The 144179-nt window shown below is 47.1% G+C and overlaps 1 protein-coding gene and 2 long non-coding RNA genes across 3 annotated transcripts; 1 reads left to right on the top strand and 2 right to left on the bottom strand.

Annotated features, from left to right (window-relative positions):
- Positions 1-494: 494 nt before the first annotated feature.
- Positions 495-16654, bottom strand: vps25 (vacuolar protein sorting 25 homolog). Its single transcript, XM_072487301.1, has 6 exons — positions 16550-16654; positions 8207-8352; positions 7328-7381; positions 6122-6210; positions 4008-4083; positions 495-2602 (listed from the first exon to the last, which is right to left on the bottom strand). The coding sequence occupies exons 1-6, from the start codon at positions 16594-16596 to the stop codon at positions 2490-2492; spliced, it is 525 nt and encodes a 174-aa protein (XP_072343402.1). The 5' UTR covers positions 16597-16654; the 3' UTR covers positions 495-2489.
- A 28665-nt stretch (positions 16655-45319) lies between these two features.
- Positions 45320-51419, bottom strand: LOC140398527 (uncharacterized). Its single transcript, XR_011937502.1, has 3 exons — positions 51015-51419; positions 47719-47844; positions 45320-45866 (listed from the first exon to the last, which is right to left on the bottom strand). It is a non-coding gene; the product is annotated as an uncharacterized lncRNA (long non-coding RNA).
- A 194-nt stretch (positions 51420-51613) lies between these two features.
- On the top strand, positions 51614-116286 carry LOC140398528 (uncharacterized). Its single transcript, XR_011937503.1, has 3 exons — positions 51614-51728; positions 91438-91602; positions 113825-116286. It is a non-coding gene; the product is annotated as an uncharacterized lncRNA (long non-coding RNA).
- Positions 116287-144179: the final 27893 nt, after the last annotated feature.

A 144179-nucleotide genomic window follows, 5' to 3' on the forward strand; every position in this document is an offset into this window, starting at 1 on the left:
AAGGAAAGAGAGATTTTGATTTCCACTACCCTGTGTGAAAAGGTTAATTAAGAATTAACTTCGAAATGGCCTAGCTTTAAATCTAAAACGATGACCTCTTGTTCTGTTCTCTGTTAGCAAAGGAGAGTTACTTTGCCACTAAGCTACTGATGGTGAACATGGTAAATTAGAGATACACAAGACTGTTGCCCGCAATTGACGTGCAACCTGCGAACCTGGCTTTTCGTCTGTAAAACTTTGATCACTTAACACCTGCAGTTAGCCCCTGAAATGGGAGAATATTTAAACGATTAATTTGTACATTTTTCATTGTGGGGTGGGAGGGTAGTCTTTCTTTGAATCCAGTATTTTGCTTCTATTATTTTTCATATATGACCCAGGTATGCAACTAAATGATTGATGATCAATCCCTGCAGTCAGTGACAATCAAATTGTCTATGCTAACCGCAACACAAGTCATTTGGAAATAAAAAAATACAATATGCACTTTGAGATAACTTTTAAATATGTTTTAATTATCTCAGTACTGACTTTAACAAGAAGCAAAGTTTGAAGTTTCGACGTTCAAAACAATACTGCAGCAACTGTACTGCACAAATCACCATTTTGTGCAATTGGTCATAAAGTAACTGGAGCATTCAACCTGACTTCTCAAAGAAACTTGAAAAATCTTGTTTAACCAAGCATGTTTCACCAATCAGCGTTTGTATTTGAATTGCTGTCAGAACATCGGCAAAAAAAGGGGACATAAGTGACTGCATGGACCAAGTTGCGCAGATTTCAATTAAGAGCCAATTACAGCCAGATCTGAGTAGTTCCCTTACGTTATGCTTTTACGTGTATAAAACTAGCCCTTTGATAAAAGAAAATAAAGATATGTGATTATGTCGTGCATTGACCTCGGGACGTCCCAAAGCTTCTGAAGGCCAATGAAGTACTTTTGAAGTGTCGTCACTGTGGTAATGTAGAAAACACAGCAGCCGACTGCTCCACAGCCAGCTCCCAAAACAGCAATGAGATAAGCTACCCAGATGATTTTTTAAAATTACTTAAGTTGAGGCATAAACATTGGTCAGGACACCGGGGAGAAAAAGGCAGCTCTTCTTGGAGTAGTGCTGTGAGATCTGCTACAGCCGTCTGAGATGGCAGGTGGGGCCTCAGTTTCACGTCTCATGCGAAAGGTTGTACCTTCGTCAAAGTAGCTTTTCCTCTGCCCTGCACTGAGGTATCACATTATGAGTTCAAGTGTCTGGGGAGGACACTACTGTAATTCTGTCGCTAATGACGAAGTAGTTAAAAAAATTTTTTTTTAGAAGGTTCCTGTCAAAGTGTGATATTTTCATGTCACGTTGACTTAAATCACAAAGTATAACAGTCAAATCAAAATCTCAGTACTGCAAACAGGGTTGATTTTTTGGGGATGTGGAGGTGGAATGCAACAGAGGTTAAATCATTAAACACCCACAAAGAGAAATCTTGGAAAGTCAAAAATAATTCCAAGGTCGATAGTTATATATTATTCTGTTTTGGGTGCCTGATATATTCCACATACTGTGGAAAATTCTAGCTGTCTAAATTATGTAGGGACTGGATCCATTTCTTCCATCCCAGTTATTTTCCTAAGCCGTGACCTTCCAGCACAGTCACATTTGCAATATGTGGTCATTATGAATGCCTAGCACTTTCATGAGGTCGGTGTTCCATTGCCAGCAATGTTTCATTTCGCATTCATTATTTTTACCTTTTGTATTGGCTAGGTGCAAGTATTATACACCAAGGAAACCCTGCAACTTTTCAAAGCAACGCAAGCACGCATAGATTTCAGTGTCGGCAAAGGATTCCCTGCTACCTAATGCTCCATAAGACACTTATAGAAAATGAACTAAATAGAAAAGATATCCAGATTGGAAAATACTCATAATGAATGAGAAGTGCACAAACTAATCTTTGTCACTGTCCCTGAGCAAGATCAGGCTGACAGGCATTTTGAAGTTACACTAAGAGGGATGGAGGGCCCCATTTGCAAATCATTTAAATTAATTTAGCTTTAGTTGTGACGTGGCATTATTGCAACTGGGGAAAATATTATTGTGGGTTTTTCAATACCTTGAAATCCCTCTTGAAATGCTTTTAAATCTGTACCCGCACTGGTTGCCTATGTGTAAATATCCTGCTTGTGGATGTTTTTCTCAGCTGGCACACACAGGGATCAGTACATTGCATTCAGAAATGCTGCATTTCCCACTTAATACATGGAACCATAATTGTTTTAAGATTAGGTGAAGAATAAAAAGGAAACTGCAATTGAAAGCAGCCAGACTGTGCATATCAATCAAGTCAATGTCATGACAAACATGTTGTCGTGTGTCTGGAAATCTGTAATCCAATACGCTCTTCCTTGGGGGCTAGTCTTCATTGCCACTAAAGTCTTCATTCTGTGCACAATCTGTGTAAGTCTCTAGCAGTTGCTCAGACCAGCAAGGATGCCATCAGAAGAACTTGACCCCTTTGCTGTCACTGAGGGTGATGATCTCTGCCTTTCGCTCAGATTGTAAAAACTGAAGTGCCCGTAGCAGAAGCCACTCCTCCAAACCATGGAACTCTAGCAAGGACAGAATATAGTGCATGTAACAAAAGTATGACTATTTTCATTCTCGTTAACAATATAATTCTCTGGAAATTTACTAGGCGAGTTGAATACAAGTCAGTAAGCTCTTTATAATGATGGAAGTTGCCTGAAAGGTATCATTCTTCATCTGATCTTTCATCATTTTGACACTTTTGACAAAAATGTTACTGATCTTTTCTCATTCACTAACAGCGGTGTATTTTTTAATGTCAGATTCCAGCATTAGATTATTCGCATACCTACAGAATCAAGCTAGCTCTCAAGACCAATGGACTTTTTTTGCTTGAGAAATATATTCCTTAGCTGATTTTGCAATGATATTCTTAAACATAAATAAGACATTTTGTAGAACAGCATGCTGAGGATGACCCATCCGAATGTGAGGCTGATGTGTTGCCATCATAGAGATAGCGTAAACAGAGAAAGGCTGTTTCCACTGGTTGATGAAATAGCATCATAAGAGCACAGACCCAATTATCATTAAAGAATGAGGCAGAAATTGGAAAATACTTCTTCCTTGGGAGGATTATTAGAATATGCAATGCTGGAGCAGCACGGTGGCGCAGTGGTTACTACTGGGACGACAGTGCTGAGGACCCGGGTTCGAATCCCGGCCCTGGGTCACTGTCCGTGTAGAATTTGCACATTCTCCCCGTGTTTGCGTGGGTTTCACCCCCACAACCCAAAGATGTGCTGGTTAGGTGGATTGGCCACGCTAAATTGCCCCTTAATTGGAAAAAATAATAATTGGGTACTCTAAATTTATATTAAAAAAAAGAATATGCAATGCTTTACCACACTGATGCACAGTGTACAGCATCATTTAAAAAGTAGACCGGATAAGTGTGGGAAGAGAACAGATACAAAAGGGCAGAGAAATGGGAAAGCAGACAACTTCAGGTCATGACTGCCACAGATGTAATAGGGCAAATAGTTTTCTTTATAGTTGGCTCTAAATTATGTAATAAATTGATGAACACACTTTTTATTTTTTACATTATCTTATGAGGGTAACTTAACTTAAGGGCTATACATTTTAGGACATGCATTTGTAACCAAATGCCTTAATTCAGTGAGCTCCTCACTTTGATCCATTGCTTTTGAATTGTCTGAACAGTACATTGATAAAGGCTATTTTTATACAGCGAGGTGGTTACAAGTTTGTTTTCATCAAATGTAGGCAAACCAGTTTGTCAACCGTACACAGCACCTCCTTAGTTATCAATGATGGCAATTGAAGTGTAGAAGGGAACTTAGTTGAATTCTACATGCTCGATTTCAGGATGTACAGGCAGTAAGAAAACAAGAACAAATGATTTAAAGGGTAGACAACTTGCCAATGCTCAATTAATGATAGGTAATTATCAATGCTCCTTACCTTCACCCTCAGTGTCATCTCCATTGGAGAGTTCATAAAATGTAAAAACAGAGTTTGTCATGGCATTCTTTGAAACCTACAAAATATATTAATTGTAGACATTCATTCATAAGTTAAACATCTTTTTTAAAGAAATGAATGGCTCTCAGCACCAGACTTTTAGGCACAGCTATAACCAAGGTGAATTACACCTGAACGTTTAAGGTAATCTAACTCCAGTCACGTAGTTGAAATTGGTATTAAATTGCATTGTAATGAAAGACTGGTGAAAGCACCACTTAAAAATCAATTTATGTACATGTACCATTTTGATGATCAAACTATTGATCAAAGACTACTTTTGCTTTGGACAGAACAGCTGTAACATTTCTGCCATATGTCGCTGACACTTGGCAGCTTCATGTGATTCTGGTGGATGTTAAACTGGGGGCCGGTTTAGCTCACTTGGTTAGACAGCCGGTTTCTCCTTCAAGCTATACACATTTACTGGTTGTTTATCTCATTACTGGAATTCTGTTGTGCCCATCTTGCACTGATGAGTGTAGTTCCAACAACTCAGGAAGCTCACTGATGCGATTGAGGACAAAACAACCTATTTGATTGCACCCCATTCAACCAGCCTAAACATTCACATCCTCAACCACTGACGCACAGTTGCAGCAGTGGAAACCCCACACTTGCTAAGGTCCCTGTAATAACATGTTCCAAACCTGCAAGCTCTATCCCTCGGACACGTCAGCCAACACATGGGAAAGCCACCAACTACAAGTTCCCCTCCAAGTCACACACCATCCTCACATGGAATTATAGCTTCATTTCTTCACTGTGACTGGGGCAAAATCCTAACAGCACTATAGGAGGTACCTACACCAGATGAACTGCAGCAGTTCAAGAAGGCTGCTCACCACAACATTCTCAAGGGCTATTAGGGATGCACAACAAATGCTGGCCTTGCCAGCAACACTCACCCCATGAAAGAATGAAAAAATGCTAATTTGCTGAAAACAATAACTACATAATCAAAGGAATTAATTGTATATGGAGTGACGTTAGATCTTTTGAGTAATAATAAAGTGATATATATATATATGCAAGTCTTGTTTTTACTGGGTTTTACTGGGTAGATTAGATTTTATTTACTAATTTCCACCTTTGCACCAGTGCTCCCTGCAGTTCTGTCAGCTGGATTACTACATTAGGTAAATTGTGAAATCCAATAGCTTTCGACAAGGATAAAGCAAGCTTGCAATAGAATTTACTTTCTTAAAGCAATATAATCCTAAAATAGTTTTACAGCAACAACATTTGCTGCAGTTTTCTGACATTAGGATGGGTTTGGAGAATCCTTTTCTATTTTTATTCATCAGAGGCATATTAGCATTCTGTAAATGGAAGGATTTTCCGTTTTTTTCTTCCGCATCATCATTTTTTGATACGATCAGCATCAAGAACGCACAGGTCATAGAACTCGAGTAGAATAAATCTCACCGAACTCTGCCCTAATTGCACCAGCAAGGTATTTCCATTTCAAGCTAAATGTGGAAGCAAGCAGAAACAAAAGGATAGGAATATAAAGCTTGGAAATTAGTAAGCAATCTTGTTGTACATGTTAAAAAAGTAAGTAGTTTGCGGGTATTTTAAAAGACTTGGAAGAAGTTGGCAAATGGTCTTTCACCTTGGGACTGATGGACGAAAGGCCCTTCTAATTGTTGGAACTAAGAACCAAAGTGCAATTTGTTTGAATAATCTCTCATGCCCGGTGAATGCAAGCCCAAAACAAAACTGATCATGCTGACCTGGACAATTTGGCATTAAATGGTGATTCTCGCTGAGAGGTTTCAAGGGCATGAAATGGAAATACCACGTTGGCGCAGTCGAGATTGAAAACTATTAAATATCATAACGCTACAATCGAATATATTGCTGTTCATTTCGTTAAGGAAAGCTCTACCTATCATCTGTTACTCTACCTGATTGACAAAGCAAATGGAGGTAAAAAGATAAGATTTGCGGTGAATTAAGTTAAAACCCGTATTTATCAGGCTCTTTGGTGTACTATGTGGAATGTGCTGCAAGAACACGTGAAGAAAACACGTAGCAAAGCAGGTTCTTACCCACTGATACACAAGCTTCCCCCACTCTTCTGGTCGCCTCCACATTATGAGACAACGAGTTTTACTTTTATCAATCCACTCTAAGTTGCCTAAGACGAAAACAAATGACAGATTACATTCCTTAAACCATATTTGTGGAGCTACATATTTCTTAATACCAACTTCAATTCACAGTGAAATTAAAAGGGTAGTACTGGAAGTGCTGGTGTCCTTTACCCAAGTAGTCATTCACCGTACATGAGTTTATACATCCAGTGTCAGACTATTTGATCATGCACAGCACCATAATCAAAGCAAATCCGTAGTCAATCCTGTCCTTACTTGATTTCCACACCAGGAGCCCAATCCTTGGCTGATCTTTTCCTTCCCGCCTCAGTGAGATCAATTGTAATACACACATCAACAAGCTCGTTTTAACATGCTGCCTTTACTGAAATCAGCAAACTCAACATATGTATTGGAGCATTTTAGTCTGCAAGACCCTGTACCACTCCAAGAGATGTGTGTATTCTCTGAGCCAGCCGGGACCCCAATGAGCAGTTTACATAGTAATAAGTATTCATAATTCACTGAGCCAGCCGGGACCCCAATGAGCAGTTTACATAGTAATAAGTATTCATATAGATGATGATATGTAAACTGAGAATAAACAATTGTTATTTATAGCTCTGTTAATATTAAAAAGGGAACAGATCAATGTGTCCGCAAGTACACGCTGGGATAATTGCATTGTTAAGCTAATTGCCTTATTAAAGACAGGTAATGGTTACTGGCTTAACCTCCAAGAGTATAAATGGACACAGCTGAAAGTTTGCTGCTGTATTATTCTTCCATCATACACTAACAGTTAATACAGCTGCACGGTAGCACAGTGGTTAGCAATGTTGCTTCACAGCGCCAGGATCCCAGGTTCGACTGTCTGTGCGGAGTCTACACGTTCTCCCGGTGCTCCGGTTTCCTCCCACATGTCCCGAAAGACGTGTTGTTAGGTTATTTGGACATTCTGAATTCTCCCTGTGTGTACCTGAACAGGCGTCGGAATGTGGCGACTAGGGGCTTTTCACAGTAACTTCATTGCAGTGTTAATGTAAGCCTACTTGTGACAATAAAGATTGTTATTATTAAGAATCTAGTCTGAACTTAGAAGAAATCTGAAGAAATGTACAAACAGATGCTTAAAACTCAGTTTTACTCTTATGCACAAACCTTTTTTCCGGAGTTCTTCTAATACAACTTGGATAGCTTCTATGGGAAACTTGCCTTTATATCAAAGTTAAGGGAAATATTTTACTTTCTTGACAATGTTCTGGACAGCATTGTCCCCTCCCATCTTTTGTCAGCCTACTGTTTTCTTTACCAAATGATTCCATTTTGCAACATACAATAAGAATACAGTACTTTTTACTAGACCACAATTAACCTGCTTTGTTGGCGAGGTGGTGTCACTGTATTGGAACATTAAACTCCTGCTTCGACAGCTCTATTCACCAGGGTAAAGCTATACAGTACAGATATGATATCGGAGACAGACTTTTACCTAACCATAGCAGATATAAGGGTGGGGGTTCGAATCCGGCCCCGGGTCACTGTCCATGTGGAGTTTGCACATTCTCCCGGTGTCTGCATGGGTCTCACCCTCACAACCCAAAGATGTGCAGGGTAGGGGGATTGGCCACACTAAATTGCCCCTTAATTGGAAAAAAAGAATTGGATACTCTAAATTGAAAAAAAAAACATAGCGGATATTATCAATAATGAGATGATGCTGCTGCATCTCTGATTACTATAACCAACGGGCAAATCTTCAGTTTTGCTCACAACTCAGGACCCCATCCAATCGAGGGAATGCCTAAGCCTTGAAGGAAGTACAAGAAGGGCCATTATATTGATAAATGACTCTGTGTACCTGTGTACAAGAGTACAAAGGAATGGTTATAATGGAAAAACATTTGAAATGGACAAATTGCACCAATGAATAAACTGTAGTACAGGAGCTCAAGGATTCAAACTTGGATGAGTAAACAAAAACAAAACAAACTTAATGAAGTTTAGTATTCCTCTATCTCGGAGGCTGACAAAGGATACGCTGGATCTTCTTATTGTGGAAGAGTGGGCTTTCTTGAGCTTCCAACACATCAATAGTATAAAGCTTATGATGACGCAGGTAGGAGAGCACCAGTGAGCACCATGCTGCCAGCTGCTTGTGCTGAGTGTTAGCATTTGGCTGCAGACTAGAGGTGGACAAAAAGAAAGAACTGTAGGAATAACAAAACTTTTTCTTGCACCCAAATAATTCATGACAATCAATACATCCCAAAAGTAATTCATTAAATGAAGTACTTAAGAGACATTCCAACCTGATGAAGCACATTTTGTAAATTGCAAACATTCCTTTATTTCAGTGGACCAGCTGATCAATGATAATAAAATGCGATGTGAAACATGTTTATAGGATAATCCATATCCGTCACTTTTAACACTGGCTCGGGGACTCAAGCGATAAAGAGATACCTTATTAATAACTTATCAATGCAGTTATGCAAACCCAGCAGACGCAATGCTTATGAGATTAACCTCAATTATATTCAGAAACCCAGAACCCATGGGTTTTTTGTGAATCTTAACCTCTGACTGCTCACAGTTGTGTCAGCAAAGCAACTTGAAAGTTCCTAAAGCGTGCTGTACCCGTATATGGTCAAATGTGAAAGGTAAGCATGCACATTCCTAGTACATGTAGTTAGTGCATCAACATGCAAGGTTATTATGCATCAGTTGTGAAACCACACCCTCCATCATGCAGATGTGACATGGCGTGTTCGTTGTTCTTCAGTCACTTCACACACATGATCAACTACTGTTGGCGTTCAGCATCTTTGCTTCCCCATCTCACTTGCCATTTTTACAATGAGACCTATGGCTCATTCACACTTTCTGCAAACCTTTTGAGAATGGTCGTCTAACCAACAATTAACATTCCATTTCCAACTCATCCAACATTTAGCTTCTTGGTCTTTTGTCCTTGTGTGCCGAGGGCATTCTTTAATCCAATTTAATCCCTTTCAGGTTCCCAGTCTCACTCCAGGTTTGTGACTATTTTATCTAGCACCGTATACCTTACAAGGAGCATCAAGCAGAAATGACTGATCTCGGTCTAGAACATTAACATTAATAGCATTTGGATGGAAATGTAACGGTAACACTATTGAAGAATTAATGCTGTTTCCTTAAAAGTTGCTATATCCAACTAAAGTTTGGAAATGTTGTTCTGGAGAGAAGGGGTGGAGGGGAAAACTCTGTAATTGCCCTGCTGCTGCCCTGCAAATCAGCAAATCACGGACCAAGACTTAAATTAATTTTATCACCTCACCCTGCCCTGACGGACACTGTACAAGCATGTTCACACAAGGCAAGATGAAACTGGAGATTAAACAACAAAATAATTAGCATCAGATGGCTTCTCAGCCCTAATGCCTGAACTCAGCTAAATTTTTGTTTATAAAAGCTTAATTTAATGAATTAGCACATCCATTGAAGACTGTCTACTTTCATTGCCAACATTGGGGGAAAACGATGAATACCAATTTTTTGCATTGAGCTATATTTAGTGTCCATGCCCTAAGCAGCAATCACTATTGGTGACTTAATGATGGGTAAACTGAACATCCATTGACGTATGTGGTTAACTTTTGGACTTTTGTTTCTTTTGGTATTCTTTTTGCTTAAACTTTAAAATTACATTTCCCAATAAAGCGAGACAAATAGCAAGAGATATTTAATTATTTACATTCCCACCCCAACATAATCGCTTATGCATGCGACTGACCCAGGGACCCTGCCACCCCTTAAAGTGTCCTTCCTGAGATTTAAGGGGAGATAGTCTAATTTCTGGCTCCCAAATTGAAGTGTCACTGTTGTGTGTGTGTGTGTGCGTACACGTAGTTCTCTTTCAACTTGGCTCATTGAGAAAACTGAGCAAAATAAAAAGGGGATAACAGAGAACAGTGATATTTCTGCTCTTTTAAGAATGCTTAGAAACGTTCCCCTCTTTGCAGCTAAAAGTATTCACTCTTTGCTGGAATACAGTTCCGTGGACACACAAACATATGAATTAGGACCAAGAGTAGGCCACTCGGCCCTTTGAGCCGGTTCTGCCATTCAATAAGATCATGGCTGATCTAATTGTACCCTTCCGTCAATCCCCGATATTCATTCACCCATTGCTTCTCGAGAATCTATTTACCACTGCCATAAAAATATTAGAAGACTCTGCTTCCACTGTCTTTCGAGGAAGAGAGCTCCAAAGACTCACGACCCTCAAGAGAAAACAATTCTCCTCATCTCTGTTAATTTATATCACTTCTTTAAAGCACTCCCTTAAATCTTTGGCTGCTGTTACATGATGGGTGCACTTAACCTGAAGCCTGCTCAACCCACCCATGTTGCAAACAGTGCATCATGTTAGTGAATCTTCCAACGCGATGAATTAAAAATATACTGCTAGAACAACTGGGACAAGAAACGGGAATACAAAACTTCTGTAGTTTATACATAGTTGCCTTGAGCCTCAGGAGAGTGAGGAGCATCACAGAAGCAGTCCCGTGGAGTTAAAGTGAAGCAGATTGAACAACAGCAAGGAGAAGAGAACAGTGCAGGAGAAAAATACAATCACAAAGTGAAGTCACAGTCGGGCGGGCAGGGTACGTTTACAGATAAGCATGCAATTTAGTCCATCCATCAATTAAACTAGATCAAGGAATTACTTTAGAAACAAAAAAGTCAACATTTAATCATCGCAAATGAACAAAACAAGGTTATATAGGATGGCAGTGCAGGTGGTGTGCCTCTACTGCAGAAAGTAATAATGTGTGGAGAGCATCGTGATCCTGGACAACCACATCCGTAGTAACGGTTTGCACCTTGAGAAAATTTCAGTTCACAGTCATTGAGCTGGAGTTTGAGGTGTACAGAATACACAAGGGGCCACACACCTCAGATTCGGAAGTGGTACCGGCCTGGTTAGGTCAGGGAAGGGAGGATATGATATAAGGGAGCCCAGTTGCAGTGTTGGAGGAACCATGGCTTTTGTCCTTATTCAACAAGGTCGAGGATCTTGCTGCCTGTGTGGCGGAGGACCAAAGTCTGCAGTGTGGATGAGCAAACTGTCCAAAGACATCTGTTGCAGGAGGATATTCAAGAGGGTGAGGCCCGGCATGATGGTAGTCATTAGCACTGCTGCCTCACAGTGCCAGGGACCCAGGAACGATTCTGACCTTGTGTGACCGTCTGTGTGGAGTCTGCACATTCTCCCGCGTCTGCATAGATTTCCTCCAGGTGCTCCGGTTTCCTCCCACAATCCAAAGATGTGCAGGTTAGGTGGATTGGCCATGCTAAATTGTCCCATGGTGTCCAAAGGTTAAGTGGGGTTATGGGGATAGGGTGGGGGAGTGGGCCTGTGCAGGGTGCTCTTTCAGAGGGTCGGTGCAGATATGATGGGCTGAATGGCCTCCTTCTGCACTGTAGGTATTCTAAGATTCTATGAAAGGGAATGTTGCAGTAATCGGGGACATTAGAGTCAAGGAATAGACACTATTCTTCGCAGCTGGGGCTGGAGGGTTTGAAGGTTGTGTTGACTGCTTGGCACCAGAATTGAAGAAGAATTTGGAATGGGAAGGGGAAGATCAGTTGTCATGGTTCATGTTGGAACTAATGACACACACACAGAATAAGGAATGGGTTTCTGCTGAGAGCATTTGAGGGGTCGGTTCAAAATTAAAAAGCAGAACCTCACAGCCATTCGTGTCTGGATTGTTACAAGAGCCACTTACAAATTGACATAGGGTCAAACAAATCTGAGGTTTTTGATCTTGAGAGCATCATGAAGTAGGGGTTTTGATTTATGAGGCACTGGAGAAAGAGAAAACTACCACTGGGAATGGACTCAACTTCAACTGAGCTGTGACTCAGTGAATTGAATATCTCGGGCAGGAGTTAGAACTCTACACTAATGGTGGGCCGGTTGTGCTCGGAGGAGTCAGGAAAGGATAAATTAAAAATTAAAAAGAGAAATGATGAGGCTGTTGAGCAGAGTAGTGATTTGGGTAAAAAAAGAAATCAGAAAATGGGTCAGGAAGAGAAAAAGGGCTGAACACAGGTAACGAGGCATTCAAAGTATGTCAATATATAATATATAATTGCTTATTGTCACAAGTAGGCTTCAATGAAGTTACTGTGAAAAGCCCCTAGTCGCCACATTCCGGCGCCTGTTTGGGGAGGCTGGTACAGGAATTGAACCGTGCTGCTGCCTTGTTCTGCATTACAAGCCAGCTGTTTGGCCCACTCTAGGATGATATAAAGGATAGAAAAGTCCAAAAGCTGAAAGCACCATATTTCAATATGTAAAACATTCAATACAAAATAGATGAATTAACTTATGTACAGACAGATATTAATGCGTTTGATTTAAGAGTCAGTACAGAGAGCTAGTTCCAGAGTGACCCACAGTTGGAAGTTAAATATTCCTAGATTCTGAACCTTTAGAAAAGATCAGCAAAATGGAAAAAAGAGAGGTAGTCCTGATAGTAAAGTATGAAATAAAGACAGTACAAAGAAGATCGCCAGTTGGAAAATCAATAAATAGTATTGAGTATTGGTGTGGGTGGAGCTAAGAAATAAGGGGCGGAAAACAATAGTGAAGTAAGTTTACAGACCCCCTAACAGATGCTGTAATATCAGGCAGGGAGATGCATGTAGCAAGAGCTATACAGCAATTATGGGAAACTTTAATCTTCATACAGACCGGAAAAGCAAATTTGCAAGATCGTTTTCTAGATCAGTATTTTGAGGAACCAACCAGGAGACAGACTACTTTAAATCTAGTTTTCTTCAATGATAGCAGGTGAACTAATACCCCTACAGTGGAAAACGAAAAGTCTTGGGGATGATTGATCATAGTATGATGGCAGTTTATAGAGTTTGAGAGTGATCTAGTCAAGGTTAAACTAGAATCTTTAAATCTGAACAAAGCAAACAATGTAGATGCGAGAGATGAGTTGTCTAAATTAGTTTGGAAACTAGATTAAAACATATGATAAACAATGGCAACATTTAAAGAATTCAAAATTTAGAACAATGATACATTCCATTTAGAAATAAAAGAACACAGGATAATTCGTCCAAGTATGGCTAACAAGAGAAATTAAAGATAGTATTAGATGAAAGGAAGAGATGTTGCCAAAAAAATAGTTGCAAGCCTGGTGGTCACGAGGAATTTTTAAAAATTGGCAAAGAAACTGATCAGAAGAAAATAGGATACGAACAGAAACTAGCTAGAGACATAAAAACAGATCGTAAAAGCTTATATCACTATGTAAAAAGGAAGAGATTAGCGAGAGTAACGAGAATCCTGGAGAGGCAGAGACAGAAGAATATGTAATACAGTGAAAGGAAATGGCAGCGACAGTAGACAAATAACTTATCAGTCTTGATGGCAGAAGATAACTGTGGAAATAACAGGGAATTAATGAAAATAAGGGGCTTAAGGATATTTGTATTAGTAAAGAAATAGAACTGGAGAAATTAATGGGACAGAAGTCGACAAATCCCTTGAACCCATTGGCCTAGACCCGATGGTTTTAAAATGAGTGTCTATTGAGATAGTCGATGCAGTAATAATTTTCAGATTTGCAGCAGACAAATCTTTCAGAATTGTCTACATTCTAGAAAGTCAGATTGGAAGGTAACAAATGTAACTATGCTGTTAAAGAAAGGAGTCGAGAAACTGGGGACTACAGGCCAGTTAGCCTGACATCAGTAGTAGGGAAGTGCTGGAATCTATAATTAGGGATGTCACACCAGGGCACTTAGAAAATCATAATATGATTGGGCAAGAGTTCACATGGTTTTATGAAAGGAAATAGTGTTTGACAAATCTGTTAAAAGCTTCTTGAGGATTTAACTAAGAGTGGATAAGAAGGAATGTAGTACATGTGGATTTTCAAAAAGCATTGGCTACGGTGCCTCACAACAGGTCATTATACAAAATGAGGTCTCAGGGTACTGGGGATAATATATCAGCGGGACAGAGGACTGATTACTGGATACAAAACAGGGCTAGAATAAATAGGTCATTTTCAGGCTGACTAGTTGTAGCTAATGGGCGACCACAAGGATCTACGCTTGAACCTCAGATATTTATAATCTATATTGGTGACTTAGATAAGGAGATCGAGAGGAACTATCCAAGTTTGTTGATGATACAAAGTTGGGTGGGAAAGTCAGCTATGAGGCTGCAAAAAGAGTGAGATGGGTTGAATGAATGGACAAGAGTGTGGCAGATGGAATATAACGTGAAAATATGTGAAGTTATCCATTTTGGTAGGAAAAGCAGAATTTGTTTTGCGTAGTGAGAAGACTGGGAAATAGGAATTTTCGGAGTTAAACATGATTGGCAGGAAGTTAACATGCAGGTTCAGCAATCAATTAGAAAAGAAACTGGTATGCTTTTATTACAGCGGGAATGAATGAAATCAAACGTGGGGGTAGTGTGGATCTTAGCTAAAGAAAGATACATTTCTCTTAAGTACAATGAAGGTTCCGCTAAACTGAATACTGGGATAGCAGGTTGCCCTATGAAGAGAGATGAGAGGACAAGGCTCAGTGTCGAGAACAGAGAGAGGTGAACTCACAGAAACATATCAAATGCTGGACATTTTGCTAGCTGGGGAATCTAGAACTAGGCATTGCAGTGCCTGAATTAAGGGCCTGCTTTTCTGGACTGAGATGAGGAGGAACATCTTCACTCAGGATTGTGAACCTTTAAACCTCGAATCCAGAGATCAACAGATTTTTGGATACTAAGGGAATGACATGACAAGGAAAAGGTATGATGCAATGGCAGAGCATGCTCGTGATGATGGCCTCTCCCTAGTCCGGTTTCATGTGTACTCATCTTATCACAGACTTGGCTCACCCCTAACCTTGACCATGCAGTGAATCATTTCTGCTAATCATAACTGTTGGAGCACCTTTGGATATTTTTGTCACATTGAAGTTTCTGTGATAATGCAGGTTGTTAATTGACACAGCTCCCTTAAAGCTCTGCCTGCCATCCTTGCTCGCTGTTACACAATGTTTATGTAGCAGCAATGAAAAATCTGGAGGGAGATAGAGCTGGGTCTGGGGGGAGGGGGGACAGGGTTATGAGGGGCAGAAAAGGGAGTGTTGTTTTGGGGGAGGGGGAAGAGAGAGGGCTGTTTTGGAGGGGGAGAAAAGAGGGGGTTGTTTTGGGGAAGGAGAAGAGAGGGATTGTTTTGAGGGAAGAGGAGGGGGTTGTTTTGTGTGGGGGAAGGGGGGGTTGTTTTGTGTGGGGGAAGGGGGGGGTTGTTTTAGGGGGTGAAGAGAGGTGACTTTTGGGGGGGGAAGAGGGTGTTGTTTTTTTTTTGGGGGGGGGGGAAGAGGTTGTTTTGGGGGGGGGATCGTCACAGGGTGTCCTCGCTGGGGGAAGGGGTCGGCGTCGTGCGGGGCCGTTGCGGGTCATCGGGGGAAGTCGCGGGGGGGGGAGGGAGGGCTGGTCGCGGGGGGGAGAGGGAGGGCTGGTCGCGGGGGGGGGAGGGAGGGCTGGTCGCGGGGGGAGGGAGGGGGAGTCTTCACATGGGGGGAGTCATCACGGAGTGGGTAGTCATCGCAAAGGGGGGAGGTCATCACGGGGGGCTGGTGGTCGTCATGGGAGGGGGGGTACAGGGTCGTTTTGGGACGGGATGTTTTGGGAGGTGGTAGGGGGTTATTTTGGAAGGGGGGTAGTTTTGGGAGGGGGGTAGTTTTGGGAGGGGGTTGTTTTGGGAGGCGGTAGGGGTTGTTTTGGGAGGGGGTAGGGGTTGTTTTGGGAGGGGGTAGGGGTTGTTGTTTTTGGGAGGGGGTAGGGGTTGTTTTTGGGAGGGGGGGTTGTTTTTGGGAGGGGGGAGGTTGTTTTTGGGAGGGGGGGGAGGTTGTTGTTTTTGGGAGGGGGGGGGTTGTTGTTTTTGGGAGGGGGGGTTGTTGTTTTTGGGAGGGGGGGGTTGTTGTTTTTGGGAGGGGGGTTGTTGTTTTTGGGAGGGGGGGTTGTTGTTTTTGGAGGGGGGTGGGGTTGTTGTTTTTGGGATGGGGGGGTTGTTTTGGGAGGGGGGAGGTAATTGTTTTTGAGAGGGGGGAGGTTGTTGTTTTTGGGAGGGGGGGGGGAGGTAGTTGTTTTTGAGAGGGGGTGTTGTTTTTGAGGGGGGGGGCTCTGAACCATTGCTCTTTCCCATTTCCTGGTTGCAGATTCTCCGCCCCGCGCAGGGAAGCGATTCTCTCTCCTCCCCCCCGCCCCAACCCGCCTCTGCCGCTCCGACGTCAACAATTTTATTCCTAAAATCCACGTCTCCGGTGAAGATGAAATATTTAAGCGCGACTTACCTGTAGAAAGGAGGGAAGTTATATTGCCAGGGCCACTCAAAGCTCATGGCGGAGGCCGGCCGGGACAGGAAGGTCCTACTTCCTTCCAGCTTCCCTCCTACATCAGTGCACCAGCTCAAAGTGTCCCACTTCAAACAGTCCTACCCCCTCCCCCTGGGCAGCCCTCTCTGCCTTTCACTGTCACCTGCCTTCTGCAGGGCGACAAGCACCAGCCAATGTTGGGAGTGGGATTTGTAACTAACAAGTTTCAAACACTAAAGCCAGCTTTTCTTCTTTACATGTGTCGACCTGCTGTGCATTTGCAACAATTTCTGTCTAAAATTTGCTGCATTGACGGTCTTAACTTATTATTTAAGGGAAATAGTTGGTATTTTCTTAAGCAAGGGAATGAATGAAAGGCTGAAGGAAAGGTTGTGGAGTTGTTGGCAGGGAGGAATTACCATGGGATGAAGCAGAGTCCCAAACAACTGAATGGAGAGGTAGACAGGTTGGGCAACAAGGTGGCAGAATCGTTCCAGTTCAGCAACAGGCCATTCCGCCCAATGTGTTTGCAACGGCTCTCCAAATGAGCGTTCTGACTTTGTGCCATTTTCCTGCCTTTACCCGTACCTCTGCACATTGTTTCTTTCAAATAATCATCTAATGCCTTCTTGAATACCTCGATTGAACCTGCCTCCACCACACTTTCAGGCAGTGCATTCCAGACCCGAATCGTTCACTGTGTGAAAAAGCTTTTCCCAACATCACACTTGCTTCTTTTGTAAATCACTTTAAATCTGTGCCCTCTCGTTTTTTGATCCTTTTGCGAGCGGGAACAGTCTCTCCCTATCTACGCTGTCCAGCCCTTTCATGATTTTGAGCACTTCTAGCAAACCTCCTCTTCGCCTTCCTTCCAAGATGAACAGTTCCAACCTCTACGATCAATCCTCGTAATTTAACTTTCTCATCCCTGGAACTATTCATGTAAACCTCTTCTGCACTCTCTCCAATGCGTTCACATAGTGTGACCCCAGAACTGCACATGATACTCCAGCTATGGTCAAAATAGTGTGTAAACTCAGTGTGACCTTACTCTTGTATTCTATGCCCTTAATAATAATGCCCAGGATACTGGGTGCTTTGTTAATTGCACTCTCCACCTGTCCTGCTAACTTGAATGATCTATGCACCGATAACACCCAGGTCCCTCTGCTCCTGCACACCCTGAGGGATTGCACCCCTTATTTTATATTTTCTGTCCATTTTCTTCCAACTAAATTGAATCACCTCACACTTCCCCACATTGAACTTCATCTGCCACTTATCTTACTCTACCAATTTGTCTATGTCTTTTTGAAGTTCTACACCGTCCTCCTCTTAGTTTCATGGATTATAATGCAGGGGAAGTGTGGAGTTATTAATTTCAGTCAAAGAATCGAAGAGCTGATTTTTTTTTTTGAAACGAGAAACTTATAAATGTGAATGTTTAAAGAGATTTGGGCGTGCTCACACAAGGAACACAAAACATTAACCTCATCAGCAAGCAATTAGGAAGGCAAATAGCATGTTGGCCTTTATTTCAAGCGGATGTGAGTACAGGAATAAAACTGCCTTGCGTAAGTTGCAGAGTTTTGGTGAGATCACATCTGGGGTACTGTGTGCATTTTTGGTCTTCTTATTTAAGAAAAGATACTTAATAATAATAATAATAATAATCTTTATTGTCACAAGTAGGCTTACATTAACACTGCAATGAATTTATTGTGAAAAGCCTCTAGTCGCCACATTCCGGCACCTGTTCGGTACACAGAGGGAGAATTCAGAATGTCCAAATTACCGAACAGCACGTCTTTCGGGACTTGTGGGAGGGAACCGGAGCACCCGGAGGAAACCCAGGCAGACACGGGGAGAACGTGCAGACTCCACACAGACAGTGACTCAAGCCGGGAATCCAACCTGGGACCCTGGAGCTGCGAAGCAACAGTGCTACCCACTGTGCCACCGTGCTGCCCATTGGAGTTGGTACAGCAAAGATTCACTAAATTGTTCCCTGGGTGACAGGGTTGTCCTATGCTGAGAGGCTGAGCAAATTTCTCTGGCGTTTAGAAGAATGAGGGGCAACCTCATTGAAACGTACAAGATTCTGAAGGGGTTGATAGGATAGATGCGGAGAGATTGTTTCTGCTGATCAGGGAATGTAAAAAACAAGAGCACAAATCTCAGGACTGGGGCTGATCATTTGGGACAGAGATGAGGGGAAATTGCTTCACTCAAAGGGTTGTGAATCTTTGGAATTCTCTGCCCCAGAGGGTTGTGGATGCTCCATCACCGAACATATTTAAGGGTGGGATAGACAGATTCCTCTCAGGGAATTAAGGGATATGGGAAATGGACAGGAAAGTGAAATGCAAATCAGCCGTGATCATATGACATCCCGCTCCTATTTCTTGTGTTCTGGTGTTTCTCAGTCACTGAAAGATTGGCCATTCATATCGAAAAACAAAATGAGTAAAAACCCATAGATCGAAGCTTAAACAAGAATAAATTATCCATTATAAAAACAGAAAATGTTAGAAATACTCAGTCAGGTATTTGGAGAAAGAAACCGTTAAACATTTCAGGTTGATGACCTTTCATCCTTTTTGCTTTTGAGTATATGAGTCATCATTGGTCTGTATATTTTTACTTCCGTTACTCTTAAAAACAGCTCCATGTGTTAAAGGGAGTCCAAATTTGCCTCGGGATTAATGATCATGAGTTTTATTCCTGCCATTTCCCTAATGATAGCTATCTTTTCATTAAAACTGTTAAGATTTGATTTTTCAAAACATTGCTTTTGTAACGGAAGTTATGTATTGACATCACTTGGTGTATCAAAACGAATTTACAAATAACTTGATAGTCTAGACTATTTGCATAAGCGCATTTTCTAAATAGTTAGAGGAGTGCGCAGAAAAGGTTTGCATTGAACAAACATGATTTTTGCATATTCCAGCCTTCGATTGGGATATTTGACTTTGTGAAAAACATTACCTGAAATGCAAATAGTTCTGTTACCAATGGGTGGAGTCCACACTGACTCTTACCAACTATTACAGATGCAACATAGAAAGCATCCTATCTGGCTGCATCACAGCCTGGTGTGGCAACTGCTCGGCCCAAGACTGCAAGAGTCGTGAACACAGCTCAGTCCATTACACAAACGTGCCTCCCATCCATTGACTCTATCTACACCACCCGCTGCCTGAGGAAAGCGGGCAGCATAATCAAAGACCCCTCCCACCCAGCTTGCTCACACTTCCAACTTCTTCCATTGGGCAGAAGATACAAAAGTCTGAGAACACGCACGAACAGATTCAAAAATAGCATCTTCCCCGCTATTACCAGACTCCTAAAGGACCCTCTTATGGACTGACTTGATTAATACTACACCTCTGTATGCTTCACCCAATGCCAGCGTCTATGTGTTTACATTGTGTAACTTGTGTTGCTCTTTTATGTATTTTCTTTTTCTTTTCTTTTCTTTTTTTAGATGCTAAATGATGTGTTTGAGCTGCTCGCAGAAAAATACTTTTCACAGTACCTCGGTACACGTGACAATAAGCAAATCCAAGTACCATATAACCATTACAATTCAACAAATTCAAAATTCTTGCACTTGCGGGAGCTGTGGTGAGTGGTAGGATAGCTTCCTGGTGTGCGACTAATTTAATCTTGATTTAAATGGAAACACGGACAAGGAAGTTGTAACTATCCAATTCCACTGCAGAGGTCGGGTTCCTCTGCACCCCCAAAGCCAGCTCTGAAGCAAAGAACAAAACCTCATTGTTCATGAGTCATTGACATTGTGCCTCTAACATAAGCCAATCACACAGGAGGTGGCTCTTCTGTCCCCACTGAAGCCTACCTGCCTGGCTACACATTTCATCATCTTCCCTGCCCAAACTATGGCATTGGTGACATAGCTTACATGTTATATTATTGTGTGCCCCTTTGGTCTCTCTGCCTACACCTTTGACAACATTTCCTCCTTCAAGCCGCTCACTGCTTTTCACGCCTTTCACTTTAAATCCTGTTTTGATGCCTCTTCAAACCCTTCCTCAGCAATAGTTCTTCCCTTCTTCCCTCTTTTAGCATCTCCAACAAGTGACAGTATCCTTTGGATTTCTGATTGATAGGAGACCCCTATAAAGACACCCGCTGAAATGCACTGACTTCAGTAAGATGCTTTTCTACATGCCACATGCATGCACAGTGCTAGGGTTCCCAGTTGTGGTCACAAATTAGAATAAAGCTCACGTGACCCAAGGGGACACATCGATCGATCTCCCTGTGGGACCTGTAGAGTACGATCCCACTGCTAGTGGGGTCGTAGGCCCACCCAGCTGGGGCTTGTAGGTTCGCCCTTTGAAAGCCATCCCGGACTGGAATTGGCACCTCCGGGAGTCCCAATTGGGACCTTTGAGCTGTAAGTCACGTTGCGACCTTTGCTTTCTGTTTACAAATTAAATGTTAAATTGACGTTCTCGGGCCTCCTGCGCTTTTATACATTTATCCTGGAGATTGTCCCCATGCCCCAGCCATTAGTTGGCCAACACATCCACCCTTATGAAGCACTGCCTTCCTACGCAAATTGGAAAGCCAATTTCATTACTCTGATTTTGACTGTCAGCCAAATAACTCCACCCCCCTTCCCCCCTCAACCTTACCCCACACCCCTCTATTTCCAATATTTTTATATCTGGTAAAGAGAAATGTTCAAAGGAAATGACAAAAAAAGCAATATTTTTTTAATGTGCCGTTGCTTTTTCCCCATGGTGGTACAACCAATATCCTGGAGACTTGGCTTGAATCCCTGGAGCCTCGAAATCAATCCTGATGGGTTGGCAACCCTATCAGGGCTCACATTGTCTGTGCCCTGAAATTTTGTAACCACGGTAATATTTCATTTCTAATATATATTTTAGATTACAAAAATCTCCTTCTTCATCCTCCCAAAAATGATACCATCTTTTAAATATTTGAAAATCTTGAAAATATAACAAGAATTCTGAATTTAGGAAATTTGGACAATGACTTGTGCTGGCCACTAGATGGCACATGGCGAGAGCGAGAGCGGGTCAGCAAGAGAGATGGTGATTTGATACAGGAAACAAACAATTTGGTAATTCCTGTTATAAATTAAAGGATTTGGATAACTGACATTTTCAAAATGACAGTTTTCAACAGTTCTTCCAACAGACTTGGCTTCAAATTGTGTGATATTAGTAACAATTCCATTCTTGTAAATGTAGGAAGTTCCTTTAGTGTTATTTTTTTAAAAAAGGGGGCTGGCTTAAAGCTTTAGTTAAATTGGTAAGCAAGGACATTTCATTTGACTGCATTTAAGTGTTGCTAATATTGTGAAAGACCACAGATTTGTGGTTTTCATAGAAACCGGTGGCCCTCATAGAAAGCAGAATGCACCATCGAAAATATCCTATCTGGCTCCATCCCAGTATGGCAACTGCTCGACCCAAGACCGTAAGAAACTACAGAGAGTCGTGAACAAAGTCCAGTCCATCACGCAAATCCGCCTCCCATTAATTGACTCTGTCTGCACCTCCCGCAGCCTTGGGAAAGCGGGCAGCATAATCAAAGACCCCTCCCACCCGGGATATTCTCTCTTCCAACTTCTTCCATCGGGCAGAAGATAAAAAAGTCTGAGAACAGCACTAGCAGATTAAAAAAGTTTCTTCCCCCACTGTTACCAGACTCCTGAATGACCCTCTTATGGACTGAACTGATCTCTCCATGCATCTCCTCTACTGTTGTTAGCACTACACCCCGTATGCTTCACCCGACGTTTATGTCCATTGTATTTACATTGTGTATTTATCGTACGTCCTATATTGTTTCATGCATGGAATGATCTGCCTGGACTGTATGCAGAACAATACTTTTCACTGTACCTCAGTACACCTGACAATAAATCTAAATCAATATCGGGCAACACATTTTCAATCACTTTGTTTTACACCAAGAATTGCAGCGGCAATTGTGAAATCGCATAGATTCAACCCCTTTGTGTTTTGAAGTATGGGTTCAGCTGTGAACTCTGAATGCAAAGGGCCCTGTGTTTGAACAGTTTAAATGTCATTCCAAATCACCAAATTTTGCTTTATTTTAAGTTTGCATCCCTTAATAAAGATTAGACCAAGTGGCATTTTTGTACTGCATGCTGTTACTTTTCTGGCCGCCATATAGAAGGGTGGGCAAGTAGTTGTCCCTTTCATTTTTCTTAAGTTTTTGTGTAATTGCTTTATAATTGGAATGGGATTCGGGAGCAGGCCAAAAGCAACAACTGGACATTTTGTAAATGGCATTATCCTTGGTGTTGGAAGGAACCCAGTATTCCAGACTCGAAATGTTAGCTCCGTTCTCTCTGCTGCACTGGAATATATGTTGTAAGTGGTAATTAAGCACAGCTCTCTCCAACTGGGGAAAGATTAGGGAATCTGTGGTGGCTCGAGACAATACACTGGAAACTTCCAGTAACAACAAAGAGGGTTTATCATCAGTAAGTAAAGGCAATTTAAAAACAGGCGCAGAGCAATGCTGAATACGTCTAGATTCTCCAGCTCCAGGGTCCACTGCTCCCAGGGCCTTGCACTTTCTCTCTATTGGCCAGAATTGTCACACTCGTGTGCTATTGGTCCTGAGCTAGTCACGCTTAAAGGGGCCACGCTACCACATCCCTCCCTCAAGTCCCTCAACACATTTTACAAAGAAATGCCATATACAAGGTCAAAAGACATAAGGGAAAATTGTTCATCTCAGAGTCAGTCTGTCCGAGGACCTCAGAGCCCCTCAGCCCGCTCCATCATATCCAAGGTAGAAGACAACGGTTCAGCTGGTTCCATCACATCCGTACGGCTGCTCGCCTTGCCAGCTCTCACCTGTACTGCTGGAGCGCCTGTCTCTGAAATTACCGGCTCCCCCCCCACTCTGGAATTGTCACAGGAGCACTGGCGGCACTAATTAGACCCACCTGATCTAAAATGGGAGTTACCGTCCCACGGCTCCTCATATGGTCAACCTGCTCCCGCACAGTCCTGCCATTGACATTTACCAGATACGATACAGGCCCAGGTTAGGATACGATCCGACTGACTAGCCAGAGTGGGCCCCGAGGCAAAGTTTCAAACTGGAACTACGTCACACACCTCGAACGATCTGTCCCCCTTTTTGTGAAGGATGTTGATTTTTCAGGGAAGCCTGACGTGCCTCCACCCTCCCTGCCAAATTAGGAAATATCAAGTCCAAACGAGTTCTGAGGCGATGGACCATAAGCAATCCAGCTGGCTGTGGTGGCATGGGGAGGGGGGGGGGGGGGGGGGGGGGTCGTGTTGTTGGATAATAGGAGGTTGGTCAGCCAATGGCGCAACAGCTGGTCTCTTTGCTTCCTCATAGCATTTTTAAAAGTCTGTACAGACATAGAAACATACGTAGAAAATAGAAGCCCTTCCAGCCTGCTACGCCATTCATTATGATCATGGCTGATCATCAAGTTCAATAACTTGATCCTGCCTTCCCCCCACCCTCACGATTCCTTTAACCACAAGAGCTAGATCTAATCCCTTCTTGAAATTACACAACATTTTTGCCTTAACTACATTTGGTAGTAGTGAATGCCACAGATTCACCACTCTCTGGATGAAGACATTTCTCCTCACCTCAGTCCTAAAAGATTTACCCCCTCATTGTCAAACTATGACCGCTCTTCTGGACTCCCCCACCATCAGGGACATTCTTTCTGAATCTACCCTGTCTAATCCTGTTAGAATTTTATACGTTTCTATGAGATCCCCTCTCACTCTTCTAAACGCCAACGAATATAATCCTAACTAGTCTCTCCTCATATGACAGTCCCACCATCCAAGAATCAGCCTGGTAAACCTTTGCTGCACTCCCTCCATAGAAAGAACATCCTTCCTCAGATAAGGACCCCAAAAGTGCAGGTGTGTCCTCACCAATGCCTTATACAATTGCAGTAAAACATCCCTATTCCTTTCCTCAAATCCTCTCGTTATGAAAGCCAACATACTTTTTACCTTCTTTACTGCCTGCCTGCATGTTTACTTTCAGGGACTGATGCACAAGGTCACCAAGGTCTTGCTGAGTATCCACCTCTCTCAATCTACACCCATTCAAATAATAATCTGCCTTCCTATTTTTACTACTGAAGTGGATAGTGGATATGCCATGCATATGCCCACTCACTCAGCCCGTCCAGATCCCACTGAAGCATCTCTGCATCCTCCTCACAGCTCATCCTCCCACACAGCTTTGTATCATCTGCCCTTTCCACCAATCTCTTTGGATGCAGGGTGATATGGGGCGATCCTGCGATGCCGAATTCCGTTTGTCTGAACCAAGTTTTGGAAATCATTCCCAGTAATAGAGGTTCCATTACCGGACACAATGCCTCCCGGTAGGCCATGTATGGTGAATACTTGGCATAATGCATCCACTGTAGCTGCTGAGGTTGTAGCTTCCGTCTCTTGTATGGATAGCCATTTGGAACGAGTGTCTACCAAGACAAGAAACATCCTGCCCAAGAAAGGGCCTGCATAGTTGATGAGCAGTCTAATCCGTGGGCAACTTGGCCACTCCCAGGGGTGGAAATTGGCCAAATGAGGTAACGATTGTCACACCGCTTCCTCAATGGCTTTATTGATTCCTGGTCACAAGATATAACTGTGAGACAGCAGCTTCATCTTTGTTTGGCTGTGTAATTCCTGTAAGAGGGGTTCCCTCACTGGGGGTGGAATGACGGCTCGAGAGCCCCAAAGTATTACTCCATCTTCGCAGGTTAGTCCACTCCTGCTGGTTAAGTAGGGCCTCAACTGTTCAGACCTCTCGTGGTGCCTACCTGCCTGTATCATCCGTTTCACCTTGGATAATATTGGATCCCGCTGGGTCTAATTTCATATATGTCTGAACAACACCGACAAGGTGTCCAAGAAGTTCAGCACCGAGGTGACTTCTTGGGTACTGGCGATGGTGGCAAATTCTTTGGTAACGGGAGTTGTTGCCAATTTAATGGAATACCATCCCACGAGCGTCACCAATAATGTTGCTCTTTAGAGTCGCCAATATGATACAGAGGCTCTTTTTATGATATGATGTTATGTCCCAACAGCGTCGCCAATACTGTGGGTGTTTCTGTTTCTCTTACTGAACCACAAGCTTTCCCGTATATCGGTCAAATGACCACACAACCAGTTAGTCAGTTCAAGTTCAAAGATGGTTTATTTACACACAAGGGTTACTTCGACATGCAAGCACAATATACTACAAGTTAAACTACAACTATCAACTACAATAACCTATACTTAACTTCAGGCGACCGGCACTGTGCAAGTGGATAAGGCCTTTATCTTGATCTCACGTGGCTGGTTTGAAGAAGTGGCTCTGTCTCTGTTGGGCTCATCTGTCAGGTAGCAATCGTTGGTCTTGAACTTGGCTGTCTGGTTGTTATGCTGCAGTTGGGCTGGCACAGGCCGGATCCAAAAGAGGCTGGCACAGGCCGGATCCAAAAGAGGCTGGCACAGGCCGGGTCTAAAAGAGGCAGAACACATGGCTGTGTCCCCTTTTATCCCTCTGGGATTTTGCACTCTTTGGGGTGGTCCTTAACCTTGGACCCAATAGTTCGACACGGCTCTGATCACTGCCTTCGATTTCGGCCAATAAAGGGGTGGGTGCCTTGGTGGCTGGGCGGGTCCTTAGCGGTCATTGACCTTGGCGGTTGGGCTCTCTGAGTAAAGGGAGTGGCACCAATCAGTCTGTGGCTGTACCGGTTTCTTGATTGGAGTTCTATTGTTCTGGGAAAATGGGCCATTAGAATGCAAACGAGTGGGGGTTTCGATCAGGTCTGGCTACCTGTCTTTCAGATACACATAAGCTCTGTATCTGTCTGAGTCCTGGGTTGGCCATAATTCCCATGGTCCTTTGTAGGTGGCCATCTTAGATGGCTACAGAGTCGACTCAATGCGTCTGTGTTAGAGATTTGGGTGCCAGGCCTGTGCTGGAAGGTATACTTGTAGGCCACTGCCAGCAAGGCCCGACGTTGCACTCTGGTGGAGGCTGTAGCGCAATACCGTACTACCCCTAATACATACCACCACAGAGGCAATTGGGAGTATTGGCCTGTCTTCTCTCAAAAGACCCAAGAGCGGCTTATGGTTGTTTATTATCATGAATCTCTGTCCGTAAACATATTGGAGGAACTGTTTAACACCATAGGTGGCAGGCAGTCCCTCTTTTCTATTTGGCCGTAATTTCACTCAGCTTCTGGGAGAGTCCTTAAGGCAAAGGCAATTGATTGCACTGATCGATCCTCCATTTTACAGGACAGAACTGCCCCTATCCCGTATGGTGATGGGTCACATGTCAGAACAATTGGCTTCCCCGGGTCGAAATGAATCAACAGGTTTGAAGGGTGCAGAGCTCATTTAACCGCGCCGAAAGCTTCATCTTTCTGCCACTTTCATTGCCAGCCTTGCCGTTTCTTTAGCAACTGGTGTAGTGATGCCAATGTCGTGGCCAAGTTTGGTATGAACCTGCCATAATAGTTCACTATACCCAGGAAGGATTTCAGCTCGGCTACATTCTTGGGTGCTGGGCCCTCTCGGAAGGCTTTGACATTTTCTTCCGAGTGGGTGTAGACCTGTGGCACCCACTCAGAACCCCAGGTACGTGAGTTCTGTGGCCTGGCAGGTCGGTTTCTCACATTTAAGATGGACCCCCGCACCTCTGAACTTCTTTAATACCTCTTCCAAACATGCGCTCTTTGTGTGTGACTCCAGTGACTAAAACATCATGTAGGTAGACCATCACTTTTAGGATACCCTGAAGGAGGCTTTCCATTGCGAGTTGAAGAATAGCGCGGGTCGAGGAACTGCTGAAAGATAGCCAGGTGAACTGAAATATGCCCTTATGTGCTGTTATGGGCCAGGGTTTAGAGAACCCCAAAGTGTGTCATGGAGTTCACCTGACCCACAACTTTTAATAGATTGTGGTATGGGGAGCACACGGCCCACTCTACAGGTATGGTAGAGCAGAAATGGAAAAGTATTTTTTAAAGTAAAACAATGTTTATTCTAAGAACTCAAGTCAACCTTTTTAAAACATACAGTCAACATCTTAGCAACCATTAATTCAAATACAACCCCCAAAGAATACAACATTAAGTAATCCTTAATAAATTCTCAAACATTCAGAATACAAAAGACCCTTTCAACACAAAGATCAGGAGCGGGATTCTCCGACCCCCCGCCGGGTCAGAGAATCACCGGGGGCTGGCGTAAATCCCGCCCCCGCCGTGTCCCGAATTCTCCACCACCAGAGATTTGGCGGGGGCGGGAATCGCGCCGCGCCAGTCGGCGGGCCCACCCCGGTGATTCTCCAGCCCGCGATGGGCCGAGGTCCCGCCGCTGTCAACCCTCTCCCGCCAGCGTGGATTAAACCACCTACCTTAGCGGCGGGAGCAGGCGGCGCGGGCGGGCTCCGGGGTCCTGGGGGGGGGCGCGGGGCGATCTTTTTCTTCCACCTTCGCTATGGTCTTCACCATGGCGGAGGCGGAAGAGACCCCCTCCCCTGCGCTTGCGCGGGGATGACGTCAGCAGCCGCTGACGCTCCCGCGCATGCGTGGACTTACGCAGGCCGGCGAAGTCCTTTCGGCCCTGTCTGGCCTGGCGCCAAAGGCCTTGCACGCCAGCCGGTGGAGCGGAAACCACTCTGGCGCGGGCCTAGCCCCTCACGGTGAGGGCTTGGCCCCAAAGGTGCGGAGACTTCTCCACCTTTGGGGCGGCCCGACGCCGGAGTGGTTCCCGCCACTCCATCACGCCGGGACCCCCCGCCCCACTGGGTAGGGGAGAATCCCGCCCCAGGTTTAAATTCACTATTGAGAGCAGTTACCACTTTGAAATTCCCAAATGGACACTCATAAGCTTGCAGAGATTCACACACATCCTGCTGTGATTTCAGCTTCTCCAAAACTAAAATGAAACCAAACCCACCCTGCAGCAAAAAGCCTAAAGTCAAAGTAAAAAGCTGACAGACAGCCTAGCTCCACCCACTCTCTGACATCACTGCAGTAATAAACACCCATTTCTTAAAGATACTCTCACATGACAGTGTATTGATTGTGGCAAACACTTGGGACTCTTTGTCTAATTCCAACTGCAGGTGGCTGAGGCCCAGATTGGAATAGGTGAGGCCTCCCGCCTGCTTGGTCCTTGATTCGGGGGATTGGGTACTTATCCACCTAGGTAGCCTGGTCGATTGTGTACTTATAGTCATCACATATTCCCATTGATTGGTCTGGTTTCAGCACGGGACTATGGCGGCTCCCCCTCGGAAAATTGCATTGGTTTAATTATTCACCATTCCATTCATTATTTTAGCTTCAGTTCGACCTTTAAAAAAAAATTTAGAGTACCCAATTCATTTTCCCAATGAAGGGGCAATTTAGCGTGTCCAATCCACCTACCCTGCACATCTTTGGGTTGTGGGGGCGAAACCCACGCAAACACGGGGAGAATGTGCAAACTCCACACGGACAGTGACCCAGAGCCGGGATCGAACCTGGGACAGCAGGGCTAACCACTGCACCACCTTGCTGCCCCAGTTCGACCTTTTGATGCAGGGCGTAAGGGACTGGGCTGGCCCTGAAAAACTTAGGCATCGAGTCTGGCTCGACATAACCTTTGGCCTTCATGCCCTCGATCCGGCCTAACTCATTGCGCGACAGGCCCTCGTATCTTCGCAGGACGTCGTGAAAAACTATATTTGAGATTTTGAAGATTTCCAGCCAATTTAGTTTAATTCATTGTAACTAGTCCCTTTCCAACAGGTTTGATCTGTGCCCCTCTATGGCAAAGGCAGCTCGTTCTTTGTAAGTTACTGCCGTACTGGCGGTCCCAAGAATTTTTCGGGATTCCCTCGTATAGATTTATAGCTTGATCATCGTGCTACCCAAAGTCAGGGTCTGAACCCCTTCTCGAACGTAATCAAATGTCTGCTCCCCCACATCTGTAACCGATGCCCCGATATCATCTTCCATTTACAAAGGCTTTCCAATCACTTGTAGAATTATTGTATTTATAGAAAATTTAGAGTACCCAATTATTTTTTTTTCTAATTAAGGGGGCAATTTAGTGTCGCCAATCCACCTGACCAGCACATCTTTGGATTGTGGGGGTGAAACCCACGCAGACACGGGGAGAATGTGCAAACTCCACTCGGACAGTGATCCAGGGACGGGATTCGAACCTGGGTCCTCAGCGCCGCAGTTCCAATGCTAACCACTGCGCCACATGCCGCCTCCGCTGGTAGAATTATTTTGATTGGGGCTTATTTACTTTGACAACATTCAGACTCTACGGATGCGATTTATTGGGCACACTGCACCCAAAAACAGCTGGCCGCAGCGCAGTGTGGCTGATAACAGCTGGGAGACCCTGCTCCCGGGATCTTCCCAGCTCGCAACACCTCATGTGATCTAATGCGATCTTGCGAGACATTGCGATGTGAATCCTGCCCATTGTGGGCGAGATCATTTTTTTAGCGCATCTGCGTATTAAATCGAGATAGCAAATCTCACTTTAATGTGCAGATTCCTGAGTTACCTGAGACGAGGGATCAATCTCTCTTGCCTTGGAGACCTCGCGCTAACGCCGTTCAGTACTGGTCAACAGAAACAGGACCAGATGGAACAGCACTCGTGGGGGTCTCCCAGGAGATCGGAGGCCCCCAGGTGCAAGTCCTTTGGGTGGGGTGGCACTCTGGCACTGCTGGTGCCACCCATTTACCCTGGAACCATGGCACTGCCAGGCTGGCACTCTGGCAGTGCCACCTAAGTGCCAGCCTAGCACTGCCAAGGTGCCCAGATGGAACTGCTAGCTGGCAGGGCACTGCCTTGGTGCCAGATTGGCACTGCCAAAGTGCCAAGCATTCTTTGCACGGGAACATTTCGGCCAGGGTGCCCTGTTGTGGGTGTTTGGGGGGGGGGGGAATGGAGGGCTGGAAATCGTCCTATTGTGCGTTGGAGCTTGGAAAGGGACGGGGGTCGTTTCGGGGGCCTTGGAGATTGGGGCGCCATTTTAAAATGGCACCCTGGTCTCTCGCTACACTGAGGAGTTACAGCGAGCAGAGCGCCTCAGTATACAAAATGAGGCTATGTGCAGCCTCGGCCGCGCATTCCCCGTTGAGGCGCCTTATCAAACGCAAGTTGCATTTTATAGCCTTGTGTTTCTCTGCGCTGAAAAGCCAGGGATGACACAGCTAAACATGCTCGCTATGGGACTTTTTTCCCATTTAGTTAAATTGTGCCCTACATATCGTGCTCCTCCTCAGAGCTTGATGCATGATCAATTACAATTAAAGACGAGTTAATAACATAACTGAAGGCTTTAATAGACTAGAACTGTTCCCCAACAGCTTCGGTACAAAATGAGGGCTGCTGGGACGGCACCGGTTCTTATACCCCGCCTGTCAGGGCGGAGCTACATACCAAACAGCCAATGGTAAACCCCTAGGTTTAACCAATGGTCTTCAGCCTCTCGGGTACTGCAATACCTGATAATACCACATTCACCCCCTGTTAAAAAAAGAGTCCAGTGGGGGTGGTGGCCAGTGGTTACAATTGCATCTAACATGGTATGATCAGAAATGGAGGTACCGTGATATCTCCTTACAGGGTTGTCGAGAATATTTACAAGCGTGGAAGATATATACATTGTTCATATAAAGCGACAGTTACATTGAAGCAATCAGTCGGTCGGGTGGCCTGGTCGTCCTCCTGGATCGTCTGGGCTTCGGTGGTGATTCTGGTGGGGGTCCGGGCATCTGCGACTCCGTGGCTTCGGCCTCCATGGCAGCTTCGTCACCCCTAGACGGCGCTGGTGGAGCAAACGGTTGACATGAGAGGGGGGCGCCTGTAGGGGGTGTCAGTGGGTGGGAGGGCCTAGGCAGGAACGGCGGGAGGACTGACCCTCCTGTGAGGTGCTGTGGAGGGGGGGGGGGGGAATAATGGTTCGGGTGCGCGTGGGGTTCCGGCGGGCGCCAGGTCCCGAAGGGAGACTGTATCTTGCCGGCCATCGGGGAACGCCACGTAGGCATACTGGGGGTTAGCGTGCAGCAGGTGCACCCTCTCGACCAATGGGTCCGACTTGTGCGCCTGCACGTGCTTCCGAAGCAGGATGGGTCCAGGTGTTGCTAGCCAGGTCAGGAGCGAGGTCCCAGAGGAGGACTTCCTGGGGAAGACAAGGAGACGTTCATGAGGTGTCTGGTTGGTAGTTGTACAGAGCTGAGACCGGATGGCGTGGAGGGCCTCTGGGAGGACTTCTTGCCATCGGGAGACTGAAAGATTCCTGGATCGTAGGGCCAGTAGAATGGTCTTCCAGACCGTTCCGTTCTCCCTCTCTACCTGCCCATTTCCCCCGGGGTTGTAACTGGTCGTCCTGCTTGAGGCAATGCCCTTGTTAAGCAGGAATTGACGCAGTTCGTCGCTCATAAAGGAGGACCCCCTATCACTGTGTATGTACGCGGGGAAACTGAACAGTGTAAAGATACCCTGGAGGGCCTTGATGACGGTGGTTGTGGTCATATCTGGGCAGGGGATGGCGAATGGGAACCGGAAGTACTCGCCAAGCACGTTCAGGAAGTACTGGGCGTAATAACTGAAAAACCCGAGGCAGCGCTTCAGGGCCTTGGGGCAGTAAGGGAGGGGGAACTCCATAAGGGGGCGCATGTGTTCAGGGTCAGGGCCTATAACTCCATTTCGCACTGCGTAGCCGAGGATGGCTAGGCGGTCGGTGCTAAATACGCATTTAACCTTATTATACGTTAAGTTAAAGATTTTCGCGGTCTGGACAAATTTTCGGAGGTTGGTGTCGTGGTCCTGCTGGTCATGGCTGCAGATGGTGACGATATCAAGATACGGGAACGTTGTGCGTAAGCCGTACCAGTCAACCATTCAGTCCATCTCGCGTTGGAAGACCGAGACCCCATTAGTGACACCAAAGGGAACACATAAAAATTGATAGAGCCGCCCATCTGCTTCGAAGGCAGTGTATTTGCGGTCACTAGTACAGAGGGGTAGCTGATGGTAGGCGGACTTGAGATCCACCGTGGAGAATACTTTGTATTGCGCGATCCCGTTTACCAGGTCGGATATGCGGGGGAGAGGGTACGCATCCAGCTGCGTAAACCTGTTGATGGTCTGACTGTAGTCAATGACCATCCTATGTTTCTCCCTGGTCTTTACCACCACTACTTGAGCTCTCCAGGGACTGTTGCTAGCTTCAATGACCGCTTCCCTCAGTAGCCTTTGGACCTCTGACCTGATGAAGGTCTGGTCCTGGGCACTGTACCGTCTGCTCCTGGTGGCGACGGGTTTGCAATCCGGGGTGAGGTTCGCAAACAGGGAAGGCGGGTCGACCTTAAGGGTCGCTAGGCCGCAGACAGTGAGGGGGGGTATAGGGCTGCCAAATTTGAAGGTCAGGCTTTGCAAGTTACATTGGAAGTCCAACCCTAGGAGTGTAGCCGCGCAGAGGTGCAGCAGGGCATAAAGGCGGAACTTGTTGAATTTCCTGCCTTGGACCGTGAGGTTTGCTAGGCAGAACCCCTTTATCTCCACCGAGTGTGACCCGGAGGCCAGGGAGATTCTTTGGTTTACAGGGTGGGTAACAAGTGAACAGCGCCATACCGTGTCGGGGTGTATAAAGCTTTCCGTGCTCCCAGAGTCGATCAGGCAGGACATCTCGTGACTGGTGATGAAGACCTTCGTTGTTGCTGTTGCGAGCGTCCGAGGTCGATTTTGGTCCAGAGTCACCGAGGCCAGATGAAGTAGTTGCAGGTTTTGATCGGGCAGCGTGTAGTCGGCCAAGCTGGGGGCCTGGGGCCCCATCCAAGATGGCGTCTCCCATGGGTCGCACATGGTGGTCGGGGATGGACAAAATGGCGGCGGGGATGGACAAAATGGCGGCGCCCATCCGTCCAGCGTGGTGTCCGAGGGGCAAGATGGCCACGCCCATGGGTCGCACGTGGCCCTCGGATAGGGGGTGGCGGTGAGTGCTGGCCGCCTGGGGCCCAAAGGGAAGGTTGCCGCGGCGGTCCGGAGTCGCTGGAGACCATGGCCACGGCTCGTGCCTGGCAGACCCCCATAAAATGGCCCTTCTTGCCGCACCCTTTGCAGGTGGAGGTGCGGGCCGGGCAGCGCTGGCGGGGGTGATTTGCCTGCCCGCAGAAGAAACAGCGGGGCCCGACGGAGTTAGCGGGCCGTCTTACAGCACAGGCCTGCGGAGACCCGGGGAAGGTCTGTGGGGCTGCCGCTGCGGGATGCCACGCAGCCCAGGGGGCTGCCACATGGTCGGGCGCATAGGACTGCGCGTTTCTGGAGGCAACGTCCATGGACCCTGCCAGGGCCCGTGCCTCTCTAAGTCCCAGGGTGTCTGTCTCTTAGAGTCTTTGGCGGATCTCTGAGGAGCTCATACCTGCTACGAAGGCATCCCGGATTAGGAGTTCCGTGTGCTCGCTTCCCGAAACTTGCGGGCAGCCACAGTTTCTGCCCAGCACCAGTAGCGCACGGTAGAACTCCTCCAACGATTCCCCGGGGCTTTGCCGTCTAGTTGCAAGCAGGTGACGTGCGTAGACCTGATTTACAGGGCGGATATAATGTCCTTTTAACAGTTCGATCGCAGCATCGAAGTCCTACGCCTCCTCGATGAGGGTGTAGATCCCAGGGCTTACCCTTGAGTGCAGGAGGTGCAGTTTCTGTTCTCCTGAGGGGGTGCCTCCGGCCGTCTCGAGGTAGCCTTTAAAGCACGCCAGCCAGTGCATAAATATCGCCGCCGAGTTCTCCGCGTGGGGGCTGAGCTGTAGACACTCAGGCTTGATTCAGAGATCCATCCTTTCAGCTTAAGTGTAGTCTATTAAATTGATGCACGATCAATTACAATTAAAGACGAGGTAGGACCATAACTGAAGGCTTTAATAGACTAGAACTGTTCCCCAGCAGCTTCGGTACAGAATGAGGGCTGCTGGGATGGCACCGGTTCTTATACCCCGCCTGTCAGGGCGGAGCTACATACCAAACAGCCAATGGTAAACTCCTTGGTTTAACCAATGGTCTTCAGCCTCTCGGGTACTGCAATACCTGATAACACCACAGAGCTCTTCTCCACTTAGTTCAGTGGTGTCATGGATTGCTCCTGTTGATGTTTTCTTTCACATCAGCACGCTCTGCCTTGCCTGGCAACAGATCTGGATATAGCCTCTTCCTTCGATTGCGACGTGACTAAGTGGTTGAAGGCTTTTGAGTCGGGGTTGTAGGTTTGAGGCCCACAAACCATCAAGAGTATCGCCTTCGTCTTCCGGTTGCGGCTATGCTGAGCTAAGTGGCACGTTTGGCAGCTCCTGCCAGAAACTGACTTTTGGGCTCTTTTTAGGGGCCCCAGTGGCATTTGTTCGACAGTTCCCAGTGTGGGAAGGTGACAGTACGATTTCCCCGGCACTGTATGGATTGGACCAGGAGTGGAGCGGTGAAAAAGGTAACTTTGGTGCAGCGAAAAGTGCTAGGGAGGAAAACCAAGATGGCGGTGGGTGGAGACCAGGCAGCGTGGGCACAGTGGTCGCAAGAGCAGCAGGGGTTTCTCAAGCGCTGCTTCACGGAATTGAAAGCAGAGCTGCTGGAGCCGATGAAGGCTTCGATCGACAAGCTAGTCGAGACCCAGAAAGCCCAAGGGGCGGCGATCCGGGAGGTGCGGCAGAAGGCCTCGGAGAATGAGGACGAGATATTGGGCCTGGCGGTGAAGGTGGAAGCGCACGAGGCGCTGCATAAGAAATGGCAGAAGTTGGAGGACATGGAGAATCGGTCGAGGAGGAAGAACTTGCGGATTGTGGTTCTCCCGGAGGGAGTGGAGGGGTTGGATGCTGGGGCATATGTGGCCACGATGCTGAACAGGTTGATGGGCGCGAGTGCCTTCCCGAGGCCCCTGGAGCTGGATGGGCCCACCGAGTCCTGGCGAGGAGGCCCAAGTCTAACGAGCCGCCGCGGGCGGTATTGGTGCGGTTCCACAGCTTGGTGGACAGGGAGTGTGTCCTAAGATGGGAAAAAAGGATTGGAGCAGCAGGTGGGAGAATGCAGAGGTCCGTATATACCAGGACTGGAGTGCGGAGGTGGCCAAGAAGAGGGCCGGGTACAATCGGGCTAAGACGGTGCTACATCGGAAGGGGGTGAAATTTGGGATGCTGCAGCCAGCGCGACTGTGGGTCACGTTTAAGGACTGGCACCATTACTTTGAGACACCGGAGGAGGCGTGGACCTTTATCCAGGCCGGAAAGTTGGACACGGACTGAGGGTCGGTTGTGAGGGGATGTCACAGGGGGGGCTACTCTGGTTACTGTGTTTTGGGGGATGTTCTGTTCTGTACTGTTTCCTTGGGTGCTGGGTGGGGTAGGTTGAAATGGTTCGAAGTGGGGGTTTTGTGAGAGTGTGGGCGTCGGTGGTTGGAAGGACGGGGCCCCATTGGGGGGGGAGGGGAGATGGGAGGCCCGAGGTGGGGGAGCTGGGATTAGGCCGCAAAAGGGAGTTGCGCCAGCGAGGGCGGGGCCGGTCTGATGGAAAGCGCGGGCTTTTTCCCGCGCTCGGGAAGGAAGGGGGCGGGGGAAGGGCAGTGTTGGAGAGGAGCGCCCGCTGATGGACGGGGGGGCGGGGGGGGGGGGAGAGACTAGCACACTGGAGGGTCGATGGAGTGGCGGGAGTGGCCGGGGTCAGCAGGAGTCAGCTGACCTATGGGAGTGCTATGGGGGGAGCAACGCAGCTAGGGGGGACCTATCTGAGGGGGTGGTGGGGGCGGGGACTGGGTTGCTGCTGCATTGGCCAAAGGGGAGCTGGAGCTCGGAGAGAGAGTCGGGGTGGGGGTCTGTCACTGGGGGGAATGGAGAGTGCGGGAGGCGTGGGCACGTGGCTGGCCTAGAAAAGGAGATGGCTAATCGGCAGGGGGGGGGGGGGGGGGTTGGGGGGGAGGGCGGGAAACCCCCGATCCGGCTGATAACTTGGAATGTGAGAGGCCTGAACAGGCCGGTCAAGAGGACCCGTGTGTTCGCGCACCTGAAGGGACTGAAGGCAGATGTGGTTATGCTCCAGGAGACGCATTTGAGGGTGGCAGATCAGGTTAGGCTGAGAAAGGGGTGGGTAGGGCAGGTTTTCCACTTGGGGTTGGATGCAAAGAATCGAGGGGTGGCAAATTTGGTGGGGAAGCGGGTGTCGTTTGAGGCGCTGAACATCGTGGCAGACAATGGAGGTAGGTATGTGATGGTGAGCGGTAAGCTGCAGGGGGTGCGGGTGGTATTAGTGAATGTATATGCCCCGAATTGGGACGATGCCGGATTTATGCGGCGCATGTTGGGCCGGATTCCGGACCTGGAGGCAGGAAGCTTGATAATGGCGGGGGGGGGCGGGGGGGACTTCAACGCGGTACTGGTTCCAGCATGAAGACCATAAGACATAGGAGCGGAAGTAAGGCCATTCGGCCCATCGAGTCCACTCCACCATTCAATCATGGCTGATTTCAACTCCATTTACCCGCTCTCTCTCCATAGCCCTTAATTCCTCAAGAAATCAAGAATTTATCAACTTCTGTCTTAAAGACACTCAACGTCCCGGCCTCCACCGCCCTCTGTGGCAATGAATTCCACAGACCCACCATTCTCTGGCTGAAGAAATTTCTCATCTCCGTTCTAAAGTGACTCCCTTTTATTCTAAGGCTGTGCCCCCGGGTCCTAGTCTCCCCTGCTAATGGAAACAACTTCCCTACATCCACCCTATCTAAGCCATTCATTATCTTGTAAGTTTCTATTAGATCTCCCCTCAACCTCCTAAACTCCAATGAATATAATCCCAGGATCCTCAGACGATCATCGTATGTTAGGCCTACCATTCCTGGGATCATCCGTGTGAATCTCCGCTGGACCCGCTCCAGTGCCAGTCTGTCCTTCCTGAGGTGTGGGGCCCAAAATTGCTCACAGTATTCTAAATGGGGCCTAACTAATGCTTTATAAAGCTTCAGAAGTACATCCCTGCTTTTATATTCCAAGCCTCTTGAGATGAATGACAATATTGCATTTGCTTTCTTAATTACGGACTCAACCTGCAAGTTTACCTTTAGAGAATCCTGAACTAGGACTCCCAAGTCCTTTTGCACTTCAGCATTATGAATTTTGTCACCGTTTAGAAAATAGTCCATGCCTCTATTCTTTTTTCCAAAGTGCAAGACCTCGCACTTGCCCACGTTGAATTTCATCAGCCATTTCTTGGACCACTCTCCTAAACTGTCTAAATCTTTCTGCAGCCTCCCCACCTCCTCCATACTACCTGCCCCTCCACCTATCTTTGTATCATCGGCAAACTTAGCCAGAATGCCCCCAGTCCCATGATCTAGATCGTTAATATACAAAGAGAACAGCTGTGGCCCCAACACTGAACCCTGCGGGACACCACTCGTCACCGGTTGCCATTCCGAAAAAGAACCTTTTATCCCAACTCTCTGCCTTCTGCCTGACAGCCAATCGTCAATCCATGTTAGTACCTTGCCTCGAATACCATGGGCCCTTATTTTACTCAGCAGTCTCCCGTGAGGCACCTTATCAAAGGCCTTTTGGAAGTCAAGATAGATAACATCCATTGGCTCTCCTTGGTCTAACCTATTTGTTATCTCTTCAAAGAACTCTAACAGGTTTGTCAGGCACGACCTTCCCTTACTAAATCCATGCTGACTTGTCCTAATCTGACCCTGTACTTCCAAGAATTTAGAAATCTCATCCTTAACAATGGATTCTAGAATCTTGCCAACAACCGAGGTTTGGCTAATTGGCCTATAATTTTCCATCTTTTTCCTTGTTCCCTTCTTGAACAGGGGAGTTACAACAGCGATTTTCCAATCCTCTGGGACTTTCCCTGACTCCAGTGACTTTTGAAAGATCATAACTAACGCCTCCACTATTTCTTCAGCTATCTCCTTTAGAACTCTAGGATGTAGTCCATCTGGGCCCGGAGATTTATCAATTTTTAGACCTCTTAGTTTCTCTAGCACTTTCTCCTTTGTGATGGCTGCCATATTCAACTCTGCCCCCTGACTCTCCGGAATTGTTGGGATATTACTCATGTCTTCTACTGTGAAGACTGACGCAAAGTACTTATTTAGTTCCTCAGCTATTTCCTTGTCTCCCATCACAAAATTACCAGCGTCATTTTGTAGCGGCCCAATGTCTACTTTTGCCTCCCGTTTGTTTTTAATGTATTTAAAGAAACTTTTACTATCATTCCCAATGTTATTGGCTAGCCTACCTTCAAATTTGATCCTCTCTTTCCTTATCTCTCTCTTTGTTATCCTCTTTTTGTTTTTGTAGCCTTCCCAATCTTCTGACTTCCCACTACTCTTTGCCACATTATAGGCTTTCTCTTTTGCTTTGATGCATTCCCTAACTTCCTTTGTCAGCCATGGCTGCCTAATCCCCCCTCTGATAACCTTTCTTTTCTTTGGGACGAACCTCTGTACTGTGTCCTCAATTACTCCCAGAAACTCCTGCCATTGCTGTTCTACTGTCTTTCCCACTAGGCTCTGCTCCCAGTCGATTTTCGTCAGTTCCTCCCTCATGCCCCTGTAATTACCTTTATTTAACTGTAACACCTTTACATCTGATTCTACCTTCTTTCTTTCAAATTGGAGATTGAATTCTACCATATTATGATCACTGCCTCCTAAGTGTCCCCTTACTTTAAGATCTTTGATCAAGTCTGGCTCATTACATAACACTAAGTCCAGAATGGCCTGTTCCCTCATGGGCTCCATCACAAGCTGTTCCAAAAAGCCCTCCTGTAAACATTCAATTAATTCCCTTTCCTTGGGTCCACTGGCAGCATTATTTACCCAGTCCACCTGCATACTGAAGTCCCCCATGATCACTGTGACCTTGCCTTTCTGACATGCACTTTCTATTTCGTGGTGCATTTTGTGCCCCCGGTCCTGGCCACTGTTAGGAGGCCTGTACATAACTGCCATTATGGTTTTTTTGCCTTTGTGGTTCCTCAACTCTACCCACACAGACTCCACATCATCTGACCCTATGTCGTTTAGTGCTATTGATTTAATTTCATTCCTAATTAACAAGGCAACCCCGCCCCCTCTGCCCACCTCCCTGTCTTTTCGATAGGTTGTGAATCCCTGGATATTTAAATGCCAGTCCTGAACCCCCTGCAACCATGTCTCTGTGATGCCTACCACATCATACCTGCCAGTCACAAGCTCATCTACCTTGTTCCGTACACTGCGCGCATTTAAATATAGCACCTTTGATTCTCTATTGACCGTCCCTTTTGGTTTTCTTAGTGTGGTGGACCTTGGTTTACTGAGCCTTTCCTTACACTGTGTCATATTTTGTGGGATGGGGACTATCATAACCTCTCCTGAGTTTTGTCTTTTCGTGCTTTTTTGTATTCCTAAGCAGCTACGCTTCCCACTGATTACTTCACCTCTTGGTTCCCTGACTTTCCCTTCCCCCCCAATCTTTAGTTTAAAGTCCTATTGACCACCCTATTTATTCTTTTCGCCAGAACACTGGTCCCAGCTCGGTTCAGGTGGAGACCATCCCAACGGTATAGGTCCCCCCTGTCCCAAAACTGATGCCAGTGTCCCATGAAAAGGAACCCCTCTTTCCCACACCACTCTTTCAGCCACGTGTTAACTTCCCTGATTCTTGCCTCCCTATGCCAATTTGCACGTGGCTCGGGCAGTAATCCGGAGATTATGACCCTTGAGGACCTGTTTTTTAATTTGAATCCTAGCTCTTTATAATCTCTAAACAGGTCCTCTTTCCTAGGCTTGCCTATGTTGTTGGTACTGGCATGGACCACAACAACTGGATCCTCCCCCTCCCTCTCCAGTATCCTTTCAAGCCGGTCAGAGATGTCCTGCACCCTAGCACCGGGCAGGCAACATACCATGCGGGACTCTTTATCCTGCTCACAAAGGATACTATCTATCCCCCTGATAATAGAATCCCCTACAACTACAACTTGCCTATTTACTCCCTCCCCTTGAATGGCCTGCTGAACCATGGTGCCTTGGTCAGCTGACTCATCCTTCCTGCAGCCCTGTTCGCCATCCACACAGGGAGCAAGTGCCTCATACCTGTTGGACAGGGTCAAGGGCTGAGACTCCTGAGTTCCTGACTGCTGGTTCCCTTTACCTGCCTGACCGCTCCAGGTCCAGGACGGGTAAGAGGCTGGCGGCGGCCAAGGTGCTGAGGGGGTTTATGGACCAGATGGGAGGAGTGGACCCATGGAGGTTTGTCAGGCCGGGGGCCAGGGAATTTTCTTTTTTTTCCCACGTCCATAAAGCCTACTCCCGGATAGACTTCTTCGTTAAAAGCAGGGCACTAATCCCGAGGGTGGAGGACACGGAGTATTCGGCCATAACCATCTCAGACCATGCCCCGCATTGGGTGGAGCTGGAGCTAGGGGAGGAGAGGGACCAGTGCCCACTGTGGTGCCTGGATGTGGGCTTGCTGGCGGATGAGGAGGTGAGCGGGCGGATCCGGGGATGCATTGAAAGCTATCTAGAGGCTAACGAAAATGGGGAGGTGCAGGTGGGGGTGGTCTGGGAGGCGCTGAAGGCGGTGATTAGGGGAGAGCTAATCTCCACTAGGGCCCACAAGGAGAGGAAGGAGAGGAGAGAGAGGGAGAGATTGGTGGGGGAGATTTTAAGGGTGGATAGGAGGTATGCAGAGGTCCCCGAGGAGGGACTACTCAAGGAGCGACAAAGCCTCCAGGCCGAGTTCGACCTGTTGACAACCAAGAAGGCAGAGGTGCAGTGGAGGAAGGTGCAAGGGGTGGTGTATGAATATGGGGAGAAGGCTAGCCGGATGTTGGCACACCAGCTTCGGAAGTGGGAGGCAGCGAGGGAGATTGGGGGAGTTAGGGATAAAGGGGGGAACACGGTGCGGAGTGCGGTGGGAATAAATGGGGTATTTAGAGACTTTTATGAGGAGCTGTATAGGTCTGAGCCCCTGAAGGAGGAGGGGGAGGATGCGTCGATTTTTGGATCGGCTGAGGTTCCTGAGGGTGGAGGAGGAGCAGTTGGCTGGGCTTGGGGCACCGGGAGGAGCTGACTAAGGGGCTGGGGAGTATGCAGGCGGGTAGGCACCGGGGCCAGATGAGTTCCCGGTGGAATTTAACCGGAAGTACATGGACCTGCTGGGCCCTCTCCTAGTGAGGACTTTCAATGAGGCGAGGGAGAGGGGGAGGCCCTACCCCCGACCATGTCCAGGGTGCTGATCTTGCTGATCTTGGAGCGGGACAAGGACCCATTACAGTGTGGGTCGTATAGGCCAATCTCTCTCCTCAATGTGGACGCGAAGCTGTTAGCGAAGGTGTTGGCTACCAGAATTGAGGACTGTGTCCCGGGGGTGATTCATGAGGACCAGACGGGTTTTGTGAAGGGAAGGCAGCTGAATACCAATGTGCGGAGGCTCCTTAACGTAATCATGATGTCTGCAGTGGAGGGGGAGGCGGAGATAGTGGCGGCGATGGATGCGGTGAAGGCTTTCGATAGGGTGGAGAGGAACACCGGGTATCGTTGTATGCCGATGACCTGTTACTGTATGTGGGGGACCCAGTGGGGGGGATGCCGGAGGTGATGTGGATCCTCAGGGAGTTTGGGGACGGTTCCGGGTATAAGCTCAACGTGGGGAAGAGTGAGCTCTTCGTGGTACACCCAGGGGACCAGGGAAGGGGGATAGACGAGGTTCCATTGAAAAGGGCGGAAAGGAGTTTTCGGTGCCTGGGGATCCAGGTGGCCTGGAGCTGGGAGGCCCTCCACAAGCTCAACTTGATGTGACTGGTGGAGCAGGAGTTTAAAAGGTGGGATATGCTGCCACTCTCCCTGACGGGTAGGGTGCAGTCGGTGAAAATGACGGTGCTCCCAAGGTTCCTTTTTGTATTCCAGTGCCTCCCCATCCTGATCCCTAAGGCCTTTTTTAAGCGGGTCAGCAGGAGCATCGTGGGATTCGTGTGGGCGAAAAAGACCCCGAGTGTGAGAAGGGTGTTTCTGGAACGGAGTAGGGACAGAGGAGGGTTAGCGTTGCCCAATCTGTGTGGGTACTACTGGGCTGCCAATGTGGCGATGATACGCAAGTGGGCAATGGAGGGGGAGGTGGCAGCGTGGAAGAGGCTAGAGATGGCGTCCTGTGTGGGCCTGAGTCTGGGAGCGCTGGTGACAGCACCGTTGCCGCTCCCGCCGACAAGGTACACCACGAGTCCGGTGGTGGCGGCGACTTTGAAAATTTGGGGGCAGTGGAGGCGCCACAGGGGTGAGGTAGAGGCTTCGGTTTGGTCCCCGATCCGAGAGAACCATTGGTTCGTCCCGGGGAGAATGGATGGAGGGTTCCTGAGCTGGCACAGGGCAGGAATTAGAAGGATGGGGGACCTGTTTTTAGATGGGACGTTTGCGAGCCTTGGGGCGCTGGAGGAAAAATTTGGGCTTCCCCCGGAAATGCCTTCAGGTACATGCAGGTAAGGGCGTTTGTAAGACGGCAGGTGAGGGAGTTCTTGCTGCTTCCAGCACTCAGGATCCAGGATAGGGTGCTCTCGGGGGTGTGGGTTGGAGAAGGCAAGGTCTCGGCGATCTACCAGGAGATGCAGGAGGAGGAGGAGACCTCAGTGGAGGAGCTAAAGGGTAAATGGGAGGAGGAGCTTGGGGAGGAGATAGATGAGGGTACGTGGGCGGACGCCCTGGGTAGGGTTAATTCCTCCTCCTCTTGCGCCAGGCTTAGCCTGATACAATTTAAGGTTCTTCACAGAGCACATATGACAGGGGCGAGGCTGAACAGGTTCTTTGGGGTGGAAGACTTGTGTGGGAGGTGCTCGGGGAGCCCAGCAAATCACACCCATATGTTCTGGGCGTGCCCGGCGCTGGATGGGCTCTGGAGGGGTAGTGCGAGGACGGTGTCTAAGGTGGTGAACACCCGGGTTAAGCCGAGCTGGGGGTTAGCACGATTTGGGGTATACTTTGTGTTTACTACTGTGTTTATGTAGTTGTAAGATGTTTATTTATGCATTCTTTGTTTTTCTTTCTTCTGTAAGGGCTTTTGTTGAAAATATGTAAAAGTTTGAATTAAAATATTTTTTTTTGAAAAGAGTATCACCTTCTGCTTGTTTTCCCGCTGCTATTTCATTCGCTGTGTAGAAATAGTGGAGCCGTTCAATGTAGTGGCTCCAATCTTCGACCCACTGATCGAACGGTTCTAACTTTCTGATCACTGGCGTTTTCACTCACCTTTCGGGTGCTACCGTTGATGGTTCCCCATTCTTGCATGTCTTTGGAGGGTTCTTACTTCCCCCTCAAATCCCGAACTGCTGAAGACTAACAATCAAACCGTTTACCTCGTCGCCGATCTGGTGGCCCGAGACATTACACTGGAGCCTTCCAGTAACAACAAAGGGGGTTTATTTACAGCTGGAAAAGGCCACTGTCAACGGGTGCAGAGCAATCCTGGATAGGCCTTGACACTCCAGCTTCTGGGTCCACACTGCCTGGGTCCCTGTTCCTTGGGTCCCGCACTTTCTCTCTTTTGGCTGGGGTTCACGTGCTCCTGTATGATTGGTCCCAAGCCACTCTCATGGACCACAAAACCCGCCCCCGCATTACCACAGTATCATCGCAAGAGTATAAAAAAACAGTTCGCTGTGTGTGTGTCTGGGAGGAACTAGTAGAGTCTGTGACTTCAGTTTGCTGTTTTGGAAATAAACCTGTTTTACGGTACAGGCCAACTTCAGACTCATTCTTCCGCAACATACAATTATTGGAATTAAGAGTTTCAACTTAATCTTCCTTCTGGTTGGGAGGGGGCTGTGGTGAATGTATTACTGGACCATTTACCATTGTATTGCATTACATTGTATTGTATTGTGTTGATGCCCTTGTGGGCTCCGCCCCCTCGGGGGAGGTATATAGATCTGCAGCCTGTAGGCGGCACTCAGTACAGAGCAGTCGCAGGCAGGCACAGATCTAGCTGATTAAAACCACTGTTCACTTCTACTCATCGTCTCGTGTGAATTGATGGTCACATCAGGGGCAAAACAATGTCAATAGGAAAATCTGACAGTTGGAATATACCAACGCTTTTGGTGAAGGGATACCCAAAATGGCAGCTAATTCCCTCTCTGATGTTGATTAACCCTCTGTGCATTTTCAGTCTTTTCTGTTTTGAATCCCCCATTTGTCGTTGTACATTCCTGACTCTCCCCTTTTGGCATGCCAGAAATTATATTGCGAAGTAAATTATATTGCGAATTATATTCGTTTGAGTGCATACCGCATTGGAAGCGAAAGCCTCTCGCTGACAATACGGTAAGCACTCAGGTGAATTCTTATTTAATATTGCAAGTTAATCAACTATATTACAAATAAACGTACGCTCACTGATTAAAAGCTGAGGCATACCCTCGGAAAGTTCACCCATGAAAAGGCAATACGGGGGGAAAGAAACTACCAATGGTTAGAACTCTTGCATGTGACTCTAGTAAAGCCAGCTTGTTAAACATTATCTGAAGTAGGATTGATTAAAAAAAAAATTTGTTCCAATTCGGTAGAAGAGCAGCGTTATTGTAACATTAGTTCACACGAGATTAATTATTGAAAGACTCTCAGTTACTTTTGAAGAACCAAGTCCAAACTCAGTTAATACTTGTTTGTGCGTTCGGTGAAATGGTTTACGTTTCATCGTTCTACAATTACATATTATCCTCATTGGCTGTTAACACTTTAATACAAACCTACAGAAAGTGCCATCATTGCCCCTTAAAATGGCAATGCTTTCATTAAAAAGGAAGTGTTCCGTCATCTATGTTGGTCTGTTTGAGGAGGGTGAAGAAGGAGATAGGAAGGTATTACTGTTCATTCCATTTTCTCTCCTTTGTTTTCTTCCATTCGATTCCGAGATGCGTCTGTCTGCCTTGGACAGGCTTGGGACTTGGTTCCCAGAAAGACTGTAGAAATATTCTGGTGTCTGCTTCACACTTGCTTATTGATACTACTTCCAAAACCTGATGGGCGCCATGGTAGCACAGTAGGTTTCCTCCGGGTGCTCCGGTTTCCGCCCACAAGTCCCGAAAGACGTGCTGTTAGGTCATTTGGACATTCTGAATTCTCCCTCTGTGTATCCGAACAGGCGGCGGAATGTGGCGACGAGGGGATTTTCACAGTAACTTCATTGCAGTGTTAATGTAAGCCTACTTGTGACAATAATAAAGATTATTATTATTATTAAACCTCTCATGAGTCTAACACACAACTGACTGATGTCAGTAGTACATCATCATCTATGTCATAAATTGACACATCCCATCTATTAGCTAGTTATGCTACCCCCTCCGCAGGTATACTATCCTACTTTTTAACAACAGCATGAACCTCTGTCTTTAACTATTTACATTCCTTTAACTCCCTTTTTGACAACTGCTATTTTGACAATAGCACTATAGTCAGTATGTTAGTACTGTACTCTGTATGCCAGCACTACACTCCGTATGCTTCACCCGATGTCTGTGTCTATGTATTTACATTGTGTACTTGTCGTATGCCCTGGGCGGGATTCTCCACTGCCGCGCCGAAGTGCCCACGCCGTCGTAAACGCCGTCGACGTTCACGACGGTGCGAAACGGCCCCTATCCCGACTGATTCAGGGCCCGATAATGGGCTAGGAGTGGGGCTGCGTCATCTACATGCGCCAGGCCTTGTCGCCGCGTAAAGGCGGCGCCGCATAACTGGCGTCACCCGCGCATGCGCGGTTGCCGTCCTCTCCGAGTCCACCCCGCAAGAAGATGGCGGACGGATCTTGCGGGGATGCGGAAGAAAGGAGGTCCTCCTTCAGAGAGGACGGCCCGATGATCGGTGGGCACCGATCGCGGGCCACCCCACATTTGAGGTACCCCCCGGTGCAGGATCCCCCCTGACCCCCCCCCCCCCCCCCCGCAGGCCGCCCCCCCCCCCCCCCCAGCGTTCCCGCGCTGTTCCCGACGGCAGCGACCAGGTGTGGACGGCAGTGGGGGGAACCCGCCCTTTTGGCCTGGCCGCTCAGCCCATCCGGGCCTGAGAATAGCAGGGGTGCCGGAAAATCGCCATTTTAGGTGTCTCGGGCGATTCTCCGGCCTGCGGAACTCGACGGGGCCATTCCCGCCGCTTGGGAGAATAGCGGGAGGGTGTCGGACCGGCGTCGCGGGAAATTTTGGCAGCCCAGGCGATTCTCCCAACCGGCGCGGGAGTGGAGAATCGCGCCCACTATGTTTTTCATATATGGAACAATCTGCCTGGACTGTATGCAGAAAAATACTTTTCACTGTACCACGGTACACGTGACAATAAATCTATAAATCTAAATAAATCTAAATTTATAAATCTAAATCTAATTACAGATTATTTTTTTATATAAATTTAGAGTACCCAATTGATGCAAGTCTGGGAGGGATGAGGCATTCCAGACATTTGAGAATCGAGTTTATATAGTCAAGCACACAACACAACATAGAATATTTATGGGGGGATGGTAGCAAAGTGGCAATGACACTGGACTAGTATTCCAGAGACTGAGGGCCAATGCTCTGGGCCAACGGGTTGAAATCCCACCATGGCAGCTGGTAGTATTCAGATTCCAATAGTAAATCATACAATCCCTACAGTACAGAAGGAGGTCACTCGGCCCATCGAGTCTGCATCGAGCCTCTGAAAGAGCACCCGACCTAGGCATAATCTCTAGGCATTCCCGTAACCCCACCTAGGGGCAATTTAGCATAGTCAATACACGTAACCTGCACATCTTTAGACAGTGAGAGGATACCGGAGCACCCGGAGGAAACCCACACAGACACTGGAAGAATGTGCAAAGTCCGCACAAGACAATCACCTGAGGTAGGAATTGAACCCGGGTCCCTGGCGCAGTGCGGCAGCAGTGCTAACCACTGTGCCACCCCTAAATCTCGAATTAAAAGCCAATCTGTGTGAAGGCAACCATGAAGTTGTCATTAATTGTCAAGAAAACCCATCTAGTTCACTAATGGTCTTTTAGGGGATTAAATCTGTTGTCCGTACCTGGTGTTGCCCACAGTAATGTGGTCGACTCTTAACTGCCCTCTGGAATGGCCTGGCAAGGCATTCAATTCAAGGGAAATTAGGGATGGGCAAAGAAATGCTGGCTTTGCCAGCGATGCCCAAATCCTGTGAAAGAATGAAAAAGAATTAACACAGAGGGGATGTGAGAAAAGAGAATCCTAATTGCAGGGAATAACGAAAATTGTGCCCACTGTGTTACCGGGAACTTAGAAACATGAGAGAAAAGGGCAGAAAAGGACAGTGACCCCAATGTTATATTAAAAAATGGAGAAAGATTTCCGAGAGAGAGATGTTTGTTTTGCCTCTTCACACTTTTTTCCCCCTAATTTGGGGTAAGAGTGGAAGGACTAACAACATATTAAACCACATCATGAACTCTCCTGCCATATATGGTCAACAAGTCCTGGAGTGACACTTGAACCCTGAGTTGAGATAGGGGACCACCTATTGAGACACAACACCTCCTGTGAGAGATAGTCACTAAATGCAAGTGGATTTGCCTCTCAGGAGGACTGAATTCTTCTATCCTGCTGGAGAATTACTAGTGAATGGAGTTTCTCTAAACATAGAACATAGAACAGTACAGCACAGAACAGGCCCTTCGGCCCTCGATGTTGTGCCGAGCATTGTCCGAATCCAAGATCAAGCTATCCCACCCCGTCATTCTGGTGTGCTCCATGTGCCTATCCAATAACCGCTTGAAAGTTCCTAAAGTGTCTGACTCCACTATCACAGCAGGCAGTCCATTCCACACCCTAACCACTCTCTGAGTAAAGAACATACCTCGAACATCCCTCCTATATCTCCCACCCTGAACCTTATAGTTATGCCCCCTTGTAACAGCTACATCCACTTGAGGAAATAGTCTCTGAACGTCCACTCTATCTATCCCACTCACCATCTTATAAACCTCTATTAAGTCGCCTCTCATCCTCCTCCGCTCCAAAGAGAAAAGCCCGAGCTCCCTCAACCTTTCCTCATAAGACCTATCCTGCAAACCAGGCAGCATCCTGGTAAATCTCCTTTGCACCCGTTTCAATGCTTCCACATCCTTCCTATAGTGAGGTGACCAGAACTGCACACAATACTCCAAATGTGGTCTCACCAGGGTCATGTACAGTTGCAGCATAACCCTGCGGCTCTTAAACTCAAGCCCCCTGTTAATAAACGCTAACACACTATAGGCCTTCTTCACGGCTCTATCCACTTGAGTGGCAACCTTCAGAGATCTGTGGACATGAACCCCAAGATCTCTCTGTTCCTCCACATTCCTCAGAACTCTGCCGTTGACCCTGTAATCCGCATTCAAATTTTTTCTACCAAAATGAATCACCTCGCACTTATCAGGGTTAAAATCCATCTGCCATTTTTCGGCCCAGCTCTGCATCCTCTATCAATGTCTCTTTGCAGCCTACAACAGCCCTCCACACCTCATCCACTACTCCATCAATCTTGGTAAGAGCAGAGGACCCAGCACTGATATAAACCATTTCGAGCTATTTTCACTGAATTTGTGTGGCTTCACCTTTCTGTTTAGTGAAAACTTTATACTCATGGCACATCTTCAAAATAGAGATTTCAGTTCAGATGCTGCAGTGCAATAAATTAATTTTTACACCAGAATTGTTTTAATATAGGAATGCATACGAACCAACTTCATACCCTCCAGTCACATCGATGAACACTCCTCGCAAATCCAAAACTAAATTCAATGTTTGTCCCTCATATTTGTGGCCAATGTTGTATTTGTTTAGTGATGTACTGAGTGACTGTTTTTAGAAATTCTTTCATGGGTGTTGGGGGGGGGGGGGGGGGGGGGTCACTGGCTAGGCCAGCATTTATTGCCCATCCCTAAGTGCCCTTGAGGAGGTGATGGTGCATGGCCTACTTGAACTGCTGCGGTCCATGTGGAGTTGGTAGACCTACAGTATTGTTAGAGAGGGAATTCCAGAATTTTGTTCCAGTGTCAGTGAAGGAATGGCGAAACAGTCCCAAGTCAAGTTGGTGAGTGAGGGGAACTTGCAGGTGGTGGTGGCCCCATGTATTTGCTGCCCTTGTCCTTCGAGGTGGCAGAGTTCGCCAGTTTGGAAGGTGCTGTGGAAGGAGCCATGGCAAGTAGCTGTAGTGTGTTCAGTAGAGGGTACACACTGTTGCCACTGTGCACTGGTGGTGGAAGGAATGACTGTTTAAGGCGCTGGATGGGATGCCAGAGAAGTGGGATGGTTTGTCCTGAATGGTGTAGAGCTTCTTGAGTGATGTTGGAGATGCACCCATTCAGGCAAGTGGGGATTATTCCATCACATTCCTCACTTGTGCCTTGTGGCTGATTGACAGGCTTTAGGGAATCGGGATGAAAGCTAATTGCTGCCGAGTTCCAAAACTCTGACTTGTTCGTCACTGGTCCGGCTACTTGGGGTGATTCCAGCAGTTTCAATTTTAATCCATCTAATTGCTTGTTTTGGGATGTCGCAGGCTCAGAATGGTCCAGGTTTGCTTTCTTTTTTAATGTAAATTTAGAGTACCCAATTCGTTTTTTACAATTAAGGGGCAATTTTAGTGTGGCCAATCCACCTAACCTGCACACCTTTGGGTTGTGGGGGTGAGCCCCACGCAGACACGGGGAGAATGTGCAAACACCACATGGACAGTGACCCGGGCCAGGATCGACCTGGGTCCTCGGTGCTGTGAGGCAGCAGTGCTAACCACTGTGCCACCATGCTACCTCAGCTCAAGTTTGCTTCAATATAACAGTTACTGCAGTTCAAAAGTTGGGTGAAGCACTTTTTAGTGTTTTGACATAACGTTCAGAATTTAATGCTCCCCCCACCCTCCCGCCAAGGTGGGTTCTGAAGCGGGTGGGGGTGCATAAAATAGCATTGGTGGAATTCCCTCTAGCATCCCACCTGCCCACCCTGACTGTGATTGGGGTAGACAGGGTTTCAAACAGGAAGCCCGCCCATGTGCCAATTAAGGCCCTAAAGTAGCCACATAATGCTCACTTAAGTGCCTTTCCCCACCCTGCCTCAATGTTGGCAGGCTCCCAATGATTGAGTGTGGAAACAGAAAAGGTTCTCATTCTCAATCGTAGGTGAGGAGTGGCCTTTCATCTGAAGGCCCCTTCAGACTGGGACACCCTCCCCTTACAGACCAGAGACCTCTGACCCTTCTTTATGTCACTGTCTACCCTCGACAACGAGATTGCCCTCCTGGCGACCCCTCCCTCTCTCCACCGGGGCATCCCCTACCCTCTCTTACCCAGGACCCCCATTGCTTACCATCACTGTGGTTCCCGGGATATAGTCTCAGGCACAGCGCTGCTGTGCCTCTTGTGCCTGGTGTTGTAAGACTTCGTACTGTGCCTCTTGTGACCACTACTGCACGGTGCCCAGATGGGCTGAAGAACTGTCGGCTTATCTGGTTGGCTGATAGCTCTCCAAGACAGGGCTTCCTTCTAAGTGTGGAAAGAGGTCCCACCAATCGACGCTTATTAGAGAATAAAATGGCAGCAGACCTGACAGAGTCAGCGGGGACCTCTGAATGATGGATGCTGAGCGCTAACCGCCCTGAAAATTCAGGCAATACATTATTGTATAAATGCAAGTGTACACGTTTTTGAACATTTAACATCCTTCAGTACTTGTAGCTTAATCATCTATTACTGGAGCCTGAAGAGTAGAGTCGGCATTTGTACTGAGCTTACCTATAGTTGGCTGCTAGGTGGAGATTCCTGATATATTCATGACATTTTTTGGCAAATGTCCTTTGCCTTCATTATACTCCTGCAGTTCTTCACTTGTACTTAAGAGGGAGCTCCTGCTCTACTAAATAATTAATTTTATAGCAAATTTGATTTTGATATTATAGTGCATTTAAATGAGGCACCAAACAATTTGCCCTCTGTTTAGGATAGGATTGTACTGTATGTGTTTTGTCTTTTCATCTGGAATAGGTTGAAGCAAAACCCCACGTACCATACAGTTCTTAATAAGGTGGGTATTTATCTTCTAATCGTTTTCAAATATTCATTTGCCACGTACTTTTCAGTGATTTTTTGCTCATTTGATTTTGTGCAGTTTCTAAATACCATTTTTACGGAGGTACGTTGATGTCAAATATTATATTTCATCAGCTGGGCTCACATTTGGAACATTTTCAGAGGTAATTTCAACTGTTAAAGGCTATCGGGCGCGATTCAACTAATTGGGAACAAATTCCCATAGTGAGTGCGTTTAGCCGCATGTTTCCCAGCACTCGCTACACTCGGCTACAATACGCCACTTGCGTTAAGTAAGGGTCTCCAGTGGGGACTGCGCAGCCGAGGCGGCACATAGCCTCGTTTTCTACACGGAGCAGCTCTGCTCGCCAGAACTCCGCAGTAAAGCGAGAGATTCCGACACGGCTCCCGATCCGCCCCCCCCCCCCCCCAGCCCCAACGCACTATGGGAGGGTCAAACCTGCGGCCCACCAACACCAATGACATGATCGCCAGCACACAAACAATGCCGGCTTGGCACCTTGGCAGTGCCAACCCGGCAGTACCCATGTCAGCTCGCAGTGCCACCTGGGTACCTTGGCAGAGTCAGGCTGGCATGCAGGTGACAGTGCCAGGGTGGCAGTGCCAGGGTTCCTGGGTGGCACCAGCAGTACCAAGGTGCGGCGCTGCCCAAAGAGCATGCACTTGGGGGCCTCCGGTCCCGAGGGAGAGGCCCACAAGTGCTATTTCATCTGGTCCCTGATTCTGGAGATCAGTGCTGAACAGCGCTCGCCCGAGGTCTCCAAGACAAAGGAGATGGACCCCACGTGTCGGGTAACTCGGGAGTCTGCACATTAAAGTGAGATGTTGCGAGCCAGGTAGATCCTGGGAGCAGGATCTCTTAGCTTCTACCGGCCACGCTGCGTTGCAGCGAGCTGCTTTTCGGGTGCAGCGTGGCGGTTCGATTGCCCCCAAAGACTGACTTAAGATGGCTGCCGCAGGCCACCTGATGTTTGGGATTGCCAGTTGGCCAAGCTTCTGGAAGCTTCTAAAAGGTGGATTACAATGAACCTGCCTAGACCAGGTCCTTGTGGAATATCAGAATATCAAACCTGCCCTTTGGCAGGATTTACCCCAAAACAGCAAGGACAATAAGACTTCAGCCTTTTTGTCTCCAGGACTATCAGGTAACAAAAGAGAACTAATGAACCTGATTGGGTACGAGGAAAGTGCTAAGGATCCCTATCTGCCTCGATTGCATGTCACTGGTTTGACCATGGGAGGTGGAAACTCAATCACTAACGTTAATAAACTATCAACTGTTTTCCATCATGTAACAATGGCCAGTCATCAAATGACCACAACCTTTTAAATTTTGAAAGTCTTTTATTACAAAACCCGGGTGCCTTTTGAGTAGTCTGGAGAAGGAACATCTGATGGTAGCAAGGGGGGGGGGGGGGGGGGCGCGGGGCGATCTGGCCCCGGGGGGTGCCCCCACGGTGGCCTGGCCCGCGATCGGGGCCCACCGATCCGATGCTTGCCTCTCCTTCTCAACCAAAGCGAACCTGCCTATTCATACCACACTGAGGAGCAGCAGAGAGAGGAATTCTAAAGAAAACTTCAAATTCCAAAGCAGCATTTCCAGGAGAGACAAAACAAGGACCACAACTTAATGAACTGCCGCAGCCATGAACAACAGTGACAGACTCATAATAAATAAACTCTTTATAGATTTGCCTTTTATCAATTAATCTTAATTTGGCCAAAGGTTAATCTCTTCTACTTTGCAACTTGTCGTTTTGCACGTTTATGTACGTGCATGTGTGTACGTGTGTGTGTGCACGTGTCTGTGTGTGTGTGTGTATTGCACCCGTCAGGGCGGGTGTTCACCTTTTTAATATCTTTACCTGATCGGGACTTTGGCACAATGTAAAGTAACCTCCTACTTGTGGATATCACAGAAAGCCTGTCGGACTGAGTTCTTTGCGATCAGCACATAAATAGTTAAGTACATACACTGAATTAGCACATTAACCCATATAAAAGTCAAAGGCCTGCTATGATCAACTGAGCAATGGGGAGAAGGGGGAGTCCTTGCAGTGATCCTCACCTGGCTGTACATTATTTTATTCCTTCTTGCGTTAAAAAAAAATGAATGCCTCTTGGAACAGTGGGTTTGGAAATATTTCTTTTGTTTTTTTAAATATATATTTTATTCAAGATTTTTTGGCCAAACATAACAGTACGTAGTGTTTCTTTTAAACAACAATAAAGCAATATAAATAACAGTGGCCAGTTTTAAACAAATAAATAAATAATATATGAACAGAAACAAAAACCAAACTAAATGGCAACTGCCTGGTCAAAAATAAATACTCTCCAAAGATACAATCCAACAGTCCAATACACATTACCTAAAACAAGTGCCTATACATATACAATAACATCCCTGAGAGTCCGTCCGATTCCTCCCCCCCCCCTCCCCCCCCCCCCTCCCCCCTGGGTTGCTGCTGTTGTCTTCTTCTTTTCCATTCCCTCTATCTTTCTGTGAGGTAGTCGACGAACGGTTGCCACCGCCTGGTGAACCCTTGAGCCGAACCCCTTAGTACGAACTTAATCCGTTCTAACTTTATAAACCCTGCCATGTCGTTTACCCAGGTCTCCACGCCCGGGGGTTTGGCTTCCTTCCACATTAACAATATCCTGCGCCGGGATACTGGGGACGCAAAGGCCAAAACATCAGCCTCTCTCGCCTCCTGCACTCCCGGCTCTTCTGCAACCCCAAATATAGCCAACCCCCAGCTTGGTTCGACCTGGACCCCCACCACCTTCGAAAGCACCTTTGCCACCCCCACCCAAAACCCCTGTAGTGCCGGGCATGACCAGAACATGTGGGTGTGATTCGCTGGGCTTCTCGAGCATCTCGCACACCTACCCTCTACCCCAAAAAATTTACTGAGGCGTGCTCCAGTCATATGCGCCCTGTGTAACACCTTAAATTGTATCAGGCTTAGCCTGGCACACGAGGACGATGAGTTTACCCTACGTAGGGCATCAGCCCACAGCCCCTCCTCAATCTCCTCCCCCAGCTCTTCTTCCCATTTCCCTTTCAGCTCATCTACCATGATCTCCCCCTTGTCCGTCATTTCCCTATCTATGTCCGACACCTTACCATCCCCCACCCATGTCTCTGAGATCACTCTATCCTGCACCTCCTGCGTCGGGAGCTGCGGGAATTCCCTCACCTGTTGCCTCGCAAAAGCCCTCAGTTGCATATACCGAAATGCATTTCCTTGGGGCAACCCATATTTTTCCGTCAGCGCTCCCAGACTCGCAAACGTCCCATCTACGAACAGATCTCTCAATTGTGCTATCCCTGCTCTTTGCCATGGTCCAAATCCCCCATCCATTCTCCCTGGAACAAACCTATGGTTATTTCTTATTGGGGACCGCACCTAGGCTCCAGTCTTTCCCCTATGCCGTCTCCACTGCCCCCAAATTTTCAATGTAGCCACCACCACCGAGCTTGTGGTGTATTTCTTCGGTGAGAACGGCAACGGCGCCGTCACCATAGCTTGTAGGCTAGTCCCACTGCAGGATGCCCTCTCCAATCTCTTCCACGCCGCTCCCTCCTCTTCTCCCATCCACTTACTCACCATTGAAAAATTGGCGGCCCAGTAGTACTCACTTAGGCTCGGTAGTGTCAGCACCCCCCTGTCCCTACTACGCTGCAAAAATCCCCTCCTCACTCTCGGGGTCTTCCCGGCCCACACAAAACTCATAATACTCTTCTCGATTCTTTTGAAAAAAGCCTTTGTGACCACCACCGGGAGGCACTGAAACACAAAAAGGAATCTCGGGAGGACCACCATTTTAACCGCCTGCACCCTCCCTGCCAGTGACAGGGACACCATGTCCCATCTCTTAAAGTCCTCCTCCATCTGTTCCACCAACCGCGTTAAATTAAGCCTATGTAATGTACCCCAATTCTTGGCTATCTGGATCCCCAAGTACCGAAAGTCCCTTGTTACCTTCCTCAATGGTAAATCCTCTATTTCTCTGCTCTGCTCCCCTGGATGCACCACAAACAACTCACTTTTCCCCATGTTCAATTTATACCCTGAAAAATCCCCAAACTCCCCAAGTATCCACATTATCTCTGGCATCCCCTCCGCCGGGTCCGCCACATATAGCAACAAATCATCCGCATACAGAGATACCCGGTGATCTTCTCCTCCCCTGAGTACTCAAACCCCTCAATGCTATGGCCAGGGGCTCAATCGCCAGTGCAAACAATAACGGGGACAGAGGACATTCCTGCCTCGTCCCTCTATGGAGCCGAAAATAATCAGACCCCCGTCCATTCGTGACCACGCTCGCCATCGGGGCCCTATACAGCAACTGTACCCATCTGATATACCCATCTCCAAAGCCAAATCTCCTCAGCACCTCCCACAAATAATCCCACTCCACTCTATCAAATGCTTTCTCGGCATCCATCGCCACCACTATCTCCGCTTCCCCCTCTGGTGAGGGCATCATCATTACCCCTAGCAGCCTCCGTATATTTGTATTCAGCTGTCTCCCCTTCACAAACCCAGTTTGGTCCTCATGAACCACCCCCGGGACACAATCCTCTATCCTCTTTGCCATTACCTTGGCCAGAATCTTAGTGTCCACATTCAGGAGGGAAATAGGCCTATAGGACCCGCATTGCAGCGGGTCTTTTTCCTTCTTTAGGAGGAGCGATATCGTTGCCTCTGACATAGTCGGGGGCAGCTGCCCCCTTTCCCTCGCCTCATTAAAGGTTCTCATCAGTAGCGGGGCCAGCAAGTCCATATATTTCCTATAGAATTCAACTGGGAATCCGTCTGGTCCCGGGGCCTTCCCCGCCTGCATGCTCCCAATCCCTTTCACTACTTCCTCCGTCTCAATCTGTGCTCCCAGTCCCGCCCTCTCCTGCTCCTCCACCTTAGGAAATTCCAGCTGATCCAGAAAGCACATCATTCTCTCCTTCCCATCCGGGGGCTGAGCTTCATATAATCTTTCATAAAATGCCTTGAACACTCCATTCACTCTCTCCGCTCCCCGCTCCATCTCTCCCTCCTCATCTCTCACTCCCCCTATCTCCCTCGCTGCTCCCCTTTTCCTCAGTTGGTGGGCCAGCAACCTGCTCGCCTTCTCCCCATATTCGTACTGTATACCCTGTGCCTTCCTCCATTGTGCCTCTGCATTACCCGTAGTCAACAAGTCAAATTCTACATGTAGCCTTTGCCTTTCCCTGTACAGTCCCTCCTCCGGTGCCTCCGCATATTGTCTGTCCACCCTCAGAAGTTCTTTCAACAACCGCTCCCTTTCCCTACCCTCCTGCTTTCCTTTATGTGCCCTAATAGATATCAGCTCCCCTCTAACCACTGCCTTCAGCGCCTCCCAGACCACTCCCACCTGAACCTCCCCATTATCATTGAGTTCCAAGTACCTTTCAATACACCCTCTCGCCCTTAAACACACCCCCTCATCTGCCAATAATCCCATGTCCATTCTCCAGGGTGGACGCTGTTCTTTTTCCTCCCCTATCTCCAGGTCCACCCAATGTGGAGCATGATCCGAAATGGCTATAGCCGTGTACTCCGTCCCCGTCACCTTCGGGATCAGTGCCCTTCCCAAAACAAAAAAGTCTATCCGTGAATAAACTTTGTGGACATAGGAGAAGAACGAAAACTCCTTACTCCTAGGTCTACTAAATCTCCAGGGATCTACTCCTCCCATCTGCTCCATAAAGTCCTTAAGCACCCTAGCTGCAGCCGGCCTCCTTCCGGTCCTGGACCTCGATCTGTCCAGCCCTGGGTCCAGCACCGTATTAAAATCTCCACCCCCAACTTCCCCACTTCTAGGTCTGGGATTCGTCCTAGCATACGCCTCATAAAGTTGGCATCATCCCAGTTCGGGGCATATACGTTCACTAAGACCACCGCCTCCTCTTGCAATTTGCCACTCACCATCACGTATCTGCCCCCACTATCCGCCACTATGGTCTTTGCCTCAAACATAACCCGCTTCCCCACTAGTATGGCCACCCCCCTGTTTTTTGCGTCTAGCCCCGAATGAAACACCTGCCCCACCCATCCTTTGCGTAGTCTGACCTGATCTATCAGTTTCAGATGCGTCTCCTGCAGCATAACCACATCTGCCTTAAGTTTCTTTAGGTGTGCGAGTACCCGTGCACTCTTTATCGGCCCGTTCAGCCCTCTCACATTCCACGTGATCAGCCGGGTTGGGGGGCTCTTTACCCTCCCCTCTTGTCGACTAGCCATCTCCTTTTTCAATCCAGCTCCTCACCCGGTTCCCACGTAGCCGTATCTCCCCCCAACGGCGCCCTCCCGCCCCGACCACCCCACCCCATACCAGCTCCCCCTTCTCCCCAGCAGCAGCAACCCAGTTAACCCCCCCCCCCGCTAGATCCCTCACTAGCGTAATTGCACCCCCCATGTTGCTCCCAGAAGTCAGCAAACTCTGGCCGACCTCGGCTTCCCCCCGTGACCTCGGCTCCCACTGTGCGAGGCCCCCTCCTTCCTGCTTCCCTGTTCCCGCCATGATTACCATAGCGAGGGAACAAAGCCCGCGCTTCCCATTTGGCCCCGCCCCCAATGGCCGGCGACCCCAGCTCCTCATCCTCCCTCCCCCCCTCCCCCACGATATGGGGAAGAGAGAAAAGTTACAGGGTCGCAGGATTAACAACTTGGGAAATCATCTCTTCCCCTTTTCCCCCTCTTCACCCCACATATTCGTCCCACCACTTTGTCCCAAACGTTCTGTTTCTAGCCCGTTTATTCCAGTTTCTCCTCGACAATAAATGTCCACGCCTCTTCTGCCGTTTCAAAGTAGTGGTGTTTCCCTTGATGTGTGACCCACAGTCTTGCTGGTTGCAGCATTCCAAATGTAATCTTCCTTTTGTGCAGCACCGCCTTGGCCCGATTAAAGCTTGCCCTCCTTCTCGCCATCTCCGCATTCCAATCTTGATATACGCGGCTCACCGCGTTCTCCCACCTACTGCTCCGAGTTTTCTTTGCCCATCTGAGGACCATCTCTCTGTCCTTATATCGGAGAAATCTCACCACTATGGCTCGAGGAATTTCTCCAGCCCTCGGTCTTCGCGCCATAACTCGATAGGCTCCCTCCACCTCCAACGGGCCCGTCGGGGCCTCCGATCCCATTAACGAGTGCAGCATCGTGCTCACATATGCCCCGACGTCCGCCCCTTCTGCACCTTCGGGAAGACCAAGAATCCTTAAATTCTTCCTCCTCGCATTATTCTCCAGCACCTCCAGCCTTTCCACTCACCTTTTGTGTTGTGCCTCGTGCATCTCTGTCTTCACCACCAGGCCCTGTATGTCGTCCTCATTCTCAGCAGCCTTTGCCTTCACGACCCGAAGCCCCTGCTCCTGGGTCTTTTGCTCCTCCTTTAGCCCTTCAATCGCATGTAATATCAGGGCCAACAGCTCCTTCTTCATCTCCTTTTTAAGTTCTTCCACGCAACGCCGCAGGAACTCTTGTTGGTCAGGGCCCCATATTAAACTGCCTCCTTCCGACGCCATCTTGCTTTGTGCTTGCCTTCCTGGCCGCTGCTCTAGAGGATCCACCGCAATCCGGCCACTTTCCCCTCCTTTTTCCATCCGTGTCCAGGGGGGATTCCCTTCTGGTTTGCCGCACAGTGTTTTTAGCCGTTAAAATTGCCGTTGGGTCTCCTATTAAGAGCACAAAAGTCCTTTCCACCGGGAGTTGCCGAAACATGCGACTTAGGTGGTCATCGCCGCACCCGGAAGTCGAAATATTTCTTTTGAACCAAAAGTATTGTCTGCAAATTCACCGGAAAGCTGACTGTGACATGAACCGTTTAAAGGGTTTAAGAATTAACACAGAGGGGATGTGAGAAAAGAGATTGTGAAAAACAAATGGTCATGGAGTAGCAATTAATTTCAGAGCAAGGCACGGGGTCTGGAGGCAAATCAGTTTCAAATTAATGATGCAGTTTATTTCAATGCACCCTGTGGTAGTCACCACTGTTGTATTATATTGTATATACTGCACTGCATATGAGGGTATTACGGTAAGGCCCCTGTACTACAAGGGGTAGATCCCTGCCTGCTGGCTCCACCCAGTAGGCGGAGTATAAATGTGTGTGCTGTCCGAACTGCAGCCATTTCGGCAACAGCTGTAGGGGGCCACACATCTCTGTGTAATAAAGCCTCGATTACGCTCTACTCTCATCTCGTCGGAATTGATAGTGCATCACACCCCAAATCCAGTTGGATAGATTTTGTGAATTACCACTCTTAGTGCAGAGATCTTGGACAATGGCTTTAAAATGATTGAATAGACGTCCATTGCGGGGGGGAGGGGGGTGCTGACCTTTACCTGTATTTCTCTGCATTTCTATTGTTTAGAATCCTGTGCTGGGAGCAATAATTTGTGAAATCGGCCCTACTATTTCAAGATCACATTGATACAAGAGCGAAGAGAGAAAAGAAATGAAGCAAGATGCGCAATTATAAAGCTCCTTTCACAACCTCAGGCTATCCCACAATGATTCACAATCCACGGAGTAATATATTTAAAGTACAGCCACTGTTGTAATGTAGGGAACACGGCAGTCAATTTGTGCACAGCAAGCTCTCGCAAATAGTGAGATTGACCAGATAGTCAGACTTTGTGATGTTAATTGAGGGACAAATATGGGGATGACTCCCTCGCTTTTTATGTCCACTTGAGAGGGAAGGTGGGGGTTCGGAATGGCAAGAGGACATCAGGGCTGGGGTGCCTGCATTCACTTTATAACATCAACTACCCAATGATATGCTCTCGGCTGTAGCGTGGCCTGAACCCTCTCCCATTTTAGTTCTCTTCCTTTGCATTATGTGTCATCTTTCGATGGAAACCAGAAACTCATTCTGGGTGTCAGTGCACGCTCATGCAGCTAAAGGTTACAATGATTTTACATGTGGAGACCTTTGAAGGTGTCAGTATGAAGGTTTTCGTTTGGAAAGCCATTGTAAAGCAGCCTGAATGTGCAGCTGTTAGAGGGCGGAAATAAGCAATGAAGAGTTGTACGGTAATGTGGGTGCTAAGTATGGACCTGCAGTAAATGTGCAACAGGTTGACACTCAATTGGCCGTTTTTTCCAGGCCCCCTGCGGCGGGTTTTCCGACAGCAGAGGTCGCCCGCCATTGGCCACCAGTGAGATGTTCCGGTTCTGCATGGTACCCCCCGTCCCGCTGCCAATGAACCAGCCGGGGGGGTTTGCCTTTGGCGGAAGATACCACTGGCAGGTAGGGCTGGAAAATCCTGCCCAATGCCTTCTAGAATCAGCACAGGAGGTCATTCAGCCCACTGTTTCTGTGTCAGCTCCTAGTTCAGCTATCGATTACTCTTATTCCCCAAGAACACGCAAAAGCACAAGAAATAGGACCAGGTGTAAATCGCACAGCCCTTTGAGCCTGCTCCGCCACTCAATACGGTCACTGGTCTTGGGTTTCAACTCCATTTTCCCGTTCACTCCCCATTTCCCTTAATTCCCTGAGATATCCCAGCCTTACAGGAGCATGGCCTAAATTACTGAGACCAGCTTTGTGTTCTAGATTTATTCACTGAATTTAAATTTCACCAGCTACCATGGTGGGACTTGAACCTGTGTTCCCAAAGCATTAAACCTGGACATCGGGGTTACTAATACCAATAACATTACCATTACTCCAGCATCTCCCCATGTGCTCTTTCTCAGTCTGTTGTTTTTCCTTTATCTTCAACTGGTTTGTATTGGTTCAGCTATTATTTTAAATGCGCGACACGGCAGCCATTCCCTATCTGCTCTGACTAACCCATGAATGCACACGTGGGCCATCTGTGCTGTTGGGTACACATGGCAGCTAACTCAAGATGTGACATCTTCTTCAGTATCGATTCGCAGGCCACAGAGGTAGTAGTGAAGGCTGACTCCTTCAAGGCACTTTACTGGGGAGTGTGCCCTCGAGTGACAAACAGGGATAATTCTCTTTGCTCTCACTTCGTCCCATTGCTCCTCAATGTCACTAGTCATCAAACAAGTTCTGTTTTATCACTCGCCCGCAGACTCTATTTCCTACAATTGTCTTGCCTTCCTTTGTTTTCTGTCAGCTATTTCTTTCCCCCCAATACAGTGCAAAGGCTGATAAATAAGTCTGGAGTCTTTGCTCCTTTGGTAAGGCTGGAACTATTTTTGGCCTCCCATTTTTAAAATAGACGTCCATCTTTCTCACTGACAATGTGGAATTGTGCTGTGTGTGGTCCTGGCTCCATCTTGATATTAGGTCATCGCCTGGCAGCTTCCTCTTCATTTCCTGATATTCCAGAGTGGAGGAGCCTGCAATTTCCCTGCTGCAGTTTTGAAATTTCATGGGCTTCGCAGCATTTAGTGCCAGCTCTGGTGACTTCTTTGAAGATTGCAATTCAAAGCGAAGCTACTGAAAGCTGGTAGCCCTACTTGGGGGTGTCGTCCACATAGGAGCATTTAGCAGGCTGAGCGGGGGAGTTAGGGGAAGGAGTAAGAGCATCAAATTGCATCAGCAAGTCGCTGCCGGTGCCACAAAAGCACATTAGTTGACCACAAGCAGCTGACTAAGTGTTTTGGAATGACAACCCGAGAAGGATTTTTTGATAGACAGTCTGAACTCTCCGTTTCCAGGCATCGATCTATGTTTACACCCTGGAAAGTTGAGATTTCCGGGACGGAATGTGTCAGTCTGCCATAGAATTTGTTTCTCCGACAGGGTCGTAGGTTTCCCACATAAGGATGAGATGCAGCCACACCCAACCCCCCAATGCACCCCTCGCCCCCCAACCCCCAACATTAATAACTTGGGGTTTCAGCAGCCGTTTCAGGTTATTTCGGGAGGAATAAACAATTTCCATCCTTTGTCACACAAAGGAATTGAATCCCAAAATCATTTGCGGACCCCCTTCCCCGAATGGGACTTGGATACTTTTCCCAACTTTTCCTTTTTTCAGAGGCCACAAAGCCAGAATCATTGATGGACAGGGATTAAACTCACATCACACCGATCAGCAAGCATGTTCCAGGCAACAGAAACATCCTACAAGATGCCCCCTGCGTTTCCTTGTTTGATTTATCTCAGCCCTCCTCCTCCCACCAATCAATCTGCAAGATTAGCAACATCTGACGGGGTGGCAGGGGGAGCGTGGGCATAGGTCAACAGACAAGGGTGAATTTGACAAATTCCTGCTCCTGCTCACCTCCATGTCTGAATTTCCACACAATGCACCTAATCTGCCCCATATTTTTCAATTCAGGCAACACAGATGGACCACTGTCACACCACGAGGTATCAGGGAAACTGTGACGATAATAAATATCCCAAGCCTGCTGTTACACATACATTCCTGGTGCTGTTATACAATTAAATGAGCACCGGTATGATGGAATTGCATTATCTTTGTCTATCAGACGGGTGCCAAACTTAAAACAGTGGTCTTAAAACTGTGGTTTGTTGAGAAATGGCGGGAACAACCAGCTGATGTCACTGAGCTCGAAACCACTGACTCGCAAGTTGTAAAGTCAAGGCTCCTGGGCATGTTTTTGTCTGGGTGTTAATTTTAATGGAAATGTGATTTGAATAAACATGTGAGCACGACCTGGCAAAAAGCCCCAGCAGAATTTTTGTATTTTTCCATTGCTGCTCTGAGTTTGGTCCCATTTTAAAATCTGGGTAAGGAAAATAATTCTATTAAATGCCTTGTTCAAGGCCACTAAACAAAATGCGTGTAAATTGCTTTGGGGTGAGGAGTAATATTAAAAAGGCAAGGCAGTTCTGCACTCTACCTCAGATATAGCTCTACAAACGAAGGGCGAAATTTCAAAGCGTCATTAGAACATTATTTGAGTAACCGCAATTTGCAGCAAGTCACATTTACAAATAATTTCTGTGCTCGCTGACTTACATTGGTTCCTGCTCCAGCAACACTTCAATTAAAAAAAAAAAATCTCCTCCTTGTTTTCCACTCCCTCCATGGTCTCATCTCATCCTCTCTCTGGAACCAACTCCAATCCTACAGCCCTCCAAGGAGTCTTCACTCCTCCAACTCTGGCTACTTGTGCTTCTTTAATTTGAATCATTCCACCACTGGCTGCCTCGCCTTCAACGACCTAAGCCCTGAATTGTCGAATTCCCCAGGGGCAGCACGGTGGCCTAGTGGTTAGCACAGCTGCCTCATGGCACTGAGGTCCCAGGTTCGATCCTGGCCCGGGTCACTGTCCGTGTGGGGTTTGTACATTCTCCCCGTGTCTGCGTGGGTCTCACCCCCACAACCCAACGATGTGCAGGCTAGGTGGATTGGCCACGCTAAATTGCCCCTTAATTGGAAAAAATAATTGGGCGATCTAAATTTTTTTTTTAATTAAAAAATTGTAGAATTCCCTCCCTAAAACTCTCTGCCTCTAAATCGCTCTCTTTCCTTTTTTAAGCCACTGTTTAAAACATCTTTTTGACCAGATTTTTGTTAATCTGTTCCAATATTTCCTTTGTGTTTCGGTGTCAGGTTTGGTTTGATTACACAGCTATGAATTAACTTGGGGTGCTACACTACATTAGAAGTGCTTTAAAAACACAAATTGTTATTGTAACTTAATTATACCGCACATTTCTGTAAAAGAAGAAAGGACTTGTGAAACAAGCATTTAACCTTGTTTACGAAGAAAGGAAGAAAGCACAAGCATTTATATTGTATCCCGATGTAACAGCCAATCAACTGCCTTTGAAGCGGAGGCATGTACAAGTCAGAATTAAATCCCAGTCTAAATCTGGCCATACAGGGTGCGATCTAACCGAATTGTAACAGAGTCCCGTGTTGAGCGTGTTCAGCCGGGTTTTTCTATCGAACGGGAGTTTGGTGCAATTCGGGGTCCCAGTGGGGATTGCCTCACCGAGGCCACACTTAGTCCCGTTTCCTACACTGAGGAGCTCTGCTCGCCAGAACTCCCCAGTACAGGAAGAGATCGAGATGCCATTTTTAAATGATGCCCTGAACTCTCGGTGCCCCACCCCGCCGTGCCACCCGTGGACCCTCCAACTCACCTATAAGGGGGTCCTTAGGCCCCCCCCACAACTCACCTTACATGGACAGGGCACCCCAGGCCCTGACGTGGAAAATTGCCAGCCTTGCACCACCCCTGCCGGCTGGCAGTGCCAGGTTGCTCAGTTGACAGTGGCAATGTGTCCGTGTGCCACAACCACCTGGGGGCCTCCGTTCCCCCGTTTGTAGGTGCCAATTTTGAACAGCGCCCCTGTCTAAGGTCTCTGAAGCGAAGGGGTTAGATCCCAAACCCTCAGTCGATCAGGCGTGCTGCACATTACAGCGAGACTAGCTGCCTCACTCTAATGTGCAGATTTGGCAAATACCAATCCTGCCCACAATGGGCGGGATTGAGATTGCAAGGTCGCACGAGATCCCGTTAGATCTCGCAAGGCATGGCTAGCCGAGTAAATCCAGGAAATGGCCTCTCCAGCCACATCACGCCCACAATGTGAGATCTTTCAAGAAGGCTAGATCACAACACTTGGGCTTGACGTTCAATGGCAGCCCAATTCAGTGTGGTGTCAAGCTGAGTTTACAATTGTTCAGGCAAGTCCCCATAACCTCCTGGTCTTTATAAACTTAAGCAGAATGACCTTAGGCTGGAATGTTGGGATTCTCTGTTCCTGCCGGCAGCGAACCCCAGGAGTAGAGAATGCCGCTGCCAATGAACGGCGCGCCTTCGAGAAACATGCGGCTGTGGGAGGGGAGAATCATGCCCTTACTGGTTGGAGAAAACCATCTTGCAAAAAATGAAAAATCCACCGGCATTGACTAGAGCTCAGTACATGAGCTCATGCCCTGGCAGTGGCAATTCTGCATCACGCCGCGAAAGTGTTGACTTGTGCAATGTGAAGTCAGCCAATTGATTAGCTAATAAATATTCTAATATCTTACAAAAGAAATATTAACTTAAGTATGATCTAATAATTATGGTGAGGCTGATGATGCCACATTCAGTGGATTCAGTAGATTATTTACACTTAAAGTAATACAACAATGATTAAAATGCTCAATTTTTTCCACGCTGACTCTAGCTACAAAGAAACGCCAAATCCTAACTCTATTATTATTTTTACTTTTATCTTTATGTTTATTCAGGCCCTTGCTTTAGATATGCTACTGTTTGCCCTTAAGTCTCTTACAGTATTAGGAAATGTGTTTGATAAAATACATTCAATACTTGTAATTGTGTGCACTGGAAGTATGGAACCTTGCTCGACGGGCACTTGGGCTCAGATGCAGCCCTATTATGTTAGAACTCTTTCTTGTCTTCGTGTGCCTGTCTAGTCGGGTCTTGTGCTGGGAAGGCAGCCTCCAAAAATGATTCATTTGAGTCCAACTGTTGCCACCGGATGGCATCTTATGTTTTACCAGGAGAACATTTCCATTTCCCACTTCAATCAAAGTTGTGGGTCAAGAAATTCAGAGTCAGTGAATTGATATGGTGAAGGAGGCCATTCGGCCCATCGTGAAAACACCAGCTCTCCAGGTGAGCATCATGACTTAGTGCCACTCCCTACCTTTTCCCCGTACACCTGCACATTATTTCTATTCAAATAATCATCTAATTCCCTCTTGGAATGCCTCGATTGAACGTGCCCCCACCACACCTCCAGGCAGTAGATTCCCGACCCAAACGTTTTTTCTCCTATCACACTTGCTTCTTTTGCAAATCACTTAAAATCTGCCATCTCGATCGTTATTCTTTTACGGGCAGGAACAGTGGGCGCGATTCTCCACTCCCACTCTGGTTGGGAGAATCGCCTGGGCCGCCAAAATTTCCGGGGACGCCGGTCCGACGCCCTCCCGCGATTCTCCCAAGAGGCGGGAACGGCCCGGTCGAGTTTTGCGGGCCGCAGGCCGGAGAATCGCCGGAGACACCCAAAATGGCGATTCACCGGCACCCCCGCTATTCTGAGGCGGGCCCGGATGGGCCGAGCGGCCAGGCCAAAATGGCGGGTTCCACCCGGCGCCGTCCACACCTGGTCGCTGCAGTCGTGGGCGGTGCTTGAATGCTGGGGGGCGGCCTGCGGGGGGGTGAGGGGGCATCCTGCACCGGGGCGTACGTCAGATGTGGGGCGGCCCGCAATCGGTGCCCACCGATCGTCGGGCCGTCCTCTCTGAAGGAGGACCTCCTTCCTTCCGCGGCCCCGCAAGATCCGTCCGCCATCTTCTTGCGGGGCGGACTTAGAGAGGACGGCAACCACGCATGCGCGGGTTGGCGCCGGCCAACCCGCGCATGCGCGGATGACGTCCGTTATGCGGCGCTGGCCGCGTCATCTATGCGGCGCCGCTTTTACGCGGGCAACAAGGCCTGGCGCGTGTAGATGACGCGGCCCCGATACTGGCCCATTGTCAGGGCCTGAATCGGTCGGGACCGGGCCATTCACGACGGCGTTCACAACGGCGCGGCCACTTCGGCGTGGGAGTGGAGAATCCCGCCCAGTTTCTCCCCACCTACTCTGCCTAGCCCCCTCAAGACTTTGAACACCTCGATGACATCTCCTCTTAACCTTCTTCTCTCCGAGGAACAGTCTTAACCTCTCCAATCTATCCTCATAACAGAAGTTCCTCATCCCTGGAAACATTTCTTGTCAATCTTTTCCACACTCTCACCAATGTATTTGCATCCTTCCTATAGACTTCCTATGGTACGGCACGTTAATTGTGCACAATTCTCCAGCGGATGTTTAACTAGTATCTTGTTTAAGTTTTACATAATCTCCTCATCTTGTACTTTGTGTCACTATTAATAAAACCCAGAGTACTCTCTGCTTTATCAACTGCTCTCTCCACCGGTTCTGCCACCTTCAACGACCTATGCACATATAAACCCAGGTCACTCTGCTCCTGCACCCCCTTAGGATTTTTACCCTTTATTTTATATTGTCTCTCTATGATCTTCCTATCACTTCATGCTTCTCCGCATTTAAAACAACTATTTTATTAAGGCATTAATGCAAATAAGAGAAGAAGCAAAATTGTACAACATAATAAATAACTACCACCCACACCCCCCCACCCTTCCCCTCTTTCCATCCTGCCTTCCCCATTTTAACGCCCTTATTCCCCCCTCACCTCCCCCCCACCCCTCCCCTGCCAACACCTCAATCCTCCTTAAAGAAGTCAATAAACAGCCACAACCTCCGGGCGAACCCAACAACCGACCCGCTCAAGACAAACTTGATCTTTTCCAACCTCAGGAATTCTACCAGGTCACTCACCCACATTGCCGCTTTCGGTAGCTCCGAGTCCCTCCACCCAAGCAAAATCCATCTCCAGGATGTCAGAGAGGCAAAGGCCAAAACATCGGCCTCTCTCGCCCCCCTGGACTCCCGTGTCTTCCGACACTCCAAATACCGCTACCTCTGGGCTCGTGGCCAGCTTTGCCCCCAACACCTCGGACATTACGTCCGCAACCCCTACCAGAACCCCTTCAGCTTCGGACACGTCTAAAACATGTGGCCTCCCGTGCACCATCCACACCTGTCCTCTACTCCCTCAAAGAACATACTCATCCTTGGCACTGTCATATGCGCCATGTGAACTACTTTAAACTGAGTAAGGCTGAGCCTTGCACATGACGAGGCGCATTAACCCTCCTCAGGGCCTCTTCCCACGCCCCAAGCTTCTCCGCATTTAACTTCATCTGCTACTGATCTGTCCATTCCACCAACTTGCCCATGTCCTTTTGAAGTTCTCCACTGTCCTCCTCACAGTTTACCATACTTCCAAGTTTTGTATCATCTGCAAAATTGGAAATTGTCCCCTGTACACTGTCACATCACCCTGGGCTGGTGCGCGATCAATTCCAGTCCCACTTGACTCAGAGTTGCAACACAGGTAACATTAGAGTTTATTTAAAATACCTGAAGTCCTTGGCTCAGCCCAGTAAACTACAGTCACCAGGTTTGTAACTTTAACATAAGTAACCTTTTATTATGCACAGTATTATAATTAAATGGACAGAAAATGTAACTGATGATCTAATACCCCTTTCCTTCCTAACTACCCCCACACACATACACAGACAAACACAAAGATGGGAAAGCTTGGTGGATAGGGGAATAAAATATTAATAACAACAAAAGAATAAGGATCTTTGATACACTGGAATGACTTCTAGTTAGTGTTTTTTCTGAAGTTCAGCTTTCATTTTGATACTTCTTCCTTCGAAGCTTGAGATGGTTTTGTCTGACACGGTTGTCTGTCTTCTGTGCAGACTCAGCATCATTCCAAGTTCAGAGCAAAGGATGTGCCGGGCATTCACTACTTTCAGAACAATAAAGCAATTCTTTCACTTCAGCAAGCAGGAGAGAGAGAGAAAGACAGCATTTCTTTCATTTCCAAGGTCTAAACGCTTCTGCCCAGTTCTCTCCGAAAGCACCTCGCAGGAATCAATCACCGACCATTGTCAGGCAGAATATTGTCCCTGGCCAGCCCACCTGGTTGCCAGTTAATCAATTGATCCAACTCCCTCCAAACCTGGTTCCTAAGATCCACTTGATGCCGAGGAGTCTGGCTTCTCCTCATAAAAAACAAAACCTGGAACATAGCGTTCCGACAATCAGGCTGTTTCAACATTGAGTCTTCTGCTTAAAGGGGCATTCCGATTATGGGTCCACGGACCAAAATAATAAAATAAAACATAAAAGAAATGGGAACAAAGGAAATAAGCAGGAAGGAATCTTACAACACCAAGATCCAGATCATTAATATATATCAAGAAAAACAAGGGCCTCCATACCAGTTCCTGGGGAACACCACTAGAAACCTTCCTCCAGCCTGAAAAAATACCCTTGAGCATTACTCTCTGCTTCCAATTATTTACTCAATTTTCATTATCTTTGTAGAGAGGCCTCTAGCACCAAGCCTAAACGACAGCATCCTCCAACACTACAGGCAGGTTGCAAAACATGACTGTTACACCCCAAAATCAGGGCAAGCCAATTTTTGGCCCTCAGCCTGTAAGAGTGAGATTAGAAGTTTAGGGACACTGATGTGTTCTGTACTCAGAGCCACTACGAAATGGGTTAAGATTATCCAACCCTGTCCAACATGTAGCCTTAGGGGAAACAGGAAGAGAGGATTTCAGCCCAGAAATCTGGGTTATGTTCGAATACAGGTACCAGAGCAGAATATATAGCATAGTAACCCAATAGGCCACCGAGTATCACAATGGTTGGGTGTCCTTAATTCCTTTTCACCGTAAAATGATGCCGTGAGATACTAGTCTCTGAATATTTAACATAGTTGTATGAAATTTGTACCACTCTTATTTACAAGGGCTGTTTAACTCTTTTGCAATATGTGAGTAACTTAACAGTGGAGGAAGGAATTTAATACAGAAAATTAAATGTTGCCACATTGGTATCCACAGTGTAATTTCCAGCCGTGTGAATATTTCTCTAAGACTTGATGTATTTTGTCATAACTGCTGCTGGGAGGGTTTTCGACTCCTAACATATGGTTGATATTTCATGACAACAATTTATATTCATATAATACCTTTAATAAAATAATGCTTCTTAAAGAGCTAGACAGGAGCATTATAAAACAAAGTATGATACAGAATCACACATCAGATCAGATGACCAAAAACCTGGCCAAAGAGGGAGATTTTAAAGACTGTCTTCAAGGAGAGTGTTTTAATATTAATTTTTAATAACCACAGCTCCACATCAGAACAGCTCATTTCAATTGCAGAATACAAATTAAATTAAAATGGATAGAATTCTCTGGATTCTTTCCTTTCTCTGAGCTGGTCAAAATGAAAAATAACTTTAGTAAACGGTAATTGGAGCTGTAACTTTCTTTTCCTGTGTTCCATTAATAACAACACTTGCAAAAAATCCTTTTTAAAAAATAAATTTAGAGTATCCAATTCTTTTTTTTCAATTAAGGGGCAATTTATCGTGGCCAATCCACCTACCCTGCACATCTTTTTGGGTTGTGGGGGGTGAGACCCACGCAGACACGGGAAGAATGTACAAACTTCACATGGACAGTGACCCGGAGCCGGGATCAAACCTGGGTCCTCAGTGCCATGTGACAGCTGTGCTAACCACTGCGTACTTACAAAAAACCTTGAAATACCTTCACAAATCATTGGAGAACCTCCTTTAATTCATTTGCTTCGCCGGATTCCATTGGATAGTCAACTTACTGGTTAGTAAGTTTAAACTATCTCGTTACACTAGGCTCATTCTACAGTACCACAACACACACGTAGGTATATACCACAACGCACGTAGGGATTCCCGTGGATGTCCTGCCTCATTGGCCCCTGTGGGAATTGCCAGGTTTCAGCTTCTCATTGGTCACTAATCAAACACCCACACAGAATTGGTTGGACTGACATGGGTGGATACGGATATGCGTGTGGCGGGTGAAGGTGTTCAAGCGCTGGATACAGACACTGGGTCGGCAAAACGCAAATACGAGTCTACAAATCTGGCTAGTTCCTTTAGACTTCAAATTAACTGCTTAAATTAACTCTCTCATTTAATTCCTTATTCAGGGTTAGGCAGCACATGACCCAGTTTCCAGTGCAGTCCGTGTTACTTTTGCCTGCCCTGAGAGTACTCAAACTCTGATTAATCGTATTTTTTCTACAATATCCTGCACCCGAGGTAGGCCTTAAAATAACAAGCAATAGATTTTGTACTGATATGTTTAACCTCTCATGCTGGTGTCCCTCAGGGATCAGTGTTGGGCCCACAATTGTTCACAATTTACATATATGATTTGGAGTTGGGGACCAATTGCAATGTGTCCAAGTTTGCAGACGACACTAAGATGAGTGGTAAAGCAAAAAATGCAGAGGATACCGGAAGTCTGCAGAGGGATTTGGATAGGTTAAGTGAATGGGCTAGGGTCTGGCAGATGGAATACGATGTTGACAAATGTGAGGTTATCCATTTTGGTAGGAATAACAGCAAAAGGGATTATTATTGAAATGATAAAATATTAAAACATGCTGCTGTGCAGAGAGACCTGGGTGTGCTAGTGCATGAGTCGCAAAAAGTTGGTTTACAGGTGCAACAGGTGATTAAGAAGGCAAATGGAATTTTGTCCTTCATTGCTAGAGGGATGGAGTTTAAGACTAGGGAGGTTATGCTGCAATTGTATAAAGTGTTAGTGAGGCCACACCTGGAGTATTGTGTTCAGTTTTGGTCTCCTTACCTGAGAAAGGACGTACTGGCGCTGGAGGGTGTGCAAAGGAGATTCACTAGGTTAATCCCAGAGCTGAAGGAGCTGGATTACGAGGAGAGGTTGAGTAGACTAGGACTGTACTCGTTGGAATTTAAAAGGATGAGGGGGGATCTTATAGAAACATATAAAATTATGAAGGGAATAGATAGGATAGATGCGGGCAGGTTGTTTCCACTGGCGGGTGAAAGCAGAACTAGGGGGCATAGCCTCAAAATAAGGGGAAGTAGATTTAGGACTGAATTTAGGAGGAACTTCTACACCCAAAGGGTTGTGAATCTATGGAATTCCTTGCCCAGTGAAGCAGTTGAGGCTCCTTCATTAAATGTTTTTAAGATAAAGATAGATAGTTTTGTGGAGCTGAGTCCACAAAAGATCAGCCATGATCTCATTGAGCAGGCTCGAGGGGCCAGATGGCCTACTCCTGCTCCTAGTTCTTATGTTCTAACCTTGCAAAGTGGTCAAATCAACAAGAGTAGTGACATCAGAGAATGTACAGAGTGAATGCACTGGACATCCAAATTGGAGTGAATGAATAGGAGATAGGGAAGGGACATTGGATACAACAAAGCATTAAACTCTAGCATCTGGTCGCAAATATTAAGGAAAGTTTGGTCTACTATGTACCGTGTGGTGTTCAGACCACAGCAGATGTTATTCCTGAGCAAACCGGAACCCAGAGGAAAAGCTGTTTTACTGATCATAAACCTTTTTTTGTGTGTTTTTAAATGTGGAGGAAGAACTATAGACCCACAAACCAAAGAGCACCTTTATAATTTAAAAAATAAAATAATTATTGAGAAAAGACAAAAGCTAAAGCACGTAAGATTAAAGTAACACAGTTAAAACTGTCCTATAAAACAAGGCCAAAAACCCACTTGGTCAAACAAACACGAGTAAACTATCTACTTGGCAACAACTCCCTTATAGATTTTTAACTATAAAAAATCAGTAATATTACCCAAGACAAAGAACTGGGAGGATTCTCCCCTACACGCGGGGCGGGGGGTCCCGGCGGGATGGAGTGGCGTGAACCACTCCGGCGTCGGGCCGCCCCAAAAGTGCGGATTTCTCCGCACCTTTAGGGGCTAGGCCCGCGCCGGAGTGGTTGCCATCCCGCCGGCTGGCGTGGAAGGCCTTTGACTCCATGCCAGCCGGGGCCGAACGGACTTCGCCGGCCGGCAGAGGTTCGCGCCTCAGCGGCTGCTGACGTCATCCCCGCGCATGCGTGGGGGGGGGTCACTTCCGCGTCGGCCATCGCGGAGGCTGTGGCCGAGGCGGAAGGAAAGGAGTGACCCCACGGCACAGGCCCGCCCGCGGATCGGTGGGCCCCGATCGCGGGGCAGGCCACTGTGGTGGCACCCCCCGGGACCAGGTGGCCCCGCGCCCACCCCCCAGGACCCCGGAGCCCGCCCGCGGCACCTGGTCCCGCCGGTAAGGGAGGTGGTTTGATGCACGCCGGTGGGACCGGCATTACAGCAGCGGGACTTCGGCCCATCGCGGGCCGGTGGGGGGTCGGAGAATCCCTCCACATTAAAAAATGTATGCCACAGGACTCTTCAAACACCTCCACTCAGATGCAGAACTACAAAAAGAAGGTTCAGAACCAAACTGCTTTCTGGAAACAAAGAATTTTGTGACTTGAAACTGTGGTTGCCTTGAATTCAAAACTTTCATACCTCTCAGCACACAGACTGGTCTTCAGGACATTTGCCTACACAGCCACCCCAACTGAAACATCTTTCCTTAAGTATCTTTTCCCCAAATCATCTCAAATTCCATTGTCCCTCAACACCTCTTTGAACTCAACGTACCCAAATGCAAAAAAGCCTGTTATGTTTTCCGATTGCCTCTACTTCTGGGTCAATAAAATACCTTCCCCTGTTTACCGAAAAAGCCTTTGTACGAAATGAAACTTCCTTGTCACTTCTGAACTTCCCTTTGGAATTCAACAGCTGAAAAGCAAATCTTCCACTTATTCTACAATAAAAATGTAAGATCTAAGGGTTGGCACAGTGGTTAGCATAGCTGCCTCACAGCGCCAGGGGCCTAGGTTCAATTCCGGCCTTGGGTGACTGACTATGTGGGTGTTGCATTTTCTCCCTTTGTCTACGTGGGTTTCGTACGGGTGCTCCTGTTTCCTTCCACAGTCAGGTTAGGTGGATTGGCCACGTTAAATTGCCCCTTAGTGTTCAGGAATGTGCGGGTTAAGAGGGGTTACGGGTTTAGGATTGGAGCCTGGTTAGGGTGCTCTTTCGTGGGTCGGTGCAAACCCGATGGGCTGAATGCCCTCCTTCCGCACTGCAGGGAATCTATGATAACCCATTTACTTGCAACTGAACCTCACCATAACCATTCATTATAAATGCATTAGCTCAGCACCTTTCACCTCTCAGCTTAGTATCTTCCCCCAATTTAATTAATCATGGACACACACATACACAATTTTCTTCAGAGAATACCACCATAATTACAAAAATATTTAAAAATACATCATTCACCATATCTCAGTCAAAACAAACAATAAAGATCTTTAATTTCCTTAATCCACTTCTTAATACCTACTAATCTTATCTACGCAAAATACTATTACACTTTGGTTATACATGCATCAAACATGAAAATATATGCAAGCAATTAGTAAGGATAAAGTTCATGCAGTCCATTCTCAATTCGCCAGGTCTTTTTCCTAGGTCTTTTTGAATTTAAGCCCTTGGCAACGTATCTATGATTAAATTCTCTCTTCTCACCACACGGATGATTTTTTAATTGAACGGTTGTGGTTATAAACTCCCACGGAACACCCTGGCCCTTTTGACCAGATCATTTCAAAGGATTGTAGTCAGCATATACAACTGTCCCTCCAGTGGTATTTGCAAAATACGGCAAAGCCAAACCAAATCTAAAGGCCGAGATCTTCCAGCTGGTCACGTCGGTGGGATTCTCCGGTCCTACCTATGGTAATTTTTCCCGCCACCAAGAAACATGCCACGGGGACACCAGAGAATCGCGCCCAAAGTCTTTTTTTCTACAGTTGAATATTTCTTCCAATTTACATTCAGAACCGTGAGAATCTCAAGTCCCAGTTCATCGCCTTGTAGCTACATGGTACCAACACCCACATCACTGGCACCAACAGCCATTTTAAACTGTTTTATTTAGCTACTGGAAGAACCGGTACTGTCGTCAATGTAACATTTTAGCTGTCAAAAGCAGTCTGACGCCTCTGTATCGCGTTCTTCTTTAACAGTCCAGTCAATGGGGCAACTACATTGCTGCAATTTGACATGAATTTCCAATAAAATCCACTCATGCCAAGAAATCACAAAACTTCCGATTTTGTTACAGGTAATAGCTAATAGCTTTTAAAAATGAATAAACAGTTGTGGGGCTCCCCAGAGGTAAGTATAGACCCCAGGGGAGAGGCACATGCCCGGGCAGTGCCCTGGCACTTCACTCTGGCACTTCCCCCGAAGTGCAGGTTGACACTGCCAGGCACTATCAAGTTGGCAGTACCAAGGGATCAACCTTGGCTAGAGGTAGCAATAAGGAATTAAAGGGCAGAGAACGGAAGGAAGGGACAGAGAGAAAAAAATAAGAATACACCAACAGTCAAGACTCGATGTTACAAAGATAACAAGAAGTCAAAACTAAAGGGGACAAGGATGTCAGGCAGGCTTTCAGGGAGCTAGGATGGAAGCTCAGAACGAGAACAAACAGAGTTGTTATCTCTGGGTTGTTGCCCGTGCCACGTGATAATGAGATGAGGAATAGGGAGAGAGAGCAATTAAACACGTGGCTACAGGGATGGTGCAGGCGGGAGGGATTCAGATTTCTGGATAACTGGGGCTCTTTCTGGGGAAGGTGGGACCTCTACACACAGGATGGTCTATATCTGAACCTGAGGGGCACAAATATCCTGGGGGGGAGATTTGTTAGTGCTCTTTGGGGGGGTTTAAACTAATGCAGCAGGGGCATGGGAACCTGGATTGTAGTTTTAGGGTACGAGAGATTGAGAGTATAGAGGTCAGGAGCACAGATTTGACTTCGCAGGAGGGGGCCAGTGTTCAGGTAGGTGGTTTGAAGTGTGTCTACTTCAATGCCAAGAGTATACGAAATAAGGTAGGGGAACTGGCAGCATGGGTTGGTACCTGGGACTTCGATGTTGTGGCCATTTCGGAGACATGGATAGAGCAGGGACAGGAATGGTTGTTGCAGGTTCCGGGGTTTAGGTGTTTTAGTAAGCTCAGAGAAGGAGCAAAAGAGGGGGAGGTGTGGCGCTGCTAGTCAAAAACAGTATTACGGTGGCGGAGAGGATGCTAGATGGGGACTCTTCTTCCGAGGTAGTATGAGCTGAGGTTAGAAACAGGAAAGGAGAGGTCACCCTGTTGGGAGTTTTCTATAGGCCTCCAAATAGTTCTAGGGATGTAGAGGAAAGGATGGCGAAGATGATTCTGGATAAGAGTGAAAGTAACAGGGTAGTTATTATGGGAGACTTTAACTTTCCAAATATTGACTGGAAAAGATATAGTTCGAGTACATTAGATGGGTCGTTTTTTGTACAATGTGTGCAGGAGGGTTTCCTGACACAATATGTTGACAGGCCAACAAGAGGAGAGGCCACATTGGATTTGGTTTTGGGTAATGAACCAGGCCAGGTGTTAGATTTGGAGGTAGGTGAGCACTTTGGGGACAGTGACTACAATTCGGTGACGTTTACTTTAGTGATGGAAAGGGATAAGTATACCCCGCAGGGCAAGAGTTATAGCTGGGGGAAGGTCAATTATGATGCCATTAGACATGACTTGGGGGGGATAGGTTGGAGAAGTAGGCTGCAAGTGTTGGGCACACTGGATATGTGGAGCTTGTTCAAGGAACAGCTACTGCGTGTTCTTGATAAGTACGTACCGGTCAGGCAGGGAGGAAGGCGTCGAGCGAGGGAACCGTGGTTTACCAAAGAAGTGGAATCTCTTGTTAAGTGGAAGAAGGAGGCCTATGTGAAGATGAGGTGTGAAGTTTCAGTTGGGGCGCTTGATAGTTACAAGGTAGCGAGGAAGGATCTAAAGAGAGAGCTAAGACGAGCAAGGAGGGGACATGAGAAGTATTTGGCAGGTAGGATCAAGGAAAACCCAAAAGCTTTCTATAGGTATGTCAGGAATAAAAGAATGACTAGGGTAAGAGTAGGGCCAGTCAAGGACAGGGATGGGAAGTTGTGTGTGGAGTCTGAAGAGATAGGCGAGATACTAAATGAATATTTTTCATCAGTATTCACTCAGGAAAAAGAGAATGTTGTGGAGGAGAATGCTGAGACCCAGGCTATTAGAATAGATGGCATTAAGGTACGAAGGGAAGAGGTGTTGGCAATTCTGGACAGGCTGAAAATAGATAAGTCCCCGGGGCCTGATGGGATTTATCCTAGGATTCTCTGGGAAACCAGGGAAGAGATTGCTGAGCCTTTTGCCTTGATTTTTATGTCATCATTTGCTACAGGAATAGTGCCAGAGGTCTTGAGGATAGCAAATGTGGTTCCTTTGTTCAAGAAGGGGAGTAGAGATAACCCCGGCAACTATAGACCGGAGAGCCTCACGTCTGTTGTGGGTAAAGTCTTGGAGGGGATTATAAGAGACAAGATTTATAATCATCTAGATAGGAATAATATGATTAGGGATAGTCAGCATGGCTTTGTGAAGGATAGGTCATGCCTCACAAACCTTATCGAGTTCTTTGAGAAGGTGACTGAACAGGTAGACGAGGGTAGAGCAGTTGATGTGGTGTATATGGATTTCAGTAAAGCGTTTGATAAGGTTCCCCACGGTAGGCTATTGCAGAAAATACGGAGGCTGGGGATTGAGGGTGATTTAGAGATGTGGATCAGAAATTGGCTAGCTGAAAGAAGACAGAGGGTAGTGGTTGATGGGAAATGTTCAGAATGGAGTTCAGTTACAAGTGGCGTACCACAAGGATCTGTTCTGGGGCCGTTGCTGTTTGTCATTTTTATAAATGACCTAGAGGAGGGCGCAGAAGGGTGGGTGAGTAAATTTGCAGACGACACTAAAGTCGGTGGTGTTGTCGACAGTGCGGAAGGATGTTGCAGGTTACAGAGGGACATAGATAAGCTGCAGAGCTGGGCTGAGAGGTGGCAAATGGAGTTTAATGTAGAGAGGTGTGAGGTGATTCACTTTGGAAGGAATAACAGGAATGCGGAATATTTGGCTAATGGTAAAGTTCTTGGAAGTGTGGATGAGCAGAGGGATCTCGGTGTCCATGTACATAGATCCCTGAAAGTTGCCACCCAGGTTGATAGGGTTGTGAAGAAGGCCTATGGAGTGTTGGCCTTTATTGGTAGAGGGAATGAGTTCTGGAGTTAGGAGGTCATGTTGCAGCTGTACAAAACTCTGGTACGGCCGCATTTGGAGTATTGCGTACAGTTCTGGTCACCGCATTATAGGAAGGACGTGGAAGCTTTGGAGCGGGTGCAGAGGAGATTTACCAGGATGTTGCCTGGTATGGAGGGAAAATCTTATGAGGAAAGGCTGATGGACTTGAGGTTGTTTTCGTTAGAGAGAAGAAAGTTAAGAGGAGACTTAATAGAGGCATACAAAATGATCAGGGGGTTAGATAGGGTGGACAGTGAGAGCCTTCTCCCGCGGATGGAAATGGCTAGCACGAGGGGACATAGCCTTAAACTGAGGGGTAATAGATATAGGACAGAGGTCAGAGGTAGGTTCTTAACGCAAAGAGCGGTGAGGCCGTGGAATGCCCTACCTGCAACAGTAGTGAACTCGCCAACATTGAGGGCATTTAAAAGTTTATTGGATAAGCATATGGATGCTAATGGCATAGTGTAGGTTAGATGGCTTTTGTTTTTTGACTTCCCATGTCGGTGCAACATCGTGGGCCGAAGGGCCTGTACTGCGCTGTATCGTTCTATGTTCTATGTAAAGGCTCTGTCTCTGAATGTGCCTAGCATTCATAACAAAGTGAATGAACTTATAGCACACATTTACGTAAATAAATATGATATGATAGCCATTAGGGAGACGTAGGTGGAAGGTGACATTACAATCATTCGGTAAATGGTACTGAGCAAGCTGATGGGGCGGTGGACTGACAAGTTTCTAGGTCCTGGTGGACCTCCTCCCCAGTTCTTGCAGGAGGTGGCTAATGAGATGCATGGCTCTCTTCATGTGGAAGGATGGTTCTTGGCTCGAAATAATGAATGTTAAATCTTACAGACGCCATTCACCATCCTTTGAGTCAGAGGATATGAAGTGAAAGATTTCAGAGAAACGCCAGGTCTCATGATATCCATAATATGTAAAGAAAATAATGTGTATATACAACTGCCGGATTCCACTGCTTTCACAGATTGCAATATTTTCATATGCACTATTGTTCCGTCATATAAACAACGGTAGTCTCATAGGAAAATAAAATAACTAAGCTACAAAGAAACTGTTGCAGAGAAGAATGCTTCCAGAGGTCAGGCAATGATTACTAATCCACATTAATCCTACCATTTTGTTGTGCAGCTGGAGATTGTGTTGTAGTTTCTATCCTTTTATTCTTGATTCCCAGACTGTATTAAAATGACATCAAACGTTTAATTTATGTCTGAAGTCTGCTGCCCCACTTGAAATCTAGTTACCGCAATTGTCTCTTACTCGAAACACTGTTTTCTCTTCCTTGAATTCTTCTGAATAATACCTTGGTGTCTGCTCTCTTAACATCAATTGTCTTAAAAGTTCTTTCTGTCCCAAATCCCTGGTTATCTGGATATTATCTTGTACTTTCCGAAGCCTGCCTCTTTGCAGCTCCCATTCTGTCCAGTCTTTCTTCTGGCAGAGTTGATTGATGTTCACTTCCCAAGGTCCTGTCTCCAACTACCGACAAATTAGCTGATCTAAAACTTAAAAGCTTCTGCACCTCACAAGGCTCAGTTGCTAAGCAACGCCCACATGCTTATGCCTTTTGTTATTTTCTTCATGCTGTAGCCTTCTCTAAGCGCAGTTGGAACTTAACCAACACCCACACATACAAACACCATTGTCCAGCATGAATCTGACTATAGCTTTACCCTTCCAGGCACAGAAACATTAAATTAAACCCACTTAAAATGTTACCATTTCCTCATATTTACCAATACAAATGTAAATCACTTAAAACTGCCTTTGTTTTTCTAACATTCTCAACATGAAACTTCTACTGCACATCTAACATTCCCATGTACCACAACAGCTATTATGCCCCCTCTCAGACTGACACAAATCAACACCAATTAGTGTTGAATTAATGGAGAGTTTTGTGCCATGGATTTGTACGCATTATTAAAGGAATTCAGATACATTTAAACTTTGTTCTATTGGAAATTTTACAGTCAGAAAAGGCAAGAGACTTTCATCCCCTAAATCTGAGTTGTAGTCAGACTCAAATTTCAGTTTTCGAATCCACTGAGCGGTAATTGTTCACAAAATTGTACATTGTGCCATGAATACATAATACATAAGAACTTGGAGCAGGAATAGGCCATCTGGCCCCCTGAGCTTGCTCTGCCATTCAATAAGATCATGGCTGACCTTTTTGTGGACTCAGCTCCACTTACCTGCCCGCTCACATAACCCTTAATTCCTTTACTGTTCAAAACTCTACGTTTGCCTTAAAAACATCCAACGAGGTGGCCTGAACTGCTTCACTGGGCAGGGAATTCCACAGATTTACAACCTGGGTGAAGAAGTTCCTCCTCAACGCAGTCCTAAATCTGCTCCCCTTTATTTTGAGGTTCTGCCCCCGAGTTCTAATTTCACCCGCCAGTGGAAACAACCACCCTGCTTCTATCTTAACTATTCCCTTCGTAATTTTATATGTTTCTATAAGATCCCCTCTATTCTTCTAAAGTCCAATGAGAAGTGAGATACTCAGTTGTCTATATAAATAAGGAATAGCTTATAATTTATGAGTGGTGAAGGTGAAATCTTAGTTAATAGCTAGATACACAAAGATAAAAGTGACTTTTGAAGGAAAGTTATATAAATTTCGCAGTTTTGTTTTTTAAATTTCTCACGGTCAGGCTAACATTCTTCATTTAACTACCACCACCTGTTTTTTTGTATTAACGACAGCAACTAATCACTAGATGGTACGGCACTAAAGAAGTCCTGAGGTTGTAAAGAGCATTCCACAAATGCAAGTTTATTCTTTGTTCCTTTCACTCAATATTTTAGCTTTGCCTGAATTTGTAGCTCCAAAACTCTTCAGTGGGAAGAAAATAGTACCATGCCTCAAGACAGATGATCACTTTAATTGAATTGCAGTTGGTTTTGGTGTAGAACACAATCAAAATGTCATTGGAGTTAAGAAACGCAGAACATCTCATGAAGAGGAATTAATCGCAAATTAACCCAGCAATATGTTTGAGAAATTTGCACAGTTTGGTTTTCAAGCAATCCTAACACTCGGCTCGAAAACCAACCTAGAATATCCTCAAAATACACTTGTTCTTCATGAAATTATTGATGTTGAAGTGGATCTCCTGGTAATAAGAAGTGTTATTTGTATGTTCACACATTAGGGCTTATGTTCTGAGTCTGTGTTGCTTGTGACAAGCCTTACAAACTGGCAGCCATACGGGAAATTCAGGTGAATGCAGCCAATGATTTTCCAACCGTTAGGCTCTAATAGTTAGAGACTGGTGGGAGGGACATATCTGAATCTTCAGCATGAGGTCCTGGTGAGGAAGGCTCCCACCAGCAATGTGAATGTATTGGCTCCAATTTTGCAATCAGCAGTGAAGGGTTGACACTTGTCGCTAACCTTGAAAAAAGCCACCCATAAAGATCTAGCGAGATCTGTGATGACTTTTCTCCTATTACAATGTCAATTTTATTCTGATGCCACCAATTGGGAAACTCTGATGTCCAGGACAACTGAAGTCATCAAACAGGCTGAGCAGCCAATCAGATTGAAGAATTATCACAGACAGCAAATAAGGAAATAAAGGCCACTGATCACCATTCACATTTTAATTATTTTATAGAGGGCAAAATAAAGATATGGGATTAAGGTAGAAACTGAAATATCCACTTTAAAAGACGTTGGGCTGTAATTTCTGAGGAGTACAATCACAGTCGGATTTCTACTCCACTCCACAGTTACCCCTGAAACAAAGCCTCACATTTTTTGCCTGACCTTCTGGTTGAGAAAGGTGCAGTGCAGCGGGATCCTGAGGCCTTCAGTTAAGTGCAGGAGATGTAGATGAAAGGAAGACATAACTCCTTTTTTACTGCACTAGCTGCTGTAAAGCAGGTAGCTGTCAAGATCCATCCACCTTGAGAAGCCATGGTGGAGGTATGTGTGTAACGCATAGGTAGGATTAAGGGCATGGGGGAATGGGAGTAGGGTTGTTCTGGGGTGGGGGGGCAGAGGTGGGGGGTAGGATAGGTAGGTGGGGGAATGGACGGTAGGGTGGGCCAGTGGGTGGGGGATCAGGTAGTCAGGAAGGCAGTCTGGGGCGATTGGTTCTCAGTGGGGAGGATGGTCAGTGGAGGGGTGGTCATTGGGGGATTATGGAGGTTAGGGGGGAAGTGGTCAGTGGGGGTATTGGGTGATCAGTGAGGATTGTGATCTATGTAGGGGTGGTCAGTGTGGGGGCTCGTGGGGGATCAGGTGGACAGGGGGTTGGTCAGTGAGGGGCTTGGTCAGTGGGGGGTGTTGAGGGGATTCAGGAGTTGGGATAGTTGGGGGTGAGAGTGTAGTTGAGGGGTGGGGAGGGTTGTCAGTGGTGTGGGTGTGTCGTCGGCTTGGGAAGGATAGATGAGGGGTGGGGAAGGTAGATGGGGGTGTAGGCATGGGTGGACAGGCTAGCCAGAGTGATGGGGATGAAGTTCATTGATCCTGTGGGGACTCAGGGGATGGAGGGTGTCCTGTGGAGGGAGGAGTCCTGTGTGGAGTCAACGGGGGTTAATTGGGGGTCCTGCAGCACAGTTGTGTTCCATGGGTTTGGGTTTGGGGAGCTCTGTGTGGAGTGTTGGGTAAGTCAGGGGGTTCTGTGGGGGGTTGGGGGAGATCCGTCGGGTGTAGTTGAATGCTGGTGTGGTCAGGGGGTGGTGTGGGTGGTCTGGAGATTGGGGGGGGGACAGTTGGTGTGGTGGTAGTCAGAAGTTCTGTGTGGAGTTGGGGGAGTCCCGTGGGATGGTGGGGTAGTTGGGGTGTTGGGGTTGGTGGGTAGTCTTGGGGTCCTATGTGGGGGGGGGGGGGGCAGGGGCCATTGGGTGCCAGGATAGGTAGAAATCCAGAAGTTAAAAGTGATTTCAATTCTTCTAACATTGTCTTGGTATCTATTATTGCGAAACAGTTGAAACCATTCAAAGTTTGTGATTCAAAGTGGAGTTTTGGATGGTTTCCATTGCAGGGCAATTGCCCAACAGAAGTTTGAACTTCCCTTACATGGGAATTTCTGGGGACAGGGCTCCCCCAGCATTCCACCTGTGATGTTCTGAAGGGAAACCATTTTGGATAGTCTCCATCCAGTTCCTATTTGGGGATGGACCACAGCATTGACAAGATTGATGCTTGACACACAAAGGTCAGATACTGTTGAGGGAAACGGAAAGATCCCCAATGGTGCAATGCTGCCGGAGCTGTGGATGCTCACTGAGATTGTGATTAAGACATATTGTTGAGGTAGAATTAAGGGTGTTAACCTTGATGTGGATCATGCAGTCTCTGACCTGAGTTTGTTTAATGCCGAAGATACAGGATCACCCCACTCCCCAGTAGCAAAACATTTGCATTTTGATGTATGTCAAAAACAACTGGAAGTAAAAATGAAAAGGAAATTTTATGAGATATTTGCATGGATGTGGGCTTTTTGAAATGTGAACATATTGGGTTGTGGCTAGTGTGGAGTATTGAAGTATTTCACAGCCGTTGTTTGAAAGCTGATCTGAATTTGAAAACTATCTTAGTTTTAAAAAAAGCACCTTTTTAGCACAGTAAAGCATTGCAGTGGGCTTCATAGGAGTGTATTCAGGCAAAAATTGACACTGAACCAGACAAGGAGATATTAGGGCAGGTGGCTGGTGAAGGAAGGAGATTTTAAGCAGTTTTTAAATGAGAAGAGATGAACTGGAAAAGTTTAAGGAGAAATTTATAGGCACTAGGGGTAGGGAAGCAGATGAGCATCGTGAGTCAACGGAAGTGGGGGAAGTTCTAAGAAAATTATACTCAATGGACAATATTTTAACTCATTCAAAAGTCATCCACTAAAGAGTTAAAATCAGGCCCAATAGGCACTCTTAGGCCAAATGCTAGATGGTCTGATGGAATGATGTCAGCCCTGCCATACCTTTTAACTTCTGCAACCCACGTGGTACAGGTGGCGCAGTGGTTAGCACTGCTGCCTCACAGCGGCAGGGACCCAGGTTTGATTCCGGCCTCGGGTGACTGTGTGTGTGATGTTTGCACATTCTCCCCACGTGTCTGCGTAGGTTTCCTCCCACAGTACAAAGATGTGCAGGTTAGGTGGATTGGCCATGTTAAATTGTCCCTTAGTGTCCAGGAATGTGCAGGTTAGGATTCAGGGATAGGGCGTGGAAGTGAGCCTAGGTCACGTGCTCTTTTGGTGGGTCGGTGCAGACTCGATGGGCCAAATGGCCTCCTTCTGGATTGCAGAACTCTGTGATTCTATGTACTATATTCGGCCAACCAGATGCAACTGTGGTCAGATGAGAAGTTTTAAGATATAACAAAACAGGAAGTGCATTCATTGTTCCAACTGATTTTATCAGGCACTGCTGGATTTTAAATATTGTTATGGGAAAAAAAATGTGAAGCAGAACAAATTGTTTGGGGAGCCTCTAAATTGAATCCCTCCAGGATATTTGATGTATTTTATCAGCAACAATGCCAAAAAATATTTTAAATTGTTTTCCACCAATAAACATTTCACCTCCTGGGGTTTGTTTTGAAACTTTAATGAAAACGTTGGAGCAGTGCTCAAAACCATTATCCACACAGCAGAGAATTGTTAAGAGGTTTGATAGCTCGTTGTGCTCACAGCCTCTGACATTATTAATCAGCTAAACATAATGTGGTAATAACTAGCAAAACAGCAAAAAAGCAAATCTGAACTTAACAGTTGGTGCTTTGTGCAGGCAATCCCCGGCAAGGATTACTGTCTAAATACATCCAGACACAATTTCTTCTGAATTATTTTTGTGGTAAGAGGGAAAATTGTTTCATTAAGAGCATGTTTAATGGCGAGTTTGCATCCTATTGGGCTGCATCACAGCCTGGTATGGCAACTGCTCGGCCCAGGACCGCAAGAAACTTCAGAGAGTCGTGAACACCGCCCAGTCCATCACACGAACCTGCCTCCCATCCATTGACTCCACATCTACACCTCCCACTGCCCAGGGAAAGTGGGCAACATAATCAAAGATCCCTCCCTCCCGGTTTACTCACTCTTCCAACTTCTTCCATCGGGCAGGAGATACAGAAGTCTGAGAACATGCACGAACAGACTCAAAAACAGCTTCTTCCCCACTGTCACCAGACTCCTAAATGACCCTCTTATGGACTGACCTCATTATAACACTACACCCTGTATGCTTCATCCAATGCCAGTGCTTATGTAGTTACATTGTATATGTTGTGTTGCCCTATTATGTATTTTCTTTTATTCCCATTTCATGTATTTAATGATCTGTTGAGCTGCTCGCAGAAAAATACTTTTCACTGTACCTCGGTACACGTGACAATAAACAAATCCAATCCAACTTGTTCCATTTGCCAATAGTGAATCCTCACAGCTACAAAATGGGGTATATCCGAGTGAGGGAAAATGTAATTATCTGTTTAGAATGGAAATGTTATACGCTAAAAGAACTCCTTAATGTCCCAGAATCAGGACGCTGGTCCCAGGGTTTTCCGCTGTGGCATTCAAATTCAGGTTTATAATGGCATGGTGGGACAGTGGTTAGCACTGTGGATTCACAGCGCCAGGGACCCGGGTTCGATTCCTGCCTTTGGGTCACTGTCTGTGCAACGTCTGTACGTTCTCCCCGTGAATTGGACATTCTAAATTCTCCCTCAGTGTACCTGAACAGGCGCTGGAGTGTGGCGACTAGTGGCTTTTCACAGTAACTTCATTGCAGTGTCAATGTAAGCCTACTTGTGACTAATAAACATTATTATATCTAGATAATTAATTTGATTTCAGTTTCCTATGTACTTTGCAATTTCATTATGTCATCTGTGTAATGCATCACATTGCATATCTGATGGCCATGCCAATGAGACTATCAGTTATTTTTTTCTCTGAAGTTTTCAGCTTGTAAGACTAATTGTTCAAATTTGCCTCCATGTTTTCTTCCAAACAAATTCTAATTCTTACCACCTTGTTGCATGATTATCATGACCTGGAGAAAATATAGAGCTTGAGGACAAAAATTCTAAACTTCGTTGCAACATGACATGAAATGAAATGAAATGAAAAGCCCCTAGTCGCCACATTCCAGCACCTGTTCGGGGAGGCTGGTACGGGAATTGAACCGTGCTGCTGGCCTGCCTTGGTCTGCTTTAAAAGCCAGCTATTTAGCCCTGTGCTAAAGCACATGAGATTGCACGAAAGGTACAGATAGGCTAAGAACTCCTGAAAAGATGGAAATAAAGAAATTTCATTGCTATAGCATGTTTCACAGCTTTGGGACGCGGAAGGTGCTTTACAGTCAATGAAGTACTCTCGAAGTGCTGTCACTCTTAAGTCTCACAGCCACAGATGGATTGACATACTGCAGAATAACATGCGTCCATTCCCATGAATCCCTCTAAAGTGGATTTTCAGCACCAATTCCTCATGAGACAAGACAAGGTGAGGGGTTAGTTTACGCAAGGCACAATTTTACGAATGCACGTTCCTGGGTGCGCACATTGGAAAATCGCATCCTCGATGCTCGTGATCACAGACACACAGACCATCGGGGATGAAGCTCAACCCAGGGTGACATTGGCAAAATCAGCTCAGAGAGTGTCGGTAGTTTGAGCACTCCTTGCTGAATATTGCAATGCAAAATTATTAATAGGTGAACTAAAATACCAAATTCTGGGGCAGTTCTCAGCCCAGAAAACTAGCCATAGGCATAAACTTAAGTACACAGTTAATATTCAAGACGGTGAGTGCAGGTTTTATTAATTGTGGTCAACTAAACTTAAAGTCCTCCTAAATGACCCTCTTATGGACTGACCTCATCCGATACCAGTGCTTATGTAGTTACATTGTATATGTTGTGTTGCCCTATTATGTATTTTCTTTTATTCCCTTTTCTTCTCATGTACTTAATGATCTGTTGAGCTGCTCGCAGAAAAATACTTTTCACTGTACCTCGGTACACTTGACAATAAACAAATCCAATCCAATCCAAGAAGGAGGGAGCAATTCTGAAAGAATTAGCATTGACCTGCATCAAACTTTTCACAGAAACATTCACCAAACATGTTCGATCCTGATTGTGTTTCTTGCTTTGGTCAGTGTTTCTCATTCTGAACTTTTCTTAACACCAGACACCTAGAAGAATGAAGTCTTGCATTAAACACAATAAAATTAACTAATCACAACACATGAAGAAATAACATGTGAAGAACACTGCTTAATTATCCTGAAAAGCTACATCTCCATTACTCCTTTGAGATAAAAGGAAACCCATTTGGCACTGATTAATGTGTGTTTTAAAACTGATCTACCGGTGCTTACGTTCAATCTTCTTTAGCTGATAAAGGAAAATATCAAAGAATTTCTTGGAAAATTAATATGTAATTAGTATTTTCCTTCACGAGATTAGGTGCATTCTTGAGTCATTGACAGTGAAAATCAGGAGTGGGCTAAAAGTGCTAAGCGGCATTTTTGTCATTGCATATTTTCACAAATCCTCGAAGATATTTTTGTTTTGATCATACCCACTTCATCTGTTCGATTAAAATTACTGGCAAGCAGATTTGAGGCAAAATAAGGTGTTACCTGAACAATTACCTCTGAAATATCAAGGTGTTTAGCACAGGGCTAAATCGTTGGCTTTGAAAGCAGACCAAGGCAAGCCAGTAGCACGGTTCAATTCCCGTACCAGCCTCCCCGAACAGGCACCGGAATGTGGCGACTAGGGGCTTTTCACAGTAACTTCATTTGAAGCCTACTTGTGACAATAAGCGATTTTCATTTCATTTCAAATATATATGATGTGTTGCTAAGTTAGTTGAACTCAGGCAGGGTAGTGGCGCGGGTGCTATATGGTTGCTTCATGGTCCCTCAGGCACAGGATTTAAGAATTATCTAGTGTTGCTGCTCTTAGTCACTATTCAGTGACCCATGTTGGAAAATGATGTTGTCCAGAGCCAAGTACTTTGCCAAAATTCCTTTGGTGAAGTATAGGAATGATGTTGGCAGATAGGAATCATATCCCAGCATGAATTATTAAGAGAGCAGCAGATAAGAAAAAAATGCTAGGGAAATTGAATTGTGATAATATTGTACAAAAAAGCTTAAACATTCATAAATCTCCCTGACTCCGTTAATGTATTCATAGAATAATTAGCATTGCCAGCTGAAAGCAGATATCGGATTCTGGAGTCCATATCAAACAGGCCTGCAGAATTGCTGGGTCGACAGAGCTTGGCTCTAATTCCTGGTATTCAGCAAAGTTCACAAGGTAATATGGTTGTCGTTCTTTCCTAAATAGTCAGGTTGTGAAGGATTACTGTTGGATAAACAGAGATAGATGATAGGCAGATAGACAGGCAGACAGTTGGGCAGGCAGATATATACGTACAGGAAGAAGTAACAAAAAAGAATCGGGACAGTCAAAGCACTTTACAGCCAATGAAATACTTTGGAGGTGTAGTCACTGTTCTAATTGTCAAGAAGCTTGAATAAAAGAATTGGATAAAATAAAGTTTAAAGGATTGGATGAAAAAGAATTGATAAGAGTGCAACTGCCTTGAGGACTTTTGATAAACAAATGAGCTTAGCAGCAGGGTAAACAGATGAAGTGGAGAACAATAGAGTATAGAACTGTACAGAAGATAGGAGCTGAAAGTGAAGACATAAGAATGCATGTCACATTTACATGCTGAAGGCATGACTTCTAAGACGAGTTGTTCAGATAGGATGGGATCAAAAGCGATAAACAATATATCACTAGCAGGGTTAGCAATATATCACTGCAGGAGAAGAACAGCTGATGAGCAGCTAAAGTTCTCCAGAAAGCACGATTCTATGTTAGAAACCTCAAAAGTCTATTCTGAATCAGAAGAAGGGTTCCCCAAAATTAAGGATTCAACTCGTGTGTCGTATTTATTTGCTGGTTTTGGCTCAGAGAGTGAAACCCTATGTGATGTTGTTTTTGGACAAGGGATATTCTCAGTTTAGGAAAATATATAGACATGGAACCGAATTAATTCAAGTTTTGGAGGGGATTATAAGAGACAAGATTTATAATCATCTAGATAGGAATACTATGATCAGGGATAGTCAGCATGGCTTTGTGAAGGATAGGTCATGCCTCACAAACCTTATCGAGTTCTTTGAGAAGGTGACTGAACAGGTAGACGAGGGTAGAGCAGTTGATGTGGTGTATATGGATTTCAGTAAAGCGTTTGATAAGGTTCCCCACGGTAGGCTATTGCAGAAAATACGGAGGTTGGGGATTGAGGGTGATTTAGAGATGTGGATCAGAAATTGGCTAGCTGAAAGAAGACAGAGGGTGGTGGTTGATGGGAAATGTTCAAAATGGAGTTCAGTTACAAGCGGCGTACCACAAGGATCTGTTCTGGGGCCGTTGCTGATTGTCATTTTTATAAATGACATAGAGGAGGGCGCAGAAGGGTGGGTGAGTAAATTTGCAGATGACACTAAAGTCGGTGGTGTTGTCGACAGTGCGGAAGGATGTAGCAGGTTACAGAGGGACATAGATAAGCTGCAGAGCTGGGCTGAGAGGTGGCAAATGGAGTTTAATGTAGAGAAGTGTGAGGTGATTCACTTTGGAAGGAATAACAGGAATGCAAAATATTTGGCTAATGGTAAAGTTCTTGGAAGTGTGGATGAGCAGAGGGATCTAGGTGTCCATGTACATAGATCCTTGAAAGTTGCCACCCAGGATGATAGGGTTGTGAAGAAGGCCTATGGAGTGTTGGCCTTTATTGGTAGAGGGATATCATGAGGTCATGTTACAGCTGTACAAAACTCTGGTATGGCCGCATTTGGAGTATTGCGTACAGTTCTGGTCACCGCATTATAGGAAGGACGTGGAAGCTTTGGAGCGGGTGCAGAGGAGATTTACCAGGATGTTGCCTGGTATGGAGGGAAAATCTTATGAGGAAAGGCTGATGGACTTGAGGTTGGTTTCATTAGAGAGAAGAAGGTTAAGAGGAGACTTAATAGAGGCATACAAAATGATCAGGGGGTTAGATAGGGTGGACAGTGAGAGCCTTCACCCGTGGATGGAAATGGCTAGCACGAGGGGACATAGCTTTCAACTGAGGGGTAATAGATATAGGACAGAGGTCAGAGGTAGGTTCTTTACGCAAAGAGTGGTGAGGCCGTGGAATGCCCTACCTGCAACAGTAGTGAACTCGCCAACATTGAGGGCATTTAAAAGTTTATTGGATAAGCATATGGATGATAATGGCATAGTGTAGGTTAGATGGCTTTTGTTTCGGTGCAACATCGTGGGCCGAAGGGCCTGTACTGCGCTGTATCATTTTATGTTCTAGATTCTATACTCTGTGTATATAATTATTACTGTAGTTGGTTGTAGTCTTGATTTGTATTGCAGTCTTTCTTGTTGTGTGTTTAACAGTTTAATTAATATTATTATATTTGAATGATTACAAGACTGGACCTACCCTCACTGGTTTGTATATCTTTCCTCACATTAGACCAAATTGCAAAATAAACAATTAAGAACCGGCGTTCTAGGTTACCCATCTCGGTTTTGGGATACCCTCGAATCGAACATCAGCTGGGTTTTTAACATAATGTGAGAAATGCTGCAACCGGTGTGAACATAGCAAGTTCCCACAGCACGAATGGGGTAGCAGCCACATAGTCTGTTTTGGTGGTGTTGGTCGAGAATTAAATATAAAAAATGAATTAAGTGAAGAAAATAATCAGCAATTTTAACAGGGCGAGGTGTGATATCGTTCTACAAACAATAACAACGGGTTGTTAACTTTCAGATGGCGAACCAAGCTTCACATATTAGCAGGGGAAAGGAAAAGGCTTGACCTTCATAAAACAAAATAACCATTTAATAAAGAGCCACTAAAAGGAATGTACTCAATAATATATCATCTAACAGAACAATGCAACCATCCAAAAGTAAACAATCTTGTCCGTTCAGCTTTTTTTGGCAAACAATGTGCATGTTTGAGCAGCACATGAAGACCCAGTTATCCTGGACTGCAGCAGCTCAAGTCCAGCGATGAAGGTGATGGGAAAAGTAAATTAAATCAGGAAATCCTTCTGCATCAGGAAATTGAATGACTTAGAAGAGAAAACCTTTCAGGTAAGTGAGACTTGTCACTGACATGAGAATTAATCACAAGTTTCCAACTGGGGTCTTATAAAGTCAGGGTGAGAAGTCTGCATGACAGAGCTGATTTGCATGTTGGAAAAACAGATGGGCTAGCAGAGAACATAGATATAAAGTTTTACAATCAGGTGAGGAATGGTCGAACTTCCCTCTTTGGTGTCTCCTCGTTTAATCACAACAGATTTTATTTTGTTGTGGACACACACAAACACATACAGAGTGGGGAGGATAGAGTAATGATTTAGAGTTAAGGTGACAAAGTGTAATGTCACTGAGCTAGTAATCCAGAAGCCCAGCCAGGGAAATGTGGGTTCAAATCCCATGGTAGCTGAGGAATTTCATTTCAGTTTAAATAAAAATCTGGAATTCAACACTAGTGCCAGTAATGGTGATCATGCGACTATCATTGATTGTAGATACAACCATTCTAATATCCTTTAGGGAGGAATAGCAGAATTCTTACGGTGCAGAAGGAAGCCATTTGGCCCATTGTTTCTGCACCACCTCTCCAAATGAGCAACTTGGCTTAGTGCCATTCCCTGCCTTTTCCACGTAACCCTGCACATTACTTATATACCAATAATCATCTAATGCCCTCTTGATGGTCAATTGAACTTGCCTCCACTACACTTCCAGGCTGTGCATTCCAGACCCGAACCACTCGTTGTGTGAAAAAAAATGTTCAAACATCATTTGCTTCTTTTGAAAATCACATTAAATTCTGTGTCCCCTCATTCTTGAACTTTTCACGAGTGGTAATAGTTTCTCCCTATCTACTCCATCCAGCTCCCTCATGATATTTTATTTTTTATAAATTTAGAGTAGCCAATTATTTTTCTTTTCCAGTTAAGGGGCAATTTAGCGTGGCCAATCCACCTAACCAGCACATCTTTGGGTTGTGGGGGTGAAACCCATGCAGACATGGGGAGAATGTGCAAGCTCCACATGGACAGTGACCCAGGGCCGAGATTCGAACCCGGGTCCAGCGCCGCAGTCCCAGTGCTAACCACTGCGCCAGATGCCGCCCCATGATTTTGAACATCTCTACCAAATCTCCTCTTAACCTTCTTCTCTCTAAGGACAACATCCCAACCTCTCCAATCTATCATCATAACTGAAATTCCTGGAACCATTCTTATAAACCTCTCCTGCACTCTCTCCAATGTGTTCACATCCTTCCTATAGGGTGGCGCCCAGAACTGTGCACAATATTCGAGCTGAGGTCTAACTAGTGTCTTGTATAGGTTCAGTATAATCCCCCTGCTCTTGTACTCTGTGTCCCTATTTTAAAAAAGCCCAGAATACTATATGTTTTATTAACTGCTCTCTTCACCTGTCCTGCCACCTTCAATGGTCTATGCATATATAGACCCAGGTCCCTCTGCTCCTACACCCCTTCAAGAATTTCATCCCTTATTTTATATTGTCTCTCCGTGTTCTTCTGACCAAAATGCATCACCTCACACTTCTCCACATTGAATTTCATCTGCCATCTATCTGCCCACTCCACCAGTTTGTCTATGTCCTTCTGACGTTCTACCTGTCCTCTTTACAATTTACAATACTCCAATACTCCAAAGTTTTGTATCATCTGCAAATTTTGAAATTATCCCCTGCAAACCAAGATCTAGATTAATAATATATCAGGAAAAGCAAGGCTCTCAATCCCGACTCCTAGGGAACACCAGCCCAACAAATATCCATTGACCATTACCCTCTGCTTCCTATTATTCAGCCAACTTTGTATCCATGTTCCAACAGCCCACTTTATTGTATGAGATATAACGGGCGGGATTCTCCCAGCCCTGGGCTGGGCCGGAGAATCACTGCGACCGGGCCACGGCGCACCGACGCCGGCACGCGATTCTCCGCAGAGCGGGAAATCGGCGCCATTGACGGTGGCATGGATGGCACGGCGCCGGTCGTGGGCCACTCTACGCGCCCCCCCCCCCCCCTGCAATTCTCCGGCCCGAATGGGCCGAGCGGCCGTAAAATAAAAACGAGTCTCGTCTGCGCCGTTCTAACCTGCTCTGAGCCGGCAGGACCTCGGCGTTGAAGGGTCGGGTGGTGGCCTGTGGGGGGGGAGACCTCTGATGTGGCCTGGCCCAGATCGGGGCCCACCGATCGGCGGGCCGGCCTCTCTGGTTGGGGGCCTCCTTTCCTACGTGCCGGCCCCTATAACCCTGCGCCATGTTGTGTCGGGGCCGGCGCGTTGAAGGGGGCCACTGCGCATGAGCGCATTGGCGCTGGCACCACTGCGCATGCGCGGATCCCATGGCACATAGTTCGCGCCGGGATCGGCAGCTGGAGCGGTGCGAACAGCTTCAGCTGTAGGGGCCAGAATTAGTCCTGGCAGCGGCCCGTTCATGCCGCCGTAAAACGTGACGGCGTTTACGACGACGTGGACACTCTGCCGCGGGATTAGAAATCCCGCCCCATATTTCTCACAAGTCTGGTATGTGGCACTCTATCGAATGCCTTCTGAAAGTCCATGCACACCACATCAACAGCATTACCCTCATCGACCCTTTCTGTTACCTCCTCAGAAAAGTCCAGCAAGTTAATTAAACATGATTTCCCTTTTAGAAATCCATGCTCGCTCTTCCTAATCTTCCATTTTTCCATGTGACTACTCATTTTATCCCGAATAATTATTTCTCAAAGCTTGTCCATTGCTGGTGTTAAACTGACTGGCCTGTAATTGCTGGGGCTATCCTTACAACCTTTTTTGAGCAAGTGTTTAACATTTGCAATCTTCCAGTCCTCTGGTACCACCTCTATATAACTTTCTGTTATTCCAGACGCTAGTTTGTCACTCAGTGCCCCTGACACTGAGCACTTTCCAGCCAATCAACTTACCAGTTTCTTGCAACATCACGGTTGTCTTTTTTTCCCATGCTTCCTTGCAGCAGCTGAACGACTCGGCAAATAACTTACCAAATAACTCAGCAAATAACTCGCCTCTACTCCTGCAGCAGGGCAAGACCACGATAGAAAGACCAAGTTAGAAAGCAAAAGAGCACCTCTTCCCCGATGCACCGAATTCCCACTTTGCTCCAAAGTCCCAAATATACTCACTCAGACTGTGTCTCATTCAGCAAGCCACTCAGTTCAAGGGTATTTTGGGATGGGCGGAAAATGCAGGCCTTGTCAGTGATGTCCACACCCCATGAAAGAATAAAACAAAAGTTCCAATAAAATTAAAGAGGTAAACAGCTCTTAAATGTTGATGACTCATCTGGCTTCAGGCTGAACTGGGTGGAAATGCAACTTTCATTCAGTGATTCTGGTGCTTTTGACATCGAGGTGGCTTAAGGATCTGGGCGGACAATTTGGATATTCATCGAGAGACTTCAGTGCTGGTTGAGTTCTTCTAAAAATCTCTGCCTGCAGCAAAATCAGTAGACAGGGTTCAAAAGTTGCAAGGTAAATGAAAGGAGTAATGGAGAGAGAGGGAAGGAACCCACTCAAGGGGCAGAATTCTCCCATCCTGCCCACGTCTGTGCACGGTACCCTGGGAGTTGCCATGACTCTTACATCCTGAGTCACTCCAAGGTACCTGGGATGTTTGAAGAGCCAGAATTTCCCCAGTGTTGGCTGTCTGGGGGTAAGGGGTACCCACTGAAACAATGTTGATAATTCTGGGGTGTCCACCTCACAGTCCTGTCGAGGAAAGATCCAACGCTGCTCACAGCTCCTCACGCTCCCTCATAGAGAAGACCAAAGGACTTCTTAAGATACGCTTCAGATGCTTGGACCGCTCAGGTAGCTCACTACAACACACTCCGGATCGGGTTTCCCACATCATCGCAGTGTGTTGTGTCCTTCACAATCTGGTAATGCAAAGAGGACGGACTGGAGGAAGATGAGGGTTTATCAGAAGGTGAAGATGCAGAGGTCCAAGGAGTTCAGGGGCTGCTGAGAATCAGTGCGCATGCTGATGCCACGGAGGAAGGAAGACATGGGAGACATACACCTAATAGTTTAAATGTTGACAGGTTCCAGGAAAAGTCAAGTTAAGTGAGGTCATAGGGCCACATCCCTCCCAGCCCTCAATGTTATTACCTGTTATCTCAGGTGACATCCAAACATTGTTGAGAGATTGAATCATGCATTCACATTTGCATGTTCACTGAGACATGGGGCGGGATTCTCCGACCCGGCACCGAAAAGTCGGCGAGGGCGGGAATCGCGCCGGTCCGCGGGACCCCCCCCCTTCCCCCCCCACCCCCCCACCCCCCACCCCCCCCCCCCCCGCCGATTCTCCGCCCACGATGGGCCGAAGTCCCGCTGCTGTCATGCCAGTCCCGCCGGCGTGAATCAAACCACCTACCTTACCGGCTGGACTGGCGGCACGGGCGGGCTCCTGGGTCCTGGGGGGGGGGGGCGATCTGGCCCCGGGGGGGGGGGGGGGGGGGGAGCCCCCACGGTGGCCTTTCCCGCGATCGGGGCCCACCGATCCGCGGGCGGGCCTGTGCCGTGGGGGCACTCTTTTCCTTCCGCCTCGGCCATAGCCTCCGCGATGGCCGATGCGTAAGTGACCCGCCCCCCCCGCGCATGTCGGGGATGATGTCAGCAGCCGCTGATGCTCCCGCACATGCGCGGACGTCCGCCAGCCGGCAGAATCCCTTCGGCCCTGGCTGGCGTGGCGCCAAAGGCCTTTCCAGCTGCCCAGCGGCACGCCAACCACTCCGGCGTGGGCCTAGCCCCTCAAGGTGAGGGCTTGGCCTCGGCGCGGAGAAATCCGCACCTTTGGGGCGGCCCGACGCCGGAGTGGTTCCCGCCGGGACCCCCCCCGGCCATGATCTCAGCTTTGGTTGGTGGTGCCCTGTGAATGGGCTCACTCTGTGAACTTAAAGCCCACTGAGGTACAAGAGCAATGCAAAATAAGCCTTGGCGCTTTTGTCACCATCTAATGATTCAAACACTGCCTCGACAGAGATGAGGATCTTCTGAGGTATCTCACCTTAAAGTGCACGTCTTGAGTTCGGGCACTATCACCGAGGAGAGCCAAATGTCATTCGAGAATCAATGTTGATGAACTGATGAACTGCTCTCACTCATTGGTGTCCCTTGAGGAAGAAGTGTTAGAAGCTTTTAAGTCATACGCTTCTAATAAGGACTTTAACACATCTCCCTGACAATACACAAGGTTACGGAAGCTAGTTTAACTGAGCTCGACATCACATGAACGTTCGTCTCAGAGTGCAGCATTATCATTGAGTGGGAAGATGATGAAAGATCAACGTAAGATAATTCCAAAGTACAAATTCACAACACCCTCAGTTGGCCAGAACATTCACATTCCTAAATAAATGATTTCAGAAAAGTGCAGTTTATTGAGCGACAGCACGTCTTACATTCCTACGTACACCCGCGAACCAGAGGGTGGCATCAAAAGTTTATAACTTGCCTTACCCTACCGCTCTGCCTGGCTGCAGCCCAGGCATCTGCAGCAGAGCTAGAGGCAGCCTGCTGACTGCTTCATCCCGATGATGACCATGGTAGATGTCTTCAGGGAGTGCGAGGCCTGAAGGGCAAAGGCCTGATAAGGGTCTCTTGCTCTGAGGCAGAAGAGCTCTCAGTGGCCTGCGCAGCAGTGGTGGGTGCAGGTGCAGACAGAGGGGACTGTGAGTGAGTACACACCCTTGAAGTGTCCTGAGGGGAGGCGCCCAGGGTTCCGGCTCACTCATCCTCCCTGTTGTAAGATTTTGACAATTCTACTCATTTTGGAATCTATAATATCGATGAATTTTATTCTGTAACCACAATTTTAAATTAAATGGTCCAGATTGAATTTCTGCTGGTTGGAATGCTTTACAGGAGGGCACGTTGTTTATGAAGATGCAAAATTGTTTTATTGTTTTACGACTAAGTTCCATTGAGTTTTGGGTTGTATGCTATCTTAAAGGCCACAATACAATTAGGTGTTTTGTTAAATCAGTTTAAAGGAATGGCTAAAAACATTGCGAATTTAGGATAACACCTTATAAGGATGGCATGGTGGCGCCATGGCGATGTTATGGGCCAGGCATTTTCAGAACCCCAAAATGTATCATGGAGTTCAACCAACCTCCCCCTTTAATGTATTTCTTGCTTTTCCGAGCACACGGCTTGTTCCCTAGTGTGGGATTACAATTATGGACATGTGGGTTTTTAACCACAAAACAATGTTTATTCTACAAACTTAACTTAACCCTTTTAAATAAACATTGGATCTCTTAACACCCCTTACTTCAAAGATAACCCTGAAAATATTACAACACTAAATAATCCTTCAGTTATTCTTTTCAACGTCCAAGAGAGACTTAACACCTTTAAACAGAAACACATCAGGTTAAAGGCATTACTTTTATGAGTTTAAATCACCCAAATGATCCAGAAATAGGGCGAAATTCTCTGGTATCGGCGCGCTGTCCGCCGACTGGCGCCCAAAACGGCGCAAATCAGTCAGGCATCGCGCCGCCCCAAAGGTGCGGAATGCTCTGCATCTTGGGGGGCCGAGCCCCAACCTTAAGGGGCTAGGCCCGTGCCGGACTAATTTCCGCTCCGCCAGCTGGCGGAAAAGGCCTTTGGTGCCCCGCCAGCTGGCGCGGAAATGACATCTCCGGGCGGCGCATGCACGGGAGCGTTAGCGGCCGCTGACGGCATTCCGGCACATGCACAGTGGAGGGAGTCTCTTCCGCCTCCGCCATGGTGGAGACCGTGGCGAAGGCGGAAGGAAAAGAGTGCCCCCACGGCACAGGCCCGCCCGCGGATCGGTGGGCCCTGATCGCGGGCCAGGCCACCGTGGGGGCACCCCCCGGGGCCAGATCGCCCCGCGCCCCCCCCAGGACCCCGGAGCCCGCCCGCGCCGCCTTGTCCCGCCGGTAAGGTAGGTGGTTTAATTTACCACCTCTCTTACCGGTGGGACAAGGCGTCGTGGTCGGACTCCGGGGTACGCAGGGGGCGCGGGACGATCTGGCCCCGGGGGGTGCCCCCACGGTGGCCTGGCCCGCGATCAGGGCCCACTGATCCGCAGGCGGGCCTGTGCCGTGGGGGCACTCTTTTCCTTCCGCCATCGCCATGGTCTCCACTATGGCGGAGGCGTAAGAGACCCCCTCCACTGCGCATGCGTGGGGATGCCGTGAGCTGCCGCTGACGCTCCCGCGCATGCGCCGCCCGGCAAAGTCATTTCCGCGCCAACTGGCGGGGCACCAAAGGCCTTTCCCGCCAGCTGGCGGGGTGGAAATCAGTCCAGCGCGGACCTAGCCCCTCAAGGTGAGGTCTCGGCCCTTCAAGATGCGGAGAATCCCGCACCTATGGGGCGGCGCGATGCCGGACTGATTCGCGCTGTTTTTGGTGCCGGTTGGCGGACATCGCGCCGATTGCGGAGAATCCCGCCCCAGATACTTTAGTTCAATCTGACCACAGAGCCCCTTGCAATTCTCCAATACAGGAACATTGGTTACCACAGCTTTCAGGCAGTCAAATGCCTGTTGAAAGTTCGCTGTCCATTGAATTTTTTAATGTTTCTTCAGCAATTCCATCAGTGGAGTAATCACGCCACAAAACCTTTGCACAACTGTTCGATCAAATCCACTCATGCTAAGAAATTGCATATTTCCCTTCGTCTTGAAGGTATCAGAAACTCCTCAAGGAAAGTGATTCGGGCTTCTCCAAATTCCACTTTTGGCTAGGTGCATCACCAAACCCGCCGCCTGAAGTCGATCGAAGAACTCCAGACGATGTTTTAAATGTTCTTTCCATGTCTGGAAGTTGTAAATAAACGCAGATTGTCCCAATTTCTCAATGCAATCCTTCAAACGCGGGATAGGATAAGAGTCCGTTCTTGTAACTACATTCACCTTTCGATAGTCCACACACAACCGTTGGGTACCGTCTGGTTTAGGTACCATCACTATGGGTGAGCTCCATTGGCTGCAACCCACTTCAATTATGCCATTCTTCAGCATACTCTCAATCTCTCTGTTAACCTGTGCCAATTTTAAAGGATTAAGTCTATATGGATGTTGTTTGATAGGAACAGCATTTCCCACATCTACATCATTTATAGCCATTTTAGTACTTCCCAATTTGTCTCTACAAACTTGCCCATGTGATATCAATAACTCTTTCAGGTCAGTTCATTTTTCCTCTGGAAGGTAACTTAACAATTCATCCCAATTTCTAAGATCATCCTCATTTTCCAATTTAATTTGAGGTATGTCAAATTCAGTCATCTGGATTTGGTTTGTCACTTTGAGTTAGAATCATTAAAACCTCTTTTTTCTCTCCTTCCCTTTCAAAGTACCTTTTAAGCATATTCACATGACACACTCGGTGAGTCTTCCTTCTATCTGCTTTTTTTACCACATAATTCACCTCACTTAATTTCCTTTCAATCTGATACGGTCCACAAAACCTAGCTTTTAAAGGCTCACCAATCACTGGTAGCAATACTAAAACTTTATACCCCCTGACAAAACTACGAACTTTGGATTTCTTGTCCGCTACCCGTTTCATCACATTTCGTGCAACTTTCAAATATTGTCCAGCCAATTCGCCTGCTCTATTTAATCATTCCCTAACATTTGACACGTAATCAATAGTGTAAATTCCGATTTCTCACCCACCAATTTTTCCTTAATCAATGTAAGTGGTCCTCTTACCTCATGACCAAAACTTAGTTCAAAAGGACTAAATTTGGTAGACTCATTAGGTGCATCCCTAATTACAAACAATACGAATGGAATTCCTTTATCCCAATCCTCTGGATAATCTTGACAATATGCCCTCAACATTGGCTTTAATGTCTGATGCCACCTTTCTAACGCTCCCTGCGATTCTGGATGGTACGCAGTTGATTTAAATTGTTTTATTCCTAAGCTATCCATAACTTCTTTGAATAACTTTGAAGTAAAATTTGATCCTTTATCCGATTGAATTTCAGTGGGTAGTCCATATCGAGTAAAGAATTTAAGTAACTCCTCCACAATCCTTTTAGCTGTAATATTACGTACTGGAATGGCCTCTGGAAACCTAGTAGACACATCCATTATAGTCAAAATATATTGATTCCCACTTTTTGTTTTAGGAAGCGGTCCTACGCAATCAATTAGGACCCATGTAAAAGGTTCCTCAAATGCTGGAATGGGTATTAAGGGCGCTGGTTTTATCACTGCTTGAGGTTTCCCTATCACTTGACATGTGTGACATGATTGACAAAATGTAACTACATCTTTATGTAGTCCAGGCCAATAAAAATGTTTCTGGATTTTAGCTTGAGTTTTCCTTATTCCCAAATGACCTCCCACTAGTACCTCATGTGCAACTCGCAACACCTCCTTTCGAAAGGCTACCGGCAATACTACTTGATGAACTTCTGCCCACTTTTCATCCGCCCACATATGTACAGGTTTCCATTTTCTCATCAAGAAATCACTTTTATGGTAATAACACTCTAGTATACTCTCAGATTCCTCATCCGTATATGCTTTCTGATATATCCATTTTATTTCTACATCTTTCTGTTGTAACTCCGCCAATTTTCCTGAACAAAAAATATCCACCTCATCCTCCACCTGTTCTTGTTCTTTTTCAACCATCTGATCGAAAATCCTTTCTGATAATTGCACTTCAACTTCATCTTCACTCTTTGATTTCTGCTCTTGTCTTATCCACTGGCTTATCAACCACAGTAGGCATCACTCCCACCTGCGATCCAGCTATATAATTACCCAAGATAAACTGTATTCCTGGACAAGATAGTTTCTCTATTACTCCTACTACCATTTCACCACTCTTCACTGGACTTTCCAACCTTACCTTATATAATGGAACGCTACTCCTCTCACCTTGAATTCCACATATCACCACCTTTTCTGGCAACATTCTTCCCAAACTACATACTTCCTCATCTCTTACCATTAAAGATTGACTAGCCCCTGTATCTCATAAAATTGTGACTTCTTTACCTGCTCCTCCTGATACACATGAGTAAACTTACCCCACACAAGTAAATTCTTTAATGACATCTGGCACCTTCTTAACAATTACTTCTTGAACAGGCTGTACAATCGTTTGCACCTCTTTTGCTTCCCTTGGGCTTTCCTTTACCACTCTAACAAATCCCACTGCCTTATCCTGTTTTACCACATCAGCCTTTCCAGTGCTTTTCTTCAACCACCAACAGTGTGACTTTACATGGCCTAGTTTATTACAGTGAAAACATTTGAAACTTTTCATCTCTTTTCCACCCTCCTGGATTTCTTTTTTTAATCTGAGATACACTCTTTTTATTGTCTCCCATCAGATCACCTTTACCTTTACCACTTGAGTATTTCTCATGTCCCCAGTTTCTATCCCTCACCGTCTGAAACTGATGTCGGAAACCAATCTTTGATTTATGAACTAATTCATAATCATCTGCCATTTCTGCTGCTAATCTCACAGTTTTAACCCTCTGCTCTTCCACATGAGTTCTCACTACATCAGGAATTGAATTTTTAAACTCATCCAAAAGTATAAGTTCTCTGAGAGCTTCATACATTTGGTCTATTTTCAAAGCCTTTATCCACCTATCAAAATTACTCTGTTTGAGCCTTTCAAACTCCATGTATGTTTGACCCAAATTATTTCCTTAAATTTCTAAACCTTTGTCTGTAAGCTTCAGGCACTAGTTCATATGCACTTAAGATGGATTTCTTCACCTCCTCATATGTTCCAGATACCTCCTCCGGTAGTGATGCAAACACTTCACTAGCTCTACCTACCAGCTTTGTTTGAATCAGTAATACCCACATGTCCTGTGGTCATTTCATTTGTTTAGTTACCTTCTCAAATGAAATGAAAAAAGCTTCCACTTCCTTCTCGTCAAACCTTGGCAATGCTTGGACATATTTAAATAGATTCCCACCAAGCCTTCGACTTAGACGCTCTTTCTCACTATCTTCATCAGTATTACTGATCAGTACAGTAAACTACGTTTCCCTTTACGTCTGCCAATTTTAACTGATTGTCATGTTTCATGGACATTTTCTGAAGTTCAAACTCCCTCTCTTTATCTTTTTCCCTTCCTTTTTCTTTTCGTTCTGTGAAGGCTATTCTTTCTTTTCTCCTTTCTTCGCTCTTCTTTTTTTCCTCTCTCTCTCTTTCTTTTCCCTCGCTCTCTCTTTCTCTCTTTCCTCTCTCTCTCTCTCATATTCCAGCCGCTTTAATTCTTTCTCATGTTCCATTTGATCAATTTGCAACTGAGTCAAACTCAGGCAACTTTAAATGCTTAACCACCGCCATAATTACCTCATCTTTTCGCATTTTGTCAGGTATTGTGAACTGCAATGTTTTTGCCAGACCCAGACTGCATTTACTCTCTGAAAGTAAGATATCACGTGTTATCGTGTCCACCTCCAAAAACCTCTGAGCCTTTGAAAGAGCCATTGTTCACAACACACTTAAACTAAAATACCACACCGGAAAAGCAACACTGGTTCACTGGCTTTAAGTTCACAAAAGCCAATCCAATAGATAGACTTTTATCCCCCTCGAGCCCCCAATTGTTATGGGCCAGGCATTTTCAGAACTCCAAAATGTATCATGGAGTTCAACCAACCTCCCCGTTAATGTATTTGTTGCTTTTCCGAGCACACGGCTTGTTCCCTAGGTGTGCGATTACAATTGTGGACACAAAGAACAAAGAAATGTACAGCGCAGGAACAGGCCCTTCGGCCCTCCAAGCCCGTGCCAATCATGCTGCCAGACTAAACTACAATCTTCTACACTTCCTGGGTCCGTATCCCTCTATTCCCATCCTATTCATGTATTTGTCAAGATGCCCCTTAAATGTCACAATCGTCCCTGCTTCCACCACCTCCTCCGGTAGCGAGTTCCAGGCACCCACTACCCTCTGTGTAAAAAACTTGCCTCGTACATCTACTCTAAATCTTGCCCCTCTCACCTTAAACCTATGCCCCCTAGTAATTGACCCCTCTACCCCGGGGAAAAGCCTCTGACTATCCACTCTGTCTATGCCCCTCATAATTTTGTAGACCTCTATCAGGTCGCCCCGCAACCTCCTTCGTTCCAGTGAGAACAAACCAAGTTTATTCAACCGCTCCTCATAGCTAATGCCCTCCATACCAGGCAACATTCTGGTAAATCTCTTCTGCACCCTCTCTAAAGCCTCCACATCCTTCTGGTAGTGTGGCGACCAGAATTGAACACTATACTCCAAGTGTGGCCTAACTAAGGTTCTATACAGCTGCAACATGACTTGCCAATTCTTATAATCAATGCCCTGGCCAATGAAGGCAAGCATGCCGTATGCCTTCTTGACTACCTTCTCCACCTGTGTTGCCCCTTTCAGTGACCTGTGGACCTGTACTCTTAGATCTCTTTGACTTTCAATACTCTTGAGGGTTCTACCATTCACTGTATATTCCCTACCTGCATTAGACCTTCCAAAATGCATTACCTCACATTTGTCCGGATTAAACTCCATCTGCCATCTCTCCTCCCAAGTCTCCAAACAATCGAAATCCTGCTGTATCCTCTGACAGTCCTCATCGCTATCCGCAATTCCACCAACCTTTGTGTCGTCTGCAAACTTACTAATCAGACCAGTTACATTTTCCTCCAAATCATTTATATATACTACAGACAGCAAAGGTCCCAGCACTGATCCCTGTGGATCACCACTGGTCACAGCCCTCCAATTAGAAAAGCATCCTTCCATTGCTACTCTCTGCCTTCTATGACCTAGCCAGTTCTGTATCCACCTTGCCAGCTCACCCCTGATCCCGTGTGACTTCACCTTTTGTACTAGTCTACCATGAGGGACCTTGTCAAAGGCCTTACTGAAGTCCATATAGACAACATCCACTGCCCTACCTGCATCAATCATCTTTGTGACCTCCTCGAAAAACTCTATCAAGTTAGTGAGACACGACCTCCCCTTCACAAAACCATGCTGCCTCTCACTAATACGTCCATTTGCTTCCAAATGGGAGCAGATCCTGTCTCGAAGAATTCTCTCCAGTAATTTCCCTACCACTGAAGTAAGGCTCACCGACCTGTAGTTCCCTGGATTATCCTTGCTACCCTCCTTAAACAGAGGAACAACATTGGCTATTCTCCAGTCCTCCGGGACATCACCTGAAGACAGTGAGGATCCAAAGATTTCTGTCAAGGCCTCAGCAATTTCCTCTCCAGCCTCCTTCAGTATTCTGGGGTAGATCCCATCAGGCCCTGGGGACTTATCTACCTTAATATTTTTTAAGACACCCAACACCTCGTCTTTTTGGATCTCAATGTGACCCAGGCTATCTACACACCCTTCTCCAGACTCAACATCTACCAATTCCTTCTCTTTGGTGAATACTGATGCAAAGTATTCATTTAGTACCTCGCCCATTTCCTCTGGCTCCACACATAGATTCCCTTGCCTATCCTTCAGTGGGCCAACCCTTTCCCTGGCTACCCTCTTGCTTTTTATGTACGTGTAAAAAGCCTTGGGATTTTCCTTAACCCTATTTGCCAATGACTTTTCGTGACCCCTTCTAGCCCTCCTGACTCCTTGCTTAAGTTCCTTCCTACTTTCCTTATATTCCACACAGGCTTCGGCTGTTCCCAGCCTTTTAGCCCTGACAAATGCCTCCTTTTTCTTTTTGACGAGGCCTACAATATCTCTCGTTATCCAAGGTTCCCAAAAATTGCCGTATTTATCCTTCTTCCTCACAGGAACATGCCGGTCCTGAATTCCTTTCAACTGACACTTGAAAGCCTCCCACATGTCAGATGTTAATTTGCCCTCAAACATCCGCCCCCAATCTATGTTCTTCAGTTCCCGCCTAATACTGTTATAATTAGCCTTCCCCCAATTTAGCACATTCATCCTAGGACCACTCTTATCCTTGTCCACCAGCACTTTAAAACTTACTGAATTGTGGTCACTGTTCCCGAAATGCTCCCCTACTGAAACTTCTACCACCTGGCCGGGCTCATTCCCCAATACCAGGTCCAGTACCACCCCTTCCTTAGTTGGACTGTCTACATATTGTTTTAAGAAGCCCTCCTGGATGCTCCTTACAAACTCCGCCCTGTCTAAGCCCCTGGCACTAAGTGAGTCCCAGTCAATATTGGGGAAGTTGAAGTCTCCCATCACCACAACCCTGTTGTTTTTACTCTTTTCCAAAATCTGTCTACCTATCTGCTCCTCTATCTCCCGCTGGCTGTTGGGAGGCCTGTAGTAAACCCCCAACATTGTGACTGCACCCTTCTTATTCCTGATCTCTACCCATATAGCCGCACGGCCCTCTGAGGTGTCCTCCCGCAGTGCAGCTGTGATATTCACCCTAACCAGTAGCGTAACTCCGCCACCCCTTTTACATCCCCCTCTATCCCGCCTGAAACATCTAAATCCTGGAACGTTTAGCTGCCAAACCTGCCCTTCCCTCAACCAGGTCTCTGTAATGGCAACAATATCATAGTTCCAAGTACTAATCCAAGCTCTAAGTTCATCTGCCTTACCCGTAATACTTCTTGCATTAAAACATATGCACTTCAGGCCACCAGACCCGCTGTGTTCAGCAACTTCTCCCTGTCTGCTCTGCCTCAGAGCCCCACTGTCCCTATTCCCTAGTTCTCACTCAATGCTCTCACCTTCTGACCTATTGCTCCCGTGCCCACCCCCCTGCCATACTAGTTTAAACCCTCCCGTGTGACACTAGCAAACCGTGGGTTTTTAAACACAAAACAATGTTTATTCTACGAACTCAACTTAACCCTTTTAAATAAACATTGGACCTCTTAACACCCCTTACTTCAAAGATAACCCCGAAAATATTACAACACTAAATAATCCTTCAGTTATTCCTTTCAACATCCAAGAGAGACTTAACACCTTTAAACAGAAACACATCAGGTTAAAGGCATTACTTTTATGAGTTTAAATCACCCAAATGATCGAGAAATAGTCTTTCATGGCAGAGATCACAGCAGATTCAGCTCACTGCAAACACAGACCCTCCCAAGCTCTTTTCAAACTGAAACTAAAAAACTGCAAAATGGCTGATCTGAAGCCCAGCCCCACCCACACTCTGACATCACTGCATTTCTTAAAGGTACATTGCTTAAACATCCATTTCTTAAAGGCACTCTCACATGACAGTGAGCACTGCCAGCTCACGGCGCCGAGGACCCAGGTTCGATCCTGGCCCCGGGTCACTGTCCCTGTGGAGTTTGCACATTCTCCTCGTGTCTGCCGGGGTCTCACCCCAGCAGCCCAAAGAGGTAGGTTGATTGGCCAAGCTAAATTGCCCCTTCATTGGAAAAAAAGAAATGGGTACTCTAAATTTAAAAAAAAACACCTTGGGTGGAATTCTCTGGCCCTCCGTGCCAGGATCGTGCCCGGCGCGGGGGGCGGAGAATAGCCGTTCATGCCGGAAATGCGGTGCGACGGCACTTTCATGATTCTTCGCGGATCCGCCAGCCCCACGTGCGCGGTCGACGCGGTGCTGGTCGGCGGCCGTTGGAACAGGCCACTGAGGCGATTCTCCACGGTCGACCGGCCGAACTCCCACCGGCGTGGTTTACCTGTGGTACCACCCAACGGGAGCTGGGTCCGCGGCCTTGGTGGCGGTCCTGGTTGGGGGGGGTGGGGGTGTGGGGGGTGGGGGGGGGGAATCTGACTCCAGGGGTGGCCCTCAACGGTGGCCAGGCCCATGATTGGGACATTACGATCGGCGGGCCATCGCGATCTGGGAGGGACCTACCTTCCTCCGTGTGGGCCCGCTGTGTGGCTCTGCCATGTCGGTGGCGCCCATGCGGTCTGGCTAGTAGTGCCCCGCCGGCAGCCAGAGCTGCAGGATGCATACCGGGGCTCTGCTAGTCCCCTGGAAAACGGAGAATCACCTTTGAGGGAAAAGGTCTGGAGTGATTCTTGCCCGTTTTCCAGAAGGGAGAATCCCGCTCTATATGTTCCAACAAACCACGCCCTGTAATTGACCTGTGCCAGAGGGGAACCTTTATTTTTTGATTTCTGTGGGGCTTGTGTTAAAATATGGTGACAAGAGAATGTGACTTTTATTTATGATCTCTATATCTGGAAGAAAATGTGTTATTTGTTTGCAATGGAATGTAAACCTCTGGGGTCTGAGGAAGTAAGTGATAGAATTGAGTCTTCATTTACAACCTATAAATCAGGTGTTGCAAAGGTGGGGTGATGCAAGATGATTTGCACCCTTATAGCCAATAGGAGGAGTGAATTTGGACCACCTCCAAAAAAACAAAATGCAGAATAATGAGAGACTGAGGGTTAAAAGTTGGAGAATTAGTGTCTCTGTTGGCACAGTGAAAATGCAGCTTCTGCGATTCTTCTGGACAGTTCAACACCTCTTCAAATACAAAGGAGAGGGACATTGTCTCTACTGACAACACCAAGAATTCCTGGGATCTTGAGAGTTGAGAAACATTTTTTATGGTCTTCACAGCTTCTTGTTAAGTTTTGTAAAATCTTGCTTAATAAATTCTACTTGATTCATGAACACTAGTTATTTGTACCAAGTAGGTCAAGGACAACTTAGGACCCTAGTATTAGAAAATATTTTTTTTTTATTAAAGGAGTTTTTTTTTTATTAGAAAGGGTTTAAACCTCTAAAACCTAACCTTACACTGTGGGTGCCAGAGGGTCTCAGCCTGACCCCCGCAGGAGAAGGTGCACCTGGAAGTAGTCTCAATTCCTCATCCCTATGTTGTCTACATCCTAATGGTGCCCACCAGGGTGTATGTCCATGGAGTGCACAGCTGAGTGCAAATCCAACAAGACCCGCTGGACCAAGGTCTCCATGGCGGATGCCAACCTTCCCATGATGACATCAAGGCAATCGCATATTGGCGTCAGGTCATCAGGAAGATTGTGGATGGACTCTTCCATCATTCACTCGAATCTGCTGAATGTCTCTCAAACCTTTGCCTGATGTTCCGCCACCTTTCATTGGATCTCCACCATTGAGCTGCTTTCAGAAACTCACCATCTGACTGGGACTGAGCAGATGGCAGGTCTCCAACAGCCTTCTGAATGCCGAAGACCTGGGCTGTCCTTAACTCCAACTGCTGGGGTGGGGGAAAATACCAGTGAGATGTTCTCCAGAAAGTGACCCTGTGTCTAATTTAGAGATATGTCCCACTGAGGTGTGTCTCTCTGAGCTGGTGGAGGGTGCAGGTGAGCATTGTGGCGGTTCTTCCTGAGCCTTCCATCCTCAGAAGTGTCTGAGGGTCTGAAGTGCTGCTCAGCTTTGTGGAAGCCCTCGATTTGCTGGTGATGAGTTTTAGTTGATGAGCACAAGCTATTTGTGACTCACTGTGATTGTCAGGGTTTGATGAAGTGATGGAGCTGTGAACGATACTAGGTTATTGGCAGAGGCAGATCTCCCCTTCCCCTGCAAGGACAGCTGCAGCCTTCTCCAATTCACAGAGCAGTGACCTCAGCCGTCCCTCTCCCAGTCTGGGCTCTTGCACATTTGTTGTGTGCCAGCTTGCTCTGTATGAAGATGAAAGAAAGGCATGTGATGAGGGGGGATGGAGTTAAATGCATGTCCTCTGTGTGTGTGGTTAGCCATCCCTTGAAGGTTCACAAAGAGGTTAGGTTGGAGACACTGAGATATATGTTTTAGGCTGGCAGTTAGCTATGGTGCTGGGATCATCAAACCCACCAGCTGATGGCAGGCAGACAGATCCGCTCCTGGCCCACAAGGTGATTCAATCCAATACCCGCCTTGCATTAGTAAAGAACTTCCAAGAGCAGAATCAGGCGCCATTCCGGCCAACAGGAAGAGCACCGCATGAACTGCCCACCACAGCACCTAGTTTCAAAAATGGCTAATTCCACCTGATGTCTTGTTCCTGTAGTGTCTGAGTTGAATGTCATGTTCTGCAGAGAATGCACTTGCTAACGACACAAGAGTTGGCTTGTCACACAGCTGCTCAGTGATCCAAATATGGTCTTGGCTAGTGTATTCTTATTAAGATTTGATTAGATCATAGCTGGGAATTCCGATCTCAGCCAGGGTCCCATTCTAATGGTTTGTCGCCACAAAGCTTAACACCCAGATGATTGTCTGGATGCCTTGCTCATGGAATAGGAGCTGGCCTCCATTCACCACTTTCAAGGCAATTGTTTCTGGAACGGCTTTGCAAACAGGTTGGGCGGAATTTTCCCATAGCTTGTGTGTAGCTCTCCAGCTGACCAACCGACTTTTTAATCCAGATTTTGAGCCTCTCCAGGAAACAAAATTTAGGGGCGTGGTTCATGTCATCACTCTGGTGGGGTGGGGCTCGATAGCGGCAGCAAAATTAGAGTGCCATCTTTAAAAACGGCACCACAATCAGCACAGAAAATAAACCCCCCCAAAACTCCCGCCATGGATACGCAGGACTCCCTCCATAAGCATTGGGGGCTACCCCTCCACCCCAAGCATCAGCATCAAGGACTTCTCCCCCCAACAAACATAACCCGAATACTGCCTCCAATGGGTCTGTTGCTGTCAACGGGGTTTCCCGTTGTTCATACCCTCTGCTGCCGGGGAACCCGGGGGAGGGGGGGGGGGTCGCCATCGGTGCGACCGTAAGATCCAGCTGGCGGGAACGGCTGGACAATTTTGGCCGGTGGGTTAAATGGCCTCTTTCTGTGCACCAGCACATGATAAAACTTTAAATGCTCAATCTCAATGTCAAAAGGAGTGAGAAATATTTCACATTTCTGCATCTGAATATTCACTCGCGCCAATTGCTTTGTTTGCTTTCAGAGTTTCTGGAGAAGGGGAGAAGATTTAACTCTAACAATAATCCTCTCAAGGGGCAGCACGGTAGCATTGTGGATAGCACAATTGCTTCACAGCTCCAGGGTTCGATTCCCGGCTTGGGTCACTGTTTGTGCGGGTCTGCACGTTCTCCCCGTGTGTGTGTGGGTTTCCTCCGGGTGCTCCGGTTTCCTCCCACAGTCCAAAGATGTGCAGGTTAGGTGGATTGGCCATGCTAAATTGCCCTTAGTGTTCAAATTGCCCTTAGTGTTGGGTGAGGTTACTGGGTTATGGGGATAAGGTGGAGGTGTGGACCTTGGGTAGGGTGCTCTTTCCAAGAGCCGGTGCAGACTCGATGGGCCAAATGGCCTCCTTCTGCACTGTGAATTCTATGAAATCTGCCTCTGTGTTAAAGGAGCAGCACCTTCTCTTTAGTATTAATAGACTGCTCTGTTTATAATCATGGGATGCAACAGCATGAGCTGTAATGTTGCACATACCTATGATTGAAAACCTGAGGTCTCCCAGAATGATTGTTCCAATGATAATCCTCCGTTTGAAAAATATACATACTAAATGCTTGACATGGATCAAAGGCTCAGGCTTGTTCTGTATGAAGAATGTGTGGCCCCTGACCCACTGGCCTCCGGGAAATAGAGTCCCAGGAAAAAAATAAAGTTTGAGAAGAAAATGAATGCCCGATTCATAGAATCTTTGTTACTGGCCCAAAGCTTTTCCCTTATACGCCCTCCCCCCACACCCGCGCCCCTCATGTTTTGTCTTCGTGCCAATACAGAGAAACTTCCTGTTTTAGTTTACATTGACAAACATGCATCCTAATTATGTCAAGCATTTTTTGCATAGTTTCAGTCAACCCACATGTTAGCAATAGAATGCTGTGCTACAACTGTATGAGCCAGACCACATGTAACCAATCTGGGCAATAGAGCTGGTTAAATCATCAACTGCTTAGTTGAATGAAGGTTCAGTATGTTAAGCCCTTTATAGAGTTAAGATTAAAACAGGGAATGCTGGGAATGTGAACTTAAACAGAGAATACATAGCAAATCCACCAGCCTCAGAATGACTTGAGATGAGTTGGGCCTTGTAGTTCTCTGATTGGGGTTCGCCGGACCAAGAACAATGTTGAATAGGAAATGGTGGGTTTGCTTCCCTGCTCGTTTACATTGATGGTGGGAGAGTCAGGCAGAGGAGACCAGCGGTTCACCAGCCTGCGTGTCCTCCTTGCCGGGAACGCTGGGAAATCAATCCTATTGTTCCAGCTAGGCTTCCTTCACTGGGGAAGATTGGTTCCTGAGAGAAGAGCCATCCGAAAGGTTAACCTTTTTCAACTTTCTGTGCATTCCTAACTTTTTTTCTGTTTTTTTATTTTATGGCAGATCCTAACCAAACTGGAGCAAACCAGTCTTTCCGGCAGCGGAGAATTCCCTCAGTAAAACCCTGGGCTGGATTCTCCGCCGGCGGGATGCCCCGTCTTGCCGGCGCCCAGGGGTTTCCCGATGGCATGGGGCTGCCCCACAATGGGAAACCCCATTGACCAGCCAGCGTAACGGAGCATCGCCCCAAAGTGGTGAGGCAGAAATGAGCATCCCGCCCCATGTTTATAAGGACTGTGGCACTAATCTAAGTATTCAAATAAGCACGCTCAAAATTGGTATTATGCCTACTTTTAGCCGTCACCAGACCATGGGCGAAATTCTCCTACCCGCCCCGCCACATTTCTGCCCCGACCGGCCGGCGGGAGTCTCCGTAACACCGGCCGGTCAATGGGGTTTCCCATTGTGGGGCAGCCCCACGCCGTCGGGAAACCCCCGGGCGCCGGCAAAACGGAGACTCCCGCCGGCGGAGAATGACGCCCCTGGTCCTTGAATGATTTTATGTTTGAAAAAAAAAGGATGGCACAGAAAGATTATTGGTGTGGCATCATGCTGGCATCAGAATATCAGCATAACAGCCTGAATGGATGATGTGGGAGGGTTTGTTTTGTGAGTGAGCCCATTGTGTGTTTGCACTGCAACGCACTGAGTCAGGCCCAGTAAGAATCTTGGGCCTGAGGTTTGTTTATTTTAAGCTGGGGCTGACACAAAGTGCAGGAGATTCCAGATTACTCTGGGGTGGCACAGTGGTTATCACTGCTGCCTCACAGCGCCAGGGTCCCGGGTTCAATTCCAGCCTTGGGTGACTTTCTGTGTGGAGTTTGCACTTTCTCCCCCTGACCGCAGGGGTTTCGTCCGGGCGCTCCGGTTTCCTCCCACAGTCCAGAGATGGGCAGGTTACGTGGATTGGCCATGCTAAATTGACCCTTCATGTCCAAAAGGTTAGGTGGGGTTACTGGGTTACATAGATATGTTGCGACGTGGGCCTAGGTAGGGTGCTCTTTCAGAGGGCCGGTGCAGAAGCGATGGGCCAAATGGCCTCCTACTGCACTGCAGGCATTCTATACTCATATCATCAGCTCAATGTCCACCTTCAGTGGACATCACTGTGATATTCCAGAAAAGCTATTGATGAAGGATGATACAGGAGCCATCTCTTTACTCAGTCTAACGTTTATTTGCAGAGTGAAACATTACAAGCATATACCTCCTGTTATGGGCCAGGTTTTAAAAACCCCAAAATGTATTATGGAGTTCACCTGACCTGTAACTTTTTATGTTGAATTTGGCTAGGGTGAGCACAAGAGCCTACCTTTAGGTGTCATTCAACAGTCTTCCCAGACACTTTAATCAAAATCAGCTTTATTCTAAGAACTGAGTTAACATTTATATAAACACACAGCTACAGTAATCTATGTATAACACTTAATGAATTCCCCCTTAACTGTTCCAATTCAAAAACAAAATCCCCTAAACCAAAACCCCTTTTCAAGGGTGTGGCCCAGCACTCTGCATTCTTACTTGAATAAGACTGGCTTTCCCTGAGATTCTGACCTTGTCTCTCCAGCAGATTTAAACCCTTCCAGAAAGCAAACTATATCTTTTAAGGTACTAAAACAGTAAGTAGCTATAATCAATGGGTTTTTTATTGGAACAATATTTAAAATGAAAATAGAGAGAGACAGGCCAAAACACTTCTGTTCTCTGTCTGAGTCCACGGCAGCCAAATGTGAAAGCGAAACCAAAAACAGCCCACGGAGCCACAGCCCAGCTCCACCCACACAATGACACCACTGAAGGCATGTGATAAGACAAAAACCTTTCTTATAGGGACAGTCCCATGACACTCCTAGCCCACAGTTTCAATGCGGGTATCTTTTTATGTCCTCAAGTGAAACCCCAATTAATGCCCTCCATTTGCAAATAACCAAAACAATTAACACATAATTAACAATTAGGTCAAGCCTCAGCTCCAATCACGAGTGTATACTTCATATTAAATTACCACTTTCACTCTCTCTGCAGGAAGAATAGGAATGTGCAGAAAGGAAAAGGATCTGTGACAGAAGAATTTCAATTGAATGACAATTTGAAAGAATTTACTTGCTGGACTTAATTTCTCAATTTATGTTTTCACATAGCCTTGTGTAAAGTGCTGTCAGTCTTTTCAAGGTGGCACCATCGGTCCATCGAAACAGTGATCCAAATGTGAAGGACTTCTCAAATTAACCATAGTTACTGTTAATAAAAGAGACTGACGTGGTTTTCTGCTTAACACCTGTGGAGGAAGGTTCTCAACATTACTGAAAATGAATGGAAAATGAACAAGAATCATCTTTTGAAGTGAATGTGCAGGAAAACCCGCAAGTTCGTTGGGTTTTTGACAATTATTTCATTCTTTTTCTATTGGCGTTAGTTGCTTTTCCAGACATTCAATCATTATGAGTCTAATTCTCCCTTCTAAGTAGTATGCCCATCATTTAGTTTTTAAAAATAAATTTAGAGTACTCGGGGCAATTTAGCATGACCAATCCACCTACCCTGCACATCTTTGTGTTGAGGTGAGACCCACGCAGACACGGGGAGAATGTGCAAACTCCACACGGACAGCGACCCAGGGCCAGGATTGAACCAGTGTCCTCGACGCCGTGAGGCAGCAGTGCTAACCACCGCGCCACCCGTACCGCCCCAATGTCTCCCGTTTAAAAACCCGAGCTGCAAAAGGTAAGTTTGACTAATTCATTGATTCTGCAGTCCCCCAACTGCGTGTTTTTCGGTGGCGAAGGGATTCTCTATTCCCGCCGCTGGTCAATGGGATTTCCCATTTAAGCCACCCGACGCCGCTGGGAAACACGGGGGCGGGAATGCGCTGTCGGCGGGAACCGAGAACCCCAACGGCTGGAGAATTCCAGCCCTGACGTTTTTGGCTTTCAAATTTTCCCTTTGTCCAGGTGAATAGTGTTTGTTTAAGTAAATCATGTTTTGCATCAACAATCGCATGGAAGAGAAATGGCCTTTATGTCTCAGTGGGTTAATATTCACCTAGATCCCTGCACAGCTGTTTTATTTTGGTTCAGAGCTCAGTTTGAATTATTCCTGTTGCGATTTGGAGTATACCCTCAGGGAGTGCAGCTACATTTATGTCATGTAAAATAAACTGTACTAAAACCACTTTTGTTTCAGGAAATACAAATGTACCAAAGTCACGTCTTGGTCAAAGTCACTCCAGAAATAGAAACAGACGACTCCCGGATCAAAGATATGTCTTACAGTATTAAAACCAATTGTAGGTCAGATGTACAGGGAAAGACTGAGAGAGATCTCACTGGAATGCTTCAGGCAGTGGCATCATATCCTCTGCTAGAGCATAAATTGATTCCAGACTTGGATAATATTCCAACAGAGATTAGTCTCACCATACAGGAATGGCAAGCAGGGCAGGGTTCCATGTTGTTTGCTTTCAAAACAGCATTCAAACGGCAAAACAAACTCTAACCCTAACTAACCCAGGTTCTAAAAATAGAATTTTGCATTCGGATTGTTAATCCAATCCTAACTCAAACGCCAAAATACTGGAGAAAGCTTTGTGTGCGATTTCGCCGCCAGTCAGCACTTGGTGTGCTTAATACATTTTCCACAGGCATTCTTGCCCTTATGCAAAATCTGTTGAGTCCTACCAATCACAGGCTTGCGCCCGCATTCAAGTGATACCTGTGAGTAAGAAGGGCACACAGACCAGACTGTTTGGAATCTTAGTACCAATTTTCCCCTGCCCAGCTTCTGAACAGCATTCAAGAAATGGGTGTTTCCATTAAAATGATAATCTTCTTCACATGGACAGCAATACATCTGAACTTCGAAAGCTTATCTGGTGGCTGCGCTTGCCTACACCTGAAAGGAGTACAGCAACACAAACAAACAATATGGGTATCTAATGGCTGAGCACATACATTACTTTTACCTGCACCACATGTGGATCAGCAGCACAGGAGGAAAATCTCCTACAAGTAAATGCAAAGGTCGCTGTCATGCCCAGTACAGGTATGCAGGGATTACAAGCTTTAAAGGTATATTTTTTAAAATGGATGGCAAAAGCTGTTTACAATGGCTGTAGCATATCCCATGACTTGGTAATACACAGCCATTCAAGTACTCGGAAATTCATGAAAATACTTGATTAACTAGGGACCTGAGTGAAGGAATCTCATAGCCATTTGTGAGATTCACACATCTCATTGTTGAAGAGAGGACCAAACCCTACTGTCGATGAGGTTTGCAGACAACTAGCCTCTATGTTTCACCAGGAATAACCGAGACATTGAAACTGCATGGGTTTTAGACCAGGCATTGTCAAACTCGGGGGCGCGACCCACGGGTGGGCCGCGGAGCCGTCCGTTGCGGCGCTCCCGATCATGCAAATCTGCGCGCAGCAGCCACAGCAGCTGGCTGTTAATAGCGCCGGCTGCAAACGACCTTCAAAATGGCCATGAACATGTGAAAAAAATGCGGCCACACTGCGCATGCGTGCCAGATCTTCGGCGTGCACGCGCAAAACTATGCACATGCGCGCCGATGATCAGGTACGCATGCGCACTGCGGCCGCTTTTTTTTAAACGGTCGCAGCATTTTTTTTTACAAGTTTGGGGAGGGGGGGTTATTCATTTTATTCATTTATTTTATTCATTTAATTTTTATTTTTTCCATTTATTTATAAACCAGGGGCTGGTTTAGCACACTGGGCTAAATAGTTGCTTTTAAAGCAGACCAAGGCAAGCCAGCAGCACGGTTCAATTCCCGTACCGGCCTCCCCGAACAGGCTCTGGAATGTGGCGACTAGGGGCTTTTCACAGTAACTTCATTTGAAGCCTTCATTTGTGACAATAAGCGATTTTCATTTCATTTCATTATTTTATTCATTTTTTTTTACAAGTTCTGGGGCGAAATTCTCCATCCCGCCCCGCCACATTTCTGCCCCGACCCGCCGGCGGGATGCTCCGTTACACCGGCCGGTCAATGGGGTTTCCCATTGTGGGGCAGCCCCACGCCGTCGGGAACCCCCGGGCGCCGGCAAAACGGAGACTCCCGCCGACGGAGAATGACGCCCCAGGGTTTTATTTGATAAAATTTTACAGGGAAAAAATGCAGAACTTTGGCCAATGGAGACACCATACTTTCCGACACCGGAAGGCTTCACCTTCATCCAACAGGTTCCATTGGAGGAGCGTGTACGGGGGCCAAAGGGACCCAAAATCATCTCTTCCATTTTTGTCAGCAGCAAACAAGGTAAGAGAAAATGGTGGGTTGCGCAGGTTGGCCGACGTGGGTCGCAAAGGTCGGCCGGTGTGGGTCGCGAAGGTCGGCCGACGTGGGTCACGAAGGTCGGCCGACGTGGGTCGCGAAGGTCGGCCGACGTGGGTCGCGAAGGTTGGCCGACGTGGGTCGCGAAGGTCGGCCAACGTGGGTCGCGAAGGTCGGCCGGCGTGGATCGCGAAGGTCGGCCGGTGTGGGTCGCGAAGGTCGGCCGGGTTGGTTCCCAAAGGTTGGTCAGTTAGTAAAAATGTGTCCCTGGAAAAAAAGTTTGAAGAACACTGCTTTAGACGAATGCGAAATGGATCCCATCGATCTCTCGTTGTATTGTTCCTTGACTATCTGAAACTCTCAATATGTATTTACTAATCTAATACATCACCTGACTGGCTAAAGGACTTTGGATTTGAAACAGGACACATGGTAAGGCAGCCATGTTTGTTTTCTGCTTTTAAAAAGAAGCTGTTCTGGGACAGAAACCATCAGAAACACCATCAAACCAGCTGCAAGACAACTACGCGACCAAGGTGATATACAGCTGTACCTTGAAAGTGGAAAAACGACCCTTCCTCCAACCTGCTCCAACGTCAAGTTCACCTGAGAGCTGGCCTCTTGGCATCTCAAACTCAAGAATCTTCGCAGCTTATTGAGAATCCTTGACTTTGATAAGACCTCGACTGAAGCAAAAGCACCAACTCATCGCCGAATCTGCAGCTTTCTGTGAAAGAGACTGAATTAATTCCATATTGATCTGTATCCCATGTGTGTGGCAATGTGAATGAGATGTTGCATTGAAATCTCTGGTGCACATTTGCGGGTAATCTTTATTTTCAAATTCACAAAATGTTTGCTGCTGAAATAATGTAAATTGGAACAAAGCACTCTGAGGGTAGGAAAACACACTAACCTCACACATTGAAACATCTTGGGCTTGATTCTCCGCAGCCCCGCGCCAAAATCGAGGCTGGCGCCAGGGTGGAGAATCCAGTTTCACGCCGGCGCCAGTTCAGCGATTCGCCGGGCACTGAAAATCGGCATCGCTGCGGAACACGCCGTTCCACCAGGGGGCCATTGCCAGAGGCCCGCCCAGCAATCCTCCATTCCCGACCGGCCGAGTTTCCCAACAGCGTGGAACTAACCACCTATTGCCGGTCGGGTTGCCGGCGTGGCGGCTGAGGACTCTAAGCCCTTCAGGGTCTCTCATTTTACCTGCCTTTTTAAGATTGCTCCTGCCTTTAAGGCACAGGCAGTGCCCTGGCCCTCTATTGGGTTGGTCCAGTGGAGAACTCCTATACATGCCTGGTGTAAGTCAGGCTTGAGAGGAAGATTGGACATGGAGGTTGTGGTTTTAGCACAGGAACCCTGCAGAGCACTGCATCCAAAATGGTGCAACAATACTCGCTTTTGAAAAGTACAATCGATTCTGTTTAATTGAGACTCAAATTATCCGACCTGTGCGTCCTGGCCAATGTTTATTTCTCGAACAACCATCAATAAACTAGATTATCTAATCTTTGCTGTTTGTGGGTCCTTGCTGTGTGCAACTTGGCTGCCACATATGGGCAGCATGGTAGCACAGTGGGTAACACTGTTGCTTCACAGTGCAAGGGTCCCAGGTTCGATTCCCGGCTTGGGTCACAGCCTGTGTGGAGTCTGCACGTTATCCCCGTGTCTGCGTGGGTTCCTCCGGTTTCCCCCCACAAATATAAAATATTTTTTGACTGTAAAGTTATTTGGGACATTCTGATGCCATGAAAGGTCCAAGGCTTTCTGTTGTATTTGACTCACCCCCCGCCCCGCCCCCACTCCTCCTTTTAACTCATTTAAGAATGATTCATCTTAGCCCCTTGTCAATTATCCCTGCTCCCTTCCCTTCCCTTCCTTCTTCTGAAGGTACTGTTGAAAGTTGATTCTCCCTTTATCGCACCCAAATGGCTATTATTCAATTGCGACCGTTTGTCGGTTATTTGAGTGTGGGTGGGGTCATCACAGCTAATCCCATCTCCATCTCAGCAAACGTCCTCACTTCCAGACCTTGCCCCTACGCGGCAGATAAAGAGTTGGAACCCTTATCAGGGTTCCAAACCATAATCGAGGACCACCCAGTCCCGCTCTAGTGTATCCCCAACTGCAGATGCGATCAGTTCACTCAGCATAACACTGGAACGGACCACGGAACATGCAGAGTTTACATGATTCAACAGTTTATTGCAGAAACCCATTAAATTTTGGGCCAATATTTAAACAAAAGGCAAGGTTTTGGTGATTCCTCAAGATTTTTGACACGTCTGCAAATAATAATAATATTTATTAGCGTCACAAGTAGGTTTACATTAACACTGCAATGAAGTTACTGTGAAAAGTCCCTAGTCGCCACACTACGGCACCTGTTCGGGTACATCGAGTGAGAATTCAGAATGTCCAATTCACCTAACAAGCACGTCTTTTGGGACTTGTGAGAGGAAACCGGAGCACCCGGAGGAAACCCCCGCAGACATGGGGAGAACGTGCAAACTCCGAACAGACAGTGGCCCAAAGCCGAGAATCGAACCCGGGTCACTGGTGCTCTGAAGCAACAGTGCTAACCACTGTGCTACCGTGCCACCCTATGCAGAGATCTATTAATATTGTTACAGTGTTCCATCCAAATTAATGACTCAGAGGTAGAGCAAAACATGTTTTATTCCCAATTGCATTTGCCATACTGTGCAATGCTTGCTGCCACACAATGGAAGCCATTCCCTTACTTCTTCATAAATTCCTTTATAATTTTTTGGAACTAGCATTTCTCAATGGGAGTAGTTCTTTTCAGTGTTCACGCATTAGCCAATGCAATAATTCAAATTCAGGATTGTACATATTGGAAAAAATAGAGATCTGCACACTGAAATGTTTCCTAACTTTTGAGCTTATTTTTGTTTCAACTTAGCGAATCCATTACACATAGGACTCTTGGCTGAAGGACTAGGTCTTGTCCATACTTGTACCCTATCTTGGTTTTTGCCTCCCTCTGGAGAAGCATATGTATCTGCTTGCTGTCTGTGATGAAGGTAGCTGTCTGGGTATGGCTATGCTGGTGCCTTCTATGGAGCCTTTCCCACACCCTCCATTCACTTCAAGGATATCCAACATTTGTGAAATAAAATAAGGGTCGCTCTGATCGTGGGACTGGGTTGGTGGGGGGAGAAGGGCAGTGCTGGTGACCATAAAAGTAAGGAGTGGGTGATGGTGGTCATAAAAGCGGGATTTGGTGCGGCATGGTGGCGCAGTGGGTTAGCACTGCTGCCTCACATCATGAGGACCCAGGTTCAATCCTGGCTCTAGGTCACTGTCCGTGTGGACATTCTCCCCGTGTCTGCGTGGGCCTCACTCCCACACCCCAAAGATGTGCAGGGTAGGTGGATTGGCCACACTAAATTGCCCCTTAATTGGGAAAAATAATTGGGTACTCTAAATTTATATTTAAAAAAATAAAATAAAAGCGGTGGGTCTGGGGGTGGTTTCTGCTGATCCCAACTGTCTCTGGTGCTGACAGCACAGTGGAAATGCTCATATTAGAGCTAAATTAGGCCGGAGGAGACTCCCAGGGTCAGTCTCCCACAGGCTGTCCATGAAATAAGGGACAAAAGGCAGACCGTTAGGGATACAGGACAAACAGACAAAATAAGGGACAATCTCTTCAAATATGGGATAGTTGGTCACCCTGAGTCAAACCAATGGTTCCAAGGTCATAGAATTACTACAGTGCAGAAGGAGGCCATTCGGCCCATCAAGTCTGCACCAACCCTCTGAAAGTGCCCCCACCCTAACCCCATAAACCAGTAACCCCACCTAAAAACTTTTTAGTGTGGCCAATCCACCGGACCTTGCACATCTTTGGACTGTGAAAGGAAACCGGAGCACCCGGAGGAAACCCATGCAGACAAGGGAGAACTTGCAGACTCCGCACAGGCAGTCACCCAAGGCTGGAATTGAACCTGGGTCCCTGGCACAGTGAGGCAGCAGTGCCGCCATCGGTGTCTTTCTATGCAACTACCTTTCCTGTCTGCATATCGATCCTATTATGCACAACCCTGTCTTACATACTGGGCTGGAATATGCAGAGTTGCAATGATTACACACTTTAACACCGTTTGCCCTTTCTACAGTCCGTTCTGGTTGTGAGTACATTTTGCACTGTGTTATTTTCAGCATTTTGCTCAGTAAAACCACAGTCCACTTAATTGAAAGTGGCAGATATCCCATCCCTGAGACAATGATCTCCCAACCATGATTTCAGATTCAATGGGGTAGCCTGTGGGTTATTCTGATACAAGCTTGCTACACAAGGCTTTTGCTACCTGTAACCCCCTACCAGAAGGTTTCTGTTTATACAGATGATACAGTCAGAGATGTGACATTTATTAAAAACTAAAGATGGAATGCAACCTGCGCCACACGTCACTGTTGGTCCGCGTATGGCTGAATCATGCAGTAGTTGTAGCATATTTTCTGAGTTCTGTAATAGAAATGCACATTTGAAAATTATTTTATGTAAATTTGTTCCCTTTTCAAGGCACAACTACTGTTTAAATGTGGAGCGATACATGTGACAAAGTAATTGTTATAACCTGCCTGCTTACCATTTGCTGGGGACTAATGACAATGCCACAATCCTGTGGGAGTATGAGCTTCCCCAATGAGGGGGGCGGAGAAACTAGTAGTAAACTCCAAGTATAAATAAAGCTGGCCAGTTTGCAACCAGCAGGAATGAGTGTGCAGCAAGGGAAGTTGCTGCTGCTGTTATATATATATGTTATTGTAAATAAATGTTATTACTTTGTATCCTTAAAACTCATGCTGGATTCTTCGTGGCCCTCACAAAAGTAATATACTGTACCATATATCTGCGGCAGGACAATATGTCTTATTTATATTGCACTTTTCATGACCTGTGGATGTTCAAAGTGCTTTACAGATAACTTTTGAAACATTATAACCGATGTGATGTGGGAAATGCAACAACCAATTCACACACAGTAAGCTTCTACAAACAGCAGTGTGATAATGGCCAGATGATCTGTTTTAGTGATGTTGAGTGAGCAGGGACAAATATTGACCAGCATAGACCAGCAGGGGAAACTCTTGTTTTCCTTCCAATTAGCGTCATGGGATCTGCTTCAGTATCGCACTGCAGTGACAGCCTTGCTTTTGTGCTCAGGTCCTGAAGTGGAACTTGAACAATCTACCTTGCAAACCACAGTGCTACCCACTGAGTCATGGCGGACTCTAATTATAAAAATAATAATCTTTATTGTCACAAGTAGGCATACATTAACACTGCAATGAATTTACTGTGAAAAGCCCCTAGTCACCACATTCCGGTGCCTGTCCGGGTACACAGAGGGAGAATTCAGAATGTCCAAATTCCCTAACAGCACGTCTTTCGGGACTTGTGGGAGGAATCTGGAGCACCCAGAAGAAATCCACGCAGACACAGGGAGAACGTGCAGAATTCGCACATGTGACCCAAGCCGGGAATCGAACATGGGACCCTGGAGCTCTGAAGCAACAGTGCTAACCACTGTGCTACTGTCCAACGTGATTGATTTTGAGAATTTCTTTTCTGGGAGTGTGATGCACATGGGCATTGGGCGGCACAGTGGTTGGCATTGCTGTCTCACTGCGCCAGGACCCAGGTTTAATATCAACCATTGGTCACTGCCTGTGTGGAATCTATACGTTCTCCCCATATCTGCATGGGTTTCCTCCGGGTGCTTCGATTTCCTCCCACAGTCCAAAGGTGTGCAGGTTAGGTGGATTGGCCATGCTAAATTGTCCCTTAGTGCCCAACGATCAGGTGGGGTTATGGGGATAGTTTGGGGGAGTGTGCCTCGATAGGGTGCTCTTTTTGAGGGTTGGCGCAGACTTGATGGGCCGAATGGCCTCCTTCTGCACTCAATGCTCATGCATCATTAAAAAGAAATTTCCTTTTCCATTGAATCTGAAATCATGATTGGGAGCCCACTGTCTAAGGGACGGATTATATATCCCTTCTGGGGGGATTTAAAGCAGTGTTTTCTGGCAGCATGGTAGCACAAGTGGATAGCACTGTGGCTTCACAGCGCCAGGGTCCCAGGTTCAATTCCCCGCTGGGTCACTGTCTGTGCGGAGTCTGCACGTTCTCCCCGTGTCTGCATGGGTTTCCTCCGAGTGCTCCGGTTTCCTCCCACAGTCCAAAGACATGCAGGTTAGGTGGATTGGCCATGATAAATTGCCCTTAGTGACCAAAAATGTTAGGAGGGGTTATTGGGTTACGGGGATAGGGTGGAAGTGAGGGTTTAAGTGGGTCGGTGCAGACTCGATGGGCCGAATGGCCTCCTTCTACATTCTATGTTCTGTGTTTTAAAGTTGTTCAAGGGAGTTCAGACTCAACCCTTGGACAGTAGAAATAGTTGCGAATTTCTGGAGTCTGACAAACAAGTCAGCTAATAAAGACTGGAGATTCAATGCATCACAGTACAAAAGCAGGAATTACTTAAAAAAGCTTAAGACCTTTTATTCAATTTTACTCCAAATCTGTGAGTGACTTTTCTCATTCGGCCCTGGCAGACTCGCATGCTTTCACGCATACACTCACCTTGGCTGTCAACAGCCCTTTCTTTACCTGCTCAATAACTTTAAAATGCTTTTAGTCAAGTTTTATGCATGACCAGCTCTCTTCAGGCACTGGTGCCCTTTCACACACTGGCAGTGTATTGTTCTCATCACTTTCCAGCTAGTTTATGAATAACTTCCACAGCCCTCTCTATCAACAGGCTTTTTATTTGGAGGAAGGTCATTGTTGTGGCAGTTGCTCAATTTTATTTCACTATTGTGACTTGCCTCACTCAAAGGCCATCTTGGCTCATCATCTTGTCCTTTCACAACGTCCGGGCTCCTGAATATTGGTGTTGAAAGGAGAACATCCTGTATCTTATTGCAGTAAAATGTGTTGTGATCTTAGAGGTTGCTGTTTCTGCAAGTCTAGTCTGGACATGTCATCCTCAGATAGCCTAAAACTGGGGAGAAATGTTCTCTACACTATGACTGCACATAATGTACCAAATGAATTTGTTTAATTATGTTTGTCAGGTGAATGGACGACTGGAGGATAGAAGCAATATTTGTTTTATTATTGAGTATAAAATGAATCCGATATAATCCACCAGCAGGTTTAACCAATGAGTTGATGAACTATACCGAGGGACAATACTATTATGAATGAAAATGAAATGAACATAGAACATAGAACATAGAAAATACAGCACAGAACAGGCCCTTCGGCCCACGATGTTGTGCCGAACCTTTGTCCTAGATTAATCATAGATTATCATTGAATTTACAGTGTAGAAGGAGGCCATTCGGCCCTTTGAGTCTGCACCGGCTCTTGGAAAGAGCACCCTACCCAAACTCAACACCTCCACCCAACACCAAGGGCAATTTTGGACATTAAGGGCAATTTATCATTGGCCAATTCACCTAACCTGCACATCTTTGGACTGTGGGAGGAAACCGGAGCACCCAGAGGAAACCCACGCAGACACGGGGAGGACGTGCAGACTCCGCACAGACAGTGACCCAAGCCGGAATCGAACCTGGGACCCTGGAACTGTGAAGCAATTGTGCTATCCACAATGCTACCGTGCTGCCGTTAAGAACAAATAAATCTACACTATATCATTTTACCGTAATCCATGTACCTATCCAATAGCTGCTTGAAGGTCCCTAATGTTTCCGACTCAACTACTTCCACAGGCAGTGCATTCCATGCCCCCACTACTCTCTGGGTAAAGAACCTACCTCTGATATCCCTCCTATATCTTCCACCTTTCACCTTAAATTTATGTCCCCTTGTAATGGTTTGTTCCACCCGGGGAAAAAGTCTCTGACTGTCTACTCTATCTATTCCCCTGATCGTCTTATAAACCTCTATCAAGTCGCCCCTCATCCTCTCCGTTCTAATGAGAAAAGGCCTAGCACCCTCAACCTTTCCTCGTAAGACCTACTCTCCATTCCAGGCAACATCCTGGTAAATCTTCTTTGCACCTTTTCCAAAGCTTCCACATCCTTCCTAAAATGAGGCGACCAGAACTGTACACAGTACTCCAAATGTGGCCTTACCAAAGTTTTGTACAGCTGCATCATCACCTCACGGCTCTTAAATTCAATCCCTCTGTTAATGAACGCGAGCACACCATAGGCCTTCTTCACAGCTCTATCCACTTGAGTGGCAACTTTCAAAGATGTATGAACATAGACCCCAAGATCTCTCTGCTCCTCCACATTGCCAAGAACTCTACCGTTAACCCTGTATTCCGCATTCATATTTGTCCTTCCAAAATGGGCAACCTCACACTTTTCAGGGTTAAACTCCATCTGCCACTTCTCAGCCCAGCTCTGCATCCTATCTATGTCTCTTTGCAGCCAACAACAGCCCTCCTTACTATCCAAAACTCCACCAATCTTCGTATCGTCTGCAAGTTTACTGACCCACCCTTCAACTCCCTCATCCAAGTCATTAATGAAAATCACAAACAGCAGAGGACCCAGAACTGATCCCTGCGGTACGCCACTGGTAACTGGGATCCAGGCTGAATATTTGCCATCCACCACCACTCTCTGACTTCTATCGGTTAGCCAATTCGTTATCCAACTGGCCAAATTTCCCACTATCCCATGCCTCCTTACTTTCTGCATAAGCCTACCATGGGGAACCTTATCAAATGCCTTACTAAAATCCATGTACACTACATCCACTGCTTTACCTTCATCCACATGCTTGGTCACCTCCTCAAAGAATTCAATAAGACTTGTAAGGCAAGACCTACCCCTCACAAATCCGTGCTGACTATCCCTAATCAAGCAGTGTCTTTCCAGATGCTCAGAAATCCTATCCTTCAATACCCTTTCCATTACTTTGCCTACCACCGAAGTAAGACTAACTGGCCTGTAATTCCCAGGGTTATCCCTAGTCCCTTTTTTGAACAGGGGCACGACATTCGCCACTCTCCAATCCCCTGGTACCACCCCTGTTGACAGTGAGGACGAAAAGATCATTGCCAACGGCTCTGCAATTTCATCTCTTGCTTCCCATAGAACCCTTGGATATATCCCGTCAGGCCCGGGGAACTTGTCTATCCTCAAGTTTTTCAAAATGCCCAACACATCTTCCTTCCTAACAAGTATTTCCTCGAGCTTACTAATCTGTTTCACACTGTCCTCTCCAACAATATCGCCCCTCTCATTTGTAAATACAGAAGAAAAGTACTCGTTCAAGACCTCTCCTATCTCTTCAGACTCAATACACAATCTCCCGCTACTGTCCTTGATCGGACCTACCCTCGCTCTCGTCATTCTCATACTTTTCACATATGTGTAAAAGGCCTTGGGGTTTTCCTTGATCCTACCTGCCAAAGATTGTTCATGCCCTCTCTTAGCTCTCCTAATCCCTTTCTTCAGTTCCCTCCTGGCTATCTTGTATCCCTCCAATGCCCTGTCTGGACCTTGTTTCCTCAGCCTTATATAAGTCTCCTTTTTCCTCTTAACAAGACATTCAACCTCTCTTGTCAACCATGGTTCCCTCACTCGACCATCTCTTCCCTGCCTGACAGGGACATACATATCAAGGACACGTAGCACCTGTTCCTTGAACAAGTTCCACATTTCACTTGTGTCCTTCCCTGCCAGCCTATGTTCCCAACTTATGCACTTCAATTCTTGTCTGACAACATCGTATTTACCCTTCCCCCAATTGTAAACCTTGCCCTGTTGCACGTACCTATCCCTCTCCATTACGAAAGTGAAAGTCACAGAATTGTGGTCACTATCTCCAAAATGCTCCCCCACTAACAAATCTATCACTTGCCCTGGTTCATTACCAAGTACTAAATCCAATATTGCCCCTCCTCTGGTCGGACAATCTACATACTGTGTTAGAAAAGCTTCCTGGACACACTGCACAAACACCACCCCATCCAAACTATTTGATCTAAAGAGTTTCCACTCAGTATTGGGGAAATTAAAGTCGCCCATGACTACTACCCTATGACTTCTGCACCTTTCCAAAATCTGTTTCCCAATCTGTTCCTCCACATCTCTGCTACTATTGGGGGGCCTATAGAAAACTCCTAACAAGGTCCTTCTATAGGCCCCCCGCCTATGGGCGACTTTAATTTCCCCAATACTGAGTGGAAACTCTTTAGATCAAATAGTTTGGATGGGGTGGTGTTTGTGCAGTGAGTCCAGGAAGCTATTCTAACACAATATGTAGATTGTCCGACCAGAGAAGGGGCAATATTGGATTTAGTACTTGGTAATGAACCAGGGCAAGTGATAGATTTGTTAGTGGGGGAGCATTTTGGAGATAGTGACCACAATTCTGTGACTTTCACTTTAGTAATGGAGAGGGATAGGTACATGCAACAGGGCAAGGTTTACAATTGGGGGAAGGGTAAATACGATGTTGTCAGACAAGAATTGAAGTGCATAAGTTGGGAACATAGGCTGGCAGGGAAGGACACAAGTGAAATGTGGAACTTGTTCAAGGAACAGGTGCTACGTGTCCTTGATATGTATGTCCCTGTCAGGCAGGGAAGAGATGGTCGAGTGAGGGAACCATGGTTGACAAGAGAGGTTGAATGTCTTGTTAAGAGGAAAAAGGAGACTTATATAAGGCTGAGGAAACAAGGTTCAGACAGGGCATTGGAGGGATACAAGATAGCCAAGAGGGAACTGAAGAAAGGGATTAGGAGAGCTAAGAGAGGGCATGAACAATCTTTGGCAGGTAGGATCAAGGAAAACCCCAAGGCCTTTTACACATATGTGAGAAATATGAGAATGACTAGAGAGAGGGTAGGTCCGATCAAGGACAGTAGCGGGAGATTGTGTATTGAGTCTGAAGAGATAGGAGAGGTCTTGAACGAGTACTTTTCTTCTGTATTTACAAATGAGAGGGGCGATATTGTTGGAGAGGACAGTGTGAAACAGATTGGTAAGCTCGAGGAAATACTTGTTAGGAAGAACTTCTCCTTTCCTATTTCCCCACTGCCTCACTACACGCTTTGGCGTCCTGAATATCGGAAAATCGCTTATTGTCACAAGTAGGCTTCAAATGAAGTTATTGTGAAAAGCCCCTAGTCGCCACCTTCCAGGGCCCGTTCGGGGAGGCTGGTATTAGTCCCTTGTTTCCAGTTGTTTAGCTGTTTAAGGAGCAGGGCTGGAGACGGGTCGATAAACGTGCTCAGACCACTGAGTGAGGGAAATGAAACCTGAGTTTGATTCTCACCGCTGACGATGCCTGCTGGATATGCACATCAGGGGACGATAGGGTTAGACCTGATAGTGATTCTCCTCACAGTGAACATCACACCCCACCAAATGCTTCAAGAGAGGGCAGAGAGGGAATCAATTTGGGAAATCAAACATTGCTCCAATCTTGGCTAAGATAGGACAGTTGCTGCCTTCAATCCTACTTTCCCGACAAGGGATCAATTTCAGCTTCATTAACCAATGAGCTGGTTTCTTCGCTTCGCGATGCTCGACGCGTGAATCGTGATTGGGCGAGGAAACGCACAAATTCGAAAATAATTAGGTTTGTGCCCGGCTCCTGTTCCGATGCCGAGTTCTGGTCCCTTGCTGGTGGCAAAATTAAAGTTGGCGCCCCATGTCGGTGGTTCCACGCAAAACCGTCATTTGCATGGATTTCCATGTCATTAGCAGGTTGGACACTTCATGCTCCACCCCTCCACGATGCTCCGCCACTCTCAGGCGGCAGTCATGCGGGCACGAATTAGTGCGAGTATTAACAAGCGGGTGGTGGGTGCCGTGGTGTTGCGAGGGAGTGAGAAGGTAAGAAAACTCTTGAAATCGCTCCAAAATTGGCAGGCTTCCTGAGGGGTGGCTGGGCTAGGGGGGAGTAGTGGGGAACAATTTGGTGCCAAGTCCGTGGATTCAGGATGTCCCCCTCAGGATCGGGATGGCCTGGCTCAGATCGCTATTGCTGAAGTATGTGTGTTAAATGTAACCCCTTGATGCTGCTTATAGGCCCTGGCTGTTCACACTGCGGACTGCTTACTGTGTCCTGTAAATGTTCACAGAGCTGTAGGGTCCTTCCTGCTAATATCCTTATTTCCCCTTTCTTTATTTTTGCCGTTACCAGTTTTGATCCCTGGCTGCTGAATGGACATGTATCTTAAAGTCAAGCAGCAGAGAGAAGGAGGAATTTGCGAAGTTGCGACATAGTGCTGCTATGACAGCAAGGACTCCTCCACCTGCACCCGCTGGCAGGTTGCTGACACCCCTTCCTGTAGATCCTGGCTCTGTGTCTGCATCGCTACCAGTGGTGTGATCAGAAACCTGACACCTGCGGACCACAGCCTGGAATCAGGCAACCTCTGACTGCCCGCTCCCTCGGGAGTCCCTACCTCCACCCGCAGCATGTGTGAAGTGTGCACCAGAAGGTGACCCAGGAGCCTCTTCACTAAAATACTCCACCGCGGTGATAGTCTCTGTGATGGCAGAGGGTGCGGGTGACAGCAGTGATGAGAAGTCAGTGTCTTCCTCAGTCTGGTGCTCCAAGGTGCGCTGTGGATGTCGCTGAAAGGCAGTGACCCCAGGTGTCCCGGCCTCATTTGTTAGTGATCCTGCAAGACAAAAGGCCTGGTGAGATCTTGGGATGGAGTGGTCTGTGGGAGGTGGTGACTCACGTGCTATAGGGACATCAGCTTTGCATTGGGCTCTCACTTGGTTGCCTCACGCCTGCTTTTGGCCGTCTTGTCCTGGGGGCACAGAAAGGACATGGTGGACGCATGGATGTGAGTTTTATGGGGGGGTCTGTAGCTGGTGGTATGTGTGTGTAAGGCACCTGGCCAAAGAGCACAATACAGGTGTTGGGGTTTGGTGGAGGATGGGTAGTAAGGGGCAGGCAGGTGGGGTGTGGTGGCCTCTAGGGGATTGGGGGAATGATGTGAGGAGTGAGGGACAGGAATGATGCCAGGGCCACAGAGGTGGTGACCTTACCACAAGGATGGCCTATGCCACTGGTGATCCCTCTGCGGATGACTGAATTCCCAATTAGAGGGCAAGCAATGTCTTGTCCACTCATTTAATGTCCGGCTACTTTGTTCTTTTCCTCAGCATCCTAACACAGAAAGCCCATGGTTCATAAAAATATAATATTGGTGACGGGACTCTCACCCACCACCTGGAATTCAGTGCCCATCAGGCAATGAATTGGCCAATGTTGGGCCTTCCTTGGAATTTAGGACCCTGAGAGTAGAAATCCCACCCGTGAGAGGTACCGGCCAATCAGAGATGACAGCTCCATCACGAGCAGTGGTTGCTGCCGGTAGTGCACCCACCACAGGTTTAGTATTAATAAAAAACCCAGGCCACAGATGAGTGAGGGCGGCATGATGATCACATGGCGATGCTCCTGGGTTGGGGAGGGAGGGTTGGAGGAAAAGTCAAGGATTTGGGCTCTTTGTGGCTCTTCCTGCCTTGCCAATGTCAGGTCCTTTGATCACGCACTGCGTGATGTTAACCAACGGGCACTCCACCCTTCAAAATCTGAAACCAATCCTGATAGGGGCTTTTGCATAATGACTTCCCTGCTTGTCGGCAAACGGATGAGCCCTTAAGTGGCATTAATTGCTCACTTAGTCAGGCGGACATGAGAAGGTAGTTCTCCAAATTTGCCAGGAGCGCTGACATTAAATTCCACCCTCCAGCTCTTGCCTTTACTGAGACACCTGCAACCCAATTTACTTTTCCTAATTACCCTTGAGAAGGTGGTGGTGAACTTCCTTCTGGAACCGCTGCAGTCCATGTGGCGTAAGTACATCCACAGTGCTGTTAGGAAGGAAGTTCCAGAATTTTGACCCAGCAACGATGAAGGAACAGCAATAAAGTTCCCGGCTAGGATAGTGTGTGCTGCACCTACTGCCCATGTCTTTCTAGGTGGTGGAGATTGCGTGTTTGTCGGAGGATGCTTGTCCACTTGCTGCCATGTACCTTGTTTGTGGTACACACTGCTTCCTCTGTGTGTTGTTGATGGAGGGAGTGAATGTTGAAGGTGGTAGATGGGGCACAGCTCAAGTGGACTGCTTTATTCTGATGGTGTCAAGCTTCTTGAATGTTGTTAGACCAATTTAGAATGCAATTGTGCACCAAGTATAAGATCTACTCTTGTAGAAATGTACAGCCCAGGGGGCAAAGGTTTATGAGGCAAAGGGAGAGAGCTAGTAAAGGCTAGAATGCACATACAGCAAGTAATTGGGAAAGCTAATAGCATGTTATCATTTATTGTGAGGAGAATTGATTACAAAAGTAAAAAAGGAGGTTATATTTCAGTTGCACAGGGCACTGGTGAGACCACATTTGGAGTATTGGTTTCCTATGTAAGGAAATGTGTAAATGCATTTGAAGCAGTTTAGAGAAAGTTTACTGGACTAATACCTGGAATGGATGAGCTGTCATGTGAGGGAAGGTTGGAGAGGTTAGGTTGGCATCCACTCGAGTTTAGAAGAGTAAGAGGTGACTTGATCAAAACCTTTAGATCCTGACAGATATTGACAGGATGGATGTGGAGAGGATGTTTCCTCTTAGACCCAGAGAATAGAATCATAGAACCATAGGATCCCTACAGTGAAGAAGGAGGCCATTCAGCCCATCCAGTCTACATTGACCCTCTGAAACAACACCCTACCTAGGCCCTGATGCACGATCAATTGCACAAAGACTTGAGTTGGGTACAACTGAGGCTTTATTGCTCTAAGACGTGTGGCCTCCCACAGCAGCTGGCGAAATGGCTGCAGCATGGAGGACACACATATTTATACTCCGCCTACTGGGCAGAGCCAGCAGGCAGCGACTACCAACGTACCTATAGTATAGGTCTTATCATACATCACCTAATAGAGGTGCAACAGTGGTTTACCACATTCACCCCCTGTTAAAATTGAGTCCGGCGGGGGTGGTGGAGAACTATATACAACAAATGGTTTCTTTTTTACATTTACATTTACAATTTTTGATAGAGAGGAAAAAAAATGTCTTTTGAAGTCCAGTGGACCAGTTAGAGGTTTAACCGGTCCGGGGCCTTGATGTGCCGCTGGGAGCGACGTAGTGGTGGCGGCGATGCCGATGCTGGTCTGATGTCCGGAGCCTCCGGGAGCGTGCCGAAATCCTCTTCATCCTCGAGCGTGGGCTGGGGAGGACAGATGGTCCGGGGGGAGGTTGCTGCTGGGAGCGCCGGGGGAGGGGAGGGTGGTGCCGGACCAGGGGTGTGTGTGTGTGTGTGTGACCTGCTGGTGCCAGGTCCTGAGGGAGACAGTATCCTGGTGGCCGTCGGGGTACGCCACGTAGGCATACTGGGGGTTTGCATGGAGCAATTGCACCATTTCCACCAACGGGTCCGCCTTGTGGAGTCAGACATGCCTATGGAGCAGTACTGGTCCTGGAGCTGCGAGCCAAGTCGGGAGCGACACTCCGGATGTGCACTTCCTGGGGAAGGCAAAAAGACGTTCTTGGGGTGTGTTGTTAGTGGCGGTGCACAGTAGTGACCGAATGGAGTGTAGTGCATCAGGGAGGACCTCCTGCCATCGGGAGGCCGGGAGGTTCCTGGACCGTAGGGCCAGTTGGATGGCCCTCCATACCGCCCCATTCTTCCTCTCTACCTGTCCGTTTCCCCGGGGGTTGTAGCTTGTCGTTCTGCTGGAGGCGATACCCCTGCTGAGCAGGAACTGACGCAGTTCATCACTCATGAAGGAGGATCCCCTGTCGCTGTGGATGTAGGCAGGGAAACCGAACAGAGCGAAGATTGTGTTGAGGGCTTTGATGACGGTGGCTGACGTCATGTCGGGGCATGGGATGGCGAAGGGGAACCTGGCGTATTCATCGATCACACTGAGAAAATACGTGTTACGGTCGGTGGAGGGGAGGGGCCCTTTGAAATCTACATTGAGGCACTCAAAGTGGCGGGAGGCCTTCACCAGGCGCGCACGGTCCAGCCGGTAGAAGTGCGGCTTGCACTCCGCACAGACCTGGCAGTCCCTGGTGATTGTCCGTACCTCCTCGACGGAGTAGGGCAGATTGCGGGCCTTTATGAAATGGTACAACTGTGTGACTCCCGGGTGACAAAGACTGTCGTGCATGGTCCGGAGTCAGTCTACCTGTGCGCTGGCACATGTACCTCGGGATAGGGCGTCTGGGGGCTTGTTCAGCTTACCGGGGCGATACAAAATCTCGTAATTGTAGGTGGAGAGCTCGATTCTCCACCTCAAGATCTTATCATTCTTGATCTTGCCCCGCTGTGTGTTAGTGAACATGAAGGCTACCGACCGTTGGTCAGTAAGGAGAGTGAATCTCCTGACGGCCAGGTAATGCCTCCAATGCCGCACAGCTTCAACGATAGCTTGGGCCTCTTTCTCAATGGACATGTGCTGAATTTCTGAGGCATGAAGGGTGCGGGAAAAGAATGCCACGGGTCTGCCTGCCTGATTGAGGGTGGCGGCTAGGGCGATGTCCGATGCGTCACTCTCTACTTGAAAGGGCAGTGACTCGTCTACTGTGTGCATGCCGGCCTTGGCGATATTGGCTCTGATACGGGTGAAGGCCTGTTGTGACTCGGCCGTCAAGGGTAAATGGATGGACTGTATGAGTGGGCGGCATAGTTTGGGACCCACTGAACGTAGTACGAAAAGAACACCAGGCAGCGTTTGAGGACATTGGGGCAGTGGGGAAGGGGGAGCTCCATGAAGGGGCGCATGCGATCGGGATCGGGCCCCAGAACGCCATTCTGGACCACATAGCCGAGGATGGCTAAGCGTGTCGTGCTAAACACGCACTTCTCCTTGTTGTAGGTGAGGTTTAGGAGAGTGGCGGTGTGGAGAAATTTGGCAAGGTTGGCGTCTTGGTCCTACTGATCATGGACGCAGATGGTGACATTCTCTGGGTATGGAAAGGTGGCCCGCAAACCGTACCAGTCGACCATTCGGTCCATCTCCCTTTGGAAGACCGAGACCCCGTTGGTGACGCCGAAGGGAACCCTGAGGAAGTGATAGAGGCGGCCGTCTGCCTCAAAGGCCGATTTACGAATGGGAAGCTGGTGGTAGGCGGATTTGAGGTCTACAGATGAGAAGACCCGTACTGTGCAATCTAATTGACCATATCAGATATGCGTGGGAGGGTGTACGTGTCGAGCTGTGTGTACCGATTGATGGTTTGGCTTTAGTCCACGACCATTCTGTATTTCTCCCCAGTTGCAACTACTACCACTTGGGCTCCCCAGGGGCTGTTGCTGGCCTCGATGGTGCCTTCCCGAAGCAGCCGCTGGACCTCGGACCTGATGAAGGTTCTATCTGGGTGCTGTACCGTCTGCTCCTGGTGGCGACGGGTTTGCAATCCGAGGTTAGATTTGCAAAGAGGGAAGGCGGATCGACCTTTCAGGTCGCGAGGCCGCGCACAGTCAGGGGTGGTAGGGGCCCACCGAATTTCAGGTTTAGGCTCTGGAGGTTACACTGGAAATCCAGGCCAAACAGTAGGGCAGCGCAGAGGTTAGGGAGGACGTAGAGGTGGAAGCCGCTGAATTCTACGCCCTGGACCGTGAGTGTGACCGTACAGTACCCCCGGATCACCACGGAATGGGATCCGGAGGCCAGGGAGATTCTTTGATTGGCGGGGTGTACCGCGAGGGAGCAGCGCCTTACCGTATCCGGGTGGATGAAGCTCTCAGTGCTCCCGCAGTCCAGCAGGCAAGAGGTCACGTGTCCATTGACTTTCATGCTGGTCGATGCGGCGGTCAGGTTGTGCGGACGAGACTGGTCGATGGTCACTGAGGCAAGTCATGGTCGGCCGTCACTGGTGTTTGATGACGGGGAGCCCGGGGGGCCCTGGTCCTGGAACGCTGGCGGTGCCCATGTGCCGTGGGGGAGACAAGATGGCGGCACCTGAAGATCTCGAGGAGGACAAAATGGTGGATAAAGATCTAGAGGAGTACAAAATGGCGCCACCCATGGGCCGCACGTGGCGGGGGTTGGACAAGATGGTGGCACCTATGGGCCGCACGTGTTGCTCAGGGGAGAGAATATGGCGGCGAACACTGGCCGCGCGTGGTCTGAGGGGGTGGAGGTGGCGGTGCCCATTGTCCGTAAACGACGGGGGTGGGGGCGATAGCGGCGACTGCACGGGTCTGGCACACCGTGGTGAAGTGACCCCTCTTGCCGCAAGCCTTACAATGGACAGCGAGGGCCAGGCAGCGTTGGCGGGGGTGTTTCTGCTGGCCGCAGAAATAACATCGGGGACCCCCGGGGTTTGCTGTCAGGTGCGTGGCGCAGGCGTATTGGCTGGATAAGGTCGCCCGCTGGGGCGGCCGTCTGTGGGGTCCACGATGCGTAGGAGGAGTGGGCCGCGCGGCTGGGGGTGTAGGCCTGAACGTTGCGCAAGGCGACCATCGTGGAGAGCGCTAGTTTCTTTGTCTCTGCGAGGTCGAGTGTGGCCCCTTCTAACAGTCGCTGGCGTATGAGGTCTGACCCAATCCCCGGAACAGACGCGTCCCGCATAAGGAGGTTTGAATGTTCAGTGGCCGTAACGGCCTGACAGTCACGGTCCCGGACGAGTGGGATTAGGACCCGCCAGAAGTCTTCTATGGACTCACCAGGGAGTTGAGAGTGAGTGGCGAGTACGTGCCTGGCGAAGAGCGTGTTCATCTTCTGAGCGTAATTCTCTTTGAGAAGCGTCATGGCTTCGGCGTAGTTCGGCGCATCCTGGATTAGCGGAAAGAGGCTGGAGCTCAACCTCGAGTACAGGATCTGTATCTTCTGAGCCTCCGAGACAGGGCTGGGCACCGAGTTGATGTACGCCTCGAAACAAGCTAGCCAGTGTTGAAAGTCCTTTTTGGCGTCGCTTGAATGCGGATCCAGCTGCAGGCGATCCGGTTTGATACGGAGGTCCATCTTTTGAAAATCTTAGAGCAATAAATTGATGCACGATCAATTGCACAAAGACTTGAGTTGGGTACAACTGAGGCTTTATTGCTCGAAGATGTGTGGCCTCCCACAGCAGCTGGCAAAATGGCTGCAGCATGGAGGACACACATACTTATACTCCGCCTACTGGGCGGAGCCAGCAGGCAGGGACTACCAATGTACCTGTAGACAGGTCCTACCACACATCACCTAATAGAGGTGCAACCGTGGTTTACCACAGGCCCTATCGCCGTAACGCTGTTAGCCCTCCTAACCTGCACATTCTTGGACTGTGAGAGGAAACTGTAGCACCGGGAGGAAACTCGCACAGACACAGGGAGAACAAGCAAACTCCACACAGTCACCCAAGGCCGGAATTGAACGTGGATCCCTGGCGCTGTAAGGCAGCAGTGCTAACCACTGTGCCACCATGCTACTCCGTCTTGGAGAATCTAGAACTAGGGGTCACTGTTTAAAAGTAATTATTGCTCATTTGAGATAGAGATGAGGGGAAATGTTTTCTCTCAAAGATCATGAGTCACTGGAACTCTCTTCCTCCTAAGGCAGTGGATGCAGAATCTTTGAATATCTTTAAGGCAGAGTTGGATAGATGCTTGATGGACAAGGGGTGAAAGGTTATCGGAGCTGGCGGGAATGTGGCTTAAGGTTACATTCAGATCAACCACGATCTTATTGACTGGCAGAGCAGGCCCGAGGGGCCGAGTGGCCTGCTCCTGCTCCTAATTAATATGTTCATAAGGAAGCCTCATGGCCCCAGCAACTTCCCCAGAGGGGGGTTTCCCCTCTTGGTCCTTGGCCCTTTCATAGTTTTCAATCTTGTCTTGGCCAACCTGTTGTTGGTCCAGGCCTCCAGACGGCTTCAGCAGCAACCACTGCGGCCGAGATGACAGCCCTCTGATTGGACTGGCAGCAGTTGTGGGGCCAGGCCACTGCCCTTCATGGGAGGACAGCCCCAGCAGCAACCAATTAACCCCTGCATTAACAATAAAATCTTAGCCTATGTTACAGGAAAAGGTAACTTTACATCTCGAGAAACTGTTGCCTGAGGCTTAATCGTAGCATGTCCTGTATAATTAGAACAATGGAATACACTGTTTTATTCATATATTACTGCCAGGTAACATTAGATCTGTAATGTTTTACCTTCAGGGATGAAGTATTTAGATGAACAGAAAGTTAAAAATAATTAAAGTAAAAGCAAAATACTGCAGATGCTGGAAATCTGAAATAAAAACAGTAAATGCTGGATGAACCCAGCAGATTGGGGTGCCCTGCCCGTATGAAGTGGGGTGTGGGAGGGGTTTGAGAACCCCCCCCAACAGATGCGTTGAGGCATTGGGTGAGGGGGGGGCGGGGGTTTGTATCAGGGGGTTGAGAGATCGAGGCACTATTTTTAAATGACGCACCAATTTCTTCCTGCATTGAGGAGCAGAGATGGTCAGTGCAGGAAATGTGACTGAGTGCAGCCTCGGACGGGCATTTCCCCTTGAGACCCAATAAAGAGAACAGACTGCCGTTAGATAGCGGGGTCGTTCCTGGCGCTACAAGCATCCGATCCCTCTAATCCCACCCAGAACAAACTCTTTTTTTCATTGGATCGTGCCCAGATTTTACATTTTGGATCTAAATGATCATTTCGTTGTCAATGACAATAATAACGTTGATAATATAAACATTTTAACATGGATCTACAGTGGTATCCATGTTCATGAGGAATTGGAGTTTGTTGAGTCCATTTTGTGCAACAAGTGTGAATGGGGGCAATAGTCAAAGGCCAACATCCGCTTTGACATCAGGTTGGGCAATTTTACGGGCATTGCCTAAATCAGGTAGTTGGCCAAACTTATGTCAATGAGCATCTGCTTTAGGATGCTGTTGCTGTATTGGGCTGCTTTATGCAGAAGAGATATCCTGCCTGCTCCAGCCAGGTTTTCTCCAGGTGTGGTGGAGGCCATCGGAAAGGGAGTTAATTTCTTATTTAAGTGTGATGTGGAACCAGGAGTGCTGCTAACCTACAATTGACCTCCCTCACATTAGCCTCCCCTCTCGTGACTTAACAGAGGTCAGCTGCCAGCAATGGAAGCAATCCAAAATTGATCCGTTGGTAGTGGGGAACTGCATCTGGAGGTGAGATAGCTTGGCCACATTATTGATTTAGGCTCGAGGCCCACATTTGGGCCTCCTGTTGAGACCAAGTTCTGTCTCGGTGCACTTTACAGGAACAATATGATACAAAGTTCGATACTGAGCTACGTAAGGACATTTTAGGGCCAATTGGTCAAAGATATAGGTTTCAAGGAGGTAGGAGAGAGACAAAGAGGCTTGGCCAGGAAATTCCAGAGCTGAGGGCCTCGGCAACTGAGGGCAAGGCCATCAATAGTGCAATGATTAAAATTGTGGATGCCCAAGAAGGTCGGAGTTGGAGGTGCGCCAAAATCGTTAGCGTGTTTGAGCAGGAGGAAGCTAGAGCGATAAGGAGGAACTGGACCATGGGCGGGGGGCAAAAAACAAGGATTAGAATTTTAAAGTTATGCGTTGCTCAACATGGAACCAATTTGGTCAGCGAGCGCAGGCGTGATGGACGAATGCTTGGTGCGTGTTGGTTGCCACCTTCAACAGTAAAGAAAAATTATATTTTCTCTCCCTTAACTTTTGTGGGCCTGTCACTAAATACTGGTTCTTGAACATAACAACTTAGCTGATAACTTAGCACACTGCCATTGATAAAACAAGCAAAACAAAACTCCTACAAAATACTTCCCTCATCCTACTGAAGTAAAGGCACCCGGGAGAGTTAATATCCTATCCAAGAATAAGCCAGCCAATCACCTAATTTCCTTAAGTTACCACCTTCATTTGAAGAGTTCAGCCTGGGTGACGGATTTGCATGGCACAGACAGGAATTGTTCTTTAGCCGACAGTCTCTGAAAATAGGAACGCAAAATTCCAGACACAAAACTGGGCAGTTTTAACTCACAATGTTTTCACTGCAAAAGAAGTGGGTTTGTTATTTGATGAGGTTTCACTTACACTTATCGGCAGAATGTTACGTTCAGCTGTCATCGGGTTTGTAAGGGGAGGGTGGCTGTAAAGTCTTTCAGATGGCCTTCCATATGCTTTCTGAGACAGGACTTCCTCCCAGCCAAGGGTGGGAGCCTTGCCTCCAGCCAATTACCACTCGTTGGAGCATTAAATGTCAGTTTCAAGAAGATATGTTCTCTGCTGACTCCCTGAATGGCGGAAGGGAAACCCCACCATCCTAAAGATCCTCACCCATGAGTGACTTGCCAATAGTCAGTCTATAGTTTTTTTCTTGAAATTATTTATTTACGCTGTTTACAAAGACCTCATGGCAAGTACATTGTTCTGTGGACACAGACTATTCTGTCTTTTTCCCTTGGAGCTTCATGACCCTGATGTGGACGACACGGTGGCACAATGGTTAGCACTGCTGCCTCACAGCTCCAGGGACCCAGGTTCAATTCTGGCCTTGGTTGACTGTGTGGAGTTTGCACTTTCTCCCCGTGACTGCGTGGGTTTCCTCCCACAGTTCAAAGATGTGCAGGTTGGGTGGATTGGCCATGCTAAATTGCCCCTGGGTGTCCAAAAGGTTAGGTGGGGTTATGGGGGTGGGGCATTGGGCCGAGGTAGGGTGTTCTTTCGAAGGGCCGATTGGCCGAATGCCCTGCAGGGACTCTATGCTTATATGTTATGCTGACATCATCATTATCATTGATGTCTGATAAATATAACCATTAACCCTTTACTCTACAGTTTGGGGTCAGATAAGAAGCTAAAGTGTTTGAAAATCTGAATCCTGACCCAAACCCGCCTCCAACCTGCCCACTTCTAGTTTCAACAGAGGTGGCATGGGGTCAGACAGCTAACCCTCTCCCAGGAGGTGTATTAACATTTTTAATATTATAATGCATGCCTCACTTTTATGTATCTTTTTGAGTTTAAGTCTGGACAGTTCAGCTCAGTTAAAGATAGGTAAGGCTTGTTGGATCTTGGAACTGCGTGCCAACTACCAAAAGCCTGTGAATGCCCCTTGACTTTCCTCTCACACCAAGGCCTCTGGGTTCATCATACCACGAAGACCTCTGATACTCCTTCCCATGGTGCCTCCAAATCCCACCCTCCCTCAACAGAGGCCTCCAGTCCCCTCCCCGCCCCAACCCTCCACCTCGGGGCATCTGGAGACTCCTTAACTTGGACAAATGAACTTCGTTTACAAGGTTGCTTTATGAGCTGCATGCTTTGAGCTGGCCCAGAGTACACATCTTTCTAACTGGGAAATCTCCTCTCCACAGAGCGATTCCCCAAGCTAGATTATTCACACCATGTGACCCTCACTCAGGAAGGCTGGCCTCAAAGTGACAATCACCACAGAATCCAATTCCTCCCCTCGAGGCCCCCAATTTTCCCCTCCCGCAATGTCTTTGATTTCCCATTCCCCCGAACCCAGAGTCTCTGCCCTCCCCTTAAACCCTAGAGTTTGGGGCCATCTGTTTTAAGTCTTGGACTTCCATGGCAGTGGCCCCCCCGGCGATTCTCTGCTCCGCGATGGGCCAAGTGGCCGCCCGTTTCCGGCCAGTCCCGCTGCCGTAACTCAAACAAGGTCCTTACCGGCAGGACCTGGCTCTGCGGGCGGCCTGCGGAGTCTTCGGTGTGGGGGGATCTGGCCCCGGGCTTGGCCCGCGATCGGGGCCCACCGATCTGCAGGCGGACCTGTGCCGTGGGGCACTCTTTCCCTCCGCACCAGCCGCTGTCACGGTCCGCCATTGCCGGCGCGGAGAAGACCCCTCCTGTGTATGCGCTGGGATCACGCCAGAACAACGTGGCGCTCCCGCGCATGCGCCAACTCGCGCTGGCCGGCGGAGGCCCGTCGGCGCCGGCTGGCACGGCGCAAACCCCGCTGGCGCCGGCCTAGCCCCTGAAGGCGCGGAGGATACCGCACCTTCCAGGCGGCCCAACACCAGAGTGGTTCACGCCACTCCTCAGTGCCAGTACGGCCCACCCGGCCTAAGTGTTAACGCCGGGGCAGGATTCTATTTCGACGAAAGCAAAACTGGTGCCCCACCTGGACCAATTCAGCGACTGTTAAGGGGCTAGCACCGGCGTCACGTGGAACACAATTGATTCCAATGAGAAGCGGTGCCGGATTCGCCGGGTTCGTGATTGACACTCAGCAGGCTGACAAGCTGCAGCCGCATAGACACACTTCGCTCCCCATACATGCCATCCCAGCCAACAAGGTGGCACTGGTTGCACTGAAGCACACTCATACGGCTGATGGGTCGGTTGGGGTCAGAGGGCACTTATGGTGGGTGAACTGGGGGGGACACCCATATGACCCGTAACCCTAAGTTCACAGTGGACAGTCAGCGGCATTCATATGTGCGTTCCAGAACGCAATGGCGCCGCTGTTGATGCGACGGAGAATTGCAATTTGCCGTGAAAATCGGCAGCCGCCCCAATTTCGGCGCCGGAACCGATTCTCCGCCCAATCGCGTTTCCCAATTCCGGTGTCAGACGACGGAGAATCCTGCCCAAGTTGTGGAGTTAAAACTCCGGATGCCAGCTTTGTTGCATGTTACCGGAATTCCTCCTTCTGACCTCATTCCAGCTGGGAGTCAAAAGGTTTAAATCGCTCTCAATAGAATCACCTAACGATCAGAGTCATGGACTGGCAGCTGACACAGGGGCAAAAAAAAGATGGAATTGTGGAATGCAATCCCCAAAGCGCTGGCAATAATTCCTGAAACTCCCGTAATAAAAATGGAATTTGACTTTTTCGCTCACCCTCAACTAGTTTTCCATGAACTTGATGCTGTGATGATGCCAGGCATGTCATTACACCTCTGCTGTGCCTTAATAAGGTTAAAGTTGCTCACAAGGCATTTTGCCTCAGGCCCTAGTCTCTTTAACACAACATAATTTACAATCAGCAATTAAATTGGCTTGAGTTGATCTTTGCTACATTGTGAAGAGTAACTTGTGAGCGGTTAAGCGTTTATATATGGAGAAAGCAATTTGGAAGAGCCCTGAATGTGCCTGTGTATGGAATTATTTGACGAAATAGCATGTGAGCAGGAGACTGACTGGTTAGACCCGAACAAAGGATTTCTGGTTTTGTATGTACTCATTATGTGCTATTCTGGAATTCAGTTGTGTTTCTAGAAACTAGATAACAAATCCATTCTTTTCCACTGGTTACTTTCCCTCAATTCCTTTTTCCAATTTTCTTTCAGGTTATGGCACTTTCTCCGCAGAGGCAATGGTCCTGTTTTCCTGACCAAATTAATTGGAGATCAGCTCCGTGTGTGAGAGGATAGTTGTGACCTGTCCATCCGCCTAAAAGATATTCTCAATTAGTTGTTTGGTAGTACACAACTTGAATATTGCTGAAAAGAAAGGCATGCTGAAACTTTTTGATGTGCACTCAACAGGGCAAACGTCAGGTATGAGGATAGGTTGGAGAGGTTGGCACTGTTCTCATTGGAGAGAAAGAGGAGATTTAATAGAGATTTGTTCAAAATCATGAGGGGGCTGGACAGAGTAGATGGGGAGGAACTGTTCCCCCTCGCCAAAGGATCAAGAACGAGAAGGCACGGATTTAAAGTGATTTGCAAAAGAAGCAAATCTGATGTGAGAATAAACATTTTCACATGGCGAGTGGTTCGGGCCTGGAATGCGCAGCCTGGAAGTGTGGTGGAGGTAGGTTCAAATGAGGCATTCAAGGCGGCATTAGATAATTATTTGAATAGAAACAATGTATGGGGTTACGGGAAAAGACGGGGGAATGGCAAGATGCTTATTTGGGGAGCTGTGCAGACACGATGGGCCGAATGGACTCCTTCAGTGTTGTAATAATTCACAACAATTTATACTACTGGAGAAAAGAGTATTGATTGATAGGTAAGCCAACTCTGATTGGTTGAGGCGTTGTCATGGAGACAGTGCAATAGGCTCTCCAGGCTCCCTGCTAATTCAGAAAAGGCACATGGCAGGAACATATTCCTTTTGTTTGCAGAGAACTTTGATACTAGAAGCGGAATACATTCATATACAGTAACCCATACTCAGGTCTCCTGTTCATCAAAATTGTCTCAATCCCTTACTTTCCTGTAAGAGGTTTGGATGGCAGCTTCCCATCCAGCCCGATGGATGGTTAATAAAGTACTCAGCCAAGTGAACGAATTGCTCCTGCGCTGTAACAGTCAGCTGGAGACCCGCTGTTTGGCCGAGAGAGACCTTTCACTAACATCACTGTATGTTCAAATGTGGATAAGGTGGGTGGGATTCTCTGGCCTCCCTGTGGAGTATTTATCAGCGGCGGGAGGCTGCCCCATGTTGGCTTCTGATCATACTGTTATCAATAAAATCTCCCATGGATCCCACACCACCGGAAAGACCTGGCGGGAGTGTGCATGGGCGGGAACTGAAGATCCCACCAACGTGAAGAGCTGGAAAGTCTCGCTCAAAGTCTTCATGTGGGGAGAACGTGGGCAGCAACCCATGTCCCAAGTCTTGTGAGGCAGTGTGTCATCCAATAGCCAGATTATAATTTTAAATACTAACATTACGAAAGGTGACAATTTAAGTGACGCAAGTATAAAAATGTTTAAAGATGATTAAGTCTACTGGAGCATTTTAATCAGGTGATAACTTCTACAGTGTAAGTCGGACATGTTCTCAAATCATTCACTGGGTGGAAATCCCACAGAAATTTACATTGCATGAATTAGGACAAAACAGCTTCTTGCTCAACCACTCTAGTCTTAACTGAGAAAACGTATGTTAGTGTCTATCACATCCAGTGCACACCCACACAGGTCTGTCTGTTCCTGTTAAAAGTGGAATTGCCCAAGGCCTATACTAAAAACATGAAGTGATATTAAATTTCTTCGGTATAAGCGCCTTTAGGATCAATCGTAACCAAAATTGGCTATTATTTCGAATGGCCTAATTACAAGGATGTTTTGAAGGTTATTGGGAAGTTACATATTTGACCGAATCAACCAGCAATCATGCCACACATTAGTCATGTACATTTGTAGGGAGTT

Source organism: Scyliorhinus torazame, chromosome 21 (assembly GCF_047496885.1).
Source record: "Scyliorhinus torazame isolate Kashiwa2021f chromosome 21, sScyTor2.1, whole genome shotgun sequence".
Classification (NCBI taxonomy): Eukaryota; Metazoa; Chordata; class Chondrichthyes; order Carcharhiniformes; family Scyliorhinidae; genus Scyliorhinus; species Scyliorhinus torazame.

Bases quoted from the DNA above. Each gene is read 5' to 3' on its own strand.
- vps25 (XM_072487301.1), bottom strand. From the start codon at position 16,596: ATGAGCTTTGAGTGGCCCTGGCAATATAACTTCCCTCCTTTCTACAG. The intron at 8,353-16,549 runs GTAAGTCGCGCT...GTCCACCTCTAG, and splicing joins AACTTCCCTCCTTTCTACAG to TCTGCAGCCAAATGCTAACA. The intron at 7,382-8,206 runs GTATCCTTTGTC...TTTGATATAAAG, and splicing joins CCACAATAAGAAGATCCAGC to GCAAGTTTCCCATAGAAGCT.